The following is a 140,574-nucleotide window of genomic DNA, read 5'->3' as shown; positions in this document are numbered from 1 at the left end:
TAGAGGTGGTAGGACGGGCAAAAAACGATGTGTTTGAGGACGTGTGTCTGTGGAGGACTGCAGAGGGCTGTTGTGCTGCAGCAATATCTTAACATTAAATTCAGGTGGATTGCATCAACTTTAATTAAGAAAGTTTAATATTAGTAAATACAAACTCTTTTTATTCATCTCGATGGTTAGAAATTGGAAACTACACAAATCAAAAGTGAGAATGGTTTCATAAAATGTAACTTTTTTTTTCTGTCCACGAATGGCGGTTCTAGACCAAATTTACCAGGGGGGCCAAGGTGGGGCCAGTGTTTTTTCACAGGGGCACAGAACAAAAAAAAATTAAAAACATTAAAATGGTAATATTTAACTGTGTAATAATATTAAGTGAGCCACTTGTGGCTCTGGAACTGCAGGTTTCAGACCCCTGATCTAGCAGTTGAAAACTTTGCCCCCTGCTCAATACGGCTAAAGCTAAACGTGAAACATCTTAAGTTTTAAATTATTTTTAGAGTAAAGCTGTAAAGGTAAAAAATAATATTGGTCAAAGTGACCAATCAATTATGTTTTTTTTTTTGCCATTGCAAATAATTATGAGAAGTTTATTTAACATGATGCTTTTAGCACAGGGGCCAGAACAGAGGCCAGGGCCATTTCTACAGGGGCTTGGGCCCCTGTTGGCCCCTGTCTAGAACCGCCCCTGCTGTCCACCTTTGCCGGGTCAGGCTGAAACATGACAATGAACCAAATTGCCCGTAGCTGGTTTAGGATAAGCACTGGGGGTGCATCAGGTCAAAAAAGAGAAACTGACTGTTCAATGACTTTGGTTTTTACGGCAGAATATTAAAATAGAGTTGAATAAATGCAGACGTGGCATGTTTAGATGTTTGAACTAAAGTTAATTTCATTTTGATTCAACTTGTGTGTCATAAAAAGCCAAGCTGCCATGATTTAGGCTTTTTGTTTGTTTGTTTTGAACTTTTCTGGACTTGAGGTTTCAGCTCTGTCACCTCTCAGCCACAGAAAACCCTCCAATTAGCTCGGTCCACTTCTCAGTCACCAGTTATCGGCCCAGTCCAGTTCCAGCTGCCGTCACTAATCGGTTCCAACTCTGCCACACACTCACTGCCAGATCGTCGCATCACCTCGCTTTTGCTCTGCCGCCGTGGGGTTTTCAGTTCTTGTATGCTTCACCTGCATCTGGTTAAGTCTGGTTCTGTCAGCAACTCCGGGTCTGTTTCTGCATTCAGCATTTACCCCTTTTTAATGCAACCCTGTGTGAATTTCGGGTTCACACCTACGATCGTTACACAAGCAAGGATGTTTGGGGATTTTCCACCTTATAATAAAATTATTTAAATGTATACAATTAGTAAGGGCTTTTTTCTTTATAAAACTGTCTAAAGTTTGGATTCTATACCTCTTAATCGTAATTACTGTTGCGATTTGTGTTACATTTTAGTATTAAGACAACGTTCAACTGATTTAATGTACAGATGTCATATTTAATTAGTTACCGCAAAACAGCCTATGGAAAACATGTTATTTATAGACTGTTATCCTTTAATAGTGTATTTATAAACTACCGAAGCTCCAGTGAGAATCCAACTTAGTCCAGATTCACTTCATATCATCTTAATCCAATCTAATCCTTTTTATATAGTCAGATGCAGATCTGATAACGTTCAGTCCAGATAAATCCAAATCACTGTACAACAATACCACATTGAGTTGTCGTAAAATCCCAACTGGTGAGAAGCTATCTGTCATGAGCATTGTTTGCAATCACAATCTAAAATGCATTTAAGAACTTTTTGACAACTTTGTAGGCATTTCATTAGCCAATTTCACAACGGGCTTCAACATCTAGAAAAAAATAAACATGTGATGCATACAAAAAGTGGAGAAAATACCTATCATTTGTCACTGTTTTACAGGGATTCTATGAAATACTGTATTAAGTTGTGGAAGTAGCCTCACCTCAGAATGCTCATTCTGTTTCCATATTCCATATTTTATTTTGCAGCCTTTCCACCCGGAAGCTGTTTAAAGAGGGACGATTGAACTAGCTGCTGTTGAAAAACCCAGCGAGCTTCTCACACTGTCACCTATGTGTGCAACAAATTGCTCCACTTCGGCTTCAGATTGTTTTACAGGCGCCTCAAAGGCTTCACATTAGCACCAGCCACCTGACAAATGCTCCACACACCGGCCAGGAATGGTGTTTAGGTAGGGAATGGCTGCGATCGGGTAAAGTGTTTGTTCTTCGCCCCCATACAGTCACGAGTGGGGCCAACGGGGGCTCACATTAGCGGAGCACTAAAAGACACGTCAGTCTTTCTTTCTTTCTTTCTCTTTGTTTCTTCCTTCCTTTCCTACTGTATCACTCTAAGGCGAACTGCTTTATGAACCTAGGAAATCATGCACGGCGAGACGTGGACACGTTCCAAAAATGCTGCACGGAGGTATGGCTGTGACGGTGAACCAGGCAGCACCAAGGTGTTGACAACAAGGATGTGTAGGTGGAAAAATCCCCCCAGCACACCCCCGATGTCTCCCCTTTGCTTTTGTATTTTTACAAGACTGAAGGGGTTATGTTTTTCCTGGGTGCTGGAGCCCACATTTAGAAGATTTTGACCTCAAGAAGTGAAGTTAATACGATAATCCTAAACAAACTATAGTGCAAGCAATTACCTTTGGGAGTAACCTAATGGAAAATCAGATTCGGCCTGTGTGAGGTAATCTCGGTGGAAATGCAGCAGTTCTGTGAAGGTTTCGGGGGTTTGTTAGGGAACATTGGTGAAAAACCAGCACCATGAAGACCAGGGAACAGCACAGACAGGTCAGGGAGGAAGTTGAGAAGTTTAATGCTGGGTTCAGCTATTAAAAAAAAAAAAAAAACAATCCCCAAAGTTTTAAACATCTCACTGAGCACTGTTCAATCCATCATCTGAAAATGGGACAGAGTAGGCAACAACTACAAACATACCGACATGAGCATTCAGTAATAAGCCAGGCAAGGAGATCAGTAATCAGAGAAACAACCAAGAGACATTCTGGAGGAGCTGCAAAGACCCACAGTTCAGGTAGGAGAATCTATTGTCTGGACAACTATTAACTGTGCAGCTCCCAGATCTGTTCTTATGGAGAAATGGCAAGAAAAAAAAATCCATTATCACAAAAAAACAAAAACGAAAATACATAGGAACTCTGTTCAGGTGAGATCAATATTCCACTGTGGCAGAAAAGCAATGCTGGATAACACCCTGAACGCAACACTTCCATGGTAACACATAGAGGTGGCAGCATCATGCTATGGGGATGCCTTTCTTTTAAAATACGTGGGAACTAGCCAGAGTTGATGTGGAAATGGATAGAGCTAAATACAGGAATTAAACCTGTTAGAGGGTTAAAAAATCTGAGCCTAAAATGGAAGTTTGCCTTCCAGTGTGACAGCCAGCCAAACATAAAGAGCTACAATGTAATATAATGGCCTAGTCAAAGTCCAGTCCTTAATCTAGCTTGGAATTTGTGGCAAGATTTGATATCTGATGTTTACAGATGCTCCTCATCCACGAGATTGAGCTGTTTCGTAAAGAGGGATGGGCAAACATGTGTTCATGTAGATGAGTGTTGATTTTTTATTATTTTTTTTGGAACTGTATGAAAACTGTATGATTTTCTTTCCATTTCACAATCAAACACTGTTTGGGCTAATTTGTTACATTAAATGCAAATCGTTTGAATCAAGACGTTGGAAAACTCCAGGGGTATGAGCAAGGCGCTGTAAGAGCATTAAACACAGCTGCCCGTCACAAAAGACCAAAGACTCAGATCTGGCTAAAAACCTCATGCTTTGGAGATTCTGTCACAAATGAGAGGCTCCCGAGCCTTTTCAAACTTGAGATGGGCTACAGTGATATGAAGCGTGTTAAAAGATCTGCAATTCCCACACACACACACACACACAAAACGCTGTAAAAAAAAAAAAAAAAAAAAAAAAAAGAAAAAGAAGAAAAAAAATCGGAATCACATGTTTACATTCCAGTCTGAAAAGCTGAATTAACTTTTCTTCTCTCGCTGATTGGCCTGCGCTGATGAAACAGCAGGGCCGAGAGCAGCTTGCGTGCATGCCCGGCGCTGCTGCATCAATTGACGGCATGTGCAAACTGGAAGGCCACTGGGAAACGGACAGACGAGCTGGAGAGCGGGGTGTGTGCACGGGGATCGAGCGCGTGAGTGCTCCCCCCTCCTCCTCTCTCTACCCCGCTCGCTCGCGCGCGCGCGCCTGCGTGCGTGCGTGCGTGCAGAGTTTATTGAAAGAGTTCCTCTCTCCGTCCCTCCCTCCCCCCTTTCCTCCCTCCCTCCTCCCTGCAGCCCAGGCAGCGGCAGCCTGGGTGGTCCCCCTCTCTCTCCACTTTGGTGAGCTGTTGCTTAGCAGCTAATAATAGGCGATGTTTGCAAAGTAATTTGCCTCTTCCTTGGCCAATGGGAGCCGGAGCACTTTTCCATCAAACCTCCCTTTTCAGGATTTGCCGAGAGGCGAACTTCTCCAAATGTTAGCGCTACGGGATCGGAGTTAGACTTGACACGGGCGGACTCAGACTGCGAGGCTTTCCTCCTACTACTACTACTATTACTACTACGGCTCCTCTCTGAGACGCAGTTTTTTCTCCAACTCTCGGGACGAATGAAGACTGAAGGATCTATACGGATTTCGGCGCATAATGTCGGGATGGAGTTTCGCGACTTGTTTGGCTCCGCGGAAGAGTAGAAAAGCGAGTTTGTCGCCGGCGGCGCTGGATGCGCTCCGCGTCTATGTTGGATTACCGTCGCCTTTTCTGAACTCCCAGCATCGATTTCCCTTCACGCCGCTCCGCGCCCCGATCACCCTCTTTGGACTATGGCCTCGGATCGCGGGGTCCCAGGGTCCGGCGTCTTTAGAGATTTACCCCCGAGTTATACGCGCTCCCAGCCGCCTGCGCACCCGGACCTGCAGCGGAGACCCAGCTACTGCCACGCCGCTTTTGCACTTAAACAGATCTCAAAGGTGATGCATTTTGACCGCAATTCTAGATCGGATTTGCTTTCATTCAAAGTTGGTAAATGTGAATGAAAAAAAGGCTCTTGTTTTCATGTAACGCGATTTGAGGGCGCATGTGTGGACCACGGTTTGGTGGTGGGTCCCACCAGAGCCCCTGGTAGAATCAGGAACGGGGAGGATGGTTTAAAAACAATAATGCTTTAATGCTGGGGGTAAAAAAAAAAAATAGTCAGTCTGATGTGATAACAGCTGTTGGTTTGAATGGACCTGCGGCGTCTCATTCATGCTCGTCCCTGAGACAAATCAGCGGAGCAGCTTGTTTTGCAGCCGTGCAGTGCGTGCTTTCTCCCCCTCCTCCTCCTCCTCCTCTTCCTCCTCCCGGCTCTGTGCGAGCCAGCGGAGAGCAGCGCAACTGGCCCCCGGTCTGTTTGCAAATGTGGTGGGTCCTGCAGAGGAATTCACTGATTGAGTTTGATCTGACAAAGCATCTTTGGACCGCCCGGTTGCTTGGACGTGTTTCAGCACCGCTGAGAGAAACCACAACACCAGAGAGCTATGTCCTCTGCAGCAGCAGCAGCAGCAGCAGCGGCAGTGACATTTTTAACCAGTGGCTCCCACACTGAGGCGGATTGGACCAGATTTTAAGTGAAACTGTTGAGGAGAAAGCGATGATGAAAGGCATAACACAGAATGGTTTCTAGAAGCCGGAAGGCTGTTTGTAAGCCGTTGTGTCTTAGACATGTATCGCCAATCAGCTTCAGGTGGTTTCTATTTACCATCTTCCTATATAACTTATAGTACACTGTAATAGTTTCAGCTAAATGAGCCATTTTCACCCCGAATGTCTCTGAATGCACCCTGAGGACCAGCCTGTGCATTGAATTCCTTGTTATATGCATAAAAAAGAAATCTAAATTCCACTGCTCTGTTGTCCTTGGCTATAGGACTAAAGGAAACCTTTTTAAATGCTGCATTGTTTTCCCCCTGCACGTTGTAACTTTGCAATAATGTCCTCTCTCTCTCTTTTTCTTATTTTTTTTTCTAACCCCTTGTCTGAAATCCAGGGAAAGGCGGTAGGTCAGAAAGCTCCTCTGTGGATCCGGGCGAGGTTCCAGGCCCTCCTGTTCTCTCTGGGCTGCCACATCCAGAGGCACTGCGGGAAGGTCCTCTTCATCGGACTCTTGGTGTTCGGGGCTCTGTCTGTGGGACTGCGGGTGGCAGCCATCGAGACCAACATCGAGCAGCTGTGGGTGGAAGGTGAGTTTTCGACAGATCTCCCGGGCCACCGGTCTGTGTTGCGGATGTGCTTTGCGGATTGGACGGATGCGGACGGATGTGCTTTGCGTGATGGACGTAGTCTTTACCCGTGCTGCTGTTCGTTGGGTTTGGCTCGCACGGCTGCTGACGTGAGGCTTCGTAGGTTGACAGATCCAGTTCTTTTCCATCAGCAGGAGTTTGAATGACAATAATAGCTGGCGGAGAGACGCGGGGGGGGCGGCCATATCAGTGTCACCTTGGTGCCATGGGAGGGTGTACGTTTGGTGACAGAGCTTCTGGTTTGTCTGGCTGGAGTTCTGATAAGTGCGTCAGCAAAGTCGCAGTCTTTCCCCCCCCCCCAACTACCATTTCTACCTGTCTACATGGTGAATCTGTATATAGTTGCCTTGCAGATGGCAACGTGCGACAAGGTCAGCCTTTTTCTCCGACCCCCTGCGTGGCAATTTGCTACCGCTGCTTTTCCTGACGACAGAACGCTGACACCTCGCCTTTAAAAAAAGCTTTTTCCGCCTCTTCTGTCACGGAGGAACGCACTACTGCTTATACACCGTGAAAGCTTCCTTCAGAAAAACCTCCCATTCTGATCCGTCTTTAGCATTTTCATTTTTGCATTTCTTATTTATTTATTTTTTTTAGATTTAAGTTCGTTTTCAGAGGCAAAGGCAGCCCTCATTTAGTTTTTTCACACTGGCCAAATTCCTTTTAAACCCTCAGGCTTTCTATGCCGGGGCCTGATCCCCGCAGCAGATGGGACTGTGTGAATGGTTAGCCATCTTTGAGGGCTCTGACCCCCCCCCCCCCCCCCCCCCCCCTCCTTCCAGCTCCCTGTGTGGTCCCTAACTATTCTTGGATTCCATTCAACAAGAGGCAAGCAGGCACCACCTCCCTGAAACCCCCCCCCCCACCCCACCCTCCTCCCTCTCTCCCTCCCTCCTCTTTCTCTCCTCCCCTCCTCTTTCTCTCCTCCTAGTAAGAAGAAAAAATATAAGTGAATGCAGCTGAAGTTTACCCACCTGTTTTGAACGCTCTAAAAGCGCCACAGCAGTTGGTGAATATAAACAGACTCTATAGGGTTTTTTAAGCCCACCATGTCACTGGAGGACAGGAACAGGCGGCTCCCACAGGGCCTGGCGCGGAGGTGTCGGAGGAGTTCCCCCCCCCCCCTCCTCACCTCCTCCTCATGCACACCGCTTGGTGTCGGCAGAAGAAGTGTTGGGCGGCCCGTACGCTTGACTTGCACAGGAATTTGAATAAGCTCCTCCGAGGGCACGCTTTAAAAAACACGCCGTTTGTTAATATCTGGGGGGGTGAAAATATTCGACGAAAGAGAAAACAAAAACAAAAAAAGAGAGAGAGAAACGGCAACAACAGAAAGATGTGCCACTGTTTCCAACCCCCCCCCCCCCCTTTTTGGTTGGCGTAGACCTTCGGGATTACCTCTGGGGCTAATTGGCCGAGCTGCCCCCTTAAAGGAGATGTTTAGATGTTTGTGTGCCAGTTGTTGTGCTGCGGGATTGTCCGGAGAGCCGAACCCGGGAGGGGAGTAAATGGTGGGGGGGTTGCTGCCGCTGAATGGGAGCGCTGTGCCTTTAAGAGGCTGTGGCCATGTTTCTAAAGTTTCTGCCTGCCTTGTTTCCACCAATAGCCCATTGACAAAGCTGCTAGGGCCTCAATAGAGAGTAAAGTGGTTCGGTAACAAGGAGAGGTTAGTTCTCTCTGTTTCTCTTTCACACACACAAACATGGCACAACACACACTCATGCACTATTGTATGAGAGCCAGAAAACATGAAGGGTTTTCTTTTTTTCTTCTTTTTTTTATGTTGGGAGGGGGGACGACATGCTCACAAATAAAACAGCAGAATTGAAACGGAATAGGCTCAAAATATTGTTCCGTCCCTCTGAGTGGATTTTAATGACGCTCGTTGTGTCGCAGCTGAAAGGAAAATGCCTTGTTTTCTCCCTAATTTGTCCGGAGCAAACTAGCTGGGATTTAACGCCGCCCCTGGATGCGCTGGATGCACTTTGCTTCCCATCGTAGATTCAAACTTTAATCCACACGCAAGCCTCTCACCTTTCTCACCTTTTGACGCGTTCAGCTCGAGGTTCCTGTCTTTTCTGCCTGCCTGCCTGCGTCTGTTTGTATTTCTACCTGCTCTGTGAAGTCAGGCCACCGGGGCTCTTTTAATTGCTTCCTCCCTTCTCCAGGACCAAAACACCGTGAAGCACAGCAGCCCTACGTCTAAGGATGGCAAGACATAAGGAGAAGTGACAGAAACGTTGAAAAGTTTTGCCCTTCTTTCTTTCTTTCTTTCTTTCTTTCTTGCATTCGGGCACCAAAGTCTTTATTTTGGTTCAACTCAAGTGTCGGCGTGCGTCTGCGACGTGGTGGACATGCAGCTCACGAGATGAAGGATCAATTTTCAGCCTCACACCTGGGGAGGTGAAACGTACAAGCCGCAGCATCGGGGTGTTTAGTCTGAAAGAGGGATTAAGAGCCGTTCCTGGCAAGGTCTCACAGAGAATGACTGAGGTGGCTTTAAAAAGTGCCACGACGAAGAGAGTCCTTCGACCTTAATGTAAAAATCTTAAATTAGGGATGCACCACCTGGTCCGTACAGTGTGCATCAAAGCATACATCCTCATTCATTTGATCGCTTTTATTTTTGTCACTCTGAAAACAATTCGAACACAAGTTTTCAAGATAAAAATTGGCCGATTTCGATCCCCGGCCCTAAGATCGCTGCGTCTCCCAGGTCTAAACTTTGAACTCTGCTACCACTTTATTCTATTCTGCTCGAGCCGATGCTGTGACCTGGTCAGCGGTCTTTATTGTTCACGACCAGAAAGGAAAGATCATAAAAAGAGGTGCAGGAAGAAGACAGAGATGCTGTAGAAACAATAGGGGGGTTGGGGCAGGAACAGGGTGGAAGGTTTATGGCTTGCTCACGCTTTTTTTTTTCCCCCCCCCTCTTTTTTTTTGCTGCCATTTTCTCTTCACCCACTTAAACAAACATCAACTGCTAGCTAGACTGTCTCCCGCATCTCTTTATTTCCCAACAAAGTCCGGCTACACCGTTTGCTTTCTTTAGCCTAAAAGGTTTACCAGCATACACGGCTTTCTTTTCTTACTTTGTTTAGATACTAGCTTCTTTTCTGCTTGTTATTCTCCATTTTGAAAGGCTTGTTTGGAAAAGAGAGAGTGGGGGACCAAAAAAAAATAAAAAAATAAAAAATAGGCTGCACGTAAAAAAAGAGGCGGTGTTTACCCTGACATCAACTAAACTCATCTTTCTTGGCGGGGTTGGAGCGAGGCATGACAGACGTATACACAGACTCAAGCTGTCCAAATATGAATGCAGCGAGACAGGGCCCTGCAGCCGCACCACATGTCCCATAAAAAAAAAAAAAGCTAGCGTGGAAAGAGGGGGGAGGTAAAGACCATACGCGGTCCAAATGGGTGTGAATGCGCAGGCACCGAAAGCGCCGGTTTCAGCTCGCATGTGAAAATTAGAGGGGGGGGGGGGGCTATGGAGGAGATCAAGAACTAGATTGATTAGAATCAAAACAGAGCGGGGCCGCTTTAGAGAGAAACTTCTGAGCTTACGCAAATCGAGCGAGCGCACACGCCGGCGTTTCGGGGAGTTTGGAGCTGTTTCTCTAAACAAACCTCGGAGCGGCTCGGCAGGTAAATGCTATAATTCATGGGAGTGCACACAGCGGCCCAGTTCAGACAGAGAAAGGGAGCTCTATGAGGCATTATTGGAGGTGAATAGTGCGCGGTGGTGCCCCAGCTAGATAAATAAACTCCCAGCGTTCAGGGCCCGGGACCTCACTGGTAGAGAGAACAAACAAGACCAGAGTCAACCTGGGTCACTTCTACATGTTTACTTCACCCCCTTCCTTCCATCCTTCAATTCAACACTACCTCATTCCACCCTTTTTCTCAGTTATACCCCCCCCCCACCCACCCCCGTCCATCCATCCACTACCACCAACACACATGTGCGCACGTTTACCAGGACCACCCTCTAACAAATAAACACTCTCCAAACAGAAATATGTACAAATGCAGATGACAGACAGAATATCACCTTCGTTTATTTGTCTACAGCCCTTTTCTCAAGCTCAAAAATGACATTAATTTAGTAGTGAAATCTGGGATTTGTCTACATGCTCTTCACTCTTCTCTTTCATTTCAATCCTCACCGCTGTCCAAAAGCGTCAGTGTCCCTGTCTCCAAAATCTGGATCGGAATCTCAAAGCCAATGAACGATCCAATGTTACTTGCGTCGTCGAGTGTGAATGCGTGGCTCTGGAAATGTAGTTGCCTATCAAATTTTGCATGCTGTCAGTCGTAGGTGATGACATTTTTTTGCACATTTGGATGTTGCGATATTTGCTATATCGTGCAGCTTAAAAGGTTTGGTCATTTGTGACGTTTTGGATCCGAAGCTTAGAAATGACAACTTGACGTTGGACGGTCAAGTATTCGCAACATTGGATGCAATCTTCATTAAGAGCAACATAATAAAACCTCAGTATACTGCGGCGCCCCTTCTCCTTTTGCTGAAGAGAAAGCTTTGTCTCTGGTCTGCACAGGATAAAGCAACACCAGTCACCTTAGAGTTTGCACCAATTGCGTCTGTCTCTACACCACTAAAGTATAAAAAGTAAAGAGAGAAGGCGACGGAGAGACACAGACTGGACATTTTCTTTGGACTTGGGAAGGGGAGGAAAAAAAAAAAAAGAAATCCTCCTCGGGCTCAATAAATTCATTTCTCATCTGAATGAGACCAGCAACGTGGAAAAATTTTGCTTTTCAGGCTGGGATGAATGTATGTTTCAACCACACATTAAGCAGTATTAGCGGTCAGTGGAGTGTCTAATGTGACTATTTTTCGCAGTGGCCAACACTGCCCATGATTAGCATAATTAGCAGAGGCAAGCCTATACATATGGAAATGGAAAGTGCCTAAATGCCAGCCGTGGTGGAAATTTATGTGTGGCGGCTAACGCCGCTGGCACATCTGAATGGAATGTAAGTGAAACTGATTTTCCTGTTGTCTTGGCCGTTGATACAGTTTCTGCAGGACAGGTGTGAAAAAGTGGAGCAGCGAAATGACACCAAGGAGAAATTATGGCTGTTGTTTTTTTCAGTTTTATCCGCCATATAGGCTTCTCCTCCAAAGTAACCGTATCCTTGATGACTCGTGAACAGATACACTGTATTTCTATAGGTGAGACAGCAAAACACCAGCTTCTCTTTCTCGCCCCCACCGAGCCTCACCCTCCCACGGCCGGTTCCGGCATTGTTTTACGGGGCTGGGAAAGTTTTGGTCCATTTGGGGGGGAAAAGGAAAAAAAAAAGAAAAAAAGAGACCTTTTTACGTCTGCTGTTTGTTGGGAAACATTTGAAAGAAATTGAAGGGTTGAATGACAAAGGGTCTGCATTCAGTGCGGAGCCGTACTGAAGGATTGTATGGAGGAACGGCCCATCTGCTGGGAGGCACCCTGGCTGGGGGAATGCCATGGTACATGGGTGTTCCCAGGTCCACAGTCTGGATTCTGATGGGTCTGGATATATATATAAAAAAAGGTTGTTGCATTCAGGGCCATCTGTATCCAATATTTTTCTTTAGATAGAGTTTTATGTTGGTTTAAATGAACTTTTCTTGAATTTCTTTATTTCAAATCTAACAAAGATTCCATGTCTTGTTGACACGTGTTATAAATGAGGCAAAAAACAACAACAACAACAACTATGTAGCAAGTGAAAGCATACATGTCACTTTAAGCCTTCTTCGTTTTGGGTCTTCCTCCGTAGCAGCGTGGGGCCTTTCAGGGGCCCCCTAATCCAGCTAATCTACCACACTGAAGTTTGAAGGTGGCCCGGTCTGACCTGGCAAGGTCTGGAACTGGCACCAGGCCTATAAGACGCCAACGAAGGCAAGAACAGGATCGGCAGTGTAGAAATGTGGGCCTGGCATCAGCTCAGGTGTGATAAGCCCCTCTGAATTAAGGATGTTCAGATTTTTTTGGGATGTAGGGTCAGGTAGGGAGGAAATGACTGAGGTACGAAAACGCAGCAATTCGTCAACAAAAGGCTGTGAAAACTTGTCGGGGCTTGTTGTGACGTTTTATTCTATTCTTTAGTTTCCGAGTACCAGAACTACGCTGAAAGCGTCTTGGCTTGGGGAAAAAATGGTAAACAAGTTCACGTTGCGCCCAACATGGTCGCCTCAGATTTCTATGGCTCTTAAAAAATGCCAAAGATTTTTATTTGTTTATTTTTTATCTATGTACTTAGAATTTGCTTCTGCTTTTCATCACAAAAAAAACCCCAAAAAGTCATGTTTCTGTGTTGTGAGCACGAGAAAATAGGCAACTTCTCACGTGTTTCCACAGTCAAAGGATCTTTCTTCCCAGGGTGGGAACATTTCTGGGGAGCTGTCTCTTTAAGGTTGTTGGAAACAGAGGCTGAGTGGAGAGGGAAAGTAGGGGGTAGAGTGAAAAAGGGTAGACAGAAAACTTCAGATAGAGAGAAAGAGGAGGGCAAAGGATGAGGAAAAAGGAGAAAAGGTTAAAAAAAAAAGAGAAGAAGAAGAAGAAGAAGAGCTGAGCTGATTCGAGCAGTAGCGAGAAGGTTCCCTGTGACGGCTCTGCAGAGTTGGGTGTTTTGGGGCCGGACCTGGAACTGAGGAGCGAAGGCGAGAAGGGGAGCAGGGGAGAGGACCGGCCGCCTGGGTGGTCCAGATGGGAGGAACGAGACACAAATAGCTATAATTTACTTCAGGAGGCCTGTAATTACAGAGCCAGAGTCTCTCCAAGCCACCCAGTTCCTGTTGGGATCAAAACCCCGTGTTGCAGAGGTTAACATACAAAACGTCAAAAAAGGTTTTAACAGATGTCAGAGAGAGGTCTGCAAACGGAAAAGCTTCCATTTTGTAGTAGCCATTTTTGATTGGGAAGCTGCGTGGGGATGGAAACCGAGCGAAGTCGAATCCCAGATTTGCACTCAGCGGGATATCTGTTTTTAGTGCAGGTACACGACAGTGTGAAAAGGATTCTTGGAAAGTCAGATGTCAATCTCTAAAAACACACACGAGTCTCCAAAAAACTCAGACACTGTAACTCATTTCTAATGTATGAATGCCTCAGAATAAAACTTTTTAAAAGTCGGATTTGTCCAATTTTTGAGAAGCTCTGGCCTAATCCAAGCAAGAAATAAGTTCATTGGGTGTTTTTGAATATAATTAAAGCCCTGAACGGGAAGCCTGGAAATATTGGACTTCTGTCTCCAAGGCCCCAAAAATCCTAACCTGATCTCACACTTTAGCGCCGTAGGCTGCGTAGTTTGTTTTTTCTTTTCTCCCAATCAATTATAGCAGCCCGCTCTGGTGCTGGGGGGGGGAGGTGCAGGGAGCGTAAGGGGGGGAAAAAAGACACAAAAAAAACTAGACAGATGGAAAGATATAGCAAAGCAGTTTGGGTTAAAAAGGGGAAGGAATATAGGCTATCAAAAAAAAAAAAAGGATAAAGCCATAACTGAGCGCGGCACAGTGGAAGTGAGTAAAAGAGTAAAAAAAAAGTTGGAATTAAGACGGTGATAGCCCTTCGCCTCCTCGTCCCCTTTTTTTTTTCTCTCTTACCCACCTCCCCTCCTTGTCTTTCTCTCTCCGGGGTTGTCATGTAGCGGGACAGCAAGAGGGGCAGACAGGCTCTCTGTGATCCAGCTCGGCATGTTTCATGTCCACTTGGCACAGGCGCAGATCCCCCCGGCTGGCAAACTCTTTTCAGGGCAACCTCCTGTAATTAGGGGGCTGGGGTCTACCACACAGCACAGCATAGCTCTACTTTTCTTCTCTCCGGCTCCCCCCCCCCCTCCTACCCGCTCCTTCTGACTGCTTTTTGCTCATCACAGCCTCTTTTTCCTTAAATATGTCATTTTCCTTTATCTTCTGGTGCACCTCTGTAGTCTTTCTTTTTTTTTTTGTCTTTAGGTCTTTTCTCTGCGTGAGAGAAATGTGTTTTCATGCAAGCTTCTGCTCACACAGAATGTTTGAGTCCCTATCTGCTGCTACGAGAGCTACAGTAGAAGTTTTTCTTTTTTTTTTTTTTTTTGAGGGGGGGCGGGGGGGGCATCAGAAGCATGGTTTTACTAACTAACAGGGCACATCTGTTTCACAGAAGGAACCAATGAGAAGCCGTATTAGTCATTTCTCTTGGCCAGACGCTGCCTCGTGTGAAGTGCCTTCAAAACCAACACTGGTGAAGGCCAAGGGCGTTGGTCAATACATATATATGCATGAGCGTGCGTGCGCCGTTCTTGTATAAGTGTATGTAGCGTGAAGAAACTGCAACATGCCTCGGATGTGTGCTGCTTTAATCTATGTGAAGAATATCTACAGACTGTTTTTCCTTTTTGTGCTTTCTAGCTGGCAGCCGGGTGAGCACGGAGCTTCGCTACACCAGGGAGAAGCAGGGAGAGGAGTCGGTGTTTACCTCGCAGATGCTCATCCAGACCCCGAAGGAAGAGGGCACTAGTATCTTAACGCCGGAGGCTTTGCTGGTTCACATGGAGGCGGCGCTGTCCGCCAGCAAGGTGCAGGTGTCGCTGTTCGGAAAGTGAGTGGAGGGTTTTGTCTCCCCCGTCTTTTTACCTGCGTCCGGTGATTCTCGGCAAAAAAAAAAAAACGGTAGCGTAAACTAATCCTTTTCTGGTCTCTCGTAGATCGTGGGATCTCAATAAAATATGCTACAAATCAGGAGTTCCTATTATAGAAAATGTCATGATTGAAAGGGTAAGTTGACAACGAGTCTAATGCTTTATTTCCCTGAGGCGCACGTTTCTCACTGATACACGGGGTTTTAAACTGTTTTGTCCTTCTCACCTCCTGATCCCAGATGATTGACAAGCTGTTCCCGTGTATGATAATCACCCCGTTGGACTGTTTCTGGGAAGGGGCCAAGCTGCAAGGAGGCTCTGCCTATTTGCCGTAAGTCCCGGGATACCTGACCCGACACAAACCTTCCCCCCGTGACACACGATAGAAGCCCCCTTGGTTGTCTTTGAGCACCGTCTGATCCAACAGGAGGTCCACGACTCGCGGGATGGAGACGTACAGTTGAGCTCTGAGGAGTCTGTCAGTGGGCAGCAATGAAGTTCTTCTTTTTTTTTAAGGTCCAGAGAGGGAATGTAGAAGGACGGGAGGGAGATGGGGGTCTCCCGACAGAGAAAGGGTTAGGCAGGGATGCAGCGAAACGAGGGAGAGGAGATGGCCGGTGCGGCAACCCGGGTTGTTGGTTGGTAGTGCGGAGGGCGGAGAGGCAGTGGCGGTGGCAGGGGAGCCCTTTGGGTCAGACAATGGTAAGCATTCTTTCAGTTTACGAGTGAGTGTCCATCAGTGCAGGGGCCCCAGAGGAGGAGGGAGGTGGAGGGGGGGGGTGGCGGCGGCGGTGGTGGAGGGGTGGCTTTGTCAGCTCACGGCTAACACTCGGCATTCTCATGGTAATGCCCTGGGCTCCCGGCTCCCAAGTTGTCCAACAAATAAAATGGGCAGTATTCAAACCTCAAGTCCCCCGAGAAGGACGGAGAGAGGCTACAAGACGGTTAACAGTGGAGTCTGGGCGTATTCGCAGATTCAAGTTTTTTTTTTTTTTTTTTTTCAGGCCCTTTTTCTTTTTTGGTGGAACAAAGTTCTCTTGAGAAATAGAGTCGCTGAAAGAGATCTCTCTCTCTTTCTCTTTTTTTTCTCCTCCTTTTGTCCGTCAGGAGTGATATTTCAATTCAGCGCGCACTTGAGAAGAAGAATGTTTAGATCGCAGCAGATGTTTCTACGCAAAGAAATATTTTGTTTATGCATCCATCTGAGCCGACAGTGCCGTGTTGCACGACAAGCCAGCGCACACAGAAACAAACACAAAGTTTCCCATCCTTAGCATCTCCCAGTTGGCTGGGGCGATCACACAAGAACGGGAGAAGTGGGGTCTTTGATGATTCAAACATCATCCGAGCATTCCTGTAATCCGCACAATGTTTTCGCGACATCTGTTGTTGTTTATTAAGTGATTATCGCTTGTGTTTCGCGAAAAGAGCTGGGGAAAATTAGGAAGGGTCGTGGACGGCGATGCTTTTGTTGACTTCTCATTCAGACGTGTTTGAAAAAACAAAAAACAAGGAAAACAGAGTACTAGAGAGGAGAAAGGCCATAATCGGAGGGAGACAGATTGGGAAAGAGGGCGAGGAAGAGTGCGTGAAGAAAAGAGAGTGGGGCAGAAAAACTTTTGGTGAACAAAAAAAAGCAGAAATCTACGAAAAAAACAAAAGGGCCCAGGCCTGGTTCAGTCAAGCAAAAACTAGCTGATAAAGGAGTGTCTTTGCAACTAGCAGCAAAATGGGAGGCCAGTATGCGGGGATAGGAGAGGACCCCCTCTTCAGGAGCCTTTGGATGGAGATTAACTCTTAAACCAAAGTATGTTTGAATTATTTCATTTCCTGGTGATTCTTTTTGATTATCCCAAATGACAGAAACAAAAGGTACATAATGAGCCAACAATAAAATATCATTTCTGAAGATCTAAATGGTTCGAAATACTTAACCAACGATGTTATCTTTGGTTAAGTATTAAAATTGTCGGAATAGAATAGAATAGAATGCAAAGATCCATTATTGTCTCACTTTAATGACATTAATTTATACTTTCAAAAAAAAGTTTGCAAACAAGATAACAGAATGTTATATATATATTGTATTGTGGAAATGGCGCGACTCCTCCTGACCCTTTGCTCATCCCTGAATCTACTTTTCCCTCTCCCTTCCTGTGCTCTCCTTATCAAGATGTTTGAGAGGCAGAGGTAATTGTTATGACTCGGTGCAGGGCACTGAGGAATGGAAGTGAGCAGGCAGCCACCGTGCCTTCTTCTTTTTTTTTTTTTCTTTTTTTTTTCCCCGGGTATTGTGGCGGCGTGAAACAGGATAATAAACGCTATTTTATCCTGTATCTGCAGCTTGCCTCCTGCGTGGCCCCCGTGCAGCAGAGGAGCAAAAGCAGAGAATAGATTAGGCGTTTTGCTGCTCGCAATAAAGATTAGCGAGTCAAGCAGCGGCGATGGGATCGGATAGTTTCCAGTTTCTTCGGCAAGTTAGGATTTTTATATTTCAACTGGTTTGAATTCTTGACCATTAAGAGTATGTTGTTTTTTTTGTTTGTTTTTTTGCAGGGGCATGCCAGATATCCAGTGGATGAATTTAGATCCTGTCAAGCTGATGGAAGAACTGGGCCAGTACACTTCCCTGGAAGGTTTTAAAGAGATGCTGGACAAAGCTCAAGTAAGACACTGAAACCTACACCAACTTACTAAAAGGAAGAATCGCTTGTTTACCTATAAACCGTTGCGGTTTTGGACATTGGCAGTGCGGCTCACTGCTCAGGGTAAAATGTCTCAGGGGCCGTCAAAAGGAGTACGAAATTATAGGTTTTTTTATGCAATAACACCAAAAAAATCTGAAAGAGTAGCTCACGCTGGGCACAATTAATGGAATAAAAACATCACTACTTATCGAAATAGATGCTCTTTGAAAAACCGAGGCCTTTATAACGTTGTTGTTGTTGTTTTTTTCTTCAGGTGGGACACGCCTACATGGACAGGCCGTGCCTCGACCCGTCAGACCCCGACTGCCCTCTCAGTGCTCCCAATAAGGAACAGGAAGAGGTGGGTTCATGCTTGAAAAGCTTAACTGTAGGCGTTATATAAGGCTGTAGTGGAAGAGCATCACTTTTATAAAAACCTATAATTTTCCGCCTCTTCAGAGTCCGGACATTGCCGGGCGCCTCCAGGGTGGATGCCATGGCTTCAGCCAGAAGTTCATGCATTGGCAGGAGGAGCTCATCCTGGGAGGACGGGTCAAAAGCAGCCAGGATACCCTACTAAGGTGTGTACATGTGAGAGGAAAAAGAAAAGCACAGCAGATTGGAGTCTAACCCATGTGAACTTTGCAGACAAATGCCAGAAGGCCACAGAGCCAAGACAAATCTGGTTCTCGATTCAACCCAGTATTTGATTGGCTACTTAAAGAGGATTGGCAACCAAATAAAGCCTTATGGCTTACTACACTTTTCTTTTTTGCAGTGGAACAAAATTATTATTTCCAAACTTGGGCCCACTAGAGGTCATTAAACAACACAACACTGGAGGGTCTTTACATAACTTTGAGATATTAAATTCATTTTAACATTGTTCTTAAAGCAACATTTTTGCCATTATTGTAAAAAAACATTTCTAGTAGTCATAGTTAGATAAAAAATAAATAAATAAATAATAAAATGGTTGTTTGGGCTGTTTTGGATGGCCAGTATGTCCCTGCTTACCTGGGTTGTGACTTTGTTGTATACTGTAGTCTATATCAGTGAAAGTGATCAGAGACTCACAGGAGCTCATATTGGGCTTGAATGAAAGAGGATTTTAGCTCTATCTGTATGCGAGTGGGTTACTATCTGATGTGACTGGTCTCTATTTTTTTTTTTTGTATATTTTGTGTGCTTGCTGTGCTGATGGATCCATCTAGCATTGGAGCCTCTACACAATCAAATATACTAGATACCACCTATGTAGAGTTGTGGAGCTATATAGAAGAACATCGAGAAACAACCTTTATCCGTTTTGCCAGAAAACGAGCATGGGACGCTTCAGTGTTCTGCTTGGAGGGTACGTCAGTGAACAGAATGCAACAACCAGCCGCCGCTACTGGAGCAATACCGTAAAGTTGTTGCTATAATGCAAAAATATTGTTTCTGAGCTATTGTAAACTGTTGAAATCAAAGACAGAGAGATGTGATGAAACATCATTTCGTTTGACGTAACAATTACAAATCCGGATGCGTAAATAGGAATTTTCAAGGCGATACATAAAATGGTTGCATAAAATAGTATAGAGGGATTTCCATGATTCTACTCACTGGTAATAACAGCCCTGTGTTATTTTGGATAGGTCAACGAAAGATATTAACAGAAACATGCTACGTGCTTCACTAAAACAACACCAAGTAGCTCGTTATATCAACGTATAAAATGTTCGGTAGTCTAGCCAAACATTATTCAGAATATATTTGCTGTTTGGTATGGGTTTAGTCCATTGATTATCTTTCACATCTCCCCTGTTTTCCCTTAATACAGTAAGTACCATTAATGCTATATTTCACCGATATTCCTGCTTTTGTGGCTGTGCGTAGTGTCGCTGTTTTGTCCTTCCAAAGTGGCCTGTTGGCACTTTAGGCAACGCCGTTCCAAAGCACCCGACAAGGAGACGGATGATGCTAAACACCCCCAGCTAACGCATTGTTTGTGTGCTTTGCAGTGCGGAGGCTCTCCAAACCATGTTCCTGTTGATGAGTCCCAAGCAGCTCTACGAACACTTCAAAGACGACTACGAGATCCACGACATCAACTGGAACGAGGAAAAGGCCACCGCCATCCTCGAGTCCTGGCAGAGGAAGTTTGTGGAGGTGTGAACACTCGACTATCGCGTGGCCACACATTTCTTACAAAGTTTATTTGGAAACTTAAGATGTTTTTCAGGCATGTCCCTCTTCCTGTGTACCTTTGTTCTCCTTACGCGCGCATGCCCGCGCACTCTGACTGCAGGATTCAAATCCCATCAGTCTTCAGCTCCCCTTAGAGTGAATCGCAGGGCAGAACAAGGGCACGGGGGTTTCTGTGCGTATGTGTGTGTGTGGGGTAGGGCAATCATCTCTCTCTGTCAGAGCACTAGTTATAGGAACAAGCTGTTGCTATGATAGCCGACACCCAACGCTGAGAGAGGGTGGGGGGGGTGGGGAGGGGTAACAAACGTCCCAATGTAAACTGACCGGGACACAAGACCCCCTCCTAGACGCATTAAATAACAGGAGCAGATCTGCTTGAGATAGCCGGCGATGACTTCATGTCGCGCAGGTAGATTTTCAGAAAGCGTCGGTGCGCGCGCGTGGCCGTCGAGACTGCAGAGAGTGGCCGCCCGAACCGCGCGATCCCATCCTTTTCACCTTTGACCCCATAACCTCTGGCATCTGCGCTCATTACTCCTCGGTTGTCATACTTTCTGCGGGGACACACACACACACACACGCACGCACGCACGCTGCCACATGTAAAAACACATTCATGCTCCCTTTCAGACACTTGGGGAAGACGGATAGGGTTCGTCGCCTCTCGGGGTTTTCTCTGCGTCTATTCTGCAAAGCATGTTTTGACGGCCAGTTGTTTTTTTTTTTTTACAGGTCGTCCACCAGAGTATTCCTGGTAACTCCAGTCAGTCCATCCACGCCTTCTCTACTACCACCCTCAACGACATCATGAAGTCCTTCTCTGACGTCAGCGTCATCAGGGTGGCTGGAGGATATTTGCTCATGGTGATTACCTAATGAAGTCATTATGCGTAAAGAAGTGTAAGCAAGGAGCTGTTGTGTTTACCGAGCGTCTCTTCTCCCTAGCTGGCCTACGCCTGTGTGACGATGCTCAGGTGGGACTGTGCCAAGTCACAGGGGGCTGTTGGACTTGCAGGGGTGCTGCTGGTAGCCCTGTCGGTGGCAGCCGGACTGGGTCTCTGCTCTCTGCTTGGTCTCTCCTTCAACGCTGCAACCACACAGGTACACCACAGAGGAAGGTTCCCCCAACGCTGCGCGGTTTAGAGCTGTGATTCCCGGCCTGGGGAATACATGTATGATTAAAAGGGCATTTACGCTAAGAGAATGTGCAGAAATTGGAGGACAAACATCGTATTGGTTGCAACAACGTGGGGTCCGGGGTGGTTGGATGGGGGTTCCTTTGTAAATCTTTTCTCGGGGGTTTAAAACGTCTTTCCAATGCAGTCAGATGAGGTAGAGGCATGAGGTAGCTTTTGCAGGCGACCAGTAAGATTTGCAACATGCTTTGGGAAACTAATGCATCCATTAGTTGAATAAGTCCCTAGTACTGATGTTTACAAAAAATGCTTCTCTGAGAAATAGTGTGAAATGTCCCTCTCAGAGAATACAAACATAGAATTAGTGATTAACTGTTTTCAGTCTAGATCAGAGTGAGGTAAAAAAAAAAAAAAATTCCAGGAGGATTAATAGAAAACATTTTTAGATTGTAAAAGCGATGTCTACATGCATGTAGACTGAGAAGGTGGCTGTTAATGTCCCAGAAAAGCTAACTGTTGGACTGTTTTACCACAAATGAAACGATAAACAAATCAGGGTTTTTTTTTTGCCATCCGCAAATTAATCCCCGGCTTTTTCATTGGTGGCACAAGGGTGGCTCACAGGGAGAAAAAAAAAAGTTTGGGAACCACTGGTTTTGAGGACAATTTGATCTTAAAAGTATGTGTGGGGGGATACTCCTTTGATTTAATGCCCAGAATTTGATGTTAACTTACTTCAAATGTTCATTCTGACCCTTTGCCCTCCACTGATGTGTTTCCCATCCCAGGTGCTTCCCTTCCTGGCACTGGGGATCGGTGTGGATGACATGTTTCTGTTGGCTCACTCATTCACAGAGACAGGAAGTAATATCCCCTTTAAGGTAATTTGTTTATAGCTCTTCCACACCGTTCTCCCCTCTTTTGGTGTGTTCTCTATTTATTCTCTGAATCATCGTTTTTTTTGTTTTTGTTTTGTTTTTCTGTTGCATAAAGGAGCGGACAGGAGACTGCTTGCGTCGCACCGGCACCAGCGTGGCTCTGACTTCGTTAAACAACATGATCGCGTTCTTCATGGCCGCCCTGGTGCCCATCCCGGCCCTGCGAGCGTTCTCTCTGCAGGTATGTTGTTTTGTTTGTACACCACCCTCACGCGGACGCCCTAGAACGCAGAAAGCGCACATGTTAAAGCCCAGAGCTCCTTTGCAAATGAAAGGGGAAAACTTAAAAGAGGTGACACCTATTCATGGCTAGGAAAGCTTTTGCTCCTGGTTTTATTGCCCCCTGCACCTCGAGGGCCGGGACTTTTCAAAAAAAAAAAAAAAAAAAAAACTTTTTTTTTTCTGCAGACGCATGTCTTTGCATGTGTGTATAACGTGAAATATTCAGAGCGCGGAGAGCTGTGAACAGCCTTAAAGAAGCAGACAGAGAGAGGAGGGAGCCATGGATCAGTATATCACTGGCCCGTCAAAGCGGTTTTCTCTGATCTGTGACTAACCGTGGGTGGTCTGAGACACACAAGCGCACAGATAAACAGACGCGCATAGATGTGCTCACACTCGAAACCACATAATAGAATGTGAGCTCCAGGGTCTGAGCTGAGTGTGGGGGGGGGGGGAGCACTGGTGACGGCTGATGGTTTTGCTCAGACTCGCAACATATATGTGCTCTCTTCTTCTGTCTTGTTTTCTTTCAGACGGCTCTTTCTCTTGGTGCGCCGTCTGTTTAACCTCCTCCTGGCTTGTTGATTTAGAGCAGGGATTTTCTCTGCTGTGCTGTGCTCTCAGACCCTGAAAAAAAAGAAGAAGAAAGTTTTGACTTTCCCCAGCTGGGCTTATACATCTTTAATTTGCACCCTTCTCACTTTGTTTTTTTTTTTCTTCTTTTCCTCCCCCCTGCATCGTTCTCCCTCCCCAGGCGGCCGTTGTGGTGGTGTTCAACTTCGCCATGGTGCTGCTCATCTTCCCCGCCATCCTCAGCTTGGACCTTCACCGGCGCGAGGACAAGCGCCTGGACATCCTCTGCTGCCTGTACAGCCCCTGCGCCGACCGCGTCATTCACCTCTCGCCCGGTGAGCTGTCGGAAGCCGGCGAGCAGTCTCACGCACCCGGGGCGGGGGCCGCGCACGCCCAGCAGTACGCCGCCGGGCCGACGATCACCACCAGCACCCAGATCACGACCACGGTGCAGGCGTTCACGCAGTGCGACGCGGCGGGCCAGCACATCGTCACGATCCTGCCGCCGACTTCGCAGATCTCCACGAGCTCTCCCTCCATCATCGTCTGCCCCACCGCGCCGACTCAAGGTGCATGGAGCCTCTGGAAGCACAATACAGCAAAGGATCTGTTGTATTCAGCACAACCCCTAACGCTTGTTTTCTGTATGCCGCTCTTCCTCCCAGCCGCCTCGCCTTCTCCGAGCACCACCTCTGTGCCGGACCCCTACGGCTCCCAGCTCTTCACCCCGACCTCCAGCTCCACACGGGACCTCCTGGCCCAAGTGGAGGACTCCAAATCGGGGAAGAAGTGCGTCCCGCTTCCCTTCCTTCACTGGAACCTGTCCATCTTCGCTCGTGAGAAGTACGCCCCCCTCCTCCTGAAGCCCAAGAGCAAAGTGGCGGTGGTGGTCCTCTTCCTGGGGCTCCTGAGCCTCAGCCTGTACGGAACCACCATGGTTCACGACGGCCTCTATCTGACCGACATCGTGCCCCGCGACACCAAGGAGTACGACTTCATCGACGCGCAGTTCAAGTACTTCTCCTTCTACAACATGTACCTGGTGACCATGGACGGGTTCGACTACGCCCGATCCCAGAGGCTGCTGGTTCAGCTCCACAACGCCTTCAACTCTGTCAGATACGTGGTCCGAGATGGCGACAACAAGCTGCCCCGGATGTGGCTGCACTACTTCCAGGACTGGCTGAAAGGTAAGAACTTCGGAGGAACATTAGTATCTGAAAAAAACTTTCTTCAACCTTCGACCTCCTGAGGATTACTTTAAGCAAAACAGGTTCAGTTTCTTAGAAATCACGTTTTTTATAGTCGACCCGTTTTTGAGAAGCTTTGACCTGCTGTTACCAATTCTTGCTGATTTAGATTTCTCTTAAAAAACTATAATGTGGGGCGCGCTTGTGGCGCAGCAGGTAGCGCAACCCATATACAGAGGCCTTAGTCCTCGACGCGGTGGACCCGGGTTCGAATCCGACCCGCGATCCTTTGCCGCATGTCTCTCACCCTCTTCTACCCCCCTTCCTGTCAGCCTACTTTCAGAAAAAGCGAGCCACTAGAGCCGCAAAAAATCCCCAAAAAACAAACAAACAAACAAACAAACAAAAAACTATAATGTAAGATTTTATAACCGCATTCAAATGTATGTTATTTTTCTTTCTGCTGTGAGGGGGGTCTTTATTTTTTATGTAAGGAGCAACCCCCGACAGGTCTCCACGTGGCATAAAAAATTTATTTTAAATTACATTGGTCTAAAAGCGCTCGCTTTTTTATACATTTCACTGCCACTGGAAATATATAACTGCGATTCGTCTTTGCTCAGCAGCCGCATCCACACTGAAGTGTGTTGCCAGCGCAACGTGTTAGCGCTCAGATGTTGTGCGTTCACTGATCGGAAAAATATAGGATATTTCAACCTCAAAAGTGACCAATCGTGTGCAGCGACACTTTCCTTTTTTTTTTTTTTACTAAACCAGCATGCGGTGAGCAGTGGGTGTTGGGTTGAGAATGTGCAAAGGGTGAGTGAAAGTTCAGTCATGCTAACCCCCCTCCCCCCCGCCCCCTCTCCCCTCCACCTGGGCTCAGGGGTGGCGTGTTCGATAGGTTGAGGTCATAGGTTATCTTTTCATGCGTGTGTACATATGTGTGTGTGGGGGGTGTCCTTAGGTTATAATGTGTCAAAGGCCCAGTCAAAAGGAAGTAATAGTTAACAGGTCAATCAGGGCCAACTGTGAGGTGGGGGGAAAAAAAAGAGGAAACATGATATTTCACGTTTTGCACGTCAGCTCGTAGGGAGACAGACATCTGGAAAAGCTTTCTATTTACATGGTTTTAGGAATCAAGGCATTTCCAGGTAATACCCCCAATAATTCTTCCACTTTGTGTGCTTCTGCCTCACGCGTAGGTCTGCAGGAGGCTTTTGATTCTGACTGGCAGGCGGGCCGGATTACAGCCGACAGCTACAGGAACGGCACAGAGGACGGAGCTCTGGCGTACAAGCTGCTCATCCAGACGGGCTCCAAGAAAGAGCCTTTCAACCACAGCCAGGTAACAGATAGCCAGATGTCACTGTCGTGGCTTGAGCCGCTGTCTCGGGGAAAACTAAATGTACTGATCGCCCTTCTCCGTTAGCTGACGACTCGCAAGCTGGTGGATGCCGAGGGTTTGATCCCCCCGGAGGTGTTTTACATTTACCTGACCGTGTGGGTCAGTAACGACCCTCTGGGCTACGCCGCGTCCCAGGCCAACTTCTACCCTCACCCCAGGGAGTGGATTCACGACAAGTATGACACCACAGGAGAAAATCTGCGCAGTAAGTGTTTGATCTCAAAAGCATCCGTTTTTACACTCTAAATGCTTCTCAGTACGGACCGAAAATAAAATCTGATAAAATGTTTTCCCTCTGATCGCTCAGTCCCGTCAGCGGAGCCGCTGGAGTTTGCTCAGTTCCCCTTCTACCTGAACGGCCTTCGGCAGGCGAGCGACTTCGTGGAGGCCATCGAGAGCGTGCGCGCCATCTGCGATGAGTTCAGCCGCAAGGGCGTCCTCAACTACCCTAACGGATACCCCTTCCTGTTCTGGGAGCAGTACATCGGCCTCCGTCACTGGTTCCTGCTGTCCATCAGCGTCGTGCTGGCCTGTACCTTCCTGGTCTGCGCCATTCTCCTCCTCAACCCCTGGACAGCTGGCATCATTGTAAGTCAGCCCTCCTGCTACACCCCTACCCGCCCCCCCTAATCGCCTCATATTTCCATCCCTCATCCATTCTCTCATTTCCCATTTCTGTCCTAAAGATGATTAGTGTCTTCCTTCGTGCAATCTTCATTCGTCTTTCCTTTCACTCCTCTCAGCATCGCTCCTCAACACTGTGTGGGGGCCCTTGTTTTTCTCTGCATGGGCCACACTCTCTCTCTCTCTCTCTCTCTCTCTCTCTCTCTCACACACACACACACACACACAGATACGTTGTCACACTAGCATAGGTTTGCCCAGCTTTAGAAGAAAGGAAATGCAAAACTGTCAAACCAGCCTTTACCCTCCTGAACCCTGTACCTCCAGCTCCCTTGCTGCTTTTGTCAAAGGGAGAAGGAGAGAAACAGGAAGAGAACAGTTTGGCCCAGTTGTGACGCCGGCCTGTTCAAGTCATCCATCAGAATATGTGTATAGTACATATACTATATAGTATATAGTGTAAGTGTTCATGTGAGTCAGAGAGAAAGAAACCACCTGACCGTGTATACGGGCGACACTAGTGCTTCTGAAATACCCCCCAACACACACACACACGCATAAAACATAAAACAGAACACACATGTGTTGATGTCATGTGTAAGAGAACAATTGAGCTAGTGTCAGCGGCTAGAGTTTACTTGTACGGCACTCCCTCAGCAGCATTGATTGAGACAGCAAACAAGAGCTGCATGCAAGTATGGTCCCAGCGGGCGACGATTCCCCTCCGCCCCGTATGTGGTCGGCCCATAAAACTGCTTTTGTCATTTCCAGTGTAACCGTGGCCCAGCTCAAGAACCACGCTGGGATCAAACGCTTTCCACATTGACATGCACAAATCAGATTGTTGTGTCCAATGTCGTGTTTCACCTGCTTTTCTAAAGCTTTGACCTTTTGGGAGTTTTTTTTTTTGTCTGGTCTTCCTGATGTGAAAAGCTGATGTCACACTGAGCGTGTGACAGAGGTTTAATACAGGGTTTTGCAATTATTTTCAAACAAAGTCATAAGACTTTTTGCGCCTTGTGTTAAGCATCGGCGCGGCCAGCATTGCTGCGTGAATGTCTCAAAAAATGATCCTTGTCTGAACTCTGAGACGCTGCTACCCTGAGGATGTGGAATTTGACTCCATGCGATTAAGATCTTGATCACATGGTCACAGCGTTCTAGCATCAATTTGCAAAATAAAATACCTTCTGAGCCACTCTTAAATGTCAAAATCCCTCTCTGATAACGACCTCTATGAGATCTATTTACTTTTTTTATTTATTTTTTTAAATGCTATTTGCCCGTTTTGTTTATTTCACCCACGTCTTAACTTTTCTTTGTGTGTGTTTGTTTCAGGTTTTCATCCTGGCCATGATGACCGTGGAGCTGTTTGGCATCATGGGCCTGATTGGCATCAAGCTCAGCGCCATTCCTGTGGTCATCCTGATCGCGTCGGTGGGCATCGGCGTGGAGTTCACGGTTCACATTGCCCTGGTGAGTCTTCGGCCTGCGACAGCAACACGCGTGGATTAACAGTTTGGCTCGAAACCCGCATGAACGATAGAAGAAACACTCAAAGCCGAGACTGTGTTTTGTTCTCCGCGATGCCCAGATCGGTTCAAAGCGGAGACTCCCGTAGTTTTATTTGAGAAATAGAAAGTAATGAAGGTGAAAAGTCTGCGATTAGCCATTTTATTTTGGCTCCCCCCCCTTCACCATGGCAGACTTGCATTCTAGCGCTGTGTGCTGCCTCGTAGTCAAGCACAGTAATCCAGCAGCTCTGTGCCCCCGCCAAGCTCCGCCACAAACACGTTTTTTTTTTTTTTTTCTGATCGGAAAGATTTCTAATTTATTCCTTTTCCCCACCTTTCCCGTTTTCTTTTTCTTTTTTTTTTCCTTTTTCTTCTTTTTTTTTTTTTTTTTGCCACAGGGCTTCCTGACAGCGATTGGCAACAGGAACAAGCGCTCAGCGGTGGCCCTGGAACACATGTTCGCCCCAGTGGTTGATGGGGCGATCTCCACGTTGCTGGGTGTTCTCATGCTGGCGGGATCGGAGTTCGACTTCATCATGAGGTGAGATATTTCTTGGTGTTTTTGTTCCCCCCCCCCCCCAGATTTGGATGCAAAGGGAAAGCGTCTTGGGGGGGCTTGATGCAGGTGGAAGTGTGATTCTTCTATTTCTGCACACACACACACACACACACATCCAGACAGCTGGTTCTGTCAATCTAGTAACACACACACACCTCCATCTTCAGAATGCAACCAGTGGGGGAAACATCAGTGGTGTGTAGCAGCTGCTTGTAAACATTGAAGCTTTCTGCTGCCCACTGGGTGGTGTCTCTCTCTCTCTCTCTCTCGGGGAATCTGTAAAAATTCCTATCACCCATTTGGCATTCTTTCCCCACCATGTCGGATGCTATAATAAAAAAAAGTGGAGCTAAATTTGAACTGGTCAGCCAGTCTGATGGGTGGCGTGCGGCGCACCGACAGAGGGGGCTCCCTCCGCTCTTTTCCTTCCTGAGTGCATGTGCGTGTCCGCCGTGTGAAGTGTAAATCCTGTGCGCGCGCTCGTCGTAATGCAGTCATTCTTTTCTAGCACTTCATGGGCTAAGTAGGGGGGTTGGGGGGTGGAGAGGCGAATAGCTCCATGTTTTTCAGCAGAACGTGGTCTCGGCCCAAACCCGAAACCACAACCTTTTAGCTCGCAGGCTGCAACAGGCCTCCGTGAAATAAAAAAAAAAAAAGCCCAGTTTTACCGAACTAACTCGCAGAGAAGCAAAATAGAGAGGGAGACGTCTTGGGAGGGTGGCTGGCTCGCACGGATACGTGGTTCTAATGGGTGGGTCAAAGATAGCAAAGGGAACCTCCACAAAGGTGGAGAACTGAACTAGAGTCAATTCAAAGGAACTAAAAAAGAATAGAGGGGGAGGAAAGAAAACAAAAAAAAAACCTCTAGAAATTTGGTCGCCGTGCAACATGTGGCCAGAGGATGGAAAGGGGCGAGGCGGAGGGGCAGAGTCTCTGTTGGAGGTCTTGTTTAGCTGCAGTTCTTTTAGGGCGAATGGGGTGAGCCAAAGCAGGCGAGCTGGGGAGCAGCATAAACACGCTGCTGTAAACATCTTCTGGCCTCGCAATGCCCTGAATAAACAAACAAGCACCATTCCGCTCTTCTCCCAACTCTCTCTCTTTTCTTACCAAGGGAGACGCGTATACCTTCATATATGTACATGCATGGCTCTCCAGCCCTGACCGCAACTGGAAAAGATTAGAGTTTGTGTAAACCACAGAATTCTTGACTGTGAGAAACTGATGGGGGTTCCACAGTTGTCTCTTTTAATCTGCAAATAAAGCAGAACATGAAGGAGACCCATGTGAATTTTCTTTTTTTTCTTTTTTTTCCTTTGATTTGAGGTGTATATTACTTCCAGCTTTTTAATCTTTCCTGAATTAATGACCTTTAGCAGCTGGATGGTAGTAATAATCATTTCGAGCAAACGGGAAGAAGCCTCTTTCCGTAACAACTTTTCTTCTCGTTTTTTTTTTTCTTTCTTTCTTCGCCTCATGCCAACTTCATCACTTTTTCCCCCCCTTTATTTCTTTCATCTCTTAAAGTCTGGCCCAGCAGACTTAAAGCATCTTACCGTCTCGCTCCTCCTGCGTTTTCTGTTAAGTGTTGAATCGGAGTTCTCTCTAATTTGCTCGGGGGAGCTCTTTCTTGTGGCGTGCCTCCACCCCTTGCCTCCCCGGAGCTCCGCTGAGATGCACGCACACATGCGCAAAACAAGCACGCATACGGTGGGAGCTGCAAAAAAAAAAAAAAAAACAAGCCAGAGAATGTTGTGCAGCAGCAGCAGCAGCACAAGAGGCATCAAAACATGTTTAAACTGAGTGGGGAGTCAGATCAGCCTGTACCTCTTTGATACACAAGGTTCTTCCAGCCTTCTTTCCTCCAGCTACTTTTCTTCCTCATGCGTGTGTGTGTGTGTGTGTGTGTGTGTGTGTGTGTGTGCGTGAGTGTCTATTTCAATCATGCAGACACCCGTGTTTGGGCCTTTTAAGCTGTGTGGTCTTGTGTCACGGAAGATAAAAAGAAAAACCGAGCAGCTTAGGTTAATAAAGTCATTTATTTCAAGTTCTGAACTTCCCTTGAATTATGTAGCGGTATTAAAAGTTTGGCAAACGTTGATATTACAGGAGGTACATCGGTCAGAAGGTTTAATGTGCAAAGAAAACTGGTTTTTAGTTCTGGGAATAAAGGATTTGAGAATCTAGAGGGGGATCTGGCTGGAGGAGGGACGGGCGACACATCTGTTCAGCCCAGGGATAGGTGCGCATCGTCTACGTGACGTGAGTCGCTCTTAATGAGAGCTGCGCCAATCGACGTTTCGTGGCCAGTTACCCGCGTCCGATCTTTGGTGCCGACTTTTGGCAGCTTTAGATAACCGGCATCTCGTGAGGAGTGCACACGATAGTTTTTTCCTACCGCGATTTTTTTATTGGGAGCAGATGCGACACCACGCAGCATTCGTGAAAGACTAGCCGGCGTGAAATAATGTTTTACTATTCTTTTGAAACAAAGACGGAGCAATCTGAGAGCTAGCGCTATGAACTGCGTTCAGGATCTCGTATTATATATTTGCGTACGCAGACTAGTGGTTGTGAGTCCTGACCTTTACTCTGAGTTTCCCAAAAGGCTGCCAACGTTTCCAAAATCAGCAGTCATACACATTCAGCCTTCCTGTTATCCGAGCAGAGTCTCGTTCTTTCTGTCTCGCTCTCTCCCAGCGGAGTTTCTTAACACGTAGAAAATAGGTTTGCGTTAAAATACCCTCCTAGATCTCCGTGTTTAATCTGATTTTACTATTTAAACACTTTACTTGGGATTCTTGAGAACGTTATCATGCAAACACACCCCGGTGGTTCTTATCTATGTTGTGCTCATTTCTTGCTCCTCGGAGGCTGATTAATTAAGGTCAGCTGTTTTTCCTCATCTTCACTCAATAATGCGCTGCATATGTCCACTTTGCAGGTATTTCTTCGCCGTGCTCGCCATCCTGACTGTTTTGGGGATGCTGAACGGCTTGGTTCTCCTCCCGGTCCTCCTCTCCATGATGGGCCCTCCAGCTGAAGTCACCCCGGTCGACAACTCCAGCTGCCTGCCGACGCCTTCCCCCGAGCCCCCGCTGCCTCCTCCGATGGCCCACCACGGCTACTTCACGGCCCACAACCACCCGCGCTCGTCCCGGCAGCAGGCGTTTTCCGAGTCGTCCGACTCGGAATATTACTCGGAGTTGACGACGACGTCTGGGATCGGGGAGGAGGATTATAAGTACTGTGACAGGAGCGCGTACCAAGCGCCGCACACGGCAGCCCCGTCTACAACGTCTCATATTCTGGTGGAAGCCAGCAAGAACCCGAGCTTCCCCAAGCTAACGGTAAGCGTCAGGAGCTCAAAAAGCTCAAAAAGTACATGCCGTCGTGTATGTTCACCCATGTGTGACATAAATTCTGTGTTCGTTACAGGTGCTGAAGCCATTCAGAGAAAACGTAGCAGGTGGGAGGGTCGAACCGTTTTGTGAACCCACGCTTGGCTCCCAGGTGATGTGCTGGGATGGTAACCGACGGGAGCAGCAGAGCGACCCCCAGAGACTGCAGGCTCAGTCGGCTCAACGCCTACCCAGCGACAGAGCTCATTTTCCCGGGAGGACTTGTCAAAGCGGGCCCCGGCCGCAGAACAGCAGGGGGCCTCAGCCGAACAGGACTAAAGGGCCGAGCTACGGTCACAGCAACTCTTCCCTGCCGACGCAACAGGTCCCCGCCGGGGGCCCCGTCACCATGGTGACGGCCACGGCCTCTGTCACGGTGGCCGTGCACCCGACCCTGCCGGGGGCGGCCTATCAGGGCTACATGCATGAAGGTTTTGACATGGACAGCGAGTCGGACTGTTTCGAAGCTGCTAAAAGGACTTGTGGTGACAAAGCGAAACATTCGTCGTGTAACAGAGACTCTCTAGAGCTCCAGGACTTGGAGGCGACACAGGTCCAGACGGAATATCAGCTAGGCAAGTCACAAGGTGAGCTGAGCTGCGCTGACTTTTCGCCCAGCCTGCAGGAAGATGGGACGGAGAGCTTTATTTCCTAACCCTCTGCCGTTTCGTTGTGCGTGTTGCAGGTGGGCTGAGGATCCAGGTGTCCAAAGACTGCTAGAGAACCCGCTCACCGTGGCCCTCTCACTCCGAGTCTCTGGATCCCAGAGCACCTTGACCTCCTCACTGTGTCTCGAACTCTCAAGTGTACATAGACTTCGAATAAAAAACAAAAAAGAAGAAGAGAGGATTCACATCAAGGACGTGAAAAAAATAAAATAAATTACTTGTTTTAAGAGTTATATAAATCAATGAGTATATATATTTTAATACTAAAAAAAAAAAAAGAAGAGGGAAGCTATTTAAAAGAGTACTGTATAACTTGGGTATACTCTTATTGTAAGATGTAAAAGATTATTTTCACGTGGGGTTGTGGATTTGTTTTCCGTCCCGCTGTGTATAGAATAAGAAATGTTCTATATGTTTCCACGAAAAAGTGAGATTTTATTAAGGTATTAGAGTATTGAACATACATGGTCAGTGTTTTATTTCTAATTGTACTGTTTCGTTGTCGTTGTTGTTTAAATTTTTTTTTTTTTTTTTTTTTTGCTGCTACACTTCAGAATTTTTTTTTCAGGCGATTTGCCTTAAAAAAAAAAAGTTGCAGTCCCACCCCACCTGCCCCTTGCCCTCCTCCTGTTTTTTACAGTATTATACGATCACGATCTGTCGGGTCCGAGTTCTTTGCTGAAGGTTGCAGAGAATTACAAAGCAGATACTCTTTTCCTAACAGCAGTAACCGTTGTGCCTTCAGTGTGTTTTCCCCCTCCCCCCCCTCTTCTCATTATGCCAGCAATTAGAGGTCAGTATTGTGTTCTCCTTTTGGGCTCCAAACTTTCTTTTGAATTATTCGGCCATCGCGCTGGAAAGCAACACTCTGACCTTGTCTCAGCATCCTCTGCAGTTTTATTCTACTTGAAGGAGCTCCGATAACTTATGTTTATTTCTTCAGCAGTTTTGTAAGCTCATATATGGGGTCTGGAGGGGAGGGGGGGGGGGGTTGTTCTAGTCACTTTGTCGAAAAAGTGTTGTTCACCTTGTTTTATGTCAAAAAGGGAATTTTAAAATGCAAAAGGGAGTTATTTTATTTGATTATTTCCCCTTTTTGGGTGGTAACAGTGTCATGTTGCCGTCACTTTCAACCGGTTCGGTCAATCTTGGTGCCTCAACTCGCTTTGACTCACTTTCTGATAGTTTTCTTTACATAAAACAGAGAGCCAAACTTGAGTCGTCCAGTATTGGTCTCGCCACTGCCAGGATAAACTGCAGGGATAAACATACGGATCTGGTGTTATTAATATTATTATTATTATTATTATTATTATTATTTGTGTGTGCGTCATGTTTCAAGTGGCAGCTTCTTGCATTTTCTTGCCTTCTGTACATATGAAAGATGAGTCATTTAGCTACTGCAGTTGGGAATCATGAAGCAAAATCCAGCAAAGCACCGTTTTTCCAGTTTGAGACCACGTCAGAAACTGGTGGGGGAGGGGGGTGGGGGAGAGGGGTACGGGGTGGGCTGGGGTGGGGGCTCCTGCATTGGTTTGTAGTTTATTTTGAGAAAGATGTTAATGTCATGCCATATAAATTATTTATATTAAAATTTTTATTTTTGTAGTTTGTACAGATGCTAGTATCTAGATTGAAGTTCTATTTTTAAAGAGTAAATATATATTATATATAAATATATCTATTTGTTCTTGAGGTTTTGTTTTATTGTTTCGTTTGTCTTTTGGGGATGGGGGGGTGACAACACATTGGTGCGTTTGTGTGTATGTGCAAATGTGTGTGTGCGCGCGTGTGGGTGTGTGTGTGTGTGTGTGTGTGTGTGTGGAGCAAAGGGGGCAATTGGAGGACCATGAAGGAGAAGGTGTGTAGGAAAAAGTGACAAAATGTTTTTTTTTAGGTTTCCTCTTGGCCCTTTCTTCTTTATTGTCATTTCATTTAAGATGTTCTTGTCCACGTCTGAAACACTGTGATTTCTGAAAACTATGCTCAAGAGAACCCATATGTGACCGTTATGTTCCCTCACCTGCTATAGAAAATAAACTAACAAAATAAATTCAATGAAAAAGTGCTTCCTTGCCCCTCTTTCTTTTTCTTATCTCCTCTCCTTTGTGCCTCTGCAAAGACACCTTGGGTCGGTGCTGTTATCACAAGCTGTTCAAACTCCCAATATCTGCAGGTTAAATGCACTCATTCAGGTGATCCAGCCTTTTATCCAGGTTCATTGTTTAAAGACTTTAACAAAAGGTCTGCTGGTGGAGTGTTGATATTTATGTCTTAAAACCTAAAATCTTCTTGGCTTTTGGTTATTTTAAACTTAAAAACAACATGCACTACTATTTTTTATTCTGCAGAAAATGCTTTCATCTGCAAGCATTAACATTCTACAGTGCATCGCAAAAGTATTTGAAATCCACTGAGCCATTACACATTTTGTCGCTTTGCAAATACGAGCGTCCAGCTTTCGCTGGGATTTTATGCCAGAGAGCAACACAACATAATTGTGAACTGGATGAAAAATGAAATAGGCTATGCAGAACTTTTTATACCCATTATCAATCTAAAACGTGTGCTGTGCATTTTTCTTCAGCCCCCTTTAGTCTGATTTACCCAAATAAAATCCAGCGCAACCAACTGCCTTCAGAAGCTGCCTGTGAGTAATTTAATGTAACTTTAAATGTGCATTATGAAATACAGCCACATGCTACTTTTTTTAAAAAAATAATTTTTTTTAGATGGCTTAAATTAATTTATTAGCAAGGTACATTTATTTGTATAACACATTTCAGTACAAGGATAATGTGAAGTGTTTTACATAATTAAAACATTGGAAAATAAAGACAGAATAAAAGCAAGTAATGGTATAAAAATGATTTGCAGTATTCGTAATTATTATTGAGCTTACTGTCTTCAGGATGAAGGGAACTTTTCAAATGATGACGTTCAAGTCACAGGCAGCATCCGTCACACTCAGAGTGGATCCTGAGAGGAAGCTTCAAATTGAATATTCACCCATGTTCCTGCAGTTAGGCCCCAAATTATTCATACCCCTGGCAGATTTAGGTTTAACATAATTTTTCATTCAATGGGCACCTTTAAAAAGAAATAACAATTTCATTCTGTTTTTTTTTAAATTATTTTTAAAAATTGTATGTTAGAAAATATTTGTTCACTTCTCCACGATAAAAAAGAAACTTTTATTTTGGGCTTTACAGCAAACACTCTTTTTATCATAACTCTGTTTGGTAGAAATTATTCTTCATGGAAAGTGATAAACTTTTAGAGGAAGAAAAATGATAAAAAAAAAAACATTGACTGAAGAGTAATGTTGATGATTCAGTTTCACTAAATCATTTAATGGTACGGGGGGAGTTCAGTCAGTGAGGTGAAAAGCTGACCCCTATTTAAGGACAAAGGCAGGAAATTGTGTACATACCGGTTGTAGTTCATTCATCAACAAAAACCTGAGTCAAATTGGAAATATATAAAGAAATGGTGCAACATTTAATGAAAGTATACAGGATTGTTCTTTCTGGGTTGGGGGTATTTTGACTCCAGACAATCGGCAAGAACGCTGAGTTTCAACCGTACACTGAAACAGGGTGGCAGAGGCATCATGCTGTGGGGATGTTGGACCTATTATTCACATACCAGGGGATCAAGAATAAGTTTACACACCAAAACACTTCAAGAGATCATGTTGCCTTATACCAAAGAGGAAATGCCCTTTAAATGGACATTTGAATGACGCTATGTCCCCAAACACACCAGTGAGTGATCTTGGTTCCAGTTCAACAAGATGAATGTTATGGAGTGGTCGGAGCCATTCCAGGACCTCGACCCACTAAAGAACTTAAGGCGCAGCATCGATCACCATGTTTCTGAGGCCAAACCATCTTGGAATAGAATACCTGTCCACAGGTGCCAGAAACCGGTTGACTCCACAAAACACATGAAGCACTTTCAGAAAACAGTGGTTTTACAACAAAATTAATATTAGTTCAGTGATTCACAGGAAACCTAAGCATTTAATGCACAACATTCCATTATCTTCACTTTCTGTCGATTGATCAAAAGTAAAACTAATTCTAAAAGGAATTATCAATTAACAGTTAATTCAAGATACGAAGATTTATACGTTTTTCTTCATGGCTTGCTTTGGACCGAAATAGCCTCCCAGGTCTGGGGTTCTGGACACCCCTCTGGGGTATTGGTACCTGGGCCTGGGTGTATAGGACATGTGTGGTGAGTACAAGTGTGTGTGCCGGGTCTATTCTCGTGTATTATTAGATCGATTGTGTGGTTAGAAGGGTTTGCATGTGTGGACATTAGGGTGGGTGAATGTGACTGTGTGCCGATGATTATGCGCTTGTCTCTTGTGGCTGCGGCTACTGGGGGGTTTCCTGGGGCTCTCCTGTGGGATGGGGGCTGCAGCGATCCCTGTGTTGGTCCTCCTTGGGCCCCCGCACTCTGGGGATCATTACGGACATCTGGGGCTCTGGTCTCCCTGGGGTCTGCCTCGGCGCCCTGGGGGGTGGGTCTTTGTTCTCCTCACAACAACTATTGAGCATTTTCCTTATGGACAAACCTTACACATAGAAGCACACTGTCACAAACACCTGCAGGTGCATGGATTCAGGTGCTTACAGATAGCTGCCACAGACTACATCTTTTATTGAATAATACTATATATTTTTCTTTGATATCATCAAAAGTGTTGGTTGTTTATCTCTTTGATACGTTTTCTGTTCATTCTGTTGTTCTTTCTAACTCTCTTTCTGCATGCAGGTGTAGAAGCAGACTCTGAGGATGTTTTTTGGTTCTCTCTTCTTCTTCTGTTCTATTTCTGTCACCTTTTCTCCCCTTTAATGTTTTGCCTCATCTTTCTCTCTATCTTTCTTTCTCTTTTACCTTTCCGTTTCAGTGTTCACTGGATTTGAAATAATCCCAAAATAATATCTAATAAAGTTTTTTTTTTTTTTTTTGCATATATATCAAGTGGAGCACTATAGCAAAAGCGGTATTGCTCCACTTGTGAAAGTAAAACTGGCCGTGTAGCACTAACAATGGCTTTCTTGGTGCTACACTGCCAGACAGAACACGTAAAAAAAAAAAAAAAACATTAATAGAATGTGCAGTGTACCATGGTAATATCCATGTGTTGAAATTGTGTATTTTGTATGGAAATAAACAGCTATTGGCCCTTGTTAACTGTTTTAAATGCACCAATATGTATGTATTAGTTTTTTTTATATATATATTCAACTTACCTTGTGTGTGTGTGTGGTTTTTTTTCAGTGCACAGTAGTGTGAAACATCTCCACTTCTTTACCAATGAACCAGCATTAAACAGCTCTGAACTACCCGCAGACTGGCTGGGATCACTTGTTGTGACTCTCCTGTCTAAGATCTCTGTCACTGTCTATGCACACACAGATACAGAGAAACATGCACATTCTTCATCTTCCTCTTTTAAAAAACATGTATTGCAATTGTTAAAACTGTGAAACATAACAACCCGCCATCTAATCTGTTGAAACTCGTCACTAAGACTCCTTCATTTGTCTCCCATCTTTGGCTATAAAATGAAGTCTGAACTCTTGAGCCACCAACTAGATTTATATTTTATGCCCAAAGGTTATGTCACCTTTTCCATTTTGGGATCTCATGGATATAGCTAAATATTTCCTCCCCTTCTACGTCTTCTAATACGCAGATACACTCGCTTATACACGCAGGCCCACCTGTGTAGATGAAAGGTAGACCCTGTAAATTCCTGCGCTTTCCACATAACAGCTCCTCGTTTGTCGGCTCAGGCGAAGCAGCCCACGTCTGAATCTGATACCTCAGTCGTTTGAAGTTGCTTTCATGTCCATTTACAACTAAACCAAAACAGTATAAACACACTATCGCGAATTAAGCTAACAACACAGCACAGTGCAAGTGAAAGGTTGAGTTTCACATACTTCCTCTGGAGTTTTTTTTTTTTTTTAAAAAGCAACGGACTATTATATGAATGGAAAGGATTTTGGTAGGTAAAGTCAAGGTGAATGCACAGGTTGCATTAATGTCACGACTCTGTAAGAGAAGAATTGCTCATGAGTGAGCTGGAGCAGAAATAAGGTTTATTGTTGGTGATACAAATGTAAAGTAGCTCATATTCATACTAAAGCATAATCGACTGTTCACGTCTTATTTATGATATTGACTTTAAACGTTCATGATTTTTTTTAGGTGATGGCCCAACACTGTGTAGCACATAATTAGGAAATTAAAACATACATGGTTTTTAAAATGTCAAAGTTTAACCAATTGGCTTTCCTAGTCATGTAATTAACAGACTTCATGTGTGTGCATTTCTTTTCTCGGCACAAACGCGGCTCTTCTCTGATGGCCTGCTAGAGAAGATTCTTGAACAAATGGCATCGTGGAGACCAATGAACACAGCAGACAGGTCAGGGAGCTGCGCACAAGTTTGAAGCAGTGTTAGGTTCGAAAACCATATCCCAAGATTTTAACGAGGAACATTAGATTTTATTTTATTCATCCGAAAATGGAAATGGAGTGGCACACCTACTAACCTACCAAGGCACGGTTGTCCTAAACTGACAGACCTGACAAGGACAGCAGTAATTATGAAACAAGTAACCAAGAGGTTCATGATAACTCTGGAGGAGCAGCAGAGATCCACAGCTCAGGTGGGACAACCTGTTTATGTGACAGCTGTAGCTCCTGGACTACAATTTGTTTAATGCTACAAAAAACAAAAATAAATTCAAAAAAAATGGAGTCTGGCAGGGGTTCACCTTATAGTAAGACAATAACACCAAAGCTACAACCTGAGTATCAATGGAGACATTTAGATCAAAGGTTGTTAATGTATTAGGATTAGAACTTCAAATCAGCTCTATGACCAATTTTTCACCTGACTAAAAAAAAGAAAGAAGAAAAAAAATCACTCTTAAAATGTGCAAAGCTGATGTAAGCATACTCCACAACACTCGCAGCTCTAATTGCAGTAAATCTTGGTTCCATAAATTAATGACTGAAGGGTGCTGAAAATAGCACACAAAATTACACTTTTCAGATTTTCATTTTTAAATGAATATTTAAAACCATCTACAATGTTCTCCTCACCTCAGACTCATAAAATACCAATAAAATAGGCTGAATTTTGGGATCGTAAACTAACGAAAAGTGAAAGCAAATTTACAATACGATCCTCTCTGACATTTGATATTATCAAGAATGTGTTTATTCTGTCATGTAGCAACCTGCACGTTTTCAGTCAGATGCTTTACACTTATTCTCACCCCAAGTTAAACACTTGACCAAATCATGAAGCAAAGACAAAGACCACACAGGACTTAAACTAACAAGTGGGAGCAGCTGTAATCCAAAGTCGGGCAAAAATGGAAAAACATTTTCCTTCCAAATGTCCACTGTTGGCTTTTGTTATTATTTTCAACAAACAGCTGATACATCTCAATACTGAACACGCATCTCCCGATAGTCATGACATTTCTTCTTCTTGTATTGGAAAAAAAAAAAAAACTTGCTCAAAGAAACATGGACGCATTCAGACAGAGCGGTGTAAAACTAGGACAGAAGTGAGCAAATTTTTATAAGGCACCTTTCATTTATAATACTGACAAAATAATTCACCTTGAAATATGAAGAACATAGAATACAAAGAATAAAAGATAAAGATAACATAAAAAGATAGTTAAAAGCATTTTTTTTAATTAAAGAGTCAACATTGGCAATACAGGGTAACGGAAAGGGAAGAGTATTTCACAGTCAAGATGCTGGTGCTTGAAAGAAGCAATCTCCACAGGTTTTAAAATGGCTCAGAGGATCAGACAGTAGTTTCTGGTTTGCAACACGAGAAGATCTGTAAGGCTTTAACAGGTCAAAGGTGTAATTTGTTGCTTGCAAGTGCCTAAATGTTAACACCAAGTTTTCTATAAGGAACTGTGAAACGAACCCGTAACCAGTGAAGAGGAGGGCAACAGTCGAGTGTTGAGTCCTTAGATTACTTCCAGTCAGGAGCCTCGCCTAAGAGCAGTTTGTACAATCTGGAGATGATGGAGCGCGTTTCTATTACAGTAAGACGGGTAAATGTCTATTTTAGCAATCTATATGAGAACAAAGTCTGGAGGAAAATTACTTATTCAAGATTTTTACAGTACTATGGAAAAACTGTTAAGTTGAAGAAACCACATGGGTTGATCAAATGAAACCCCTCTGGACTGATTTTTGATGCCGTGCTGTCAGAAGCAACGATCAAACATTATACCTTTATAAGTTGTTTTACTCTCATTTACGTAATTTAGTCCTCAAAAGAAGAGTACAACTGGATGTCACCTGTGTAATTGCGGTAAGATGTGTTTCATTTGTTTATTGTTTCTACAAAAGGAAGCATGCAGAGAAGGAACAGGAATGGTCCCAAAATCGAACTCTCCACATCGAATCTGACATTAATCTGGTTGACGCGAACGCTGAAGGCTCACAAAGAGTTAGGGACGTTGACGTTTGTTTCGCATCGCACTGTATACCAGCAACGGAGCTGTTTTACTGCAACAAAATTACTTCAGATGAGAAGATAAGCAGTCTGACTTCCTCCAAACTGTGTGGTATGAATGTCTCCCCGAAGTCTGCTCTCTCCTTCGCTGCACAGCTAATTCCTCCATTCTTCTGTGCTGCACCCAGTGCGAAGGTAGAAACACATACACCACCCCCCGCCTCACAAACACACATGCCAGTGCATGTTTTAGGCACACACAAACACTTTTCTTTGCTAATCAGCTCCATTGAATTCCAGCAACAATGGGCGCTCATCCTCCGGCCACCCAGGCTGTGCACATATACGCACGCACGCACACACGCGCTCACACACCAAACCAGCATGACCAGATCATGAGATCAGACTTTTGTTTCGTCGTGGTGTTTTCTCTTCCTCCGGCGGTCTCACCTTCACACTCAGGTCAGGAGCTGGCACAGCGAGATCGTGTTATCTGGGCTGCATCAGCTCCTATCTGGGCCCACACACTGCTCTCACACCCACAGAGGAGGGGAAGGAGCCTGTTTAACCCCTCTCACATTCACTGCCTTTGTGTCACACAGAGAGGAAGGTTTCATGTTTGGGAGGGGGGGGGGGGGGGGGCAAAAAAAATCTGCAATGTTGTAAGAATAAATTTCCTTCTGATATCAATATTGCAGATTTTTTCAACAACCGTTCGATTGTTTCTATCAAGTGAAAAAAAAGATGCGCGAACATTTGTTACAGATATTTTCCATAACAAAAGTGTTGTAGCTGCAGTACAGCACTGCTAACGCTTCAATTTTCTACCTCAGGTGGTACAAAATTTAAAACCAGCAACAAAGAAAGGTTACCGGCGCTGTTATTTTTATGCCACTGTGCGAAAAGGCCTCCGTGGCATGTCTTGTTTACAGCTTGAGTGGTGAGATATGTATGTCTGCTCTCTCGAGCGCATTTAGAATGTCAGGATATGATCAAATACTTAAATATCACATCTAACAAATGTTAGATGTGATATCAAGTACAAAGAGCAGGCATTGGGAGAAATGCGTCAAAAAATGTTGGGAACAATCCTGATCTTATAAGCACATTGCAAATAGAGCTTTCATTTAATTAGAATATGTTATAGAATGCTTATAGAATTGAAGAAAAAAAAATAGAGTGAAAAGACTCATCATAATAAACATTAAGTCTGCACTCTCTTATAGAGTCTGTAGAATGTAGGTAAATTCAATGATGTATATATTTCTTTTCTTGGAATCTATGCAATGGCCCTTTGCTGCACAGTTGGTAGCACTGTTGCCTTGTAGCAAGAAGGTCCTGGGTTCAAATCCTGGCCTGGGCTCCTTCTGTGTGGAGTCTCTCTTTGCATGTGTGGGTTTTCTCCGGGTACTCCAGATGAGTTTGATCGCGGCAGATGACCATTCACACTGAGCCCGGTTCTGCTGGAGGTTTTTCCTTCCTGTTAAAGGGGAGTTTTCCTCTCCGCTGTCGCTTCATGCATGCTTAGTACGAGGGATTGCTGCAAAGCCAACAACAATGCAGACGACTGTCCGCTGTGGCTCTTTGCTCTTTCAGGAGGAGTGAATGCCGCTTGTCAAGACTTGATGCAATCTGCTGGGTTTCCTTAGATAGGAAGCGTATTGACCAATCTGTATTATTAGATTGAATTTTACTTTGTAAAGTGCTTTGAGATGACATGTGTTGTGAATTGGCGCTATATAAATACAATTGAATTGAATTGAAAACCTTGTTATGTCATTGCATAGGTCCTTAAACTATTTCTTTACTAAAGCACCTTTTGATTCACTTTCAGCATTCAGATCACAGCTGCCATTACGTATGGAGAATATGCTTACCGATAAAGCCCTCCTATAGTAGCTCTCCTATCCTGATTGTTACTTATTCTATCATTTACCTAAAGCAATAGTTTGCAGAAAAGGTACAAAGGATCAAAAATATCTATAGAACAAAGGCCTCAGTCAAGAAAATAGATACCTACTACCAGAATTCAGGCCTGGCAGAAATCTACCCATGTAGGTTTGGCCCAGACACAACACTATATTACAAAAAAACAAACATTATAGCCAAGTTAATATGGTAGTGGCAGCATTTTGCTCTGGGGTGACTGTTCTTGATTTTTGTCAAGGATGTACTGTTATTATTGAATGGTTAAAAGTAAAGAAAGAAAAGAGTATTTACCTAACTATACAGCCCCCTCCATATGTAGCCACACAACTCTTGAAGATATGGAAAAATCTTAAATTAAAATCACACTAAAATAAATTTCTCTATATATTATTCCAAGTACATTTTCCAACCTCTGATTTTAGTACATGTGTGAAAAGCATTAAAGCATATATAAAAAAAGGCTCGTCGGATCCTCCTCTATTGCAATTAGCACAGCTAATGAGGTTTCAATCTCTGCAGACCATGCCTGAAAGAGTTTCCGGATACGGCAAACGCTTCCCCCAACATTTTCCCCTCAGAGACGTCAGATCTTTCTTAACGGTCCGCTGTCATGTTCACTTACTTACATAAGCACTTTCCGTTCTGAGCCTGTTCTCAAACACTGCGTGCTCTGTGAAGCCTTGAGTTCTTTGCTGCTCCGTGTATTTATACGTGCTCCATGTGATGTGATTGCACGCTGCGCCGGATTTGTTGCTCCAGCTCGCCCCTTCTAATCATCTCTCACCGAAACAGAGGAAGGACGAGATCAATATTTACCCCGAGCTCTCTTCGACATAACAAATGTGTTTGTAATCTCTGCCCCGTATGTGTGTGTTTGATATACCTTGGCCGTGACCAGATCTGTTGAGGGGTGGCAGGAGGAGCAGGAGGAGGAGGCGGGGGGGGGATCCGAAGTTCCAGGCAATCATGCAGACAGGCGGTAGGGCCCGTATAGTGTAAACATGTTTTAAATAAACAGGAACAGCGTAATGCCCTTTTAATTGATTCATTCTGTGCTTCGCTGTTTACAGAAGGGCCTAAATATGAGCCTCACAAGGCAGAGGCCTTGTGTTTATAAGTGGTTTGTTTGGTTCAAACAATAACACTTCCAACACCAGATGTAGCCGTGGATCAGTTGTGATGTGTTGCGCTGTAGTACTCCACGGTTTGAAATTCCTGGTTCTTCTTTCCCCGCGTCTCCCTGTCTTTTGCCCGCGTGACGGTTCATAGGTGAGCTGGAACACAGAGGCACCCAGTGCACGCATCCTTTAAATACTCACTGAGGACCTTCCATTGACTTCCAGTCATTTTCAACCCTTTCTTTGGCTTTACTTTGACCCTAACCATCTCCAGTGTACACCTAACCCTAACCTAAACCTAAGGGACACCTTAGTCCTAAAGCTAACGGCTAGCCCAACAAAAAAGGGTAAACCAAAAAAGGTCTTCACTTTACATCAAAGTCCTTACTTTGGTGGTATAATACCAAAAATATGTTTTCACTCAGCTGCCAATACGAGTATACACACACACACACACACACACACACACACACACACACACACACACACACACACAAATGTTTTATATTTTAGCTCGAAAGAGAAGACATTTTCCTATTCCTAACTTTTTGGGGGGGGGCTAGGGGTTTAGGACTAATGCTGCGTTCAGACTGAACCCAGTTTGAGCATCAAAAAGGCGTCCAATGCCTCATCTTGGACGCTTGTGCACTTTGAAGTCAAGCACGCGCCTAGGATAAATTTGACGCTCTAGACGCCGTGTAGACAGACGCGCGTTGGGAGGAGATGCCCAGTTCTTTTCCTCAAATGCAGAGAAATATTTAACATGGTAGAAGTTTTGATAACTTACCCGAGATACCAACTTCCTCGCCAATCTTCCTCCAGGCTAGGCCCTTTCTGCTACTGCGTCGGTAGTGATAGCTCGACTGGTCAATAGACAACAGGAAGAGCAAAAACAGCGACGATCAGTTTCACATCCATTGTGGACTTCCTGGCTCTTCCTGCTCCTTCCAATCCGTCAGAAAATGTACCACTACGTCGCAAAGTGGAGTCTCTCTGATTTGCTGCTCTCTCTGCCACCTCGGACGCTCAATATCTCAAAACACGCAGTGCCAGGAGAGCAAAAATGCTTCAGACTTGTGTCCTTTGCATATAAACGCTCCAACTGACTTCAGTCTGGATGTGGTGTGAATTAGGTTTAGCTTGGGTTAGAGCTAGGAATGTACTGATAATGGTTAAGTTCAGGTATAGGCCATAGAAAGGGCTGAATATGAATGGAAGTCAAAGCAAGGTCCCCAGTAAGTATGTAAAACAATACTTACTGTGTGTGTGTGGTCCTCCATAAGTATTAAAACAAGGATGGATGTGTGCGTGTGTGTGTGTATGTGTGTGAGTGGATGAGTGAAGTTTAAATTGCAGCCACAGTGTAATGATATGGTGGCATGGCATTGAGGGGTGCTCCAGAGGGAGGGTGGGGGTCGGTAATTAAACATATGCAGACACAGACACTTACAGAGGGCAGGAGACACACACAGAGGGGGAGAAAGAAAGCAAAACTAAACACATCCAAGTGGGGTAGTAAAAGCTAATGAAAGCTCAGTGCTAGGTTGGCACAGACGGCCATTTCATGTGGTGAAGAGGAGGAGAGGAGGAGGAGGAGGAAGAGGAGAAGGCGGACTGGCACAGGCTGGGGGAGCAATAAGGCAAAGTCTTCTAGAGAAAGTTAGGCAAACTAGAGGATAAACTTTAATTGACACCATGCGTGAGCATGGCTTTTCAATATTGTTTCTCTCAGCGGCTGCCAAATCATTGCTTGGGCAATGGACAAGGCAAACAGACGTTAACACACATTTTGACGCAATAACAGTAAAAACTAATAGTACAGTGTGATGATCTAATATTTTCTGAAGGAAATTGTTTAGTTTAACCAACCAGACCAGCCTCCCTGCCCATACAGAGGAAAGGCATCCCCACAATGTCACACTGCCATCGCCATGTTTCATCATGAGGATGGTCTGTGCTTCCGCTTGCTTCTCAGTTTAAATCACTGTCTTGTTATCATGCTCTTTCTGGTTTTGGATGATTCATTGTTCATAGCTTGGCATGCTTTATCCCTGAGCTGTCTGCTCGTTCTGTTTCCTGGTCTTTGTGATGCTGTTTGTTCTTTAATGTAAATAGTTTATACGTGTATAGCACTTTAACTAGTCCGACGATCCTAAAGCGCTTTACACTACAGTCAGTCATTCACCCATACACTGCCCGGGCCCCGGGCAATTCAGGTTAAGTGTTTTGACTGAGACGGTCGGAGCGGGGGATCGAACCGGCAACCCACCAATTGCAGGATGAACTCCTGTGCTACTGTCGCCCAGTAATGCTCTCCAGCAAAACTCTGAGGCCACCTCAGAACAGCTGCATTTATTCCACGTGTGGATAGCACACATGTGGACCCTGTGTACTAATTTGTTGATTTCCAAAGCCCATCAGTTACGTTGATTTTTAATTAGGGGTAACCAATTAAATAAGGCAAAATATAAAACATATGCTACACTTTTCAGATTTTTTTTTTTATCATTAAAAGATAAATAAAAATAGAAGCCATGATTCATTTTCCTTTCACCTGGCAATTATGAATGACATTGTGAAAACCAAATGAAAATGAAAACACATTGAGGTTTGTGGATGTGGTATGACGACATGTGTGGAAGGGCTCCAATGTTTTCGCGAGGGACTGTAACTCTACCCATTATTTCCTTGGCATTAAAAATATTTTCGCCATATGTTTATTTTATTAATGCACCGATACTAGGATGGACTAATTTAAGTAATCACGCAGATTTAAACATCTCTGTGTCTAAAAACAGTTACACTTTCCTATAAACATTGACTTGCTATTGCACTTTAGTTGTTACTTGTGTTTAAAAAAAAATGCCTTTTACTATTTTGACATTTAACATTTTCTGTAAGTCTTTTCAGATACGCTTTGCGCTTCGGTGAAACACACAAAAATGATCGGTTAGGCAGGCCTTTCTGCAGCGTGCCCTAATGCTGTGGTTTTGGGAGAGGCTTATAAAACTCTGAAATGTCGGTGTAAGTTTTTCTTTGAAAACTCTGGGCTCCACATGTTGAGGATCTCGCTACTCTGCAAGTAAACATCTAATTTCTCTGTTGAGTTGCTGTAAAAAAAAAAAAAAAAAAAAAAAAGACGAAGTAAAAAACACGGGGAGAAGAAACACTGGTGGGTTTTTTGGGATTAATTTCAAAAGCACACTGACACATTAGTGTTTCTATTCAGAGTTTGTGGTTTCGATGGTGTTCCCCTTTAAGAGGCCGTGCCCGGGCCTGCTGGGTTTCTATCTTTATGGTTCACATAAAGGAACTGATTGAATTCAAGAATAGAGTTTATGGGCTAATTTCACAGTCATGGCTCGGGCCTTGTTTCTAATGCATTTAATTTTGTCACAGGACAGGTTCACATTATGTTAAGGCTGAAACCGTGCTTACTTGGTGTTTTCTGTGGCGTGACCCACTCTGCTCCCTTCGCTTGAAGTGAAAACTGACGAAGACGAAGCGGGAAATTGTGACTGACAGAGTGGCCCTGAGGACTAGTTACCGACCAAATGGAGAAACAGTGGAACCACCATGAGCTGCACAGGAGACCTGCATTTGTACTTCATTACTGCATCTCACAAAACCCCTAATCCCCCCCCACCCACCCACCCACCCACTACTATAACTTAAAGGTCAATCCCTCCAACTCTCTGCCTTCTCAATATTTAAAAAGGATTTGACTCTCTCTCATGTGGTTACTGAAATAACCTCTTTCGAGAAGCTTTTATGTAGCACCCTATTCATACAGTGCGGCGAAACGCCTCAGGGTAAAGAAAAATATTCATATAAGTTTCAGAAATCTCACACCTCGTCTTGTTTAACAGTTGTTTTCATTTCCAGAAAGTCAGATAGATATAAATGTTGAAGGTATAATTTTATTTCTGAAGCTTTTTAGTCGCTCTGTGTATGTAATATGCCTTTCCCCCGTTGCTGCATGAGGGCATAGATAAAGCCATGTCAGGGCAGGATTTGACTGACCTTATTTTGTCAAACTACACTCACTGGTATCAAATAGTCGTCAGATCCGAAGCCATCTGTGTCGCAGTCACAGTCGGGCAGTTCTTTATAAGCAACATGGCTCATCGCCCCCGCCATTAGTCTTGGGGCTGGCAGAAGTCGGGTTTTGTCGCCTGACAAAAATGCGCTTGGCTGGTTGTGTTTGATGGATGGAAAGCTGGGGATGGTGGTGGAGAAGGAAGGAGTTGTCTAGGGCACCATCCGTGGCCTACTACTACTACTGTGACTGACGTAGTCACATCAGTCAATGCGGTCAAATTGTATTGATATTTTTGCGTCAACCCTGGACATGCTTACAAGCTCCATATATTTGATTTAGATTTACAGATGTGTTGTAGACGTGAATAAAGGTAGTATTCTGGTATGAGAAGGTACAACCAGCATTACAGCAGATGGATGTCTTTACATTCAAAAAAATATCCGGTTTACTGGTGAAAACCAGGATCCCCCCCCCCCTTTTCGTACCTTTGAATTTCATTCTGTTGTTTCTATGATCATTTACTTTATGTGAAAATTGTATCTCTTTTTCCATTCAAAATTCAAAGACCTCGCTGTCTTGTCAAAGAGGTTCAAACAGCCCGGAAAAGCCAGGAACCAAACATTTACATTTCCTAAACTCACTGTGTAATGTTTACTATTAATATTTCTTTATGCATTAAATAAACATTTTAAACTAAACATGCCATCGTTAAAGTATATGTCTACAAATCTTGTGGAAAGCACAATACTGTAGCCACTATAAGCATGTACAAAATATTTATTATATTACTTATATTCCAACAATGGGGTCAATCTGCAATGTTTTTATTTGACAGAAAAACTAAACTAATGCACGTTCAAACTTTCTACACAATTTGGTTAATAACTTTAACATTTTGATTAAACTTGCTTGGTTTTAAACTGCTGTATATAAAAGACCTTTGGGGGCTTGATGGAGCACACCCATGACTTCAGGCTATAGAAGTATAACAGAATTGAAATAAAGAATAAATACTAAAATAGTTCTTTAAATGCTTTTGAACGAGTTAATAAAATCCAAGCTTGTAAATATCCAGTTAGCCCCTGGCTAGTAAGCAAATCGGATACCCAAAATGTTTTCATAGCTCTTAGTCAATATGAAAGAGATGTCCTAAGGAATAATTGTTTTTCCATCTTGTTAGTTTCACTACTTGAATGGAGAAACTTTTAACAACCGCTGATGCTGGATGTGCACATCGTTCAGTTGCAGAGCAATGAGTCAACCCGAGCTTGCTTTGATTTCATTAGGCTTATTTGATTGGGACAGATGCCCTATAACATAGACAAACTAAGTGAAACAGTGCATATAAGCTACTATGCTGCCCCTTTTAAAAACAGTTTATCTAAAATCGTACAGAAAAGAAAGTAATTGTAAAAGAGTTGACAGTGTTATTACGTAACAACACATGCTGTTACAATCAAATACAGCAAAGTCATGAAATCATAGCAATAAAACATATTAAACATAATTGCAATGCTGTTTTTGACTAGCCATGGTTTGGTTTGTTTTTCTTCAAAATGTTATCCTGCAAGTTGCTTGTTGGGTTTAAAGGTGACTTAAATTGCCCTTAGCTGTCTGTGTGCATGTTTATCCCTGCGTGTTGCCCTGTGATGACCTGTCGCTGCACCTCTCCAGGATGCACGCCAATCCTTCTTATGATGGTGAACTGCATGAGGAGGGCACAGAACTAGGATGAAACTGCTTCCTCCTCCCTTAGAAGTAAGCCACTACATGCTGCCTGCCATTTCACTTTGCTACTATAGTGCCATCTGCTGGCCACCTTATATATTGCACGACAAACTCCATGTTTTGGTAAACCTGGAATGTCTTAAAATCAAACAAATTAGAAAAAAAAAAAGTCTTTTAACTAGGATTTGATGAATGACAACCTTTTATGCTTTCAAAATACAACATAATATATATATATATATATATATATATATATATATATATATATATATATATATATATATATATTTTTTTTTTTTTTTTTTAGGTCCTTAAGTTCTTCAGACAGACAGACAGAGATAGATAGATAGATAGATAGATAGATAGATAGATAGATAGATAGATAGATAGATAGATAGATAGATAGATAGATAGATAGATAGATAGATAGATAGATAGATAGATAGATAGATAGATAGATAGATAGATAGATAGATAGATAGATAGATAGATAGATAGAACTTTTCTTTCCTTTTTTATATGGTTATACTTAAAATGTTTTAATTGAGAGCAAAGTGGAACCTAAGTTAAATTCTTGTTTGTGTCACAAACTTGGCAATTAAAGCTGATTCTGATTCTTTATTAAAAAAAATAATCGGACTCTCGCAGTTATTTTTAACAACCAACACATGTAGCTGTCACATTTCCTGTTTCATAATTGATACCACTGCTAAAACAATCTCAGAAAAGGTCAGATAAGTTCTCTTTGAATACGTTTCTTCCCCCCCCCTCCCCCGTTTCTTTTCTCAGTGCTCATCTTCTTGTCTGTCAACCTTACTGGGTGGTTTTTAAGTTCTCTCGACTCACGCTCAGTCTACGCATGTGTGTTTATTTGATTGGTGCAGGGGGAACAGAGCCTTGGCCTCTGTCGATTTTCTTTACACTGAGAAAATATGCTTTTGGACAGATGGGAAAATGGGAACAGTTAAACAGACTCGGAGCCAACAGATACACCCCCCATCCACACCCCTTTTCATCAGTTCAACTACCTGAGGAACTGACATCTACCAATACCGCTGCTCTCCTCTAGTAACTGCAGTCTTCTCCCAGCAAGACTCATGTAGTGGCCATACAGAGACTTGGCCCGCTGTCAGAACGCCTGCTGATCTCTCTTTTTTTAAGTTAAACATTAAACTCTTTCAAATTTGAACAAACAAATGCCAAACAGAGTTAACTGTGGACAAACATGCACTGGGTTCATGAAGGACAAGGCCCACCCTGAAGGCTGTGTGTGACAATACTGATAGCAAATATTCAGAAAATAAATTACGTGAATAATAAAAAAAATGTTTTTTATTAAAGAAGCATTCACAAGCATTTAGCAGGAATGACTGCAGTTTTAAGTTGGTCCTTAATGCATCACAAAACAAAAAATAAAAGCTGAAGATTCACTTTTCTATTTAATTCCCATGAGCAGAAGGAAAGTGATATCCAGACAACAGCTCTCCAGCAAAAATAATTAAAATGGAAAACTGCATTGAGCGAAACATTGTGCTGTCACTGCATTGCATCAACACTATTTCTTCAGAACCAACCAGCTCCCCTGGCTGGTTTGGTCTTGCATGATCTCGCCGCTTGCTTTAATGCCATGTGTATCTGTTGGATCTAAATCAATGTTCTCTCTAAGGTAGTTTTACAAACACAACAAAGGTTTCGTAAACTCAAATAGCCTTTTTTTGTTCTGTGTAGTAGTTTAACTTTGACCTAGAGATGATCAAACAGAGTCCCAACTTCTTAAAAAGTACAAAAACAGCCTTTTAATTACAACTTTGGTACCACCGGCTGAGATACGTTTCTTATGATGTGCACACCTCAGGGTGAGGGCTGACTGGAGCCGGGTGCCGCGGGCGTGTTTCGGGTTGTTTTGCCTCATGGTGCCACTCTCTGACATCGCTCTCCTGGGCATAAAGCCATGTCGTCCCCAAAAAAGACCAGCGCAGAATACGAGGCTTGTAAATTGCCTCAAAACACAAAATACAGTTAAGTAAACAAAAGATCAACAGCCGGGGCGGCTGGTTATTGCAAACGTGCTCTGTGGCAACCAACTTAAAGGTAGAATGCTGATCAGTTTGTGTGCAGGATGCGTGCAATTATAATCAATTAATTACACAAAATTATTACTGTTGGGTCTCTATGAATCTATCTAAACCGAGATGCTCTCATTTGCACGCCCAGTCAGATTTCATGTACCACCGTGGAGGCGCCTGAACTCAGGCTGTGAAAATGATGGACCAGCTCACCGAAGGGGAACAGGGGGAGGTGCCTGGAGGAAAGAGCTATGAGGGGAGGGGGGTGTAGGAGTTTGGGGTGGGGTGGGGGGGGGGGGGGTGACAGGAACAGGAGGAGGGGAATGCCACCCACTAAGCCAGTTGTGGAGAAGTTCTGGGGGTTGGGCTGCCCACAGGAAACAGTTGTGGCTCCGTCCCAGGCCTCACACCAAGCAGCCCTGGGCCACCCAGTCGCCGGCAGACAGACCCACCAAATGGCCCGGACAGTCCACCGACAGGGATTTATTTATTTTTCATCCCTTGGTGGCAGTGGGAAAATTGCTTATAGCACAAGCTGTTTATTAGAACTTTGATTTGTCATGTGTCAGCGTTCGCTTGAGGGGGAATGTGTATACACAGGTCAGGGTTGTGTATAGTAGAGTTAGGACGCTTGGAGGCTGAGAGGGTGTGGAGCGAAGAGGCTTTTTTTTTTTTGGTGGGGGGTGCTCCCACCCTGAAGGCAATGCAAAGGCTGAACTGCAGTTTGGGTCATTCTCCAGCTGTCCGTGCTTGTTGATGTCACAAGGGACCGGTTTTGCAGAAGGTGTGGGAAGAGAGAGGCAGCATGTGGACAAACACAGGATTCCTGTTTTCACATGGATGAAATGCAGCATGGGCCAAATGGATGAGCATGTCAGGATTTGGCCACAACTATTGGGTGTCACAGGGAAAAAAAAAAAAAAAACAGCCCTTAAAGCTGAGATATTTGTGAGATATCTGAGACAGTCGTTTATATCTTTTAAAGACTTAATAGCTTTCTAAACAGGCAGCTGCAATATTTTAAACCAGGTCCTTTTTTATATAGTCCGGGAAACCTGGACCTCTTTGGACGGGGAATATACAGTATCTGCTTGATTTCTTTATGAAAGTATCAACAGCAAAACACTTTGAAAGTGCAACTTGCTCGCTGCCAATACAGCCATGAATCAAGCGCAACCAATATCAAACTACTGTCTGAGCGATTATGCAACCAACAGGAGGCGAAATATGGTCCAAAACACAGACAGACACACTTAACGCTGTAAAGACCTGCTCTTCAGCTGGGGAAATTACTGCAGCTGTTTTGATCAAACAACAATAGTCTTGAAAAATAGTAAAGCTTATTCCAGTTGTCCTCCTTGTCCCTCATTCGTAGCAGTGAAAGCTATTACTTAATAAGAGGTGTTTCTGTTCAGTAGGGGATAGGCAAAGGGACTCTAGGGGCTGAAAACTTAGAATTTGCATGGGTACAACATTATTCCTACCATCAGTGCTCCCTCTACCCTCTTTCTCCTGGCGCTCGAATCAGATCAAAATGTTCTGCTAGAGGATAATCCCTCGATGATACCTCTCTATTTCTCAATGATGGCAGGTATTTAAACACATATAATTAAACATTTCCATATGTGTCCGGTAACCAGTCTTGGCGCAGATATTGCTGGAAATTCTTTTTTTTAATGCTTTCTGGTAAAGGGCAAAAATATAAAACCAAATTATGTGAAATCTAAATCGAGTTGAGTGTATACTAGTGTAATTTGATTTTGAATAATGTATGGCCATGCAAACATATGAAAATATACTGTATACGATGTACTTAGTAATTGATGCATCGACCAGCATTCCCAGACAATTGCACTCAGACTCTGGAATGCAGTGTCTTATCTTTAAAGTGTCTTGACTTTGTAGGCATTTTTTCTAAGCATGACACTCTTTATGTTTTTTAGGACCATGTTGTGTGTTTTGTTTTTATTGTGCCATGTGATATATTGTTGGATGTGTTATTAGTTTACTTGCCTCTAAAGCACTTTGTTACTGATGAGAGGTACAACATCAATCCATTTTCCTTACTTTACTTACCAACTTTCTTACTTACTTACCTACTTTATGTAGCAGTTCTTATTGCAATATACTACACATTCTTAAATATATGTCAAGGTTGTTATATTATGGGTCCGTCTGTTTTTCAAATGGGCAATAGACCAGAGAAACATCAAACTAGACATTTTAGGGGTTTATTTTGTTTATAATAATCATTTTCTTTGTATGTCAAAGCTACCGTGTGCATTCCAGTAAAATTTGTCCTTTGAATTTAACCCATCCTTAATTAAAGGAGCAGTGGGCGGCAACTGTGTGGCGCCTGGGGAGCATTATGGGGGTAAGGGTGTTGTTCAGGGACCCAGAGCGGCAGTATGTCTGGGTTTCAAACTGGGAAATTTGCAGCCTTTCCAAGACCCAAGCACCCAGCTCTAACCACAAGGCTACCACTTCCCCTTTCTTTGTTTGCTGAGAAAATTTGACATAATTAAAATATATAAATAATAAACCTTGCATTTCCACTGGTTGTAGTTGGGGTAGAATGTGTATAATATCCATCCATCCATTTTCTGACCTCCAGCATTCACTGGGCGAGAGGCGGGTTACACCCTGGACAGGTCGCCAGTCTGTCACAGTGTGTATAATATAAGAAACTAAATGTTTTATTTATTAGTTTTTGATTTAAAAAACTGTTAAAGAAGCACTTCAGCCCAATCAATATAGTTGTTGTGATGCCATTAAAAATATGTTAATGGAAGGTGTTTTCATGTATATGTGTATAGGAGCACAGCTCCTACCTTTGTTTCCAGTGGTGCCCCACAATCAAATCTCTGGTTTAATGGGTTGTAAATAAATTTCCATTACCTCTTTCGGGTTAAGATTTAAGAATGGGAGTTAAAAGTGAAATAGAATTAAGCCTGGGAAATGGTTGCAAATATGCACCCAGATTATCTTATTTTTTCAACCTTGTTATGAAAATTGGCTGTCTGAAAGTTTAGAACATCAAACTTTAGTAATAAAACATCTAAACCTGATGAGGTTTGCATGACAGGGGGAAAAAAAAAGAAAATACAATTTTAATTAAATTCTATAAAACTTTATTTGATTCCAAGGGCGATTCCAAGGAGTAGAGAAGCAGCAAAGACAAAAACAATCCCTAAAAACACAGAAATCAACATGCATAAAAAACAATAAAAGCAAAGAATAGACAAAAGACAAGGATCGCCCTGTAATCAGCCTATTATTAAGTCTTTAAAAAGCTGCATCAAGAATAGCACATTTATACACATTGTGTGAACATACACACACCACCACCATACAGTAAAAAAAAATTATAATTTTATACATATATATATATATATATATATATATATATATATATATATATATATATATATATATATATATACACATATATAGTGTGTGTGTGTGTTATTTTGTTATGTAATGAAAAAGATTGATGGGAATAAATAAACGAATAAAATACAGTATTTATCTGAAAACATTTGTTAATGAGAGCTCCCAAAGAGTCTGAATGCATTAACTGTTACTTGTGCTTTCTAATTTTTAATTTAGATGTTTAAAATCACTGAAGATTGATTTCATTTTCATCTGAGTAGTTCCCCGAGAATCTGGCAGGTGGCGCTACATACGCATTCATGACCTTTTCAAAACTGCAGTAGAAGAAGAATGCCACGCACTACGTATTGACGTGAGCCAATCAGACGCTTGGACGTAGGAAACGATTCTAGTTTGAATCTTAGGCGGTGTTTATAGCTTTGTCGCAGGTGAGTGAGATTTCCCCGTTTTAGTCAGAGGACGAAAATACTGCTCGATAATAATAATAAAAAAAATGTCTGTTTAATCCCGAAGTAGTTATACGTTTAAAGACGGAATCCGGTGGTTTCTGTTCGTTTAACAGCGACCGTTCTATCGTATCGGGAGAAAGCTTGTTAGCCCAAACGCAGGTACGCCTGTACACTTTTGTCCTCCCTTACTACAAGAAGAAGAAGAAGCAGAAATGGACACGAATCTGTCCAGACTTTTAGTTGGGCTCTCCGTTCAGATCAGTCGCAGTGATGGTGAGTTCGTCTACTTGTTCCCTTCTTCTGTCATCTCGGATGTGTCAAATGCTAACCGGGAGCCTGCCTCCCAACTTTCTGCTCTGTCTCTCAGGTCGAATCCACTCGGCCATCGTTAAATCCGTTGATAGCTCCAAGTCTACGGTTATGGTGGAGTGGCAGGAGAGGAAAATGTGCCGTGGGAAGGGGGTTGGTGGCTTCCTTTTTAAACAAAAATAAATAAAAACTGGACAAAAAAAAAACGTTTTTAAGTTGTCCTTTTTGTTTCGTAGATAATTAAATATTGATGCAGGCTAGAGTGAATCCTAAGTCCAGAAACAGCAAATCAGAAATCAACATTGTTCTCCCAATTTCAAACTGCTCATGCTTCAGTGCAAATGAACTCATGGGACGATCTTGGTGCCAAGCAGTAAATGGTCAACATTTTTTTTTTTTTTGCATTTCAGGTTGACATCGAGGAGCTGTGTCATCTAAATCCAGAACTTTTGGACCATGTGAACGCTGCCACCAAATCTGATGAGACGCCCACTCCTGCTCCTGACAAGGCAAGTAATGTTTATTTATAGATCTAAGACACAAACTGCGCTTATATGGTTTTAAAGATGTTATTCGACAAGTTGTGTTAATGCCAGCCTTTCTATTTTTCAAACTGGGCAAGAAAGTAAATGTATAACAAACATAATGGCAACTTTTAGATAAACCCTCTTCACGCAAGTAACTATCAACTATTACATTAATCTTCATGAAGGCTCAATCTAATGTTTTAGCAAAAAGATTTATGAGATGAATAAAACAATCTCATCCTCTGCTGTCTTCATTTGTTTCACAGAAGTATGCTACTCGCCTGCGCTCCTCCCGGATCCCGGCTCCTTCCTCCTGTACGTAACCAGAGGCACAGTTTATCTCTTAGTTTGTCGCTTTTTTTTTTTTTTTACCATTTCTCGCCTAACTGCTTGTTCTATTCCAAAGCCTCTGTTCCAGCGGAGCAAAATGACAAGGTTCCAGGTTGGCAAGCATTGCATGCGCCTTTCTTTGAAAGACAGCAATAACAATCGCAGCAACAATCACGCGAGGGCTCTCCTCTGTTCTGTTTAGGACAAATTTCTCTGCCTTTTACATTTTCTCTAAAAGACACGGGTGACGCTGGGCTTGCAGCACGACTTAACGCTCATTCTCACTTTGTGACTGGGGAGGAAATTATGTGGTATAGGCTTGGAGACACGGACGAATCAATTGTGCTGATGCTAAACACATCTTTGTTTGCATCTGAGCTTTTTTTCTTTGCTTTTATATTTGTTTGCTCACTCAGAGATTTTACAGTCCTCTTAAAATGTAATCAATGTTTGTAATCACTTGTTTGGACAATAACAGTCTTGATCATCTGTTTATGCGCAATAAACAGCCCTACCACCTTAGGTGGTCATGCTTTTATTTATTTAGTTATTTATTTGCATGGATTTGTGTCTCCCTCAGTTGCCTTTCGGTCTCGGCAGACGACCTTGTTCCAGCCTCCAGCTCCCGTGTTGCCATCCGTTTCAACCGTGGAGTCTTCTCCGGAAAACCCAGAGACGATCTGTCCTGAAACAAACCTGTCAGCAAGCTCTGGTTGGTAGTGATGCGCTAAAGTAGCTACTTGTTGGAAAGTCCCAAATCTCGTGAAATGCTTTATTGAACATGCAGCTATTGTGTCTACTGATGTGTAATGGCTGTATTGTGTATTTGATACGGTCTATGTATTTCAGCTGCTAAATTTATAACTCAATCTTTCAGTGGTTGCTTATATCAGCAAGAAAAATGAAGGGCATCTTTATAGATTCCATTCTTGTTTTTGTAGCGGCTCCATTTCAGGTGCAGAGGGGAATTGAAAGCAAGCCGCCACAGCCGCTGCCTTCCCTCCGCGAGTCGGTCAAAGAGAATGAACCTGAGAGAATGCCTTCAGCCAAAGGTCGGCAATTCTTCCTGAGATCTGATCGCACTTAAGCAAATCCAATAAAACTATTGGACGGTACGGCAAAAGAACATAATAAAAAAGTGATTCCTACACCTCTGCACTGCAGGCAGAAGAAAATCGGTGGCTCAGGAAGCAAGCAAAGGCAACAAGAGGGTTTCTAGTGTCAGGCCCTTTGACTTGCAGCCCAAGAAGGGGAAGGTTAAGATATATATGACATATTTTAAATCATTCTGTAAATCTTGAAGAAATCTGCAAATTTAACTCCTTGATTTCCCTCTGGTTTTAGTTTGGAGAGTCGTCTCGACCAAATCAGAAGTTCTATGAGATGATCCAGGACTTTCGAGAAACCTTGGAAATAACGCCGTTAGAAGCCACTGGCCTGGTGAGTTTAGACACAGAAACCGTGTCCCGTGTGTATGAGACTCTTTTCTACGTAAGCAGTTTTTACTCCACTCCCTTAATTGCTGATTTACTTTCACAGATCGAGTCTCAAAGGATATGCGTCTGTGTTCGCAAACGGCCTCTAAACAAGCAAGGTGGGCTGAAAATGTCTTATACAGCGATATTAACTTAATATGTTGCATTACATAACAAGCTGATGTCTCTTTTGAATTGGTGTTTTTTCAGAGATGAGCAAGAAGGAGATTGATGTGGTGTCTGTACCTGGCAGAGGAACCGTACTGGTCCATGAACCAAAGCTTAAAGTGGACCTAACCAAGTACTTGGAAAACCAGGTCTTCCACTTTGACTACTCCTTTGATGAAAATGCCACCAACGAGCTGGTCTACAAGTAAGAATTCTCTAATCTTATCAATTTCTATGAATATTTTATTTTATTTAAAAAAAAAAAAAAAAATCCCCCTTTCAGGCTGATGTCATGTTCACTCAGTAACACCTGAGTTTTTTTTCCTTTCAGGTTCACAGCCAAACCTTTGGTGCAGTCCATCTTTCAGGGTTGTATGGCAACTTGTTTTGCTTACGGCCAGACGGGAAGCGGGAAGACCCACGTAAGCCTCCGCCTTACCATACTGGTTTTAAAGATTATGCCAAAATCAGTGTTCCTAATTCAGAAGTACTTCCTCCTTTCCTGAATCTTTGCAGACAATGGGAGGCGATTTCACCGGGAAGCAACAGAACAGCGCTAAAGGAATCTACGCTTTGGCAGGTGAAACCATAATCTGATGCTTTCTCCATCCACGGTTAAAAGTGGTTGTTTTATAGGGGTGGTATTTTTAAAATGTGGATCAATTTGAAGCAACTAACTTTATACATTAGTCAATGGTGTTTAGGGTTTATTACTGCTTGAAATGTTGGCTGGCACGATTTTTTTAATTTTATTTAAAGCCTACATGTATCACTCCCGGTGGAACAGGTGCCTGGCAGAAAGCGCAGGGCTTCCGCATTCAGTGGAACCCCGGGCAAGATCCTGAATTCAAAGAAAACATGAACTCTACCAGTAAAATAAAAATGGGTCACCATTGGGGCAATGATACAGTACATATGGCCAAACCAGTCCAGACATTGTTCACTTCTTCCATGGTCACTGGAGTCGCTGACCTAAAGCCTATAGAAAGTCTGGGAGGTGGAACTGAGCAGAGCACGAGGGATTGTCAAAGATCCTTCTGCATTATCCTCATTTTATATCAGAGGACTAAATGTCCTCGCAGAAGGAGCAGGCATGCCACTAAAATAACTGGACATGGGATTTTTTATTTTTTTTTTCTCCCTCGCTGAATGATTAGGTTCACAGATTAGTCATTATCCTTCTGTGACTAAACTGGAAATTGTTAGTGTGCACCCTCCAATAAACGCGATGGTTTGTTTATCGTAAACTACATTTTTACTAACGATTGTGTTTAATCTTTCAGCCCAAGATGTTTTCACCTATCTCAACCACAGGAGGTATGCCAATCTGGATCTGTGCGTCTACGTCAGCTTCTTTGAGATCTATAACGGCAAAGTAAGAAAAGGAAAAATCAAGCCTCCCAAAGCGCGAGTCACGTCCAAATCAGCCTGTTCAGGTTCTCCCTCTAGAAACCTTTATCCCGTCTTTGCTTCAGGTGTATGACCTGCTGAACAAGAAGGGCAAGCTGCGTGTCTTGGAGGACGACCGGCAGCAGGTTCAGGTGGTGGGGCTGGAGGAGGTCAGTGTGTCCTCCGCAGAGGACGTCATCAAGCTCATACGGATGGGGAGTGCGTGCAGGTACTACAAATTAGTGAGATGGCCGACTTCAGCGATTTTCATTTTTCCTCTCATGTTCAAGATCATCATCTCTCAGCCTGACCTGCAAATGAGACTAAACCTTTACTAATGTAGCCTTTAAATAATGGAGATTGGGTCGAGGTGTGATCCTAGCTTTTTTTGTATGGATGTTAATAAATGAAGCTGTTCTTTCTTCTTCACACTCTGTCCAGGACATCAGGGCAGACCTCAGCCAACGCCAACTCCTCTCGCTCCCACGCCATCCTCCAGATTGTGCTGCGGCGCAGTGACCGCGCGTCCACGCTGCACGGCAAATTCTCATTGGTGGATCTGGCAGGCAACGAGCGCGGCACGGACGTCAGCAGCAACGACCGCAGCACGTTGGTGGAGACGGCGGAGATCAACCAGAGCCTGTTGGCTCTTAAGGTAACGCTTGGAAGGCACTCAGGGTGCAGAAAGAACTTGACTCTAAAACCAAGGACCAGATAAAGTTTGAAAAAAAATTTTTATTTGCATATAAGAAGGTGAAAAATAACCAACACGCATGTCCACTCCTGTGTGTCTGGTAGGAGTGTATTCGTTCTCTGGGCAGGAACAGTGATCACATTCCTTTTCGGATGAGTACTCTGACCAAAGTGCTCCGGGATTCCTTCATTGGAGAAAAGTCCAAAACCTGCATGGTAGGGAAACTCTCCTAAACTCCACCAGTTATCTCAACATTATGTTTGGTCTGTCTGCACTACCAGTCAAAGGTTTGATCTAGGGGTGCAACTAACTATTATTTTAGTAGTCAACTAATCTATGGATAATTTTTTTCGATTGGTTGACTAATCTTTTTTATTTTTTGCTTTTAAAAATATTTTGACCTTTGAACGCCTCTTTATTGCCTCTTGTTGTCACTATCCTTTATTTATTAGCTTTATAAAATGACCATAAAATATTAATTTGAATTTTAACTGACTTATATTTCCATCAGTTTTTTTTTTTCTCCTAAAAATGTTTTTAAAACAATCTTTCAACCTTTTAAAGGTGCACAGCCACATTAATTGATTTTTTTTTTTTTTTTTTTTTTTTTTTCTACATAAGTAACTCACTCTGGTTGCATACAAAGTTTTTCTGAAAGATTATCACATCCTGCTGGTGTAGTAGTTGTTGTTGTTTTGGTGATTTATGCTTTGTTTTTAACTGTTTGGTAGTAAATAAAGCCTTTATTAACGGAAGTGCGTATTGTGCACTGGCCAATTCAGTTTTTATTTTTTTTCTTCCTCCCCCCCCATTTCACTTAACCAACTTAGACCATTTTGTGCAGATCCATCAATAAGATAAAAAACAACAAAACAAAACTGTTTTAAAAATATGGGGGTAAATACTTTTGCATAATTTTGTGGTAATTTTCTAAAAAATGATTGTGTTCATATTTTACCCTCTTATTCAGATTGCCATGGTGTCTCCAAGCATGACCTCTTGTGAATATACAATGAATACCCTTCGTTACGCAGACAGGTACAGTGCGAAGTCAAACCTCTGGGGAAAGAATATGAGTCACTGCTCCTGAACGCCCACAACAACAGTTTTATGTTTTGCCAAAAATAAACTAGATTCACAGTTGCTGCGTAGTCCAGGAAATATTGAACTTGATTAGTGTGTTTTTTTAAGTCTAGACAAGCATGGGAGAAAATATTTGTATTTACAGACTGTATTCCCTACTCCATTGTTGAAGTAGTCTGTATTTGTCTTTCCTTTACATCCTTTCTTTTCTTAGTGCTTCCTTACCTTCTGCACATCCTAACTTGATTCTATCCCACTTTCTCTCTTTCTGTCCTGTTTTCCCTTCACCTAGTCTTCCGCCTCCACTCCTTTCTTGTCTTTGTCACACCACAGGCACTGTCTCCTTCCTTCCTTTTGTCACACCTCCCTTCTGTCGTTCTTTCTTGTCCTATCTCCATTCCTTCCTTGTATCTTTTCTTTAATTTTGTCCTTGTTTCCTTCATTTTTCCATTCCTTCTGTCCTTGTCTCCTTTGTTTTCTTTCTTATCTGTCCTTCCTTCCCACCTTCCCTCCCTCTAGGATCCTATTTTTTGCTGGTACCATGTGCCAGCCTTGCCTGCAGCACACATGGATTCCTTAAGCAGATAGTGAATGTTAGCCTTTTAGTCATTTTAGCATTTGTAATGAAGAGAAATTTCACTCTCTTTAAAATTGTCCTTTAATTTGCATAATTAAGCCAGCATAGTGGTTTGGTTTTAGAAAGTCAAAGTATTGGCATGATCTTCTTTTCTAACTTCATTGGAGAAAAAGATGAGCCATTTATGATTTCATTTATTTTGAGGCGAGGTTTTCAAAAAGCTAAAATGTTAAGCTGAGGAATAACATTTTTGAGATAAACAGCAAATTCTGATTTTTGCTTTGAGTAATGACTAGATTCTTGTAATGGGAGTTTTGGTTTTAATTTTGTTTTTATTCTTTGGCAGAGTGAAGGAGCTGAATGCCAGTTCCAAAGCCGCTGAAGCGCAGAAGAAAAATGAGCCAATAAATAGTTCCTCAGAAGAGGTGGATCGCATCACAACAATCAGATCTTCCTGATCTTGATGACGTGTTTTTATGTTTTATTTATTTTTTTCAAATGTGCTTAAAATCTGTTGTGCTTCTTTTCTTTTTGAACAGGATAGTACTGTGGATACCAGCGTGATTGATGTTATATCTCAGGTGGCAGAGTTGGAAGAAAAAGTCTATGGAGAGCTAAAGGTATTTTTTTAATTTTTTTTTTGCTGTTATTTTACTTGCTTTTAAATTTTTTTTAATTCAGTTTTCTAAACATTAAAAAAAAACCTTTTATTCTCCAGAGGGCAAATGAACTTGTTGTTGAAATGGACAAAATCTCGTACAATATTGAGGACGGGCTTCCAGATCTGGTGGATTTTTCCAGGAAGTTACTGGGTTTGTACAAAATTTTACATTGTTTTCTTTATGTAATTGAGTCTTATTATTATTATTATTATTATTTTTTTGACCTTTTTGTCAAAAATCAATGTAAATCTTAAACTGGTAGCAATAACAAATGTGTTGAAGTGTTTTACATTTATATTTATTTGCAGACTCAGTTCTGGCTCTGCAGTCTTCTGTGGAAACGGAGCGCAAGATGAGGCTAAACCACTAAAACTTCCAAAAGCTCCCTAGAGGGACAAACTGTGTTTTTAGGTGTTGTTTGTTTTATTGTATCGTAATACATTCTTTGTTAAATAAAATGTAACACTATTTTTTTTTTTTTAAAGAATTTAATGGAATGGTGTTAGAAAATGCAACATTGACACTTTTTTTCTGATCTATGGCATGGTTCATTACTGTTATTAAAGTTACTAAATTTATCATCCATTATTTACAAAGATCTTGGAGTGCAGCTCTTACATAATGTTGTCCAGACTGAAGCAAATATGACAGACAAGACATTTTGAAATTTCTCACATTAAAATTGGGACTACAGCTCTTAAAAGTGTTTGCCTGCAAAGGTAAATGTGGGATAACTGACCAGGAAAATGTTTGAATTGATGTAAGATAAATAGCCTTTTCACTTACCTTCTACTTAACTTTTAACAAGGTTTAGTGGGAGATATTTAAGATAGTCATTTATGTCTATAATTTCATTATGACAACAATTCCTCCGTGAAACAACCCTGCTACCGAGCAGAGTTGTTTGGGCTAACCCTGAGTTTTTCCTACTTTTTAGCTGAGATCTGCACAAGGAAGTGTCAGAAAAGGTGTGTCCTTTCTGGAGCGCCATACTGCAGAAATCTGGCAAGAGGCTAATCAGACCATAATTAAATGTCTTATTTCTGGATAAATATATTTTTTTTTTATCTCAATATTCTCAGCCTGCACATCTCTCTTCTAACATAAGATAACGCTCAGTTCTGAACAATTTATTTGTGCTGCTCTTCTTATGCCAATAGCAGCTTTTTAATAATGTAGGTGAGGTAGAAAATCTTTTAGAGGCAGCTGTATGTCACGCTGTCATTAATGTTACTGTTGCACTCTATGATAGACTAGTTTAATGATGTTCCATAGTCAGAACCACAAGATTAATAAAAACTACACAGAATGAAAGCAATCATTTCTGTAATTTTGAGCCTTCAGGTTCTAAATTTCTATTCATAATATTTTAGTTTCCATTTGAGTTATCCCCCACACCGTTGGGACTACTGCACATTTCTTCACTTCAACTTTAAATATAGCCTATATTATTATTATTATAAAGTGAAGTTGGCACAAATTGTACACTTATAAGAAAATCCATGTCAAATCATTTTTTAGCAGGATGGGGGAAGCCTAATGTTGCCAAAAAAAAAAAAGATGAAGAAACGTTGGTTATATTTCAGATGCGCACTTCCAGGCTTATTTTCGGCTGTTGCTATGGTGAATCGCGTTATCTGCGTTCGATTGATGAGGGCTTCTTTCAGGCTTGTGCTCCACTCAGGGTTGATTGGACGCTGAGTTTAGTTACCTGATTAATATCACCTGTTGTAAACGCAGCGTGAGGTACTCAGAGAAGTTTTTACTCGGTAGATTTTTTCTGAAACGGGGCCCAGGTATATAACTACAACTGACCGATAGTCAGTGATGAACACACCGAAGTGTTCGAATATCTGAAACAGCCCAACATGTTCTGTTTCGCTCACTCAAACAATAGTTCCACGGGCTTTTCATTGCTCTTCAAATTTGTAACACTTTTTTTTTTTTTACACACTCACTGTCTTTAAATTAAATTAAGCAACTTTAAAGCATAGTCCATAACCCGAGCCTGCTTTGGAGACTGAAGCAATGGCGGGTCTACAAAAATATCTTTACTACTGAACCAGTTTGTAATTGGATGGCTTACTACTTTGTAGCTGAGAACACAATTTATTACCTATAGTGGAATCTCACTTAAAAATACATTAAAATTATTTGTTTTAAATAGACTTAAAATACTTTTATTTGTATAGTACTTTTCATAGTCAATTGGAAGTGTTTTAACCATATGACGAAGATGAGACATGACAATCTAAAATGGCAAACATTTAAGGTGTAAAGCTCAAATTAAGATGGAACAAAATCGCAGAAATTAGCTTTGATAAGAATTGGTGTAAATAAGCACAAGTCACACTGAAGCACCTTTTAAGAACAATATTCTCAGCTGCCCCCTGATCACTAGGAGGCATCCAAAGTTGAAGATAAGGAAGGATTATGAATTAAAATGTTTTATTTCAATTCTGAAGTGTCTCTAGTAATAGTAATCTAGATTAAAAACATCTTGAACAAAAACTTTGAAATATAGTAAATTAGAAAAGAATCCCTGGCTTCTGCTGTGTGCCAGCTTCCCAACCTACCCTTCTCGTATCATTACAGACATTATCCTTTAAAATCCAAATCAGTTTGCTTTACAAAAATGTATGTAACATGCTAGAACCATTTTTATCGGTAGATCGTCCTTTCCTTGCAGTTTGAGAATTAGACTGTCGTATAACCTCTAGTTTTTACAGCTTTTTATTAAATAGCTGTTTGTATTTGCCCCTGAGTGTGCCTGAGAAGCAGTTCCTCAAAGACACAGCAGCATCTCAGACTGACGGATACAAAGCAGAACCACAACAATGAAAAAATGTTATCACAGGTTTTATATGAGGTTTACTGTTTATTTCCTGGGTTGCCTTGGCCATTTTGTTTTGGTCATCATAAACTAGGAAGCATTCTGTTAAAGAGACAGATTTGTAGAGTGGTAATTGGTAACCTTTGCTGGTCCGGATAAATTAATTATTTCAAGCTTTGAACAGAATGAGGCTCGCAGTGTAATCCAGCTGCTAAAGTAAACTAATGACTCGGACTCCATGACTTCAGCATGACAGATTAAGGAGAGTGATTTCAATTTCCTCAGCTACCCTCTGGCGAAAAGTGTTAATAAGCTGCGCGTTGTGTTTTAAAATAATGATTATAACACAGCAATTAAAATATGTACCTTTTTTTAATTCACATGAAATGATAGCAAACTTTAATTGTCACGTATTGGTGAAAAGCTAAATGCTGCAAACGAGAATAATGCAGGAAATGTCACATTTCAAGATAAATCGACGTCTAGCAGTAAAATGATGCTGGAATGGGACTTCATTGATTCTTAAAGTTTTTTTTCTTCTTTTTTCTTTTTTTAACAATGAACATTTCTTAAATTATTTCAAAAACGTCTAAGTAATCAACGCAGAGGAGTGAGAGCAGGCTGTGTCTGACATCCAGAACAGTAGGGGGCGCTATGCGACTTTGGCATTTCAAGGCAAATTGCGAATAAGAAACAAAGGCGGGGCTAACCAGAGAGAAAAAAAAGCAGATTACAGATTAACCCAGAGGCAAGCGACCGCCGACCGGATAGAGATGAAGGGGCTTCGCTTTTCGCTCCTCGTTTTGGGGCTTTTCTCGCTGTGCTGCGCCGCGGCCGGAGACAGCAGCGGCGTGAAGAAGATGAAGATGCAGTTTGCTACGGGACCTCTGCTTAAATTTCAGATCTGGTAAGACGACGAGCGGAAAAGAAATCTGGCGAGTCATCGCAAGCTAGCTCGAAGAAAGCAGCTAACACCACATTACGGACTAAAGTAGCTAGGCTATGCCGGGTTTTAGTCTCTGTGCAGAAACAGCAGCGACCGAGGAGAACGTTTGCTGTTCTTAGAGAATCCGGAACAAGATGTGAGAAAGTGGCTTTTTTCTCTTCTGACAGCTCCCGCACACATCGGTAACATGGCTCCACTTCCGCAGTGAAACATTGTAAATCCCCGCAAGAACCGCCCAGTTTCTGTGGCTTTAGGTAAACCTGCTTTTTATGTCAGGTGCAGGCGACGTTCACAGAGGGCAGGATTAAACTCGTACAGTTAAAACTTTTGTGTTTTTACAGTTCCTCTCTGAGCACGAAGCTAAAGCTGTAGAAGCAGGTCTGAAAGGTTGAAAGTCAAATTACTAGATTAATATTTGGCCCGAGTAAAAATGTCCCCGGTAAACTTTAAAAGCCGGTTTAGGCAGATTGCACCACTGCGTTTAATTCAGTTTTTTCCCCCACCTTGACCATTTTAACATTTAATCTTTTAACACTCACCTTTCTGACACAAACCCTGATTTGGATAAGGCCTCACGAATATTGTGCTCAGATTCATCATGGTTGTCAATACGATTCTGCTTTCTTTTTGACGTATTATTGCTTGCTCTTAATGAGCAACAAGTGGATATTATTATTATTCATGGTGAGTTTTCCACATTATTTTTATTCCGCTGAGTTGACTGTCGCACATGATTTCTGGCACCAACACGGTGATCAATGCAATAAGAAAAAAAAAAACAGGAAGCTGGAAAAAATATTAGTCCTCATTTACAAAATCTGCCATTATTGATAAAACCATCCAAATTATTATTTTCTTTTTACTGTTAAGACAGAACAAAGCGTCTAACAAACAGCTGCTGGATGTAAAATGAACAAACATAATCTGATTTCTGCAGTTGCTCCTGATTCCCCCAGCAAGCCGTTTCCAGTGTTGTCACGTCCGACGATGAGCCGAGTTCCCTTGATCTGTTCCGTAAACGCGCAGCAGACGGATGCCTGGAGTAGATGCCACTAGTTCATCCAGCGGAGAAAATCTATCTTGATTGACGTTAAAAAATAGGATTTTTGTCAGTTTTGACGAGGACAAGCAGACCATCGACTGCAGTGCAGCTAGTCCCAGTAAATCTGAGCAGTTGCAACAACAAACATAACCGTATCACCCATCTGTAGACTGCATCCATCAGGCTGATGGTTACCATATTTTTTGGACTATAAGGCGCACTAAAAAAAATCCTTAAATAGTCTCAAATTGATGGTGCTCCTTATATATGATTACTGTTGTGCTTACTGACCAATTTTCTGTGGTACAATGCGCTCAGAAATCTGTTAAAATACGTAAGTACGACTTTGGTTAGCAACGAAGTCGCTCTGATCAGTGGATATTCGGAGCATTACGGTACACTTTGTCACTACCTGATCAGACCCCTGAGCTGTCTACAAGACTGCCTGACTGTAATGTCGAAACTAGAAGTGCATTCATGTAAAGGCCCCCCACATACTCGGATGTAGTTCTATTCGTGGAGGTCCGGGCGGACTCTGCGCGTACTGCTACGTGCTGAGCTCAATTTTTATGACTGTAAGCGTCATAAAAAACTTCTCAGAGGCAAGAAGTCTTTAGATCGAACTGTTTTTATATGTAACACCGAGCTTGATACACTGAGCCGCTCCAAGCAGGCGGTCAAAACGACGCGCTGCATCACAGTCCCTCTCTGGCTCTAGATGCTCAGCTAGCTAATCACACATTTTACCATCCATTCTGCCAATATATATTAAGTTGATAGGCATTTAATACAAGTTAAGTTTATTTTGGCCTTATGCTATAAGCAGGGCAGTGTAGTCCAACTACTCTGTCCTCCCGACAGAGACAGATAGAGAGCTGTGTACGTGAAGGGGCGGAGTGATATGGGAAGAATATTTAGTGCGCCTTATAATCCTGTGCGTCTTATGGTCCAAAAAATACGGTAACTTGCTTCGCATGACATGGAGATGGAGCAAGCGGAGGAGTAATCCTTCTTTCGGCGTGTTTTTAGTGGGGAAACACCCAATGTCTTTGCATGGGGAAAAGATGTGAAAGGTTAGACTAGGGCTGGGCAATAAATCGATTTAATCGATTAATTCGAATTTACAATTCTTTAAGATTTCATTTTTGGAAAATCTGGATTTTATTTAGCCAATACACTCATTGGGTTTCCATGAAGAGAACAGCATGTGATGCTGAATATATGTTTAGGCAAATATATTGTCAAAATATTGTTAAGTGGAAACTTTTTTTTACCATAATACGAGGTACTTAATTTACTTATTTACTTTTTTTTTTTAACTTAGTTTGAAGTTCACAAGTGCAGTGAAGCCTGTTCTTAGCTCAATGTGTAATACCACTAGCAGCAAATGTTTTGTTATATTTTCATTGTTTATAATGGCACGGCTGCCATCTTGTTTTACAAGCATGTTTCACAGCTTGTTTTTAGTTGCACTTTGAATTCAGGTCAACTCCCTGACGAAATGCTTGACATAAAAGCAAGGTTTTAAAATAATTTCTTTAATTTCTTTTTATGAAACAAAAAGGAGGAAAAAATCGATTAATCGGATTTGGTATGATAAAATCTGAGATTTATTTTTTAATCCATATCGCCCAGCCCTAGGTCAGACTCACAGGTGCAACTTGGGAGAAAAATGAAAGGTTTGGACTCTAGTTAAATCGTTAAAAAGCAAACAATTGACTGCAGATAATTAGACAACACACATCTGACTGCAGGGGGAAAAGACGAGGAAAGTTCCGGACGTTTTCATTTTCCCGACTTGTTCTCAGCCTCTGTAGATGGAGAGGAAACCAGCTATAGCGGAGCTGGTAGCTGTGAGAGATGTGCTTCAGGTTACGCGATGCTTCTGGAAGAAAACGTAAATCATTTTCCGACATTCGACTGCTGCTACGGGTTAAAATCACCTTTTTTGTAAAATTCGGACCAAATGGCGTTTTTGTCGTCCCTGTAATGCAGTGGAGGAACTGTCCTTCACCGACTGCAGATAAATCTCAGCAGATGCTGATAATTCTGTTGCTTTGCCTCTTGACGTGCTGCCGTTAAAGCTGTACAACCTGTTTTCTTCTCGTCCCGCAGCATTTCCTGAGGGTACAAGCGGGTGTTTGAGGAGTACACGCAGGCCCTGTACCAGCGGTACCCAGACATCCGCATCGAAGGGGAGAATTATCTCCCTATACCCGTCTATCGGTAAGAGACAACCGCCTCTGTCCGCCTTGTTACGAGTGGATTAAGTCCAGCCCAGGATTAGCCGTAATTTGTTTAACAAACGGAGGTTCTGTTGGATCACATCGTTCCCATTCAGGATGCGTCGGCTGGTGCTGAGATGCAGCCGTTAGAGCCCCGCCTCTTCTGGTTTCAGGGGGCTGCTGCGCCTCCAGTAAATGAGAACTTCAAAGGGAATTTAATTTCTTTTGAATGATTATGGCTCACAGCTCACGGAAACCTCAAGAATATTACAGAAAGCCAGTCAAGGGTTTTTAATGCAGAAATATCTGCCCACTGAGAAGTCTTTCTCCTCTCACTCAGGTTTAATATTTTGTTAGTCTTTTTGTAGTTTTTGGATTACATTAACTGTAAACCCTACTAATCTCAACGAACAGAAAAAAAATGCTTGAAGTGTGTGTGTGTGTGTGTATGAGATCTGTCACTTCCACCTTCTGAATTGAATTGCTGAAATTAATTAACTTCTGAATGTCTCTAAGTTATTTCGACCCCTAAAACTAATCAACTTATTTTTTTATTTTCTCATTGGAAAGTTAGATTTTGTATGTTTCTCGTGTTTCTATTTTTCTCCAGGAACCATTTCTCTCATATCTCCTCATTTGGAGTCTTATTACATGATACAATTCTCACATGTGTGAATCAAACGAATCCTGCTCCATTTAAAGAGCATTTTTATAGAAAAGGAGAGCAACAGGTGCTCTTTACATTAGATATGAACTGGAGGATGTAAATAAATAAAGGCAGACATAGTGGAACCTTAGTCCCATTAGGTTTGGCCACAGTTAAACATGGGAGGGGGGGGGGGGGGGGTTGCTGGGACTCCTGGGGCTTCATCTCAGCGACTTAATGAGCACACAAGAGATCGGCTGCATTGAGGAGAGGAGACTGTATCTCATCACATGCTTCAAATTCTCCGCGCATCATTTCTTTGAGTTCTTGTAAAGTTGGTGTTGCGTCACGGTGAGAATAAGATTCTCCTACCGATAAACGTCGTTTTACCAGTTCTGCTTTAAAATGTTTGAGATCTTTGCAGCTGTCGTCATCGATTTCAGGGTCCATCTTCTGGTTAAGTTCAGATCATAAGCTTAGCGCTGTGTTTTACCCCTTTAAGTATAGACGTGCACAGAGTCCTGGATCAGGGTAGAGATGGTGGCTGTGCAGACCAGCAAATAATGACAGGATGCAACGATCCACACAGGCTCCACATGAAACGGAACCGCCTGCAGGAATATCTGTGTGGAGCTCAGGGCTGGCCGTCGCTGAGTCACTGAGATACGGCTCTGATAATCTCATAGCTGTGGTCTAACCAGGACTTCCAGATTTCATTTCACAGCCGGATGATGACGATGATGATTTACTATCTGCACATTGTGTTGGCTACATGTTTCAGACAAAGGAGGAACTGCTAAATGCAGCATGATGCTACGTCTGATGATGCACCCGATTTAAAGTACCCAGCATCAGCAGCATTAAGAAAAAAAATTAGAGTTTAAAGAGAAAATGGGAAAGTTGGAGGAAGGACGCGTCCGTTATGTAAATAAATTAGCGGCAGAGAGACTGCCCACATGTAGAGCAGACAGCTTTATATTTCCTGAGCTGCGGTTCTGGATCCAGGAGGTCCGTTTCTGACGGGTTTGTGTTTTTATTTCCTCAGACACATTGCTTCCTTCCTGTCCATATTCAAACTACTGGTGATCGGGCTGATTATAGTCGGCAGGGATCCATTTGCTCTCCTCGGTGTTCAAGCGCCGGGGATCTGGGAGTGGGGCCAGCAAAATAAGGTGAGGATTCCTGCATTTCATTTTTTTTTAAGTCATACACTAGAATTGGAGGGAAATCGGTATTAGGGCGTGCGTCTACGCTTCAAAGAAAACAAAACGTCATCATTAGCTCTCTGACAGAGCTCTGCTCGGCTATATGATGTTCACTTTTGCTTAGATCACCACGGGGGAGTATGGCATCACAATACACACTAGTTACCCTTTGAAACAGAAATCTGAGATCAGTGTTTGGTAAGTGGAACCATTAGACTTTGCGTTGGACACTAGTTTTAACGACCGTTAAAAAATGTGAGGTCAGAGAAAGCAAAGTGGTTTCACTCATGGCAGCAGAGCACATGGTCTAATCCCATCAACCAATCAGGAGAGCTCTCATGCAGTCTAGAACATGGCAGTCTAGAACATGGCAGAGCTACATCAGGATTTTCTGTCAGGCTAAAAAAGGAAAGGAAAGTTGCCTATTAAAATAATTTATTCCTCAGCTTTATTCTGCCAGCATCTTTCCTTCTACCCATCGCTTTATGGGTCTGTTCTACCCTCCAATTTATTTATTCATCCATCAATCCTCACAACAGTCCATCTGTTTATATACTGTCCATCCAGCTATTTATTCATCCGTCTATCCATCTATTAGCCTTTCTGTCGTTCCTCCACCCACCATTAGCCTTTCCATCTTCCATCCATCAGCCTCTCTTCCTCCTCCTCCTCTGTTTTGAAGGCTGCACATTTAAAGCCCTGTAGATTTGTTTGCATTTATTCTTTTAAAATCTGCTAAAAATGAATAAGAGGTCTGGAAACCGAAAATGTGCATCACACGGCTTCAGGAATTTTTAGATCTGAATGCGTGAGTTTGAATTTATGATGGCTTTTCTCTTTTCCTCAGCTTTTAACCTAGTGTTGGCTCTTTTTGTCAGATATACGCCTGCATGATGGTGTTCTTCTTCAGCAACATGATTGAAAACCAGATGATGTCAACCGGAGCGTTTGAGATCACGTTAAACGGTGAGCTTTTCGTTTAACAGCTTTTCTTCAGGGAATACCTCTTAACCTCATCTTTTCCGGTTTGGGATATTAAGATCATTCCGTTATTAAATTGGATTTGTGGACTCCTGTAAAATAAAGCTACACGTCAGCAACCTTTACTGTCTGACGCTGTGATACTGCTCTGTATAATGGAAAGGTTTTTTTGTTGTTGTTGTTTTAGACGTACCAGTGTGGTCCAAGCTGGAGTCGGGTCACCTGCCCTCCATGCAGCAGCTCGTTCAGATCCTGGACAACGAGATGAAGATGAACGTTCACATGAACACAAAAACGCACCACCACTCCTAACCCTACCGTTCAAATCCTGGCTGGAGCTGAAAGCCCCTCCATGTACGTTTTGCTCTAAAGCCCCGTTAACCTCAGCTGCCTTTTTTTTTTTTTTTTTTTATTTGCCGAGCTCGTTTCCTTTAACCCGCACCGGCTCCTCCTTCTCTCCAGGTCGGCGGTGGGTTCTCTCTGTGGGCCGTGAAGTGATGCTTATGAACGTCTGCGCTGAAGGCAGGAGGACTGCTGGCACAGACTGGATGCTCCCATCACTCTTCACCTCGCTCCGTAGAGATGTCCTGCCCCTGACGCCAGAGCGGGATCCACGGCAACAGTTTAGGCCGTTCTCTTGCGTTCTCCAACTATCCGTGCTACTGCAGAGTTCATCCAGGCGATTAGTGGTCCACCGAGGAGAGATTTAACATTGATTATCGTAGTCTTTAACTTGTTGCATATAATTGATATGTGAATTAAAAAAAAACGACTAAAGTTATTTGTACCAATGAGCCATATGTAGTGTTTCATTCAGAGTAGATGATAGTATAGCAAACGCACCAATTAGGATCTGTAATTATTGTCGTGAAAATGCCATTCTCACCATGTCTGGGAAAGATTTCTGAATAATTTTTATATTTACATACGTCGGAGGAAGCTGAGAAGATTAATAAAACATTGTAACGATTTCTGTGTGACGCTGAGTATTTGTGGATTTAAGTCTTTTGTTTTTATCTTTTTTTTTTTTAAGTTAATTTCTCATCTCGATTGTATAAAGTTGATAAAGAGAACAAAAATGTTCTTTACTGTATGTCTGAGAAAAGGAAAGGCATGAAATGTTACTGGAGAGAAAAAGGCTGGGAGGTAAAAAGATAAAAATCCAGTTGGTCTACTGCCCTAAAGCTGAATATTGTCAGGCCTTGTTGGCATCAAGTTCACCGGTGGTCCGTTTCTGCACATCAGAATATTTGCTGACCTCGGCTTTTATATGCAGGCGTTGGTCAATAGTGTAAATCTGATGAGAGCGAAACTTCATGATGCAGTAGTCTGGGGGTAAAACATCTGGGTGGGTCACAGAAAGCAGTCCGGCCGCTCATGTTTATGCAATCAGGAAGACTTCAGGCTCTTATTTCATTAGATGAAGCAAATTAGATATCAAGACTTATAAGGTACAGAGAGAGGTTATGTATTGTGAAATATATATATATATATATATATATATATATATATATATATATATATATATATATATATATATATATATATATATATATATATATATATATATATATAAAAAAAAAAAAGCTTGAGGAATTGAAAGTGTTATTGTTCCTTTAAATACTCACAAAAAGCTCAGGAATGACAATAATGGACCAGAATCGCTTTATTTTATTTTGAATTGTGTAAGGGTGTTGGTCTATTAATGCTACGAAAGCACACAGATGCATCTCAGATTAGAATGTTATAAAGTACACTTTATTGTTTAATCGTTACATGGTGACAGTTTACCGTTTGGCACCTAATTCTGCTCAATTGCTGGAAACCAGAAAAAAATAAATAAAAATTCAATACTGTTATGACCCACACATCACTGGGATGGCTGCTGACTTGAAATTTCTCTCCTCGACACCCTCCAAATGAAGGGTATGCGTCAAAAGTGCTGGATCTGCATAATTTCATGGATTGTTTAAAGGGTGCAACCATAGACATAATATAAGAGTAGACGCGTCATTGGGCGGGTTCTGCCTATGCTGCGATGCGTCAGAGCGTCCGCTATCCTTAATGTGGCAAATATGCAGTTACTCAATCACTTAAACAGTATCAGAGGGACTTTAATCTCTGAATATACTTTGTATTCGTAGTATTTTTGTTTTTGTAATATTACAAGTTTATTTTCGTATCCCTTTAGCTTCATTCTCCTGAATTTATTCTCCTAAAGAATAAAAATATTTAACATAATCTAACCTGGCCCTGTTACTCCAGGAGTGAAATAATTCTGCAAACTGTGACTATTCTGGAAATGTTCATTCTTAATTCTCACAATATGACGTTTTTCTCATAACATTATCACTTTTGTGGTTTTTTTTTTTTTTTTTTACTTTATTGACCTAGGACTTTTTTTCTCTTATTAATTTTACCTCTTTAATACTCCCCCAAAAAGTCTGTTCCTAAAGGTTTACATGTGACACGGTTTTATGAAATAATGAAGACCACAATGTTTAGATTTAACAAATTGATCATTATATTCACAACACATACACATGTGTGTATATATATATATATATATATATATATATATATATATATATATATATATATATAGAAGACAGATACAAATAGTGAAATCAGCCAGAATACATTTCCATGCAGCACAGGAATGAGGCATCATTTCTGATTCACGTTCACAATAACAGAACTCAACTTTTTTCTGCCACATACAATATGGCGGTGACGTTGACGTGCGAACCTGCGGCCTATGACGCGTCTACGTATATGAATCTACGTCTACGTATATGATGTCTGTGGGTGCAACCTGGGCTTCATTTACACCTGAGCAGAGCCACAGGCTGATGCAGTCAACTGTAGTAAAATAATGCTGCACAGGACATGGATATTCTTTTCAGTAGATTTCAATTTCCCTATCAAAATTACTTATTTTTATAGTACTCTGATATAATAATCTAATGTCGGGGCTTAATTTGAGGTTTTCGTTAGCTATAAGCCACAATGATATCTCTGGGTGTAATTGATCCAACAGTTTCAGTTGATGTTTAAATTTATGGAGATGTAGCTGTGTACCAGAATCTATTGTAAACTCAACCATCGTACATCAGCAGTCCTTCAGGCACCCACGGATGAAGGCTTTGTCCCCATCAGTCAACCCTTCGTCTCCACCAACTCCCAGAAGTCTTCGAGCAGCAACATGGAGGCGCGGAGTGAGCTTGATCTCGGGAGACCGACGATTGGATGGCGCTCCCAGGCATCGGTGAAGATGCTGGATCGCCAGGTGGATCTTCATCTGGGTTACCAACACCAACATCTCCTCCTTCACACCCGCTGACCTGGAACCAGCCGCTCTATGTTCTCCCTGAATTCAATCAGAAAGCATCAGAATTGCCTTTTTTTCCTTGTTTTTAGTTTGTGATGCAGTGTATTTAAGAAGTGAAGACTCCAGTTTGCAATCGTATCAGTTATTTTGTAAAACATTCATACTATCAAGTATCTTACTTTTTTTCATAAATTTGGAAGGAACATAGTTAAAATGAGGAAACGATGCATTGGTTTTACCTGGGTACAGCAGGGACCCACACTGAACTTTGCCTGCTGCCCTCTGGACAAGAAGGACACAAACACCTTTCGGTCCACAGAGACTCGTACTCCGATGCTTTGGTTGAGCATCAGGGCGATGGGCTGAATGGAGGCTTTACCCCCGCTCCATCTCCACCGGCGTGTTTTGGCCCCAGCATCATTCAAGCACTGACCACCGGATGCGTTCAGGGCCAGCCTGCAGCACAGACACAAACACATTCACATGGATGTCCACAGTCAAGCACCTGACTGTGAAAAGAAAAATATAGCTTTATCGGAAGCATGCACGAAGCGACATCTTCCCTGTTTTAATATCAGCTGAAAATGAAAGGAGCAGTAAGTGAACATTTACCATATGGTGCCATTGCTGTGGTAACATGCTGCCCTGCCATCACACTGGAAGACGGCTCTAAGAGGCTGACGGGGAGCGCTGATGTCGTCATAAACAAGGCAGACTCTGCCTTTGTGTCTGGAGACCACAACGATGACGGCCAACAGGCCTGAAGGATAGCTGTGAGTGACCCTTCTGATAAGGACAGGGGCGCGCACTGCAGTGTGTCATGTACTGAACACAATCGGACCTTTAACGTCTAAAGGCATCCTTTATTTTTGAAAAGTCAACTCAATGATTACATTGTTTTCATACATGATCACAATTCTTTCTAAAGTACTTTCCATGTGTCTGGATACAAGACCTGAGCAGAGCCATCTGGGAAAGCGTCCAGGAACTTTTTGCCACTGGAATAAAACTTCTGCAGAAATCCTCTCCCCTGATTCAGAAGAAAATGTTATTAAATCCTTATGTATGCATCTGCTATGATTAATAGTACAATAAATACATAACTGAGTCGGTTTATTCAAAATCAGAGGACTTGCTTGTGAGGATAAGTAGATAAACACACTTTTATGCAGTTATACGCCTATGAACCAAGTGAAGATTAGACATTAGACAAACTTTATTGTCATTTTGTAGGCACAGAGTGTACAAAACAAAATTTCGTTGCATACAGCTTACGACACTGTAATGGGATTGCAAATTAGTCTAAGAAACAGCATTTTGGTTGTTTCTTCAGCTTTTGGCTCAAATATTTTTACAACCTGACCTAAAAAGCTACAAACTCCACTTTCTACCAAAAAAACTTTTTTGAACCCTGATTGACCACGAGGGGGCGATATTTACAGTCAATACAATCAGGTAATGTCCAATGGAGTGAGCGAATGCCTTCAAAACTTCAGGCTGTGCTGTTTACAGGAGTGAACTCAGTAATTTATGGTCACCTGGTAGTGGCCTAAACCAAAGTGAGCTGGACTGTGATCACATTGAGGTTGGGACGCTTGTTCGTCTTGTTTCACTGTCAAAGCCTCTTCAGTGTCCTCTCCCAGGTGCACCTTCCAGCAGTCCTTCCAAGGAGGGCAGGAGAGTCTGAAGTGAAGGGCGTTTGCTGCAGAGGAAGCTAAACGTGGAAGTGTAACACTGTCAGCATGTTGGATTTTCTACCCACGGGCCAAATGAAAGAAGCAAAACTGTGCAAGCGTGTCACACACCTAAAGTGCCAGAGTGCATTTAGCCGACTGGGTACTTACTGGTCTCTGCTGCATGTCGATTGGTGTGATTGGTGGCGGTTCTCAGACGTGATTGTGTTCTGTAAAAGTGTGCTTTTTGCATAACTCTTGGCATTACACTACATTGATCATTAGTGTCCTTAGGAATGCAATCATTTCATTTCAGTGATTTACCCCAGTCCACTTTTAAAGCCGACGGTGAACCGATTGCGATCTTCCATCTCCTTGCTCGGACAGAAGCTCTCTCTGCTTTCCGTTGCTGGCTGGTCATTCTCCGACATCAGATTACAAATCCTCCCCTCACATCCAGCCTCAAACAGGAATCTCTTTATCTTCAGCTTCTGGCACAGATGCTGGCGCTGGGCACAGCAGAACCGTGGCGCTATCTAGGATGTGCATCAATTCATATCTAAGATTATTTCTAGTATCCAGATGTGGATTTAAGGGAACGTGATTTACTGCCTCACACACCTCTGGATCCTGTATCCCTGGTGAATCCAGTGAGGGGTAGGGATTTTCCCCACAATAGGCACACTTTATTGGGGAGTTTCTTTGCTGCTGGACCTGGATAACAGGATTATGGTGGGACAATCTGTAAAATTGTGCAGCTATGGATAAAAATGTACAACAAGAGATGAATAGTGACCCTCACCTCTGGGAGGGATGCCAGTATGTCCATGCTTTCAGGCTCCCGACTGTACTTCAGAACTCCTGCCCCTCTGGTGAAATGGGTTGGCGGGTCACTAACAAACCGTGAGCTTGCTTTTTGTGTCCTCTAGCCAAACACAAGTAAAAACAGGGGAAACAAATAAATAAAAGAAACCAGTCATATATCATAAATAGATTGATTTATTCTCTAGAGCTTAAATGGTCTTACTTGCTCATCTGACACAGACATTGGACTGTATTCCAGTGATGCAAAGGAGTCTGCTGTAAAACAGTTATATCACACTCTTAACAAAAAATGTGCTTAAAAATGGCCCTTCTGCATAACTTTGTGCAATTTCCAGAGAGATTCCGGTGAACGCACGTCGAGCCGACTCTCGGGACAAACCGGGCTTCCTCATTTCCCTCTCGGTTGAAAGGAACAAGCATAGTAAAAGTAAACAAATTAAATGAAATAGACAAGTGGAATGTAATGTCATATATGTGTAGAAGAGGAGTGTATATATTTAAGGAAACCCACTTTTTACATCCCTCCTGAGTACTGGATGCTGTGAAAAACTGAAATCAAATTTTAGCTCTTTAATATGTTTTTTTTTTTTCAAAATGTAAGATATAAAGATGAATCATGATAGGTTTAAGTAATCTTTTAAATGTACCTACAGACTTCTTGAGACCATAACAGGCTTTAATATCAAGGTTTTTCCCAACCTGACGTGAATCTGTGGAAGGTTAAGGTGATGGCAAGGAGCTCTTCCAGCCTTAAAGATTTGGAGCTCATGCATCATCAGAGAAAAATCATCAAAATGCCACTGGAAACCCACCAACATCTGGACAGCATTTATCAGAAGGGCTTCATAGTCTAATGTCAATAAACGTTCTATTAATTTTTGAGAATGGTATAAAAAATACGAGCACAAACTGCACATTAAAACCCAACAGTCTATATGTTTTTTGATACAAATATCAAAAAGAGAAACAAGGTCGACTCACCAGAGCGTTGGTTGGATGTGTCGCAAGCTTCACTCTGCCTAGTGTTGTTAGTAACCTTGGAGAAATGGCTGCCAGGTGTAACAATACCTCTCTTATTGGCTCCTGGCTGACTGCTTTGTGCACTAATTTACCCTTTTTTTTTGTTTAACTTTACGTCTGAGTAGACCTGTCCTGTTGGCCAGCGGTTCTCAACCCTGATCCTCATGTCGGCCTGTCCTGCATGTTTTAGGTTCCTCCTTGCTGCCACACACCTGACTTATATGCAGGGGTGGAACGTAACTAGTTACATTTACTCGTTTTACTGTAGTTAAGTACAATTTGTGTGTTATGTGTACTTTTTAGGTAGTTTACAAAAGCTAATCTTTTACTCGTATTATACCCAGTTACATTTGAAATCACATCAGCTACTGAGTAAAAAAAAAAAAAAAGAATCACCTGAAGCAACAGCAGTAATCCATTGGTTGGGTTTGAGGTCAGTTATCAGATCCCAACATGGAGGCACAGTGGATGCTAGTGGCCCTAACAAAAACACATCAACTACAGCTGAGGTTGACCACAGAGAAAATGAGGAAAACCCATGGCTATACTTAAGGGACCAGTTTAAGCATAAAAAATGCCACAGCTCTATAATGCAATGTAAACTCTTTGCCTAAAAACATTATTTATTTTTTTACTTTTTAACGTAGTCACCGGTGTCCTGATGGTTCACGATACCCATCAGTAATGCGCATACACTGCAATTGAACCTACATAATTGTGGATGTGTTAATTTCAGCGAACCTCCGACTATGAGGATATATGTGTATTAACTGCATCCCTTTCATGATTACAAGAAATGTACAATTATCTAATTATTTATTTTCAGCAAGTGGAGTCATAAATAATTTAATCTTATGATAATTTGTCCACTCTTGTGTAGGATCAAGTTATTAGCATTTAACGCTTTACCCCAAAGTGATCAACAATAAACATGTCAAATAAATCAAAATAGCATACCCCTTTGTAAGCTGTATCGTCCAAGGAACAAGCACCTATCAAATCATTGATACTCCTGCACAATAATTGGTATGCTGTTTCGATATAAACTGACTGACAGCTATAAATATCTGCTACCAGTATGCTATTCTGACAGGGTATGTATGCCACACTGACACAACACTGGACCTAATCTAAGGTTAAAATAACAACATAAGCGCTAACCAGGTGGCATCTTACTACTGCATGCAGGAGTCAATAATTAGACAGTATCTGGTTTATGTTCAAGACTATATACAACCATGTAAACTTGCTAAATAACATATTAAATAATGTAAATAATATCAGTGTTATGTAGTTCTTGTGATTATAATTCATACTGGCTAAAGCTGAAAATAGAGGATCAGACACTGAGGTCGGAGTCAGTTATTTAACACTATTCGATACGGGATTGTGGACAAAGGATGGGATGAAGATCAGTGGAACAAGGAGAAGAATGCTGAGACGGCTCCTTTGATTAAAAACAGTTTGACACCAATATCTGCTTTGTGAAATGCACGAGAACAACGTTCTTCCGCTCACAGAAAAGCAAACGAGTAATTTGTAATTAAAGTACACATTTTAATCAGGTACTTTTCACTTGTTCATAACATTTTACACTTGTGACTTCACATGTATCTAAGTGAAATGCTGTCAAAGCAACTGCACTTTTGCTTGAGTATATTATTTTGCCACTCTTTCCACCTCTGCTTGTGTGAATAAGCGATTAAGAGGCTTCTGCAGCCCCTGATGGACGTCCTTCAATCATTTGAATCAGGTTTGCTGCAACAGAGACAGGGTTGGGACCATTGCTCTGGGCAATAAGGTCCTTCTTGACCACACTCAGGTGTGACCTATCACGCTGATTGAAGCTGATTTGCGGCATCTGATTGGTCCCTGACGCACTGGCGACCAGGTTGAAATAGCAGGCGACACTGCACTTCTCCACAGTGGTTGTGCAGGCAGAGAACAATGGGTAGAGCAGGGAAGGAGCATCCAGCTGCCTGCTTGGCTGCAGCCGTTTTGCTGATGTGTTCTTTAGCGCCTCCTGCGGACTGCCTCGGCCTGAGGAAGTCGCTCAGACAAGTGGCGACGAGAGAAGCTGGGGTCCGAGAAGGAAAGATTGTGTTTGGGGACGTTTTTAAGGTCTTAGCTGGAACCAGAAAAACCTCTTCAAATGCTTCAGTGGACGACGAGGCCGATTATCAGGCGGACTTCGCAGGTATGTTCTCGGTGTCTACAGCAGAAGTTCCACTAATGTGACAGGTTCATTTTGAGGCTTGAATGAGTATGTGCTAGTGGGACACCTAGTGGCCAGCAACATGAAGTGCATCTGCCAATTTTTATCCTTTAGTTGGGGTTAGTAACATTATAGGTGTTGAATATATCCTTCCTCAAATGGCTACACTTTTTAATGAAATTCTGAGACTAGCTGTATCTTAAGTCTAGCAAGGTAAGGAATGCATGGCTGCATAATTCACATGGCAAAACAAGTGAGTGGTCACGGAGGGCAAAGTAGCTGGAAGTGCTTGTCAAGGCCTCAGGTGTCAATCAACTGTCACGATCTGTAGCCTCTGTGGTAAAGCTGCTCAAGTGAAATGAGGATTTCTGCCTTCCCTTTGCAGGCTGGTCCAAGCACACGGACATGGATGAACCTTCCCAGGAGAAATGGAACAGCTTGGCTACCTCTCTCCATTGTTTTGGCGACCACATGAAGTTCAGATCGCTTGGCCCAGAGGCTTCACACCTTTCAGTGATGCAAGGTAAAATGCTAACATCACTAAGTAAATTTTTAACCAAGGAATGTGTACTGATTCTGTAATCCCCCCACAGCAAAAGAGCACCCGGTGCCTCTGTCCATGCTCCCTCCAAGATGTGGCTACAGAATTCATGTGAACACCATGCTGTTGATCATGATTGTCCCATACCATGGCTGCCACATGCTTCAGCAGGTATCTGAAGTTTATTAGCTGTCACAATGAGTTGAATTTTTCCTCTGACTTTGTTTCTTTACAAGGCAATGTTATGAATGTAGTTTTGTGAAATGCAAATAAGAATAAGTTGCTCTGACTCAAATGTAACATTCTGTTTTCATCCCAAGGGTGGAAACTACGTGCTGCCTCTACTCTGGCAAGACCATCCACTGTCCCTGACATGTCCTAAATGGCCCCAGGTTCCGCAGGCGCCCCAGGTTCCGCAGGCGCCCCAGGTTCCGCAGGCGCCCCAGGTTCCGCAGGCGCCCCAGGTTCCGCAGGCGCCCCAGGTTCCGCAGGCGCCCCAGGTTCCGCAGGCGCCCCAGGTTCCGCAGGCGCCCCAGGTTCCGCAGGTTCCGCAGGCGCCCTACTTTGACTTTTATTCTCATCTTTTCCCTTCCTTGGCTGAACCTGCACCACAATATAAATTCCCCTTATACCCATACCCACCTCAATCAACTGCCCCACCTCCAACTAAAGTACCAATTCCCCTTCCTCCATATTTGCCCTCGCAAAACTGGCATCAGTTTCCAGAACTCCCACCCTTCTTGCCTTACCCAACTGAAAAATATCCAGTGGCTCCAACTTCAAGACCAAAGATGACCACTAGTCCCTACACCCCCACAGCATCTCCTGCTACACAGGAAAGCCAAGACTTTTTTAACTACGAACTTTCTTATGAATCTCCAGCAGCGTCTCCTACTGCAGAGCCAAAAGTCCCTTATCCCCAGATTCCTTTTGACCCATATTTCCCTTGGCAACAGTGGCCTCAATTTCCAGTATTTCCTCCCACCTGTCACTACCCTCCTGAAAAATGTCCCAAGGTAGCCATGACTCCTCGGTCTCCTGCACAGTGGTACCCTATGGACTACCCACCACTAATTCCAAATCAGGAAAGCTTTGAACAAATGTTTTATCCTCAACATGGCTAAAATAAACATTAAAACTGCAAACTAATGTGTTCTGTCTTGTTGACGTGTATTCTGAGTGCTCTTCAATGACGTCAATCATGGGTGTGACTATAAATTGTGGACCATGCGCAGTGTTGTGTGAAGCAAAAATAAAGGGGTGATGTGTCGCTTGTAGAAACTTGACGTAGTAGTGTGCGGTTATTCTTCTCTCTATGGCAAAAAAATTAGTTTTAAAGCTGACTATTGTCAGGCCTTGTTGGCATCAAGTTCACCGGTGGTCCGTTTCTGCACATCAAAATATCTGCTGGCCTCGGCTTTTATATGCAGGCGTTGGTCAATAGTGTAAATCTGAGAGCGAAACTTCATGATGCAGTAGTCTGTAGGTCACAGAAAGCAGTCCAGCCACTCATGTTTATGCAATCAGGAAGACTTCATGCTCTTATTTCATTAGATGAAGCAAATTAGATATCAAGACCTAAAAGGTACAGTGAGGTTATGTATTGTCAAATATATATTTTTAAAAAAAGCTTCAGGAATTGGAAGTGTTTAAAATACCCACAAAAAGCTCAGGAATGACAATGTTAGTTTTATTTTGAATTGTGCTAGGGTGTTGGTCTATTCATGCTACGAAAGCACACAGATGCATCTCAGATTAGAATGTTATAAAGTACACTTTGTTTAATCGTTACATGGTGACAGTTTATCGTTTGGCACCTAATTCTGCTCAATTGCTGGAAACCAGGAAAATATATAATCCAACACTTTAATGACCCACACATCACTGGGATGGCTGACTTGACATTTCTCTCCTCGACACCCTCCAAACGAAGGGTATGCGTCAAAAATGCTGGATCCACATAAATTAATGGATTGTTTGAGGGTGAAAGACTATTCAGACAAGCTAAAGGGTGCAACCCGGGCTTCATTTACACCTGAGCAGAGCCACAGGCTGTAGTAAAATAATGCTGCACAGGACATGGATATTCTTTTCAGTAGATTTCAATTTCTCTATCAAAATTACTTATTTTTAATAATATCCTGATATAATAATCTAATGTCGGGGCCTAATTTGAGGTTTTTGTTAGCTATAAGCCACAATGATTTATATCTCTGGGTGTAATTGATCCAACAGTTTCAGTTGATGTTTAAATTTATGGAGATGCAGCTGTGTACCAGAATCTACTGTAAACTCAACCGTCGTACATCAGCAGTCCTTCAGGCACCCACGGATGAAGGCTTTGTCCCCATCGGTCAACCCTTCGTCTCCACCAACTCCCAGAAGTCTTCGCGCAGCAACATGGAGGCGCGGAGTGAGCTTGATCTCTGGAGACCGACGATTGGATGGCGCTCCCAGGCATCGGTGAAGATGCTGGGTCGCCAGGTGGATCTTCATCTGGGTTACCAACACCAACATCTCCTCCTTCACACCCGCTGATCTGGAACCAGCCGCTCTATGTTCTCCCTGAATTCAATCAGAAAGCATCAGAATTGCCTTTTTTTCTTGTTGTTTTTAGTTTGTGATGCAGTGTATTTAAGAAGTCAAGACTCCAGTTTGCAATCTTATAAGTTACTCATTTTGTAAAACATTCATACTATCATGTATCTTACTTTTTTTTTCATAAATCTGGAAGGAAATGATGCATCGTTTTTACCTGAGCACAGCAGGGACCCATGCTGAACTTTGCCTGCTGCCCTCTGGACAAGAAGGACACAAACACCTTTCGGTCCACAGAGACTCGTACTCCGATGCTTTGGTTGAGCATCAGGGCGATGGGCTGAATGGAGGCTTTACCCCCGCTCCTCCAACTCCACCGGCGTGTTTTGGCCCCAGCATCGTTCAAGCACTGACCACCGGATGCGTTCAGGGCCAGCCTGCAGCACGGACACAAACACATTCACATGGATGTCCACAGTCAAGCACCTGACTGTGAAAAGAAAAATATAGCTTTATCGGAAGCATGCACGAAGCGACATCTTCCCTGTTTTAATATCAGCTGAAAATGAAAGGAGCAGTAAGTGAACATTTACCATATGCTGCCATTGCTGTGGTAACATGCTGCCCTGCCATCACACTGGAAGACGGCTCTAAGAGGCTGACGGGGAGCGCTGATGTCGTCATAAACAAGGCAGACTCTGCCTTTGTGTCTGGAGACCACAACGATGACGGCCAACAGGCCTGAAGGATAGCTGCAACCCTTCTGATAAGGACAGGGGCGCGCACTGCAGTGTGTCATGTACTGAACACAATCGGACCTTTAACGTCTAAAGGCATCCTTTATTTTTGAAAAGTCAACTTATCAGTGATTACATTGTTTTCATACATGATCACAATTCTTTCTAAAGTACTTTCCATGTGTCTGGATACAAGACCTGAGCAGAGCCATCCGGGAAAGCGTCCAGGAACTTTTTGCCACTGGAATAAAACTTCTGCAGAAGTCCTCTCCCCTGATTCAGAAGAAAATGTTATTAAATCCTTATGTATGCATCTGCTATGATTAATAGTACACTAAATACATAACTGAGTCGGTTTATTCAAAATCAAAGGACTTGCTTGTGAGGATAGGTAAATAACACACTTTTATGCAGTTATACGCCTATGAACCAAGTGAAGATTAGACATTAGACAAACTTTATTGTCATTTTGTATGCACAGAGTGTACAAAACAAAATTTCGTTGCATACAGCTTACGACACTGTAATGAGATTGCAAGATAGTCTAAGAAACTGCATTTTGGTTGTTTCTTCAGCTTTTGGCTCAAATATTTTTACAACCTGACCTAAAAAGCTACAAACTCCACTTTCTACCAAAAAAACTTTTTTGAATCCTGAATGACCACGAGGGGGCGATATTTACAGTCAATACCATCAGGTAATGTCCAATGGAGTGAGCGAATGCCTTCAAAACTTTAGGCTGTGCTGTTTACAGGAGTGAACTCAGTAATTTCTGGTCACCTGGTAGTGGCCCAAACCAAAGTGAGCTGGACTGTGATCACATTGAGGATGGGACGCTTGTTCGTCTTGTTTCACTGTCAAAGCCTCTTCAGTGTCCTCTCCCAGGTGCACCTTCCAGCAGTCCTTCCAAGGAGGGCAGGAGAGTCTGAAGTGAAGGGCGTTTGCTGCAGGGGAAGCTAAACGTGGAAGTGTAACACTGTCAGCATGTGGGATTTTCTACCCACGGGCCAAATGAAAGAAGCAAAACTGTGCAAGCGTGTCACAAACCTAAAGTGCCAGAGTGCATTTAGCCGACTGGGTACTTACTGGTCTCTGCTGCATGTCGATTGGTGTGATTGGTGGCGGTTCTCAGACCTGATTGTGTTCTGTAAAAGTGTGCTTTTTGCATAACTCTTGGCATTACACTACATTGATCATTAGTGTCCTTAGGAATGCAATCATTTCAGAATGCAGTGATTTACCCCAGTCCGCTTTTAAAGCCGACGGTGAACCGATTGCGATCTTCCATCTCCTTGCTCGGACAGAACCTCTCTCTGCTTTCCGTTGCTGGCTGGTCATTCTCCGACATCAGATTACAAATCCTCCCCTCACATCCAGCCTCAAACAGGAATCTCTTTTTCTCCAGCTTCCGGCACAGATGCTGGCGCTGGGCACAGCAGAACCGTGGCGCTATCTAGGATGTGCATCAATTCATATCTAAGATTATTTCTAGTATCCAGATGTGGATTTAGGGGAACTGCCTCACACACCTCTGGATCCTGCATCTCTGGTGAATCCAGTGAGGGGTAGGGATTTTCCCCACAATAGGCACACTTTATTGGGAAGTTTCTTTGCTGCTGGACCTGGATAACAGGATTATGATGGGACAATCTGTAAAATTGTGCAGCTATGGATAAAAATGTACAACAACAGATAAATAGTGACCTTCACATCTGGGAGGGATGCCAGTATGTCCATGCTTTCAGGCTCCCGACTGTACTTCAGAACTCCTGCCCCTCTGGTGAAATGGGTTGGCGGGTCACTAACAAACCGTGAGCTTGCTTTTTGTGTCCTCTAGCCAAACACAAGTAAAAACAGGGGAAACAAATAAATAAAAGAAACCAGTCATATATCATAAATAGATTGATTTATTCTCTAGAGCGTAAATGGTCTTACTTGCTCATCTGACACAGGCATTGGACTGTATTCCAGTGATGCAAAGGAGTCTGCTGTAAAACAGTTATGTCACACTCTTAACAAAATGTGCTTAAAAATGGCCTTTCTGCATAACTTTGTGCAATTTCCAGAGATGTTCCGGTGAACGCACGTCGAGCCGACTCTCGGGACAAACAGGGCTTCCTCATTTCCCTCTCGGTCAATGCATCAGTGCAGGGTTCCTGATCTCAGAGTGCTGCACTGATCCTTAATGGATCAATCAGATTTTTATTTAAATTGTTAAAAATAAAACAACATGCTTCTGCAAAGGTTAAAAGGAACAAGCATGGGATCAAATGCCACACCATAAAATGGTAAAACTAAGCAAATTCAATGAAATAGACAAGTGGAATGTAATGTCATATATGTATAGCTGAGGAGTGTATATATTTAAGGAAAACCACTTCGTACATCCCTCCTAAGATGTACGAAGTGGCCGTGAAAAACTGAAATCAAATTTTAGCTTTTTAATATGTTTTTTCTTCAAAATGTAAGATATAAAGATGAATCATGATAGGTTTAAGTAATCTTTTAAATGTACCTACAGACTTCTTGAGACCATAACAGGCTTTAATATCAAGGTTTTTCCCAACCTGACGTGAATCTGTGGAAGGTTAAGGCGATGGCAAGGAGCTCTTCCAGCCTTAAAGATTTGGAGCTCATGCATCATCAGAGAAAAATCAGCAAAATACCAGTGGAAACCCACCAAAAGCTGGACAGCATTTATCAGAAGGGCTTCATAGTCTAATGCCAATAAACGTTCTTTTATTGATTTTTGAGAATGGTATAAAAATACAAGCCCAAACTGCGGATAAAACTCAACAGTCTATATGGTTTTAGATACAAATATCAAAAAGAGAAACAAGGTCGACTCACCAGAGCGTTGGTTGGATGTGTCGCAAGCTTCACTCTGCCTGGTGTTGTTAGTAACCTTGGAGAAATGGCTGCTAGGTATAATGGCTCCTGGCTGACTGCTTTGTGCACTAATTCACCCTTTTTTTGTTTAACTTTACATCTGAGTAGACCTGTCCTGTTGGCCAGCAGTTCTCAACCCTGGTCCTCATGTCGGCCTGTCCTGCATGTTTTAGGTTCCTCCTTGCTGCCACACACCTGACTTATATGCAGGGGTGGAACGTAACTAGTTACATTTACTCGCGTCACTGTAATTAAGTACAATTTGTGTGTTATGTGTACTTTTTAGGTAGTTTACAAAAGCTGATCTTTTCTTGTAGTATGATGTCATTTACAGTATGTATTATACTCAGTTACATTTGAAATCACATCACCTACTGAATAAAAAAAAAAAAAATCACCGGAAGCAACAGCAGTAATCCATTGGTTGGGTTTGAGGTCAGTTATCAGATCCCAACATGGAGGCACAGTGGATGCTAGTGGCCCTAACAAAAACACATCAACTGTAGCTGAGGTTGACCACAGAGAAAATGAGGAAAACCCATGGCTATACTTAATGGACCGGTTTAAGCATAAAAGATTCCACAGCTTTATAATGCAACGTAACTTCTTTGCCTGAAAAGATCAAGTTATCTGTACTTAAAATCTCAACATCTAACCTGCGCAATCAAGTGGAGGTAAGTAAGAAATGTTTTAGAGTTTATTGAGAAACTATGCTCGTTGTTCCTGGACAGTGGTGCATGACATGCTAATGTTTTTATTTTATTTATATATTTTTTTACTTTTTAACATAGTCACCGGTGTCTTGATGGTTCACGATACCCATCAGTAATGTGCATACGTTGCAATTAAACCTACATAATTGTAGATGTGTTAATTTCAGCGTACCTCCGACTATGAGGATATATGTGTATTAACTGCATCCCTTTCATGATTACTAGAAATGTACAATTATCTATTTATTTATTTTCAGCAAGTGGAGTCATAAGATAAGTTAATCTTATGGTAATTCGTCCACTCTTGTGTTGGATCAAGTTATTAGCATTTAACGCTTTCCCCCAGAGTGATCAACAATAAACATGTAAAAAAAAAAAATCAAAATAGCATACCCCTTTGTAAGCTGTATCGTCCAAGGAACAAGCACCTATCAAATCATCGATACTCCTGCACAATAATTGATATGTTGTTTCGATAAAGTACCTTAAACTGACTGACAGCTATAGAAATCTGCTACCGGTATGCTATTCTGACACGGTATGTATGCCACACTGACACAACACCGGACCTAATCTAAGGCTAAAATAACAACATAAGCGCTAACCAGGTGGCATCTTACTACTGCATGCAGGAGTCAATAATTAGACAGTATCTGGTTTATGTTCAAGACTATATACGACCATGTAAACTTGTTAGATAGCATATTAAATAATGTAAATAATATCAGTGTTATGTGGTTCTTGTGATTATAATTCATACTGGCTAAAGCTGAAAATAGAGGATCAGACACTGAGTTCGGAGTCAGTTATTTAACACTATTCGATACGGGATGGTGGACAAAGGATGGAATGAAGATCAGAGGAACAAGGAGAAGAATGCTGAGACGGCTCCTTTGATTAAAAACAGTTTGACACCAATATCTGCTTCGTGAAATGCACAAGAACGACGTTCTTCAGCTCACAGAAAAGCAAATATGTAATTTGTAATTAAAGTACACATTTTAATGAGGTACTTTTCACTTGTTCGTAACATTTTACACTTGTAACTTCACGTGTATCTAAGTGAAATGTTGTCAAAGTAACTGCACTTTTGCTTGAGTATATTATTTTGCCACTCTTTCCACCTCTGCTTGTGTGAATGAGCGATTAAGAGGCTTCTGCAGCCCCTGATGGACGTCCTTCAATCATTTGAATCAGGTTTGCTGCAACAGAGACAGGGTTGGGACCATTGCTCTGGGCAATAAGGTCCTTCTTGACCACACTCAGGTGTGACCTATCAGGCTGATTGAAGCTGATTCGCGGCATCTGATTGGTCCCTGACGCCCTGGCGACCAAGTTGAAATAGCAGGCAACACTGTGCTTCTCCACAGTGGATGTGCAGGCAGAGAACAATGGGTAGAGCAGGGAAGGAGCATCCAGCTGCCTGCTTGGCTGCAGCCGTTTTGCTGATGTGTTCTTTAGCGCCGCCTGCGGACTGCCTCGGCCTGAGGAAGTCGCTCAGACGAGTGGCGACGAGCGAAGCTGGGGTCCGAGAAGGAAAGATTGTGTTTGGGGATGTTTTTAAGGTCTTAGCTGGAACCGGAAAAACCTCTTCAAATGCTTCAGTGGATGACGAGGCCGATTATCAGGCGGACTTCGCAGGTATGTTCTCGGTGTCTACAGCATAAGTTCCACTAATGTGACAGGTTCATTGTAGGAGGCTTGAATGAGTATGTGCTAGTGGGACACCTAGTGGCCAACAACATGAAGTGCATCTGCCAATTTTTATCATTTAGTTGGGGTTAGTAACATTGTAGGTGTTGAATATCGTACCTCAAATGGCTACATTTTTTAATGAAATGCTGAGACTAGCTGTATCTTAAGTCTAGCAAGGTAAGGAATGCATGGCTGCATAATTCACATGGCAAAACAAGTGAGTGGTCACGGAGGGCAAAGTAGCTGGAAGTGCTTGTCAAGGCCTCAGGTTTCAATCAACTGTCACGATCTGTAGCCTCTGTGGTAAAGCTGCTCAAGTGAAATGAGGATTTCTGCCTTCCCTTTGCAGGCTGGTCCAAGCACACGGACATGGATGAACCTTCCCAGGAGAAATGGAACAGCTTGGCTACCTCTCTCCATTGTTTTGGCGACCACATGAAGTTCAGATCGCTTGGCCCAGAGGCTTCACACCTTTCAGTGATGCAAGGTAAAATGCTAACATCACTAAGTAAATTTTTAACCAAGGAATGTGTACTGATTCTGTAATCCCCCCACAGCAAAAGAGCACCCGGTGCCTCTGTCCATGCTCCCTCCAAGATGTGGCTACAGAATTCATGTGAACACCATGCTGTTGATCATGATTGTCCCATACCATGGCTGCCACATGCTTCAGCAGGTATCTGAAGTTTATTAGCTGTCACAATGAGTTGAATTTTTCCTCTGACTTTGTTTCTTACCAGAGCTATAAGGCAATGCTATGAATGTAGTTTTGCGAAATGCAAATAAGAATAAGTCGCCCTGACTCAAATGTAACATTCTGTTTTCATCCCAAGGGTGGAAACTACGTGCTGCCTCTACTCTGGCAAGACCATCCACTGTCCCTGACATGTCCTAAATGGCCCCAGGTTCCGCAGGCGCCCCAGGTTCCGCAGGCGCCCCAGGTTCCGCAGGCGCCCTACTTTGACTTTTATTCTCATCATTTCCCTTCCCTGGCTGAACCTGCACCACAATCTAGATTCCCCTTATACCCATACCCACCTCAATCAACTGCCCCGCCTCCATATTTGCCCTTGCAGAACTGGCATCAGTTTCCAGAACTCCCACCCTTCTTGCCTTACCCAACTGAAAAATATCCAGTGGCTCCAACTTCAAGACCAAAGATGACCACTAGTCCCTACACCCCCACAGCATCTCCTGATGCACAGGAAAGCCAGGACTTTTTTAACTATGAACTTCCTTATCAATCTCCAGCAGTGCCTCCTACTGCAGAGCCAAAAGTCTCTTATCCCCAGATTCCTTTTGACCCATATTTCCCTTGGCAACACTGGCCTCAATTTCCAGTATTGCCTCCCATCTGTCATTACCCTCCTGGAAAATGTCCCAAGGTAGCCATGACTCCTCGGTCTCCTGCACAGTGGTACCCTATGGACTACCCGCCACTAATTCCAAATCAGGAAAGCTTTGAACAAATGTTTTATCCTCGACATGGCTAAAATAAACATTAAAACTGCAAACTAACGTGTTATGTCATGTGTATTGAGTGCTCTTCAATGACATAATTCATAAATTGGGGACCATGCGCATTGTTGTGTGAAGCATAAATTAAAGGGGTGACGTGTCGCTTTTAGAAACTTGACTAGTAGTGTGCGGTTATTTTTCTCTCTATGGCAAGCTGTTTTAACATGACTTCGGTTTCATCTGACTATCCGTAATTACACTCCAGATATCTTAAAAATGCATTTTGAGTAGACAAAACTACATTTTGACTATCCGAAATGGTAATTTAGATATCTTTATTTACATTCTGACTATGAAGAATAATTCAAGATATCTCAAATTGCGTCATTGAAAGCGTCACACATCCGTAATTGGAATTCAAGATATCTTGACCGTAATTACGACTGGTCCGAATTACAATTTAAGATATCTGAAATGAGACATTGCATGTAAGCTGTCCAAATAATTGCCTGGACATTCAATAGCTCTGGAGTAATGTGCAGTACCAAGCTTGGTACTGAACATTAATCCAGACTTTGTGAATTGAGGAAGCGAAATGTCTTCAACTGCGGAAAACAAGTCCAGTTGCTTCATTTATTTTTTTGGAATGGCCATGGATGACTGAGAATCTTCAACAGCAATTTCGGATTTACTTTCTGCCAACACAATGCAATGAAAAACGGGAAGCTGAAATATCTGTCAACTCATGTCCAAGCTGGAAATAAGGAATATTCCGCAGTTCAGTTAATAACCAGATGCAGTTTTTATACTGTGATAAAGCTATCTGCCTCTTTGGAATTATGGTAAAGCCAGCTAGCTCTTGATTTAGAAATGCTAGACGGCACAAGGCATTACAGCACCCTCCTTTAGTTCCTCTGAAAACAAAAGCGCACCCCCGGTTCATGTGTGATGACCTATGGCAAGCCATTTCGTACTTAAAGATATCGGTAACGTCATTTTGACTAGTCAGAATGTCAATTTAAGAAATCTTAAACAGAAAAGCTGAATAATGCAAGTTATCTCTAATTCATTTAGAGATATCTTAAAAGGAATTTTGACTAGTCAAAATTGCAATTCAGGATATCTTAAATTTTGTTTTTATTCAAAACTGCATTTCGCCAATCCAAAAATTAGTGATGGCGAGATGAAGCCTCATGAGGCATTGAACCACTCAGCCAACTGGTTCGAGAAAAGGTTCATTACTTGACGGTTCATGTGCACACAGCACCACCTACTGGCAAGTTGTATAATCACAGCCAGCTGTATCTTAACACGTGTGATGCATATCATTTTTGTCTATTATGGCTCTTGGGAATGACTTCACAGAAGGTGTAGGACGAAATCATTTGTCTACATAAATTTTGTAAACACATGTGTACAATAAAATATTGTTTGAATGTATTGTCTGTGTGTAATTATTCCCAAAATAGTAGTGACATGATATGGCATGTTGTGTAATAATGTTTTTCTGTGACTCTAGAAAAATGGCATGGGCTTAATCAGGCAGAGGACAGTGAAAGTGCTTATGGAACTAGGGAGGGGGGGTAGTGAATAGGCTAATGCTTGTGTAACTTGGATGATTTCATGCATTTTTATTAAGAAACAACAATTTCTCCACAGTTTTTGGTTTCAAATTATTTATCTTTTTTGATACTACTTCTCCAACCTTTGAAAAGACACGCTCACATGGCACAGATGATGCCGGGGTGCATAAATAAATAAGTGCAAGTATGTACAGATTGGGGTACTGTGACCAATGATTAGCCCAGTACTATACGGTCCCACAGTTTCCCCTCAGCAGCAACACTGAAGCACACAGAGGTTCCCGCTGCGTCTTTACGCACGATCCAGCTGCTGATGTCTCCTCTCTTTTCAGCTCAATGCAATTCTAGACAGTAACAGTTTATAACCTATATCACCTTTCACAGCAACAGGTTTCTCATCTCAGTCGACCAGACAAATCTCTATTGCTCTCCTCAGTGCGCTCTGGGCGGTGAGGTGGGAGGATTTTACCCGATGGTGCGCTGCGTGCGAGGGATAAACAGGGTGGAAATGCATAAATAAAAACTGTAAAGGGCTCCTATACAGTGATCATAGGAGCTGACCGGTCTGAGATCAGCCTCCTGATGTTACAAGTTCTTTAAAATGAAAGCGCGCACCCAAATTACAAGTAACGTAATTTTGCGCACCTGAAAAAAGCGCACGGCAGAAGCGCATCGAAGCGCTGAGGCACAGAAATACGGTGCATGTAGTTAAAAAATGCAGAATTAATAAAAACAACTTATAACCAGACGTAGCGTTTTAAACTGCATCTGGTGAGCAGAACTGTTTTATGATCCAGAGTGCAGCCATCACTGGTTCTGAATGAAGGCAATATCTGGCAGCAGCTCTCTTCCCCCGCCCCCTCCCCTCCTGTGTACGCGGTACAGGACCTTACCGGCACACTTTCAACCGCTGGTTAAGACTAAAATTATTCATAACTCTGATCGCTCTTCCTGCTGCTCTGTTAACATGAACTGCAGCAGGAATTACTGATGGCCACAAGCTGTGAAAGAAGCCGAAACATCTCAGCAGAAGGCGGAGTTTTGTCGTCCGCAGCCCAGAGGGGCTTTGTGATTTTTATGCGTGAAAAATGCCATGTTTGCGTGTGACCGTGTGAAGTCAGTGACGGTCAATGCGTGATAGTTGAGAGCACTGATCTCCTATCTATCTCTCTCCTAAACTCTCCAAACACCAAACTAACTGTCTCAAACTAAATAACCACTATCCAAACTCTGCTATCCAAACTATCAAAACTCTATCCACTCTCTCAACTGACCGCAACTCGCCTACAACAACCCACATTTTGAATGGAGCCTGTGGGGTTTCTAAAAGCTGTCGAAGCCGCGCCAACACATAGACATAATATAAGAGTAGACGCGTCATTGGGCGGGTTCTGCCTATGCTGCGATGCGTCAGAGCGTCCGCCATCTTAAATGTGGCAAATCTGCAGTTACTCAGTCACTTAAACAGTATCAGAGGGACTTTAATCTCTGAATATACTTTGTATTCGTAGTATTTCTTTTTTGTAATATTACAAGTTTATTTTCGTATCCCTTTAGCTACATTCTCCTGAATTTATTCTCCTAAAGAATAAAAATAATTAAAATAATCTAACCTGGCCCTATTACTCCAGGAGTGAAATAATTCTGCAAACTGTGATTATTCTGGAAATGTTCCCCCTTAATTCTAATAATATGATGTTTTTATCATAACATTATCACTTCTGTGTTTGTTAGTTTATTTTTACTTTAGGACTTTTTTTTCTCATATTATTAATTTTACCTCTTTAAAGGGGAAGTCCGGTCAACAAGGAAAAATCAGGGTATCATTAGCTATAACTAAAACTAATACGTTTGTGGTTATTTAATGAACTTATCTTTAATCAATAAGAAAATAAAAACATAAATTGTCGTCTGAATCACTGTGTATGGGGGCTGACATTACTGCCCATATTTGGGCAGTAAGGGGCGTTTGACATCACATCCTGGGGCGTGGAAAAGCGGAGGCGGCGACAGCATTTCTCTCCGCTTTTCATGCAAAGTCAATAGGAGCCGTTCTACATAGCTGCGATCATCAATAATTTTTTCGGATTTCCAGAGGACTTCACCGCTGACATTCCGAGCTATTGCTAAAGGAACAATGCCCACGTACATGGCCATCGGATGTTCCAACACAACTGGTAAAAGTGGAAAAAAACATTGCTTATTTCAACACAGTCACTTCAGCGATCTCTCCTCCGCTGTGTGTGTGTGTGTGTGTGTTTGTGTCTGTGTGTGCGCGCGCTCAGCTGCAGCGCCGTGCAAAGCTGTGCTCCGCCCAGCATGTGCTGGAATGCTTTTATATTTTAATACTTATACTATAATAATCAGCTAACTTAAGTCACTTCAGCGATCTCTCCTCCGCTGTGTGTGTGTGTGTGTGTGTGTGTGTGTGTGTGTGTGTGTTTGTGTGCGCGCTCCACGGCTCAAAGCCGTGCTGCGCGGAGCGCGCACATACACACACACACACACACACACACACACACACACACACACAGGCGTGTATAGATATATTCTGTAGGACCCGACTGAGTTTGCAATGGAAAAAGGTGCGCTGGATTCCGTCAAAAGTCCGGTTTCTGTCAAGAAACTCTTCTAAAAAAATCCATATCACTATCAGATGATGATAGCTCCACAGAACTCTCATCACTGTCACTAAGTACTTCATCACTCTCTGCTTCGTACAGAGCACCAGCCGTCGCCATCTTGGAAAATAGTGCGCGTGACAAACAGAGCGTTGAAACTTGCTCAACAGCGGGTCCGCCGAGTGACGTCAAAAAATGGGAGGTGACAGTACTATTCTTGACCAAGATGGATTCCTCCAAATAAACATGATTAAATGAGAATTATTATTAATTAAAAAAACTTATAATTTTTTGCACAGTATGTAGTAGTTTTATATTTAAAGTACTTTCAGCAGTTTGAATTCTGATTTTGACCGGACTTCTCCTTTAATACTCACCCAAAAAGTCAGTTCCTAAAGGTTCACATGTGACACGGTTTTATGAAAAAATGAAGACCACAATGTTTAGATTTAACAAATTGATCCTTATATTCATAACACACACACACACACACACACACACACACACACACACACTCACATATATATATATATATATATATATATATATATATATATATATATATATATATATATATATATATATATATATATATATGCGTGTGTGTGTGTATTTATTGCAGCTCAGGAATGAGGCATCTTCTCTGATCCACGTTCACAATAACAGAACTCAACTTTTTTCTGCCACATACAATATGGCGGTGACGTTGACGTGCGAACCTGCGCCCTATGACGCGTCTACTCTTATATTATGTCTATGCGCCAACATCTGAACCACTTCCCGAAGCAGTCACGTGGTACAGCCGGCCAGCGAGGCTTCGGACGTCATCGTTTTCGGCTCCTCCCCTAAATGAAGCAAGCCTCGATACACGCTTCACGGAAACGCCCCCTCCATTACTCGACACACGCCTCGAAGCCTCGGCACATAACGTAACATCACTACCAAAAATACATTTAAGATATCTTGAATTATGGTGGCATTTGAGATATATTTAATTAGAATTATGACTAGTCAACACTAAATTTAAGATATTGTGAATTGAACAGGCTTTAATATCAAGGTTTTGCCCAACCTGACGTGAATCTGTGGAAGGTTAAGGTGATGGCAAGGAGATCTTCCAGCCTTAAAGATTTGGAGCTAATGCATCATCAGAGAAAAATCATCAAAATGCCAGTGGAAACCCACCAAAAGCTGGACAGCATTTATCAGAAGGGCTTCATAGTCTAGTGTCAATAAATGTTCTATTGATTTTTGAGAATGGTATAAAAATGCAAGTCCAAACTGTGCATAAAACCCAACAGTCTATATGGTTTTAGATAGTACAAATATCAAAAAGAGAAATCAGAAATCACATCAGCTATTGGGTAAAAAAATTAAAAAATAAATCACCGGAAGCAACAGCAGTAATCCATTGGTTGGGTTTGAGGTCAGTTATCAGATCCCAACATGGAGGCACAGTGGATGCTAGTGGCCCTAACAAAAACACATCAACTACAGCTGAAGTTGACCACAGAGAAAATGAGGAAAACCCATGGGTATACTTAAGGGACCGCTTTAAGCATAAAAGATGCCACAGCTTTATAATGCAATGTAAACTCTTTGCCTGAAGAGATCGAGTTATCTCCACTTAAAATCTCAACATCTAACCTGCGCAAGCAAGTGGAGGTAAGTAAGAAATGTTTTAGAGTTTATTGAGAAACTATGCTCGTTGTTCCTGGACAGTGGTGCATGACATGCTAATGTTTTATTTTATTTATTTATTTATTTATTACTTTTTAACGTAGTCACCGGTGTCCTGATGGTTCACGATACCCACCAGTAATGTGCATACACTGCAATTAAACCTACACAAATGGAGCTTAAAGTCTAACACTTGGACTGAAAACAAATCCTGAAACAAGGTAAACTTTGAATATTCATGTATCAAAAGTGTTCAAATTAAGTTTAAATATGAAATATTGCGCATTTTTTACACCGATTATGGTATTCCGCGTTTGAGTACTGCCTCTGTTTACGATCGTCCATTTCCGACGTGTGACGTCAGTTCAAGAACACGGAGAATGCGGGCAGCAAACTTGCATAGAAACACACATTGTTTACATTGTACAACCGGTACGGCGAACAAGGATATATGGATGTTTTCCGGGATCTTCTTTCACACACCAAATCTGCTGATCCACGTCTACTTTGAGCAAGCACTTTAAAAAAAAATCGCCGAACTAAGTCCACAATAAAATGCCTTCTAGGTGCGTAGTTGGTGGCTGTAGTGCAGACCGCAGTGAAGTTGGTTTGACATTGGACATTCAAGCTCCGCGGAGTCAGCGGGATCTAGCTCACGGTTGATCCGGTTGAAGGACTCCGATTTCGGCCAGCGTCTCTCAGCTGCTCCCTTCTCCCATACGCGGTGGGACCGTCAACAAATCTGATTTGATTTTTGTTTGTCAAGAGTGCTGCGCTGACTCCGCGGAGCTTGAATGTCCAATGTCAAACCAACTTCACCGCGTTCTAGTGCAGGCCAGAAAGTAGCGCTACATACTTGGCCGAAGGATCAAAAGGTCCGAAAGAAATGGGATAAATTCGTAAAAGAAACGCGAAAGGACTGGATTGCCGGCAGTGACAAAAGTGTTTTATGCAATTCACACTTCACGAGTGAGGATTGTGAGGGGTACTTACAATGGAGCATGGGCTCTATGTCTTGGGCAGCGTTAGATATAGTGTCCTCAGGTTCACCTTGTTTCTAAGTATATTTATTCGGTATCGGAGTCGCCGATGCTTGAGGTGGAGTTTGTAGATGTATCAGACATTTTTTTTATGAATTTTTTGTATGTAGAGTAAGAGTTATTATTTAAATTTATTAAATCGGGAGCGAAAGTCGTAGTGTTAGCAGCCGGATGCACGGTACTAGTTCTGTTTGTGACGTCACATTCCGGAGCAGCCCAATTGAAGAATGTTCGGGCTCTTTCGCTTATACAGCAAGTTTTATCAGAATTACTTCCAAACGGCGCACATAATTCACATATAATATACATTTCTTTACTCTGGTGACTATTTGAATGCATCTGCGTTAAAATATATTCAGTCCAAGAGTTAGACTTTAAGCGAAAATTTAAACTGAAGAAACTCTATTCCCTACCTCCATCAATCAGAGACTCATCCGCCTCCGACGCAAGCCAATCAGCTTTGAACTGCTCCTCCTAGAAGCCAATCAGCATCCTGGGTTCATCTTAATCCTTGTCTCGGCCTTCTGCTCAGCGAGCAAGCGGTGGCTGCGCGTGTCTGGTTTGGACTCTGATGAGCGGATTCAATCTCGTCCCTACCAGAGTGTAATTCCTCCTGGACTCTTATGGAATTCCCAGTCACTCCTTAAAACGGTCCGGCAGAAGACCGCCATGTTGAGCCTGGTTCTGCCAGAGGTTTCTTCCCAAAGGGGAGTTTTTCCTCTCCACAGTCGCTTCATGCTTGCTCATCATGGACAGTTCAGGCAACCTGTGTTTATCAAGTTGGACATCTATCTCAAACAGATCATCATAAGGACTGAACAAACTTTATTTATCTCCACTCGACCACCAGTTTTAGGCTTGGGGGGAAACATCCCTATTCTCATACGCATATTGAAGTATAATTCAGTGTGAATTTTTCCTGCCGAGGTCTGAGCGACAAACTCTTAAAATATTGTATCAATAAAATTCTTCTAATTGCCTTTTCTTGCTGTGTGAGTTTTTCAGATTGAATTGTAGATGTGTTAATTTCAGCGTACCTCCGACTATGAGGATATATGTGTATTAACTGCATCCCTTGTATGATTACAAGAAATGTACAATTATCTATTTATTTATTTTCAGCAAGTGGAGTCATAAGATAATTTAAGCTTATGGTAATTCGTCCACTCTTGTATTGGATCAACTTATTAGCATTTAGCGCTCTCCCCCAAAGTGATCAACAATAAACCTGTTAAAAAAATCTAAATAGCATACCCCTTTGTAAGCTGTATAGTCCAAGGAACAAGCACCTATCAAATCATTGATACTCCTGCACAATAATTGGTATGCTGTTTCGATAAAGTACCCTAAACTGACTGACAGCTATAAATATCTGCTACCGGTATGCTATTCTGACAGGGTATGTATGCCACACTGACACAACACTGGACCTAATCTAAGGCTAAAATAACAACATAAGCGCTAACCAGGTGGCATCTTACTACTGCATGCAGGAGTCAATAATTAGACAGTATCTGGTTTATGTTCAAGACTATATACGACCGTGTAAACTTGCTAAATAACATATTAAATAATGTAAATAATATCAGTTTTATGTGGTTCTTGTGATCTTAATTCATACTGGCTAAAGCTGAAAACAAAGGATCAGACACTGAGTTCGGAGTCAGTTATTTAACACTATTCGATACGGGATGATGGACAAAGGATGAGATGAAGATAAGAACTGCCTGTTTGTGAAGATGAGGAAAACCACAGAGAAGCGTCACGGATGTGGTGAAGAATGCGGAACGGGTTGGTTTGACAGAGAAAGATGCTGAGACGGCTCCTTTGATTAAAAACAGTTTGAGACCAATATCTGCTTTGTGAAATGCACAAAACGACGTTCTTCTGCTCACAGAAAAACAAACAAGTAATTTGTAATTAAAGTACACATTTTAATCAGGTACTTTTCACTTGTTCGTAACATTTTACACTTGTGACTTCACATGTATCTAAGTGAAATGCTGTCAAACCAACAGCATTTTTGCTTGAGTATATTATTTTGCCACTCTTTCCACCTCTGCTTGTGTGAATAAGCAATTAAGAGGCTTCTGCAGCCCCTGATGGACGTCCTTCAATCATTTGAATCAGGTTTGCTGCAACAGAGACAGGGTTGGGACCATTGCTCTGGGCAATAAGGTCCTTCTTGACCACACTCAGGTGTGACCTATCAAGCTGATTAAAGCTGATTCGTGGCATCTGATTGGTCCCTGACGCCCTGGCGACCAAGTTGAAATAGCAGGCAACACTGTGCTTCTCCACAGTGGATGTGCAGGCAGAGAACAATGGGTAGAGCAGGGAAGGAGCATCCAGCTGCCTGCTTGGCTGCAGCCGTTTTGCTGATGTGTTCTTTAGCGCCTCCTGCGGACTGCCTCGGCCTGAGGAAGTCGCTCAGACAAGTGGCGACGAGAGAAGCTGGGGTCCGAGAAGGAAAGATTGTGTTTGGGGATGTTTTTAAGGTCTTAGCTGGAACCAGAAAACCCTCTTCAAATGCTTCAGTGGACGACGAGGCCGATTATCAGGCGGACTTCGCAGGTATGTTCTCGGTGTCTACAGCAGAAGTTCCAGTCTAACGTGACAGGTTCATTGTAGGAGGCTTGAATGAGTATGTGCTAGTGGGACACCTAGTGGCCAACAACATGAAGTGCATCTGCCATTTTTTATTCTTTAGTTGGTGTTAGTAACATTCTAGGTGAGTATATCCTACCTCAAATGGCTACACTTTTTTTAATGAAATTCTGAGACTAGCTATATCTTAAAATTTTATTAAGTCTAGCAAGGTAAGGAATGCATGGCTGCATAATTCACACGGCAAAACAAGTGAGTGGTCATGGAGGACAAACAAAGCCTCTGCACAGTAGCTGAAAGTGCTTGTCAAGGCCTCAGGTTTCAATCAACTGTAGCTTCTGTGGTAAAGCTGCTCAAGTGAAATGAGGATTTCTGCCTTCCCTTTGCAGGCTGGTCCAAGCACACGGACATGGATGAACCTTCCCAGGAGAAATGGAACAGCTTGGCTACCTCTCTGCATTGTTTTGGCGACCACATGAAGTTCAGATCGCTTGGCCCAGAGGCTTCACACCTTTCAGTGATGCAAGGTAAAATGCTAACATCACTAAGTAAATTTTTAACCAAGGAATGTGTACTGATTCTGTAATCCCCCCACAGCAAAAGAGCACCCGGTGCCTCTGTCCATGCTCCCTCCAAGATGTGGCTACAGAATTCATGTGAACACCATGCTGTTGATCATGATTGTCCCATACCATGGCTGCCACATGCTTCAGCAGGTATCTGAAGTTTATTAGCTGTCACAATGAGTTGAATTTTTCCTCTGACTTAGTTTCTTACCAGAGCTATAAGGCAATGCTATGAATGTAGTTTTGCGAAATGCAAATAAGAATAAGTCGCCCTGACTCAAATGTAACATTCTGTTTTCATCCCAAGGGTGGAAACTACGTGCTGCCTCTACTGTGGCAAGACCATCCACTGTCCCTGACATGTCCTAAATGGCCCCAGGTTCCGCAGGCGCCCCAGGTTCCGCAGGCGCCCCAGGTTCCGCAGGCGCCCCAGGTTCCGCAGGCGCCCCAGGTTCCGCAGGCGCCCCAGGTTCCGCAGGCGCCCCAGGTTCCGCAGGCGCCCCAGGTTCCGCAGGCGCCCCAGGTTCCGCAGGCGCCCTACTTTGACTTTTATTCTCATCTTTTCCCTTCCCTGGCTGAACCTGCACCACAATCTAGATTCCCCTTATACCCATACCCACCTCAATCAACTGCCCCGCCTCCATATTTGCCCTTGCAGAACTGGCATCAGTTTCCAGAACTCCCACCCTTCTTGCCTTACCCAACTGAAAAATATCCAGTGGCTCCAACTTCAGGACCAAAGACAACCACTAGTCCCTACACCACTACAGCATCTCCTGATACACAGGAAAGCCAAGACTTTTTTAACTACTATTCTTACGAACTTCCTTATCAATCTCCAGCAGCGTCTCCTACTGCGGAGCCAAAAGTCCCTTATCCCCAGATTCCTTTTGACCCATATTTCCCTTGGCAACAGTGGCCTCAATTTCCAGTATTTCCTCCCACCTGTCATTACCCTCCTGGAAAATGTCCCAAGGTAGCCATGACTCCTCGGTCTCCTGCACAGTGGCACCCTATGGACTACCCGCCACTAATTCCAAATCAGGAAAGCTTTGAACAAATGTTTTATCCTCGACATGGCTAAAATAAACATTTAAACTGCAAACTAATTTGTTCTGCTTTGTTGACGTGCTCTTCAATGACATCATTCATGGGTGTGACTATAATTTGTGGACCATGCGCAATGTTGTGTGACGCAAAAATAGAGAGGTGACATGTCACTCGTGGAAACTCAACTTGACGTAGTAGAGAACAACTCTCTGACTGTTCCCTGCCCATATGACATCGCCATCACGGTTTGTAGCACTTATGAATTTTCATATTGCTTGAAATCGCTGCAGACCCATGCATGGGCTTAAGCAGGTTTCAAGAAACCAGAAAACTAACAAACTGCTGGTACCGGAATGTTTGAGATCTTTGAAGCTCTCGTCATTGATTTCAGGGTCCATCTTTAGCTTAAGTAAAGATCATAAGCTTGGCACTCTTTTACTCTTTATATTTGATTTTACTAAACTGCTAGTATTTCTCTCTGGGTTGCCCCAGATTCGTGTTTTATCTGACTTAAATCATTTAGGTTACTTGACATCGCCATTTATAGAAAATAAATCCTGTTTTCAATATGGACCAGGTGCTAGATGGCACTTAGACTTTTGGTCTCCCCACAAAAAGTGTAGCAATGCAGTCCTTGATCAGGGTAGAGATGGTGGCTGTGTTAAAATGAAGTCATGCATTGGTTTTACCTGGGTACAGCAGGAACCCACACTGAACTTTGCCTGCTGCCCTCTGGACAAGGACTCAAACACCTTTCGGTCCAGAGACTCGTACTCCTATGCTTTGAGCATCAGGGCGATGGGCTGAATGGAGGCTTTACCCCCGCTCCTCCAACTCCACCAGCGTGTTTTGACCCCAGCATCGTTTAGGGCCAGCCTGCAGCATGGACACAAACACATTCACATGGATGACCAGTCAAGCACCTGACTGTGAAAAGAAAAATATAGCTTTATGGGAACCATGCACGAAGCAACATCTTCCCTGTTTTAATATCAGCTGAAAACAAAAGGAGCAGTAAGTGAATATTTACCATATGCTGCCCTGCCATCACACTGGAAGATGGCTCTAAGAGGCCGACGGGGAGCGCTGATGTAGTCATAAACAAGGCAGACTCTGCCTTTGTCTAGAGAACACAACGATGACGGCCAACAGGCCTGAAGGATAGCTGTAACCCTTCTGATAAGGACAGTGTGTCATGTACTGAACACAGTCGGACCTTTAACGTCTAACGGCTTCGTTTATTTTTGAAAAGTCAACTCATCAATGATTACATTGTTTTCATACATGATCACAATTCTTTCAAAAGTACTTTCCATGTGTCTGGATACAAGACCTGAGCAGAGCCATCTGGGAAAGTGTCCAGGAACTTTTTGCCACCGGAACAAAACTTCTGCAGAAGTCCTTTCCCCTGATTGAGAAGAAAATGTTATTAAATCCACATGTATTCGTCTGTTATGATTATTAGTAACCCAAATACATAACTGAGTCGGTTTATTCAAAATCAAAGGACTTGCTTGTGAGGATAAGTAGATAAACACACTTTTATGCAGTTATACGCCTATGAACCAAGTGAAGATTAGACATTAGACAAACTTAATTCTCATTTTGTATGCGCAGAGTGTATACAAAACGAAATTTCGTTGCAAACAGCTTACAACACTGTAATGAGATTGCAAGATAGTCTAAGAAACTGCGTTTTGGTTGTTTCTTCAGCTTTTGGCTCAAATATTTTACAACCTGACCTAAAAAGCTAAAAACTCCACTTTCTACCAAATTGTTTTGGGTCCTACACTTTGTTTAGATGACAAACGGCTCTAAACAGGTCAGTGTATTTCACAGTATATCATACAGTATTTTGTTTCGGCGGGGCTTTTTTAAACCCTGAATGACCACGAGGGGGCGATATTTACAGTCAATACCATCAGGTAATGTCCAATGGAGTGAGCGAATGCTTTCAAAACTTTGGGCTGTGCTGTGTTTACAAAAGGAGTGAACTCAGTAATTTAAGGTCACCTGGTAGTGGCCCAAACCAAAGTGAGCTGGACTGTGATCACATTGAGGTTGGGACGCTTGGTCGTCTTGTTTCACTGTCAAAGCCTCTTTAGTGTCCTCTCCCAGGTGCACCTTCCAGCAGTCCTTCCAAGGAGGGCAGGAGAGTCTGAAGTGAAGGGCGTTTGCTGCAAGGGAAGCTAAACATGGAAGTGTAACACTGTCAGCATGTTAGATTTTCTACCCACGGGCCAAATGAAAGAAACAAAACTGTGCAAGCGTGTCACAAACCTAAAGTGCCAGAGTGCATTTAGCCGACTGGGTACTTACTGGTCTCTGCTGCATGTCGATTGGTGTGATTGGTGGCGGTTCTCAGACCTGATTGTGTTCTGTAAAAGTGTGCTTTTTGCATTACTCTTGGCATTACACTACATTGATCATTAGTGTCCTTAGGAATGCAATCATTTCAGAATGCAGTGTTTTACCCCAGTTCGCTTTTAAAGCCGACGGTGAACCGATTGCGATCTTCCATCTCCTTGCACGGACAGAACCTCTCTCTGCTTTCTGTTGCTGGCTAGTCATTCTCCGACATCAGATTACAAATCCTCCCCTCACATCCAGCCTCAAACAGGAATCTCTTTTTCTCCAGCTTCCGGCACAGATGCTGGTGCTGGGCACAGCAGAACCATGGCGCTATCTAGGATGTGCATCAATTCATATCTAAGATCATTTCTAGTATCCAGATGTGTATTTAGGGGAACGTGATTTACAAATAAGGCTATGAGCGTTCTCTACTGTATCATCTCAGAACTGCAGTCCATTGCAGGAGAGCAATGGATGGTCTCCAGGACTGTTTTGAGTGCTCTGACTGGGACGTTTAAAGATGCAGCAACCTATGACGACAAAATCAACGTTGACGAGTACGCCATGACTGTGTCAGCCTACATCAACAAATGCATTGAGGACGTCAGCACCACCAAGACCATCATCACCCGAGCGAACCAATGACCCTGGATTACTGTCGAGGTCCGTCAAGCGCTAAAAGCACGGAACTCAGCCTTCAAGTCTGGTGACAAGCAGGCTCTGAGGACAGCAAGAGCCAACATGAACCGTGCCATCAAGTTAGCAAAGCGGAACCACACTGAGAAAATACAGGAGCTTCTCCATGACGCCAGCGACACCAGGAGTATGTGGAAAGGCATACGGGCGATCACAGAATACAACACACCCTCCCCCCCGGTGGGTGAATTTGATGCTGACTTCCTCAATTGACTAAATAACTTCTTCAGAAGGTTTGAGGAACAAAACAGCACTCCAGCAGTGAAAGCTGTCCCCCATCAGGAAGAGGATGTCCTCCGGCTTGACACTGACGACGTGTGGAAGACTTTGAGAAGAGTCAACCCACGGAAGGCCCCAGGTCCCGACAACATACCTGGGCGGGTGCTCAAAGAGTGTGCAGGTCAGCTGGCTGGTGTCCTCACAGAAATTTTTAACACCTCGCTGGACCAAGCCACAGTGCCAGCATGCTTCAAGTTAGCCTCCATCATTCCGGTGCCGAAGAAACCTCAAGTCACCTGCTGCAACGACTACCGGCCTGTTGCACTGACTCCCATCATGATGAAGTGCTTTGAAAGGCTGGTGAAAGAACACATAATCTCTAGTCTCCCCCCGACACTCGACCCGTTCCAGTTTGCCTACTGAAATAACCGCTCCACTGAGGGCGCCATCTCCTCTGCTCTTTACCTGAGCCTGGAGGAGAAGAACAGGCACGTGCTGATGCTGTTCCTGGACTTCAGTTCAGCGTTTACCGCCATCAAACTAGAACATCTGGGCTTCAGCACACCCCTTCGCAACTGGCTGCTGGACTTCCTCACCAACAGACCTCAGTCAGTCCAGGTTGGTCAGAACACCTCTGATGTCATCACCCTCAGCACGGGCTCCCCTCAGGGCTGCGTCCTGAGCCCCCTGCTGTTCACCCTGATGACAGACAACTGCGTCCCCAGGTTCACCACCAATCACATCATTAAGTTTGCTGCAAACACAACCGTGGTGGGCCTGATCAGAGACGACAACGACCAAGACTACAGAGAGAAGGTGGAGCAGCTGGTGGGCTGGTGCAGAGACAACAGCCTGATCCTGAACGTAGAGAAGACGAAGGAGCTCATCGTCGACTTCAGGAAGAACCAGCCTCACCACGCTCCACTGCTCATCAACAGCTCAGCTGTGGAGGTGGTCAGCAGCACCAAGTTCCTGGGGGTGCACATCACGGACAACCTCACCTGGTCTGTGAACACCATGTCACTGGTGAAGAAGGCGCAGAAAAGACTGTACTTCCTACGGAGGATGAGGAGAGCCCGCCTGCCCCCGCCCATCCTCAAGACCTTCTACAGAAGCACAATAGAGAGCATTCTGACCAGCTGTCTCACTGTGTGGGGTGGAGGCTGCAGTGCCACCGACTGGAAGAACGTGAGGAAAGTGGTGAGGACAGCAGAAGGGATCATCCGGGCTCCTCTCCCCTCCAGTAAGGACATCTCATCACAGCGCTGTGTGTCCTGAGCCCGTAACATCATCAGTGACCCCTCACACCCCCACCATGGACTGTTCTCCCTGCTGCCTTCTGGGAAGAGGTTCCGCAGCATCCGCTGTAGTTCCTCCAGGTTCTGCAAAAGCTTTTTCCCTGTTGCCATCAGACTGTTGAACTGCTAGTGACTCTGGGCTGTTGAGGCTGAAAAACGGACTCTGTACCACATTCACATAACTGCACATCCACACATTTGCACATATGCTTCATGCTGCTGAACTGATGAAGCCACAAAATGGACTCTGAAATGCTGAAGCCACAAATAGACTATTGCTTACAGTGTTACATTGTTCTTCATCTCAATTGTTTACATAAATCGCTGCTGCATCTGGATACGTGAATAGCACACTGTCTATTTCCCATGCATTGTTTACATTGTTACATTGTTTTTCATCTCAATTGTTTACATAAATCGCTGCTGCATCTTTATCCTGAAAAATAGTGCAATCTACCGTGATTTTTAGAGTGATTTCTTGAGTGATTCTTTTCAAGCTATATGCAAACAAAATTTCATTCTGTACACAGTTTGTGCATAGTGGTGTCTGTCTCTCCCTGCTCCAGCGTAAGATAAACATGGCGTTTTATGACCCCCAGGAGGGGGAGTAGGCCAGAAGAGTTTCTTTGTTCGAATATATCACCCCTTTCTCCCTAACTTAGAAGTGGGCAGACACTGTAGCAAAAAGCGAATGTCTTGTTAAAACTTATTTCAGACAGACTTCGCGACCGCGCGGTGAAATCATCTTGATGGGTAATGTAAACTCTGTCTCCATATTTATTTTCTATGAATTAAATATGCATATTAAACTGTTCTACCTCTTGATTAATGTTTTCTCACTTGCGGCCAAATCTGCAACCGGGGTAAGATGGGTTTCAATAGACATGTAGCAGCAGGCCGGTAAACCCAATCTTTAACACTATCTATCTATCTATCTATCTATCTATCTATCTATCTATCTATCTATCTATCTATCTATCTATCTATCTATCTATCTATCTATCTATCTATCTATCTATCTATCTATCTATCTATCTATCTATCTATCTATCTATCTATCTATCTTGCTCATCTGACACAGGCATTGGACTGTATTCCAGTGATGCAAAGGAGTCTGCTGTAAAACATTCATTTTTTTTTTGTTAACAAAAAATGTGCTTAAAAATGGCCCTTCTGCATCACTTTGTTCAATTTCCAGAGATGTTCCGGTGAACGCACGTCAAGCCGACTCTCGGGACAAACCGGGCTTCCTCATTTTCTTTTCGGCCAACGCATCAGTGCAGGGTTCCTGATCTCAGAGCGCTGCACTGTTACTTGATGGATCAATCAGATTTTTATTTGAATTGTTAAAAATAACACAGAGTGCTTTTGCAGAGGTTGAAAGGAACAATCATGGGATCAAATGCCACACTATAAAATGGTAAAACTAAGCAAATTAAATGAAATAGACAAGTGGAATGTAAAGTCATATATGTGTAGCTGAGGAGTGTATATATTTAAGGAAAACCACTTCGTACATCCCTCCTAAGTACTGCATGCCATGAAAACTGAAATCAAATTTTAGCTCTTTAATATGTTTTTTCTTCAAAATGTAAGATATAAAGATGAATCATGATAGGTTTAAGTAATCTTTTAAATGTACCTACAGACTTCTTGAGACCATAACAGGCTTTAATATCAAGGTTTTTCCCAACCTGACGTGAATCTGTGGAAGGTTAAGGTGACGGCAAGGAGCTCTTCCAGCCTTAAAGATTTGGAGCTCATGCATCATCAGAGAAAAATCATCAAAATGCCACTGGAAACCCACCAAAAGCTGGACAGCAATTATCAGAAGGGCTTCATAGTCTAATGCCAATAAACGTTCTTTTATTGATTTTTGAGAATGGTATAAAAATACAAGCCCAAACTGCGGATAAAACTCAATACTCTATATGGTTTTAGATACAAATATCAAAAAGAGAAACAAGGTCGACTCACCAGAGCGTTGGTTGGATGTGTCGCAAGCTTCACTCTGCCTAGTGTTGTTAGAGAAATGGCTGCCAGGTGTAACAATACCTCTCTTATTGGCTCCTGGCTGACTGCTTTGTGCACTAATTTACACTTTTTTTTGGTTTAACTTTACGTCTGAGTAGACCTGTCCTGTTGGCCAGCGGTTCTCAACCCTGGTCCTCATGTCGGCCTGTCCTGCATGTTTTAGGTTCCTCCTTGCTGCCACACACCTGACTTATACGCAGGGGTGGAACGTAACTAGTTACATTTACTCGCGTCACTGTAATTAAGTACAATTTGTGTGTTATGTGTACTTTTTAGGTAGTTTACAAAAGCTGGTCCTATCTTGTACTTGTAGTATGATGTCATTTACAGTATGTATTATACTCAGTTACATTTGAAATCACATCACCTACTGAGTAAAAAAAAAATCACCAGAAGCAACAGCAGTAATCCATTGGTTGGGCTTGAGGTCAGTTATCAGATCCCAACATGGAGGCACAGTGGATGCTAGTGGCCCTAACAAAAACACATCAACTACAGCTGAGGTTGACCACAGAGAAAATGAGGAAAACCCATGACTATACTTAAGGGACCGGTTTAAGCATACAAGATGCCACAGCTTTATAATGCAACGTAACTTCTTTGCCTGAAAAGATCAAGTTATCTGGATTCAAAATCTCAACATCTAACCTACGCAATCAAGTGGAGGTAAGTAAGAAATGTTTTAGCGTTTATTGAGAAACTATGCTTGTTGTTCCTGGACAGTGGTGCATGGCATGCTAATGTTTTTATTTTATTTTATTTTATTTTATTTACGTTTTAACGTAGTCACCGGTGTCCTGATGGTTCACGATATCCATCAGTAATGCGCATATGCTGCAATTAAACCTACATAATTGTAGATGTGTTAATTTCAGCGTACCTCCGACTATGAGGATATATATATGTTTATTAACTGCATCCCTTCTATGAATGCAAGAAATGTACAATTATCTATTTATTTATTTTCAGCAAGTGGAGTCATAAAATAATTTAATCTTATGGTAATTCGTCCACTCTTGTGGTGGATCAAGTTATTAGCATTTAGCACTTTCTCCCAAAGTGATCAACAATAAACCTGTTAAAAAAATCTAAATAGCATACCCCTTTGTAAGCTGTATAGTCCAAGGAACAAGCACCTATCAAATCATTGATACTCCTGCACAATAATTGATATGCTGTTTCGATAAAGTACCATAAACTGACTGACAGCTATAAAAATCTGCTACCGGTATGCTATTCTGACAGGGTATGTATGCCACACTGACACAACACCGGACCTAATCTAAGGCTAAAATAACAACATAAGCGCTAATCAGGTGGCATCTTACTACAGCATGCAGGAGTCAATAATTAGACAGTATCTGGTTTATGTTCAAGACTATATACAAGCACGTAAACTTGCTAAATAACATTAAATAATGTAAATAATATCAGTTTTATGTGGTTCTTGTGATTATAATTCATATTGGCTAAAGCTGAAAATAGAGGATCAGACACTGAGGTCGGAGTCAGTTATTTAACACAATTCGATACGGGATGGTGGACAAAGGATGGAATGAAGATCAGAGGAACAAGAAGGATGCGGAACGGTTTGGTGTGACAGAAAAGGATGCTGGTTTGCTCCTTTGATTAAAAACAGTTTGAGACAAATATCTGCTTTGTGAAATGCACGAGAACAATGTTCTTCTGCTCACAGAAATGCAAACGAGTAATTTGTAATTAAAGTACACATTTTAATGAGGTACTTTTCACTTGTTCGTAACATTTTACACTTGTAACTTCACGTGTATCTAAGTGAAATGCTGTCAAAGTAACTGCATTTTTGCTTAAGTATATTATTTTGCCACTCTTTCCACCTCTGCTTGTGTGAATGAGCGATTAAGAGGCTTCTGCAGACCCTGATGGACGTCCTTCAATCATTTGAATCAGGTTTGCTGCAACAGAGACAGGGTTGGGACCATTGCTCTGGGCAATAAGGTCCTTCTTGACCACACTCAGGTGTGAGCTATCACGCTGATTGAAGCTGATTCGCGGCATCTGATTGGTCCCTGACGCACTGGCAACCAGGTTGAAATAGCAGGCGACACAGTGCTGCTCTACAGTGGTTGTGCAGGCAGAGAACAATGGGTAGAGCAGGGAAGGAGCATCCAGCTGCCTGCTTGGCTGCAGCCGTTTTGCTGATGTGTTCTTTAGCGCCTCCTGCGGACTGCCTCGGCCTGAGGAAGTCGCTCAGACAAGTGGCGACGAGCGAAGCTGGGGTCCGAGAAGGAAAGATTGTGTTTGGGGATGTTTTTAAGGTCTTAGCTGGAACCAGAAAAACCTCTTCAAATGCTTCAGTGGACGACGAGGCCGATTATCAGGCGGACTTCGCAGGTATGTTCTCGGTGTCTACAGCAGAAGTTCCACTAATGTGACAGGTTCATTGTAGGAGGCTTGAATGAGTATGTGCTAGTGGGACATCTAGTGGCAAACACCATGAAGTGCATCTGCCAATGTTTATCCTTTAGTTGGGGTTAGTAACATTGTAGGTGAGTATCGTACCTCAAATGGCTACACTTTTTTTTTTTTTTTTTTTTTTTTTTTTTTTTTTTTTTTTTTAAATGAAATGCTGAGACTAGCTGTATCTTACAATTTTAAGTCTAGCAAGGTAAGGCATGCATGGCTGCATAATTCACACGGCAAAACAAGTGAATGGTCATGGAGGGCAAAGTAGCTGGAAGTGCTTGTCAAGGCCTCAGGTTTAAATCAACTGTCACCATCTGTGGTAAAGCTGCTCAAGTGAAATGAGGATTTCTGTTTTCTCTTTGCAGGCTGGTCCAAGCACACGGACATGGATGAAGCCTCCAAGGAGAAGTGGAACAGCTTGGCTACCTCTCTGCATTGTTTTGGCGACCACATGAAGTTCAGATCGCTTGGCCCAGAGGCTTCACACCTTTCAGTGATGCAAGGTAAAATGCTAACATCACTAAGTAATTTTTTTTAACCAAGGAATGTGTACTGATTCTGTAATCACCCCACAGCAAAAGAGCACCCGGTGCCTCTGTCCATGCTTCCTCCAAGATGTGGCTACAGAATTCATGTGAACACCATGCTGTTGATCATGATTGTCCCATACCATGGCTGCCACATGCTTCAGCAGGTATCAAAAATGTATTAGCTGTCACAATGAGTTAAATTTTTCCTCTGACTTTGTTTCTTACCAGAGCTATAAGGCAATGCTATAAATTTAGTTTTGCTAAATGCAAATAAGTTGCTCTGACTCAAATGTAACATTCTTTTTTTCATCCCAAGGGTGGAAACTATATGCTGCCTCTACTGTGGCAAGACCATCCACTGTCCCTGACATGTCCTAAATGGCCCCAGGTTCCGCAGGCGCCCCAGGTTCCGCAGGCGCCCCAGGTTCCGCAGGCGCCCCAGGTTCCGCAGGCGCCCCAGGTTCCGCAGGCGCCCCAGGTTCCGCAGGCGCCCCAGGTTCCGCAGGCGCCCCAGGTTCCGCAGGCGCCCCAGGTTCCGCAGGCGCCCCAGGTTCCGCAGGCGCCCTACTTTGACTTTTATTCTCATCTTTTCCCTTCCCTGACTGAAGCTGCACCACAATATAAACTCCCCTTATACCCATACCCACCTCAAACAACTGCCCCACCTCCAACTAAAGCACCAATTCCCCTTCCTCCGTATTTTCCCTTGCAGAACTGGCAGCAGTTTCCAGAACTCCCACCCTTCTTGCCTTACCCAACTGAAAAATATCCAGTGGCTCCAACTTCAAGACCAAAGATGACCCCTATTCCCTACACCACTACAGCTTCTCCTGCTACACAGGAAAGCCAAGACTTTTTTAACTACTATTCTTACGAACTTCCTTATCAATCTCCAGCAGCGTCTCCTACTTCAGAGCCTAAAGTCCCTTATCCCCAGATTCCTTTTGACCCATATTTCCCTTGGCAACAGTGGCCTCAATTTCCAGTATTTCCTCCCACCTGTCACTACCCTCCTGGAAAATGTCCCAAGGTAGCCATGACTCCTCGGTCTCCTGCACAGTGGTACCCTATGGACTACCCGCCACTAATTCCAAATCAGGAAAGCTTTGAACAAATGTTTTATCCTCGACATGGCTAAAATAAACATTTGAACTGCAAACGTGTTCTGTTTCCATGATGTGTAGCATTTATGACATTTCATATAGCTTGAAATTGATGCAGACCATGCACAGGCTTAAGCAGGTTTCAAGCAACCAGACAACAAATTGCTTGTACCTGAGGTATGATGTTTAAAGAATGTTGATAATTTCTCTAGGTGTTTAAGTGCCTTTGTAAGCATCAAATACTGACTTATTTACCAGAAATGTCTTAGGACTTGCCGTTTCTTGAAATCCACTCTAATTTTTATGGATGTGGTGGCAATGGAGTTGTCTTGCATGGTTCAAAATCTTGCTCATGTTTAATTATTTGACTAACATATCTGCAAGTAAACTGCATGTGACATCAATAAAGCCCCCAAAGGGCTGATTCTCACCAGTTAATTAAATTGTAAAAGGATCAACCCAGATTGTCACATTAGGAGTGAAATGGAAATGACTAGCAAGAGGAAAGACTTCATGAATGAGATTAAACAAATGCAAAATTTGCATAAACTAAAGTTGAATCCCTTTCAGACAACAATCCAACACTGAACAGAAAACCAATGAGCTATTAAAAATTAAGCACTGCAAAAATAAACATTCTGCATAAGCCTGTTTACACAAGCACACTTGTAACTGCATTTTGAGGTTTGAGTATCAAAAGTTTTAAGGGCAATGGACAGAACTATAGTTTGGATGTCATGTATTTCCACCTAATACCACTTAAACATCTTAAGTGTATTGCAATGTGGAAGGTTGAGTTTCAGTGTGCCCTTTGTGTACTTTCCATATCTGAAGATACAATCAGCTAGTAATGTTTTTGTCAATTGTAAAGATATGAAGCTTTTTAAATACAGGTGTTAAATGTCAATTTCACAAATAAGATGGAGCGGTAGCTTCCCATAAAATACAATATTGTATAACATACTCCTGTGCAGACATTTACACTAATGCTTGGTTAAATAACATTTTAGACACATGCCTATTGGTGTACCATATGACTTGGAAATATTTCCCCCTCTACTTTGCAAAAATTCACCAAATCTGTCATTGTGGGGTCTTCTGTTGTCCGCAGGCCTCTTTTAGCTAACCATGCAGATGTTCTAACATTTAGCTCTCAAGTATAGTTCCCTGCAAAACTTTAATTTTCTTCTCTTGAAGCCATTCTTTTGTTGATTTGGATGTATGTCTGGACTCACTGTAATGGAGAAAACACAGAGCTGAGTGAAACTGACTAGTATTTGCAGTTGACCCTGATTTCATTTACACTGACCGGAAACACGCCCTGTGATGGTGTGGCGACACGTTCAGGGTGTTCCCTCCCTCTCGCCCAAATGACCGCTGGAGATATTTGTCCTTGTCTAAGGAGGTGTAAACACAAGACTATTGCAATTTTATAGTAGACTGCTGGTGGTGTGATACAATTGATTAAAAAAGCCGTACATTTAGAAAAAAAAAAAAAACAAAGCTAAAAGTAAAACTTATTTCTAAAATGTTTAGTGCTAATTCTAGTTCAGCTTTGGACAGATAACTCTACTTGAAATGAATGTTCTTAAATTTATTTGCCCTGCAAGGCTAACCAACCAGAAGTGTGTTGGTAAGTTTAATAATTTAATAGATTAATAAAACAACATATTTATATAATCATGGATCTATGTCTTTAGGCATGTAATCTGCTTATTTACCATTTTTATTTAGAGTACAACTAATGGCCTACACATATTTGTCGTGGCAGTTCAGTCACTCTACAGGCTCATTCATAGCTTGAAATATTAGGCAGACACCGCCTGACCACCACAATGAAGTCAGTTTTAGGTTTAGGATATTTTCGCTTCACTTCGTACACTGCGATCCGAGCAAGCCGCTCCAACATTTCAAGTGCACCCGTATTATAGACTATACAATAAACACACGGCGATAGAAAACGGCTTCAGCGTGCACCAACTTCCTGTTTTCAAAAATAACAATGTGGACTATTTGAACCAAAGATGTTTAAAAGGCATTGAGACGCTATTGAGCGAAAATGTTAATATTTGTATATAAATAATCCTACAAATTAATAAAAACTTTAAAACGCAACAACAAAAGGTTTACAAAGCCAATTGACCACTATGAGCCCACACTGATCTTGAGTCAATTGATCACATGACCTGGAAGCTATTGCGCTAAAATGCTAATATTTACATATAAAAATATTACAAATATGAGCAGATTTAAAATGCAAAAATAAGAGGTGTATTTCATGAAGCCAGTGATCAGTGTGGCTATGACCACACTGATTTTTTCATCAGAATCAGAAATACTTTAATAATCCCAGAGGTAAATTACTGTTTCAGTGGAAGCCATTGAAACTATTTACATAAATTTTCGCTCTGGGTACACTGCCCAGAGCGAAAATTTATGTAAATAGTTTGAATATCTGTCGAACATCCAACCTAAAACTAACTTCACTGCGGTCGCCTGTCTAGTTGGTGCGCCGGCCGGCGTTAACTGAAGCGGACCCAGTTATGAGTCGATTCGGCTCAGACCAAGGAAAGGACGCGCAGGTGTAGCCAATCCCAGCTGATCTCCACGCCGCCGCCTCTCGCAACATTTGATTGGCTGCCGCGCAGCCCCGGCTCTACGCGCGTCCAGAACAAAAGTGGGTTAAAACTAAAAGCTAAAACCGCTGTTTGCGTCGCAGTGGTTACGCAGAGAGCTGTGAAGGATGGGTACAGAACGAGCGAAAAATCCAGCTGTCTGCTTGGCTGCAGCTGTTATTCTGACTGTTTCCCTGGTGCAAACGACGGACTGCCTCCGACTGAGGAAAACTCTCAGAGGAGTCACACCCAGAGAACCTGATCCCGCTTTCCCAGCTGGCATCCGAGAAGGACATATCGTGTTTGGGAAAGTTCTTGAGCTCTCAGATGAAAACAGAAAAAAGCCTAGGAATGTTTCAGCAGATGATGAAACGGATTATCAGTCAGACTTTCCAGGTATGCGTTTTATATATGCTGAATATAAGGGAGATGTCTCCAGTTTGAATAGTCATGTCTGATAGGAAACTTGAGTGGTAGAGGACCCTAACCATCCATAGCCTCTGTGGTAAAGCTGCTCATGTGAGATGAGGATTTCTGCCTTCCCTTCATAGGCTGGTCCCATCACACAGACATGGATGAGGCCTCCAAGGAGAAATGGAACCGCTTTGGAACCTCTCTGCAGTGTTTTGATGACCACATGAGGTTCCGATTTCTTGGACCGGGGGCTTCACAACTTTCAGTGGAGCAAGGTAAGACTAAGGTCTTTTAAAGTGCATTTGTACCTGGTATTGGACATTGATGTCGTTCTCTCTCCTCCCACAGCCAATGAGCCCCCAATGCCTCTGTCCATGGTCCCTCCAAGATGTGGCTACAGAATGCACGGAAACCCAATGGCATTTGTTATGATGGCTCCATACGATGGCTGCAACGTGATTCAGCAGGTATCTTAGATTTTTACAAACTGTTTAAGCTTCAAAGTATGTGTGGACAACTTTGAGCAATACCCATTAGGGATACAATTCTGAACCTTTGACAAATCTCATGCAGTTACCGGTTTGCTTAACACTGACAGGAATAAGCTGCTCTGATTCAAATGTCATTCGTTTTCATCCCAAGGGTGGAAATTACGTGCTACCACTACTCTGGCAAGGTCATCCACTCTCCCTGCTGTGTCCCAAACGTGGAAGAACTACTGTGCCGCAGAGGCCCCAAATTCCACAGGGGCCCCAGGTTCTGCACGGGCTCAGCCATCCTTACTTTAACTTCTATTCTCGTCTATCCCATGCACCAGCTGAGCCTGCAAAATCTGTGCCACAGTTTCCAAAATTCCCCTTGTACCCATACCTTTATCCACCTGAAACGACATCCGCACCAGCTGCCACTGTTGTGCCAAAAGTCTCATATCCCCAGATTCCTGTTGCCCCATATTTCCCCTTCCCATACTGGCCTCAGTTTCCAGACGTCCCACCCTTCCATTACCCTAATGACAAATATCCAATGTATCCAACTTCAGGACCAAAGACGACGACAACGACAACTACTAGGACAACAGCAACAACAATGGAGATCCCCTATACAACTACGGCGTCTCCTGCTACTACCCAGGGTCCTTCTAATACACCTGCACAGGTGTATCCTATGGACTACCTGCCATTTGTTCCAAATGAACATTTTCCACATTTGTTTTACTCTCAAGGCTAATCTGAAACTGTTGAATTAAACACTTGAAACAATATTTGTGGTGTGTTTTATAAAAAAAAAAAATTGATCCAAAACAAGTTTCTTGCAGGATTTTTTTTTCTCCCCCCTCCCCCTCTTCTTAAATCTTACCTATTCGGATGTTCTTCTGGAAACTGTTTAGTGTGTAAAATAAAGTGGTGTGTATGTTTTTAAACTGTAGTGTGTGTGTGTGTGTGTGTGGTTAGGATTTTTTTTTTTTTAAAAACTATGGTACAATAGACATATCCTTACTTCACAGTTGGAGCAATAGGGAGGAATCCCATGCTTGGCTCTCCAGTGGATGAGCCTCTGATTTATTTACATCCATCTGGACTGACCTCATGGGGGTGCCACAAGGCTGTATACTTGGGCCATTTCTGCCCCTCCCCCTCTTCTACCTTTTAGCCACTAGGAACTATTCTGTAGAAAAATTAGGTTTTCTCCTTTGTCAGTCACGATTGAACTAACTCATGAATTTTTTTTTTAAGTGATGTCAACATGAGAATCACATGGAATTTTTAAAGCACATAAACCAAAACTATTGGTGAAAATTTGTGATAATTAGTGATGGCGAGGTTAAAACACTAGACCCTTCAATCGATTTGAATGCAGAGGCATCATGTGACACCATTTCCTCTATTGTGCCATCAAGTGGACGATAAGTGTGAAACCGGCAGTAATATGAATTTGTGTGAAGATCCAACCTGGATAAATGAAGTGTGATGCTGATACATTCTGAAAATCAGTTTGATCTTCAGCTGTCTATATGATACAATGGCTGAACCAAAAGGGAAAGTGAGGGTTTTTATTTGAATCTGCCTGTTACTTTGTAATCATGCCACTAGTTATTTGAAACCGCACCAAAGCTTAAACCATTAGACCACTGGAAATTGATAATTTGTACTGACTTTGACTTGTTCAAAAATATCTTTTAACCTGGTACAGACAAGTGAGCCAGCAGAGCTAGATCAGATAAGTTGGGATAAACCTGTTTCTGTCTGTTCACTTCAAATATATTGCAAATGATCTCAAGACAAGATTTGATTTGGGTTGAGCAGCATTTAGCTGCCCCTTATACTTTGGATCATGTGTGGCATCTCAGCTGTTGAATCATTCATGTGAATCAGTATTTTGAAACTGATGTACAAAATTCTTACCTTCCCCCCCCCCCAAGTAATATCCAAAAGAGAATTGAAAAAGGCAAAGTAAATATAATTCGAAAGGATGTAAGATATTTGTAAAACCAAGGTTCAGAACTGAAGCACAGGAGAGAAGTGTTTCTGTGTTAACCCAGAGTGAGATTGATACTGCAGTTTATAGTTTAGTGTATTTTTCTTTTTTTCTAGAGTTGTAATTCTTTTGTTTTTGACAGGGTAGTTGTGGAGTTGTACCCATTTGTATTTCCATCTGGCTTTGGTCAACCATGTGTGCGTATTTTTCTTTTTTTTTTTCTACAGTACCATTTATAAATATACCTGGTTTGGAGTCTTTGGATTGTAGAAGGAATGGAATACTAAACTTGCGAGTGGAAACTTTTTCAACAATGTAGAAATTGTGCCATCCTTTTGACACAAACATATTGGAACATGTATTTGGATAACTTAAGGTTTTTAGGTTGCTTAAATGGCTCCGGTCAATGCCTGCAGAGAAAGTGGCCCCGTATTTTTGCTGATGCAGATTAAATAGTCAGACACAATCTTTGTTCGGACAGATTGCTTTAGCTGGGCCTTAATATGAAGCCTGGAAGAGTTTGCATGAAAGAATCAGTATTTTGATTTTGATTTTTTTTTTTTTAGGTTTTTACAGCACTAGTGTAAAAACCTAGTGCTTGTTTTTCATACAGTGGGCTGACAGGAAAAAAGGATACAAGAGAGGGGGAGAGACATGAGGCAAAGGACCACAGGTCAGAGTTGAACTTGGGTCAGCCACACTAAGGACTAAGGCCTCCTCCGTACATGAGTTGTGCACACTACCCACTGCACCACGAGAGCGCGCCTGAAAGAAGATCTTTTTTGACAAGAAATCAACCAATACACATTCTATTCAAAGTCCTTGAAACAATTTTCATCTCGTACTAAAAATAAACTGGGTTTAAAAAAAAGGCCCAACAATTAGTAGGACATTTTTTTGATTACTTGATTACAAAATAAACAAAAAGTCTCAGTTGATTTAAATAGCATTGAAAAGCTCCACCTGCAACATGCTCACCATTACTCTACCATCATATTCCTGATTGAAACATATTTAATATATTAGAACTTTGATTCTACAATTACCTTTCTCCATATTTCCAAACTTGTCAATATGAACATTCTCAGCTGAACAAAATCATTTCACTATTTTCTGTTTATTGAAAGTAAAAATCATGCTACATTATCAGAGGTGAGGTGTTGTGAGTGACTTTTATTTGTAATGTTACTGTGCAATACTTTTTCCTTCGAAGAAAAACAATTTGAGTAAGTTTTACTTACAGCGGTCACATTACTCAGTGAAGAACTGCACAGACCGATAATCAGTTTATTCTTTCACAAAAGCTTCCTTGTTTCTATTTTAATCCCTATCTGCTGAGCATATGCTGTGCTGTTTGGAGAGTGGAAATCTATAGTTATTTTTCTCCGCTAGAGATGCAGTTTACATTGTTCAAAACATTATTTAAGGTCTGTATTGAGAACAAGTGAGATTTAGATGTTTGTTTCTCGTGCCTTAGTTGGTTAGTTTATAAAGATGTTTAAATGTACATGTTTTCTTTTTTGCATTATTTGAAAATAAGCCAATTTGCACAATTTTTTATATTTTTTGAGAGATTGCATAATTTGTAAAAAAAAAAAAAAAAAAAATAATAATAATAATAATAATAAAAGAAAAGAAAAAAAATAACTTGAATCAGATCTTATGATAAAACTGTTCAGTCAGAACTTAAACAGTCTTGTCACTAAGTACTTATTTAACTCTTGAGTAATGTTTTGGATGATCTACAATGATTTATATTTTTACTGCTAAAGTTTTATTTGAGCTGCGTACTGACTTGTGCAAGGACGGAACCTGAAACAGACACAGGACAATCACCAGCTGTAACCTAATTGGCAACAGGGGGCTGAGCTTTGGCTGCTCTTCCATTTGATTGGTTCATTCCTTTTCAAAATCACCAGGAACTAAGATTGTGTGGCATATTTAAAGGCATTACTGAGAAGTCATGCAGCACGCTGAGCTCTGGTTTGCTTCATGATGGAAGGTGGCGAGCGGCACAGAAGATGGAAAACAATAGTGGCCGTATTGCTCTCGTGTTCATTAGCGCTTGGTTTAACTTACTTTAGCTGGCGAGGGCTAACCAATGCAGTCAAAGTAATTAAGAGTTCTGAAGTGAAAGAGCATGATGTGTTTAATGGGAAGGAACTTGAGTTTGAGTCGGGTTCTTCCGCAGCTGTGACCACAGAAATGGGAATAAATGATGCTTCAGTCCAAGCTGACAGCAAAGGTAAGTTACTTTCAAATTTCTTCCTTTAACTTGTACCAACAGGCCATGGCTTTATTATTCTTGTTTTCCCTCTTTGAGTTACTGGGGACAATATGGTAAAGGGAGCTGCATGGAGCGCCTCAAATTCTTCACTTCACTGCGGCCGTAACAAAATGAAATTCCAAGTGATGGGACCTGGTGCTGCTGAGCTCCAATTGGACATGGGTAAAAGCTCTTAGCCATGATTTTTAAATGATCTCAAAGTACCTGACCACAAACTTATTGGGTGTCCCCACTTGTCTTTAATTTTAATTTTTTTTAATACAGGTAATGATGACCCTGTACCTCTGAGCCAGGCTCCTGGATCTTGTGGCATCTTGGTGAAGCAGACCTTGCTTGGACTTCTTCTACTTGTTCCTTATGACTGTGCTGTTAAACAAGGGGTATGTCTTTATCATATAGCCTTACAGCTATGACTCGCTGCAGTTAAATGTACACCTGCAAGGCATTGCATAATTTGTCCTGTCTACTTGTTTCAGAATGGGACGTACGTCTTGATGATGCGATGGAGGGAAAGTGCCGTTAACATTACCTGCACCACATTGCCAAACGCTGATGCCGACACAACTGCCGAGCCTACTGACGTTCCAATTGCTGTTTTGCCTCACTATCCTTTAAACCTTTATCGTATGAAACGGCATCTAAGATGGCATCCCATGTACGTTCCCTGTAGTCCACACCGCCGATTTCCACTCTGCCGGTATACCACACCTCCACCAACGACTACAACCACTGCTTCCACTACTACTGCTAATCCACACCCACCTACAATAAATCCCCTACTCTGGAAAAAGCTACATGACCTCTACCCGTTGTATAAACACTACATTTATGGCAACCACCATCCCCTGCACCGCTACTACAATGTCTTTAAGTATCCAAGATGGCAAGGAGCACCTCAAGCCTATAAGAACCCTCACATACTCAACTATCCAATCCAACTCTTGGAGGGGTATCTTGCACAAACGCCACCTCCGCAGACCGCTATGCCCACGATGACAAGTGCCTACTGCCCACACTCCAGGAGGGTTGGTCATTTCCACAAGTTCCCTTTTGTTCCAAGAATGTCATTTGAAATCCCAGCGGAGCAGCAAAATGTGCCTGATCGAAGCTATACATCTGGGTACCAAGGTCCAGAAAATCCTGACTCCTTCTGGGAGTCGTTTCCTTTACTTTATCACTCAGAAAGCAAAGATGACCCACGCTTTGACTGGGAGCACCAGACTCCTAACTGAGTGGCCAGAATGTCTGACTGTCTGTCCTCACCTTCTCGGTGCTAGTCTTATGACAATTGAATAAACGTGTTTAACTTGGAGCAATGTCTTGTTGTCTATTGAGTTTAACTGTCTTGTAAAAACTGAACCAATTTTGTCCTAGGTGCCTGAGTTCAACATTTGGCAGAATATGTGCACACACGGAATACAACTTCAACCGTGCAAATTGGCTTGTCCACACAACTCTTCAGGGAAAATTCCCTGAACTAAATTTGCCTTAGCATTTGCAGACCTTGACCATGTAAATCTAACACTGGGCTATAACGTTTAATTGGGAGAAAAGTGGTGCTGCTTACAGGTGAAAACCAGAAATGTTTCCTGGAATAGTCAAGCCTGAATGACTCATTGAAAGCAGTCATGTCTGCCTACTCAAGTATATGTACTTGCAGTAAACTAGGGTCTCGTTAACAATCAGATGTCGAGGTTTTCCAGCATCCTAATAAAATCCCTAGCCTACACATGGTTAAGGTTTTGTTTTTAACTCTGTAAAGCACTGGGGGCATTGAACCTGTCAATGGTACCAATTTTCAGGTGCATTCATAGTTTACCAACTCCAGCTGACAACTGTAAACTTTTCATTTGATCTCAAATTTTGTTTCTGTGCCATTCTACATCTCTGGGGGAATATTTCCTTGACCTTCAAGGAAAATGCAAACCTTTTTTCCTAAAATAGGCTTTTTAACCATTGGGCCATATTTTAGTTTGGGTCTAAACCAAGGTCTGACACTGACTTCTTGGTAGTGATGGCGAGATGAAGCCTCATGAGGCATTGAACCACTCGGCCAACTGGTTCGAGAAAAGGTTCATTTCTTGACGGTTCATGTGCACACAGCACCACCTACTGGCAAGTTGTATAATCACAGCCAGCTGTATCTTAACACATGTGATATCATTTTTGTCTATTATGGCTCTTGGAAATGACTTCACAGAAGGTCTAGGACAAAATCATTTGTCTACATAAATTTTGTAAACACATGTGTACAATAAAATATTGTTTGAATGTATTCTGTGTGTAATTATTCCCAAAATAGTAGTGACATGATATGGCATGTTGTGTAATGTTTTTCTGTGACTCTAGAAAAATGGCATGGGCTTAATCAGGCAGAGGACAATGAAAGTGCTTGTGGAACTAGGCAGGGGGTAGTGAATAGGCTAATGCTTGTGTAACTTGGATGATTTCATGCATTTTTATTAAGAAACAATTTCTCCACAGTTTTTGGTTTCAAATGATTTCTCTTTTTTGATACTACTTCTCCAACCTTTGAAAAGACACGCTCACATGGCACAGATGATGCCGGGGTGCATAAATAAATAAGTGCAAGTATGTACAGATTGGGGTACTGTGACCAATGAAAAATGGCATGGGCCCAGTACTATACGGTCCCACAGTTTCCCCTCAGCAGCAACACTGAAGCACACAGAGGTTCCCGCTGCGTCTTTATGCACGATCCAGCTGCTGATGTCTCCTCTCTTTTCAGCTCAATGCACTTCTAGACAGTAACAGTTTATAACCTATATCACCTTTCACAGCAACAGGTTTCTCATCTCAGTCGACCAGACAAATCTCTATTGCTCTCCTCAGTACGCTCTGGGCGGTGAGGTGGGAGGATTTTACCCGATGGTGCGCTGCGTGCGAGGGATAAACGGGGGAAATGCATAAATAAAAACTGTAAAGGGCTCCTATACAGTGATCATAGGAGCTGACCGGTCTGAGATCAGCCTCCTGATGTTACAAGTTCTTTAAAATGAAAGCGCGCACCCAAATTACAAGTAACGTAATTTTGCGCACCTGAAAAAAGCGCACGGCAGAAGCGCATCGAAGCGCTGAGGCACAGAAATACGGTGCATGTAGTTAAAAAATGCAGAATTAATAAAAACAACTTTACTAACCAGACGTAGCGTTTTAAACTGCATCTGGTGAGCAGAACTGTTTTATGATCTAGAGTGCAGCCATCACTGGTTCTGAATGAAGGCAATATCTGGCAGCAGCTCTCTTCCCCCGCCCCCCTCCTCCTGCGTACGTAAAACAGGACCTTACCGGCACACTTTCAACCGCTGGTTAAGACTAAAATTATTCATAACTCTGATCACTCTTCCTGCTGCTCTGTTAACATGAACTGCAGCAGGAATTACTGATGGCCACAAGCTGTGAAAGAAGCTGAAACATCTCAGCAGAAGGCGGAGTTTTTATCGTCCGCTGCCCAGATGGGCGTTGGGATTTTTATGCGTGAAAAATGCCATGTTTGCGTGTGACCGTGTGAAGTCAGTGACGGTCAATGCGTGATAGTTGAGAGCACTGATCTCCTATCTATCTATCTCTCTCCTAAACTCTCCAAACACCAAACTAACTGTCTCAAACTAAATAACCACTATCCAAACTCTGCTATCCAAACTATCAAAACTCTATCCACTCTCTCAACTGACCGCAACTCGCCTACAACAACCCACATTTTGAATGGAGCCTGTGGGGTTTCTAAAAGCTGTCGAAGCCGCGCCAACATCTGAACCACTTCCCGAAGCAGTCACGTGGTACAGCCGGGCAGCGAGGCTTCGGACGTCATCGTTTTCGGCTCCTCCCCTAAATGAAGCAAGCCTCGATACGCGCTTCACGGAAACGCCCCCTCCATTACTCGACACACGCCTCGAAGCCTCGGCACATAACGTAACATCACTACTTCTTGGTTAAATGGTAAATTTGAGTAGTTGAATAGCGCTTTTAGTCCAGAGGACTCCAAAGCGTTTCACACTGTGGTGGTGAGCTACATTTGTAACTACAGCTGCCCTGGGGCAGACAGAAGTGAGGCTGCCATACATTGGCACCACAACCAACGGGGGAAGTGTCTTGCCCAGGGACACAACTGAGACGGAGAACAAAGGGTCAAACCGGCAACCTGCTAGTTGCAGGACTACTTCCTGTGCCACTGTCACCTCAAGAGTGTCCTTTGACAATGGTAAAAGTGGTTGCCCATGTCCCGAGTACGTTTTTACATGGTGGCTCTTGAAGTATGAATTCCATACCCAGTTGGTACCTTATTAATCTCCCTCAAACTCTTTGCTTCATGTTACTTTTATAGCATTTCTTCCTGGTGTGATTTTTTTTTTTAAGGTGAATGGAAGGGCAAAGTTTGTCTTTCCACTCCTATCTTAGCATAAAAATTCCTGCCGATGAGTTTTGGCTTAGGATTTTTCAGATTGTTGCCGAGGCTGACCGAGTGAGAAGACTGAAATTTTAATCTTTGCGAGGTGTGGTGGACCCTGTTGCTAGGTGTGAAGCTGCCTGCTAAGAGCTGTGATTGGTTGATACAAAAGAACACAAATGTAATTCTAAATGAACCCATTTGACTGGAAAAGTGTCATGATTAAATTTAGCTAAATTAAATAACTGTCACAAAGCATCAAAATGTTTGAACATACCTTAACATCCTCATTATTTTGATTGGCTTGTTATGTTTACTCACCATACTGGTCATTTTACTACATCTATTTGATATTAGTGGTCAATCACCAGTCATTTTACTGGGATTGCTTGCTTAGATAAAGCGGTTGCTTTTGGGGAGAAAAGGATGTAAAACGAAGAGAAGAAAACTGAGGTGGACAGAGGAGCTTTGCCTCTGTCCGCACAGCTCTGGGAGAAGAATAGAGTGTTGCAAGGTAAATTGGTCCTGGGATCACGGTGAAAAGAGACAGACTTTGTATCACATTGTTGCAGAGCAATGCATGTTTTTTTCTGCCTGTCTAGGTGCTTTTACGTGTTAGCCTGGAAATGGAGAACCAACCAAAAGCCAGAGATGAGAAGGCCTCACGCAGCAGATTTCTAGATGACCACGTAGGTTATGGATACTGACATGATGTACAAAGCAGCAAATACTTTATCATATCTTTCACATATTCCCTCTATGTATGTTGAGTGTATATTATTGTATTTTATTAGTGTGTATTTATGTATGTGTATATATATATATATATATATATATATATATATATATATATTAGGGCCGGGCAAGTTAACGCGTTAATTCCGCGTTAATTCATTAGACTATTAACAGCGATATTTATTTTATCGCGCATTAACGCATGTTGCTCACATGCTTTCAGTCAGTGTCAGTCAGCTGTCACGGCAGCACTCTCCCGCTCCCCCTCCCCTCTCGTACATGGCTCAGCGGTGCCAGCCAATCAGCACGCAGGCTCAGCCTGGCCCGCCCACTCAGCTCTCACACAAACTTGACAAACAAACAGCTGAGAGAGACCGCAGCAGCGAAAAAACATGAACAGAGGAAGTAGCACCGTTTGGCTTTATTTTAATACCGTAAATGAAATCAAGCTGTATGTTTTGTAAAAAGCCGGTTCATTTCAGTGGAAACACAGCAAATTTATCTAAGCACGTGAAAAAACATGAAAACGTCGAGCACCAGAAACGGAGAGAGGAGACGAAACTTCTCTCATTGCCCGACAGACCCACAGACGTCTCTGACTGAGGCGTTTCAGTTCTCCAGGGAACATCCAGGTAGGTCAGTGGATGGATGGATGGATGGATGGATGTTACTGGAGCCCACACATAACATGTAATTAAGACCTTGAAAGAACCCAGTACATATATTAAAAAGTGTTATTTAAGATAAGATAACATTAGCTAATCCTTTTTTTATCCCACGACGGGGAAATTTATAGGATTAAAGCAACAGGCAGGTGCACACAACACAGACAAAATTACATAAGGATTGAAATATATAAGAGGTGGATTAGCGAAAAAACACTGAACATAACATTATTATTATTATTATTATTATTTAATTGTAATAATAAAATAAAAACCACAAAACCCAAAAGGTCAACAGTTTCATGATACATCAAGCTTAGGGACTGGCTAATATACAGCAGGTTGGGGTTGGTGGGTTGAAAATATCCAGTATAAAATAAGTGCTACAAATGTTACAACACTTTTGTTCATATGGCAGCAGAACATTAAAATAAAAGTGCTCTTTACACTACTTTTGAATTCATTCTTGGAGTTTGTAAATACAATGCGATTAATCGCGATTAATCGCGATTAATCAGGGCGATTAATCGCGATTAAATATTTTAATCGTTGCCCAGCCCTAATATATATATATATATATATATATATATATATATATATATATATATAGCTGCAACTTTTTCCAATTCTTTTAAAATGTTTATTGAGGGCATTTCTTTAAATAATATATAAAGTCCTCTGTATTATGATGTTTGTACCTTTTTCCAGTTTTCACTCATTATTTAATGATTTAATATTTTATATATTTATCCTCAATAAAATAACATTACTACAGAGCCGCACCTTTAACCCGTTAGGCCCACTAAAACTAATGAATTTAGAACCGCAGGGACGATAACGTTTATCTTATCTGTATATTAATAATTGCTTAATTGTCAAATAAGTTTTGTGCTCATTTCCTCCACTGGTTAGGTGGCAGATTAGCCAAACAGCGCTGTCTGTTTCCACCATCTTCTCTGCTTAAGACACTCTTAGGCTCACTACAAGTCCTCCTCACTACTTCTAACATTTTTTCACTTTAGGAGCTCTCAGCCGAGGGCACTTCTAATAACTGTTATCTTACTCCGGTAAAATTCAAAGAAAAAGTTTTAAATTCAGGCAAATTCTAATAATCTTTTTTTTTAAATTGATGTCACTAAGAGCTGATTCTTTAATCAATCATCTGCTGTACAGCTGTCAATTAGCAATCTCTTCCATGTTTGGCTTGGCCATAACATTTCTGTCTTAAAACACCTATTTCACTAGTCCTATGCAGTGTTCATATTTTACTAACTGCACTTTGGTTTTTAGTTAGCCCTAAGCCGTAATATCACAATTAACATTAATGCAACTGTACAACCAAGTTTAGAAGTCCCATTTTTTTTATTTAATTACTGCTGAAATAATAATTATGTACCAATGTATTGAAAAGCAGCTGTTTTATAATATTTGGGCCTTTTTTGCACAGCAGTATGGGTATCTTTGTTCCATCACAAACGTGTGCTGCATGCACCCCATTCTGTCTCTTTTTATAAATTTCTGCATGGTGCTCTCTCCCTTGGGCACCCTCTGATGCTGCATGTGAACGAGGAATGTTTACACATCACTGAAACTGTGTTCCATGTGACTGCGAAGAATGTGTAGCACTGCACACTCTGGAAACGGTACTTATTTTCGCCGATTCTCCGTAGTCACTTGGGATGGCTGTGTTTTAAGAGGCACCGAGCTCCAGAAAAACAGCCAAAGAGCAATAAATCCTAAATGCACCCATTTTTTATGCAAGACTGCTTTAGGTTGGTATGCATAATTCAGCTTTCTGAAGGATATTTGGAATGCATAGGTATGTATGGCTGTATAGAATTGCACATGTTTTAAACTATATTTTGAATTAACCTACAACCCTGAATTTCTTTGACAGTCTGCCTTTATGGAAGAATATGATTTGGATTTGGATGAGGCAGAAATGTTCAGAGGGGCCACGTTAGGCCATTGGTGGAAGGACGGGGACGGCAGCAGGAGTACACAAAGCCACGAAGGAGGCTGCAAGGTTGAGAGCTGCAGCTGGGCCAAGGAAGTCCAGGACATCTTTGGACCACAAGCTGAAGACGCCTACAGTGGGGGGCGAACCAGGCTGTCCAGCATCTCTGTGAGTGGCCGTCTACATTGCTTGAGCTACTGCTTCTCAAAAAAAAAAAAAAAGTGTAAAAATATAAGTGTTAAAGTTTGGAGAGAAATCCCTGCTGTAGTCTGGGTATTTTTAGTTGTGCGCAGATGACGGATGAATGACGATTCAAGATGTTTTGATCGGCCCACTGCTTCCCTCTGACGCAGCACTCTGAGATATGAGTGTTTTAGTATTTTGGGGCAGATGCATCATGCACTTCCTTCTCTCTCTTTTATGGCAGTGTGTGCTTGAATCTGTGCATCTAGAATAAAATATAGAAAACAAAGGGAGACATAGGTTGGACAGGATAAGAGGCCGTACAATATCAGTGTTGCCATCTTAAAAATAACCTTTATGAAATGAATCAGGGCCTCTTTAAATGTTTTGCCTTCCAATAATGCAACCTCATCCAGACCAACATATCTGGTATCGCTCACCTGGAGCACATCTCACGTCCTTCAACAAATCTACCTATTTTATTTCTCCTCCCGGCTTTATCAGTATTATTTGCTTCTTTATTTCCAGTGAAAGAAAAATGGGGGGGGGGGGGACTAAGAGCAAGGGAGGAAGATGGAGGCACAGATAACAGATCAGGGAAGCTGTGGCAGCTCTAACTCTCCCCTCCCTCTCCCACTCTCTTCCATTTCTGTCTCCTCTTCTGCTTCCGTCTCTTCCCACACTTTCATCCCCCTCCTCCTCCTCCTCCTCCTCCTTTCGCTCTCCGCTGCCTCTCCCCTCCCTGTGCTCTCCTCCCTCACTCCTCTCCTGCATGGACCTGCAGTCTATGAGAGCTCCACTGCAGTGTAGAAAAGGGCAGGACGGCTGTGTGAGTACGATGCGTTAGAAGGATGGTGCACCAGGAGAAACGCGTTTACCAGGTGTGTGGAAATGGCTTTTGCGTTGACGTGAGATTCTGAGAGTGAAGTGTTCATGCCATGGTTTTCTACAGGTATGCTCGATAGGTATCTGCGTAACGGGTGTGCAGCTCAAGATGTCAGCCATAATGGATGAGTGGATGTCGGAAAAGGGAGAGCACGCGCTTATGTGGTTCCGATTTGAGTGTCTCTCAATAATCTCTCGCTTACATCTAAATCGATTTAGTCCTTATCTGGATTAAGATGATCATTTTGAGTCATTGGAGTAACACTTCTATGTTTTTTGGTTTTTTTTAAACCACGTTGTTGATGGCTAAAAACAGGTTGAGGTGGTCATTCTGTCTGTGTTTTCCCTTTCATTCATCAATACCTGCAACAAATGTCAGTGCGTATGAAAGGGGGTTATCAGGCCATCTGTTATGGGGGAGCGAGAGTAAAGATTCTCACCTGATTCATTCTCTGACGTCACATCCTCGTCTGAATGTGCGTCACAAAAAAAAGGGGTGCAGGTCTACGTACGTGTGTGGATGACTGGGCTGGATTCAATTTAAAAATTATTATTTTTTTTGTTAAATGTTAACAGTCACTGGAGACGGTTGTTTTGGTGTTAAAAGCATGCTTCCACGGATGATAAATAGACATTCTCCACGATGCAAAGGATCCTTGTGCTTCATACCTTCCAGAATCAAGACAGAACAAAAATGTAGAAAGGCAAGAACCAATACCTAATTGTTGGAATGGAGCTAAAGAGTGGAAGCTGAGAACAGGGGCAAACGCCTCGAATAGCAATGTTAGACATACAGGAGGGCTGGCCTGATGTATAGCAAAATATTGAAACCCCTCATGGACCCCTGCTTGCCTCAGGGTCCCTTGAAATGAAATTCATGCAAGATTTGCTGACAAATGCATCGGCTGGTATTGTCTGAGCTGAGAAAACATTTTCCGCCCTTGTTTGTGGTATGTAAAGTGATCCCATTTTTATCTTCTTCCTTTTTTTGGTAGCAAACAAATACAACAAGAAGGTAATGCAGATTGTTGGAAATAAATAGAGCAAAAAAAGAGAAAAAGAGCCACCTATGGATAGTTTGCATCACCAACAAGGACAAGGACATGTATGGTTATGATTTTTAACCATTTGGCTTTAATTTAGAAACATAAACCTGCATTTTTTCACATTTTAGTTTTCTAATTACATATCTGTTAAAAAAGAAAAAGTGAACGATCAGGGCAAAGTAAAACATTAAACTGCACTAAGCATGAATTAATGACCAAATTTAAATAACCATCCATAGAAATTATGGAAAATAATTAAAACAAAACAATTTTTACAATTGATAAAAACATTGTTAAAAAAAAACTAAACATGGATGTGTAAAGAAAAAAATGCTCTCGTTTTAATTTTTTGCATTAATTTCTTTAAAGGTGCATAGTGCAGGTTTTGAAGTTAAATATTTTTTATTTTCTTGCCCTTGCAGTTGCCCAATATGTAAAATGAGTTATCCTCTATTTACTGCAGTTGCCTCTAGGCTTGATATTCAGTTCATGAGAGAGTGATACGGGCCAAATCCTCTGTGCGTGCGTGTGAGCGCTCTTGTTCACCAGGCTACTATGTTAAGCCTGCGCAATAATCATTACATTTGTGAGAGAACAGGCTAACTTCAATATTTATAGCTTTCCTACCTCAGAAGATATTTTGTCTCTAAACAAAAAAACCTGTGCAGTCGCACCGGCAGATGCTTTTCCTCTTCTCCTATGCATATGCACAACACTGGTGTCATTTCAAATTGTTGCCAGAGGGGGCAAACATTTGCAAAAATCCTGGAACTTACGCTGTGCTCCTTTAATACTTTTTTTTTTTCAGATGCTTTTTCACGTTGTCTTTTTTTTCTAAAATCATGAAGCGCCACAAGCTAGATAATGAAATATGACAGGATCTGGGTTGTGACTTATTGGGATCTATTTTATGTTGTAGGGTGAAATCTGAGAGCCTGAATCTACCAGATGTTTACTATTTAGATCACTGGATAAATGCCTTTCAGACATAGTCTATTGAAAGGGTAAAAGGTTTATTTTGATACCTTTTAATTGTCTTTAACATTATTGTTCGTAAAGAATTTGTTGCTGTAACCAATCAGCTCAATCCTGCCTGTTTAGGCCACACGAGTGGATGTGTCAGCATTGGAGCGGCACTTTTATTAATATCCTTTATAATTCATGTGTGTTTTTTTTTCCCCGACAGGCTCAGAGGAATGAGAGAGAGTCAATCAGGCAGAAACTTGCCCTTGGCAGTTTCTATGACGACGAGCCTGTCATCTATACCAGCTGCAGCAAGAGCACCCCATCCTTCCGGTAGGTTTCAATCAGTTATGTGTGGTTAGAGTTTGATCCATAGATATAGCATTTTTTTGTGTTTTTTTTTTCTGAATCCAGCAAAAGTACTGTCCTTGATCTGTTGTTAGCTAACACTGTGTCTTTAAATCTATTTTTAGATATATTGTTGGGTGGATGAAATAAAAACTTGCCTTTGTTTACATGAAAAATGGTGCCGTCATAAGGAATGGGTGGGGGCCACACCTAAAATATTTCTACATATCAGTTTAAGAAAGGACAGGGCAGCTATAGCATTTTGTGAAATTGTAGTCATTAACCTATATTTACATGGTGCACCACTTTTAAATGTATATAACTTACTCCTGGTCCTGATTTGCCCATTCAGTATATAGGAAGACAGCCGAGTATAATTCTGGTTGTGTTTGGGTGACGCCCTTACATCATCAGTAAGCCCTAATCTGGCCCCAATAACGCATAATTATGGATTTTAAAATGTGCAATCATTAAACATTTTAGTCTATGTCAGTGAATTTGAATATTATCAAAACATTTTTCAGTAATTCAGTTCAAAAGGGGAAAATTCGATACTATAGAAGTAATTACGAACGGATTATTTACATATTTCAAACATATGTCCAATAATTTTAATAATTACGGGTTACAGCGATGAAGAGAAAAAGTGAAGTTTATTTGTGTAGCACTACTCTTGCAAAGGATAGTTGTGGCAGAAAAATCAAAAATACGTATTCAAAACAAATACAAAGCTAAGACACGATAGCTGCAGCAAACGGTAATTGTTCTCACTTCTGGTTTAGATGCCAACAGTTGCAGCACTTTCAGGTTTTCATGGAGTTTGCTCTGGAGCTGAGGAGCATAGAAACCAAATGTTGCCTCTACTTTTTTTTTAGTTCTGATCCTCAATATATTGACTACAAAGGCTTGATGACCTGAGGGGGTCTATACCTGAACAGTAAATCTGAAATTTATTTAGGTAATGTTCTGACATCATCAAGGGTTTAAATAATATCCCTTAACAAAAAGGGAATCAGTGCAGCTAAATAATGTGATATGGTCCATATTTGCTCTTTTAATAAAAAAAATGATAATTGCGGAAGGGATAGCCATCTAGAAACTTTCTGTTTGCACCCAGTACCAGGTTGGTGTTCATTTTACATTACTGTAGTTACTGCCAAAATTCGACATGGCTTGGAGGCCTATACCGCTACTGAGGGGTTAACGAAGTCCAGGTCTCTTTAATAGTAGCATTCAGCTCGTCTGCATTGTTGGTTCTGGTGTCTCATCTTTCCCTTGACAATACCCCATAGGTACTCAACAGGGTTTAGGTCAGACGAGCTTGCTGGGCAATCAAGATCGTACCATTGTCTTTAAACCAGAGATTGGTACTTTTAGCAGTGTGCACAGGTGCGAAGTCCTGCTGGAAAATGAAATCAGCATCCCCAACGATCTTGTAAGTAGAGAGAAATGTATAAAGTGTTAAAAAAAAAATACTGGCAGATGGGCCCCAAATCATTAGTGACTGTGGAAGCTTCACACTGGAGCTCAAGCAACTCGGATTCTATGCCTCGCACCTCTTCCTTTAGACTCTGGTGTCCAAGCTAAATGCAAAATTTACTTTCACCTGAAAACAGGACCACTGAACAACAGACCCGTCATTTCTCTACTTAGTTCAGATAAAGCGATTCTTACACAAGCTGTGTGGTGGCTTCTTGAAGTAGTGACTCCATGAGCCACTGTGAATCTGCCCTAAACAATTGCACAAACTCTTTCTCATAATCCTCCTGAGGATAGAGTTTACTGTGTTTCATGCACACCATTCTCTGCAAGACCTTTTCCTTCCACTTAACTTTACATTCATATGCATGGTTACAGCTAGTTTATCGTGTGAAGACTTTGTTTTTTAAATCCAATTTGATGATGTGTAACAGACAATGTTTCCGCCATTCAGGGAAATGAATGTGTCAATCTCACCATGGGCCTTATCTTTTTTGAGTTAATATTTCAAAAACAGGCAAAAATGAATACTACGAGAAACCCCAAATCCTCTGCAGCAATGATTTATTTTCCTAATTTAATTGACGTGTTCTGCTGCTTCTTGACAAACTGGATTGAGCTTAAAGTGCTCAGTTCCTCCTCCACAGATAGGACAGAAATAGCTAATGACGTTATAGGTCCATATCCCTATAAACAGCAACATATGTCCTGCGGAAGTGTACTTGAAAATAGAGAGAGTTAAATCTTTTAGAAATAAAGGTTTAAATAAAACTGCTGTATTCTGCATGTTCTAAGAGGAGGAAGCCTAAGACAGAAAGTAAAAGGGCTTCCTGTAAGATCAGGTTCATTCCAAGAAGACAGGAATTGGATCGAATAACCCCTCCCTCCCCTCCCCTCCCCTGAAAAAATGCAGAACAAAGAGGTTAAAGTTCGGTAAAAGTTGGCATAAGCCACCGGGTGTAGTGGTTAACCCGCGACATTTTCGTGAGAGGAAGGCATGCTAATTATGGGATTCAGTTTAGTCGACATTTCCCGCACCCCTGCAGTATACTAACTAAAAAGAGAATAAGTGACATTTTTATCACCTTTTTAAATCACATTTACAGCTGATTTAATGTCTTCACACGTACATGTTTTTAAACCTTCATTTAACCAGATAAAAGACCCATTGAGATCAAGACCTCTGTCACAAGGGTGACCTGGCCAAGAAAGGCAGCAGCACATGTCATAGTGGACAAGACAGACAACAACAAAACAATCAGAATATATAAAGTGCAAGCCGTTTGACAAACAAAATGCAATAGTTATTGCTACAGTTGCAATATGAAAATTTAAACAGTAACAATTTAAGATTTAAAACACAGGTACTGTTTGAAGGATTTCCGCTTTGGTTTCTTAAGGTAGAATGGAATTAAACCCACATTATAACAAATAACTCAATCTTACAGCCTCGTTTGGTTTAGTTAGACATAAACATGATGATAATTTCTCTCACCTAAAATAGACATTTCACATTTGTAATTGAGGATTTGGATAATAACAATGACGTGTAGTGGAAGGAGTTGCTATACATCACGGTTAAGAGCAAAAAAAAAAAACTCATAACACCTGTGACAGGACTGTTTTGTCATTTCCTCGCACTGCAACTTTGACCTCTTGTAACTTTAAAAGATTTTTTTTTTCCATACACCCAGATTACCTAACTTCAAACCATGGACGGCCCCTGCATGCTTTGTTCCTTTGATGAAGTGAAACTCTGTCTGTAAAAAAAAAAAAAAAAAAAAGAAGTGATGCAATCCATTATACTGGGATTGTGGTATTAGAGTCATGTGACCCCCTTATAGGTGCATTACCGTGGGGTTTAGCTCTAAATGGAAATTCCAGTTCCACCCCATGGCGTTTGTGGAATGTATAAAAAATTGTTCTCATCCTGGTTGATGAGTGATTTCTTTTCAGTAAAGGGGTATTGGGGTGTGAAATTGGATGAATAGCGTATTTGATGTTTGGGAAACCAGTGGTTAAGGACATTGTGAAGGGAGTAGCTTATCATTTTTTGTTAGATTTAATTATCACTTTCAATTTCCATTCCTTGTTCCTTTCTGTTATACTTGTTTAAGTGACGTTGTATTAGACCCTATGCAGAATTGAATTATATATAGGGCCTAATACACACTCTTAAATTCACCTATATTATTATTATTATTATTATTATTTATTATTATAGACTGATATTGCTATAATTGCTATTACTATTATTACTATTAATATTTCAGTGCATAGCAAAGTATATAAATACGTCATGGCAACAACATTATGTAAAGACTTATTTTCCAATGTAGACAGAGTTGATGTTAGCTAGCAGGCTTGCATCGGCCAACATGTTGATGTTAAATTCCTATATTAGGGTAGCATTTTAAACTACCAATAGCACAAACTTTTTCTTTTTCCATAGCAGTCAGTTACTTAATTTCAGCTGAAATGTTATCATAAACCAACAAGCTAGACCTAGCAAAATTAGCATGCTGAACACATTTTGTGTAAGATAACTGGCTAGTATTAGCAAGCATGCAAATGTTGGCATTTTAACAAACCATTACATTTTGAACTAACAATACTACAAGTATATACTCTACTACAACATTAGTTAGACAAACTTAGCTTACATGCTAGGATTTATCAGCATGCTAATGTTAGCTTTTCCACTAAACTGTTCTGGCAGGCACCAATTAGCAAACTTTAGCATTTCACTCCAGTTATTTAATCTGGTGGATGGTTGATGTGCGCTACATGATACTGTTCAGTAGCATGCCATTACTATCACTTGAGGTTATGTTAGAGTGATAATATCAGATAAAGGCTAACCATTTTAATGAAAATGCATTTTTGTTTTGCTTTTTAGTTATTATAATTCTCAGTTTATTTATAGTTACATTAATTAACAAATATTTGTATTTATTGAAATTAATGTTTTTGCAATCTACATTCGACGGCTAGGTAGATGTTTAAAAGCTATCACTTGCTGATCCATTCAGGAGCAGTACACAGGGAAACTATGCTTTATTTGGCTTAACTTGTTTTAACGAAATCCTTTATCTAAACATTTCAATCTAAATTCCATGTCTTTTATTTAAATCACTGGATATGCAGAATTGGCTTAGATGTTTTGGATCATTATAAAGACCATGATCCCACAAAAGGAGAAGTTCCATTGGCATTCTGTTCGTGTCGAAACAAAAAGAAGGTGCCCACATTAAGGGTTTCCCCTTTTAACTTTTTCAAGTTGACTTATTTTACCTCTCAGGCTGCAGAGCGGGGTGAACCTGCAGGTTTGTTTCGTTAACGACAGCAGCAGTGACAAAGACAGCGATGCCGAGGACAGTAGGACAGAGACCAGCCTGGACACACCTCTGTCACCGATGGTATGCACCTGCACATACACTCACTGTGTCTGTTTCTCATGACCAGCTCCTCTCGTGCCTCATAACCACATAAAACAAGTCCCGCTGTTGCAGCTCTACACTAATTCCCTCACTTCCCACACAGAGCAAGCAGAGTTCCTCGTTGTCAGACCGTGACACTGCGGAGGAAGACTCGGATCCGTTGGATGACTGCAGCGGGTTCTGGCGGGTGCAGCGAAGGCTGCAGGAGGAGGCCCGGGTGGCGTTGGCGCTGGCTCGACCCATGGCTCGCATGCAGGTGGAGGTGGAGAGACAAATCCAGCTGCATAAACGTTCGCCTGTGGCCGACCTGGTTAGTCAGAGAAAATGAGATAAGATTTATTGTTGTAAACCTTTCAAGACAATAAAAGTTCCAGAGTAAATGAAAAGGGGGAAATTAAGTGAAGATGGATTGGCTGCTTTTACAGTAAACACAATAAAGATGACACAAGGGACTTACAGGGCTGCAGTAAAATGTCAGTTGTCTGGTTTGTGTGTGTGTGTGTGGGAACAGAGAAAGCCCCTGAAACTGGTAAATAAAGACCAGCAAGTTTGTCCCACTCTTGATGGATGGGGAGTGTTGGCAGGGCCCGTTCTGAAGTCGATTCGAGTTCTCACAAGCAACATATTTTTTCACTTCTTCAATGTGCAACAGTTCCTGTATGTGTGTGTGTGTGTGTTTGTCTTTTAGCTCCCTCATCTGCCCCACATCAGTGAGGGGTTGGTGAAGTGGAACCTGAGGCGTGGGGACATGAGAGACATGAGTCTGGGGCAGCTGCAAGTCATAACAAATGACTTACACTCACAGATTCAGAGTGAGTTGGTCACACAACACAAGATGTATGCAAGATGTAAGAAAGGAAACTAAATCACACAAATGGGAGTTCCGTGACCTTCCAAATTATTGGCTATCTATTGAGAGTTCATGTTATGAATTGCGCTTGTACTTTAGTGGGCAACAGATTATTACAGAGAATTATATTCAACTAGCGTCTGAAATTCTTATTTGTTGATAATCTCCCACAGATCTAAATGAGGAGCTGGTGCAGTTGTTACTAATGAGGGACGAGTTGCACGTGGAGCAAGACGCCATGCTGGTGGACATAGAAGACCTCACCAGGTATCATCCCACTTGTAGCTGAGGTTTAATGTTTGAGGCCGCTGCGTTTATTTGTCATTAACGTCTGTTCTTTTCTGCTGCAGGCATGCACACAGCCATCAGCGGCACCAAACAGAGAAAGCAGTCTCTAAATAAACCTCCTAGTTCACGCTTGTCCATCTGCACGCCATCCAACCTCCAGTACCACAGACTGTTGCCAGTGTTTTGTATTTTTCAAATCAAGCCATGGTGATGAGTTTTGGAAAACCCGACTAAACAGCCTATAGAATAAACACACATGCAATTTTGTTGCATCGCATGACTCGGTCTGAAAACCCCCCCCAAACCAAAGTCAGAAAAGAATAAGTACACTAATTTCAATATGAACACAAATGAGCTGGTGAAGGCTTTTCACCTTAACCAAACATGTCATATGTTGTAGCTGTTAGGATGGGGGAATCCTTTTGACATCATTTGTGTTCATGTTTTTTTTTTTTTTTTTTTTTTTTTTTTTTTTAGCTTTTGGTGATTTTTGCACTATTCATTTTTGGGAATAGCTCTTGAGCCTTGTTTTGCCTCTTTTTTTTTTTAGAGCTCTTCAAATGTGCCACATAAAACACTAGATTTTATTGAAATGCTCTGCATATTTGTAAAGTGTATCATTTATTTCACTCTGAGCACTGTATCAAAGCTGGTTCATCACTGAAATTCCCTTTTAGCATCTGCTTGAAACTGAATTTTTACTTTGTTCCTATCGATAGAGTATTAACATCAAGATAGTCATTTAAAACCACAGAGTCATATTAAAGTAAGAACATTCTGATAGGAAATATGCAAAATCCTGCTTTATGTTTTATTTACTTATGCAGACCATACAACATGTTGGTTATATATTAACAAAAATTGTCAGAAGAATCTATTTTATCTGTGTAAATGTTAAGAGGCTTTATTTAAAGAATGAATAACTTGATTAGATGTATTTGGTGTTTTCACACTCAGCTTTCTAAGAATGTCAGTTCACACAAAGATCAACTTTATATCGTTTGCTTCATTAACAAATGTACTGTACAATGATTGTAATAACGAACCCAGTAATAATAAATGTTTAAACTGTGTGAACTGAAGTGGTCTGCATTCATTTGGATTTCCGTAGAACGTATTTCGATCAATGACGGAATCTTTCTCTTTCTATTGTGATCTACCAAAAATGTTGCGCTCTTTGTAAACGAATGGGTGGTGTGATTTCCTTGAAACCAAAAGGCCGAGGGACGATGCAAACTCTCATTGACACATTTATTGTGTAGTTTAACAACCAGCCGCTGCTGAGTTTCTCTCCTCGTTCACACATTCACGCTTCTAAATGTGTGACAGCTTTTGAAAAAGGGTTACAGAAAGCTAGTGGGAAACAACTCTTATGACTAAGATGAAAATAACTCTTAGCAGAACTACAAAAAAAAAAAGTATGTAAGAGGTTATTGATAAATTGCGGGTAAGTAAAATAGGTTTTAAATCAAGTAGGTTATGCAACTGGTAATATGTATAATAGTACACTATTGATTTTGTATTACATGTTTGTGGTAGAAACAAAATGCAATCAACCCTGACATGTCGAATGAGAAAAATACCACCGATGTAGAGCAGGCCCAAAATCAGGGGGAAACTAATCGTGGCTTCTATGGTTGATTTATAGCAAATTT

At 42.3% G+C, this 140,574-nt stretch overlaps 9 protein-coding genes and 2 long non-coding RNA genes across 26 annotated transcripts; 8 read left to right on the top strand and 3 right to left on the bottom strand.

Moving 5' to 3' along the window:
- Positions 1-4,420: 4,420 nt before the first annotated feature.
- Positions 4,421-32,535, top strand: ptch2 (patched 2). 2 transcript variants are annotated; one of them, XM_012878965.3, is made up of 23 exons: positions 4,424-5,038; positions 6,097-6,289; positions 14,748-14,937; positions 15,044-15,113; positions 15,217-15,308; positions 17,534-17,642; positions 17,939-18,025; positions 18,124-18,245; positions 19,668-19,815; positions 20,587-20,718; positions 20,800-20,955; positions 21,779-21,871; positions 21,984-22,109; positions 22,905-23,292; positions 23,389-23,913; positions 25,119-25,261; positions 25,346-25,526; positions 25,629-25,909; positions 27,284-27,421; positions 27,858-28,000; positions 30,960-31,365; positions 31,454-32,003; positions 32,102-32,535. In XM_012878965.3, the coding sequence occupies exons 1-23, from the start codon at positions 4,892-4,894 to the stop codon at positions 32,134-32,136; spliced, it is 4,455 nt and encodes a 1,484-aa protein (XP_012734419.3). In that variant the 5' UTR covers positions 4,424-4,891; the 3' UTR covers positions 32,137-32,535. The 2 variants fall into 2 exon arrangements, with proteins under 2 accessions (XP_035994052.1, XP_012734419.3); XM_036138159.1 differs by having other exon boundaries at positions 4,421-5,038; positions 22,905-23,913.
- Positions 32,536-55,173: 22,638 nt separating this feature from the next.
- Positions 55,174-63,127, top strand: kif2c (kinesin family member 2C). 3 transcript variants are annotated; one of them, XM_012878947.3, is made up of 23 exons: positions 55,174-55,309; positions 55,444-55,603; positions 55,698-55,792; positions 56,050-56,148; positions 56,433-56,481; positions 56,573-56,608; positions 57,077-57,208; positions 57,438-57,548; positions 57,661-57,752; positions 57,841-57,936; positions 58,036-58,090; positions 58,182-58,344; positions 58,471-58,561; positions 58,656-58,719; positions 59,423-59,514; positions 59,615-59,757; positions 59,970-60,183; positions 60,327-60,437; positions 61,193-61,260; positions 62,229-62,307; positions 62,422-62,502; positions 62,601-62,694; positions 62,853-63,127. In XM_012878947.3, the coding sequence occupies exons 2-23, from the start codon at positions 55,543-55,545 to the stop codon at positions 62,912-62,914; spliced, it is 2,088 nt and encodes a 695-aa protein (XP_012734401.2). In that variant the 5' UTR covers positions 55,174-55,309; positions 55,444-55,542; the 3' UTR covers positions 62,915-63,127. The 3 variants fall into 3 exon arrangements, with proteins under 3 accessions (XP_012734401.2, XP_035994051.1, XP_021180389.2); XM_036138158.1 differs by having other exon boundaries at positions 55,258-55,603; XM_021324714.2 differs by lacking the exon at positions 56,573-56,608 and having other exon boundaries at positions 55,258-55,603.
- Positions 63,128-66,150: 3,023 nt separating this feature from the next.
- selenot1a (selenoprotein T, 1a) lies at positions 66,151-73,392 on the top strand. The gene is made up of 6 exons (XM_012878951.3): positions 66,151-66,284; positions 69,481-69,591; positions 71,282-71,408; positions 72,320-72,407; positions 72,610-72,776; positions 72,885-73,392. The coding sequence occupies exons 1-5, from the start codon at positions 66,151-66,153 to the stop codon at positions 72,732-72,734; spliced, it is 585 nt and encodes a 194-aa protein (XP_012734405.1). The 3' UTR covers positions 72,735-72,776; positions 72,885-73,392.
- A 3,724-nt stretch (positions 73,393-77,116) lies between these two features.
- Positions 77,117-77,842, bottom strand: LOC118563440. The gene is made up of 3 exons (XR_004931220.1): positions 77,751-77,842; positions 77,598-77,656; positions 77,117-77,467 (listed from the first exon to the last, which is right to left on the bottom strand). It is a non-coding gene; the product is annotated as an uncharacterized LOC118563440 (long non-coding RNA).
- Positions 77,838-78,543, bottom strand: LOC118563439. The gene is made up of 4 exons (XR_004931219.1): positions 78,454-78,543; positions 78,229-78,351; positions 78,048-78,140; positions 77,838-77,962 (listed from the first exon to the last, which is right to left on the bottom strand). It is a non-coding gene; the product is annotated as an uncharacterized LOC118563439 (long non-coding RNA).
- A 2,643-nt stretch (positions 78,544-81,186) lies between these two features.
- Positions 81,187-83,255, top strand: LOC118563438 (leucine-rich repeat extensin-like protein 1). Of its 5 annotated transcripts, none has more exons than XM_036138157.1 (5): positions 81,187-81,468; positions 81,872-82,009; positions 82,080-82,198; positions 82,348-82,419; positions 82,573-83,255. In XM_036138157.1, exons 1-5 carry the CDS (start codon positions 81,219-81,221, stop codon positions 83,149-83,151), a joined length of 1,158 nt encoding a protein of 385 aa, XP_035994050.1. In that variant the 5' UTR covers positions 81,187-81,218; the 3' UTR covers positions 83,152-83,255. The 5 variants fall into 5 exon arrangements, with proteins under 5 accessions (XP_035994050.1, XP_035994049.1, XP_035994048.1 ...); XM_036138156.1 differs by having other exon boundaries at positions 82,348-82,437; XM_036138155.1 differs by having other exon boundaries at positions 82,348-82,455.
- A 1,079-nt stretch (positions 83,256-84,334) lies between these two features.
- Positions 84,335-103,916, bottom strand: LOC110369546 (glutamate-rich protein 6). The gene is made up of 11 exons (XM_036137775.1): positions 103,894-103,916; positions 87,238-87,290; positions 87,013-87,135; positions 86,832-86,924; positions 86,544-86,755; positions 86,389-86,447; positions 86,083-86,258; positions 85,496-85,575; positions 85,159-85,317; positions 84,783-85,002; positions 84,335-84,592 (listed from the first exon to the last, which is right to left on the bottom strand). The coding sequence occupies exons 2-11, from the start codon at positions 87,256-87,258 to the stop codon at positions 84,335-84,337; spliced, it is 1,401 nt and encodes a 466-aa protein (XP_035993668.1). The 5' UTR covers positions 87,259-87,290; positions 103,894-103,916.
- Positions 90,266-113,937, top strand: LOC105935902 (protein PELPK1). 8 transcript variants are annotated; one of them, XM_036138145.1, is made up of 6 exons: positions 90,266-90,545; positions 90,949-91,086; positions 91,157-91,275; positions 91,433-91,540; positions 102,534-102,677; positions 113,167-113,937. In XM_036138145.1, the coding sequence occupies exons 1-6, from the start codon at positions 90,278-90,280 to the stop codon at positions 113,914-113,916; spliced, it is 1,527 nt and encodes a 508-aa protein (XP_035994038.1). In that variant the 5' UTR covers positions 90,266-90,277; the 3' UTR covers positions 113,917-113,937. The 8 variants fall into 8 exon arrangements, with proteins under 8 accessions (XP_035994038.1, XP_035994041.1, XP_035994040.1 ...); XM_036138148.1 differs by lacking the exons at positions 90,266-90,545; positions 90,949-91,086; positions 91,157-91,275; positions 91,433-91,540 and adding exons at positions 101,275-101,555; positions 101,978-102,115; positions 102,186-102,304; positions 102,462-102,533 and having other exon boundaries at positions 102,642-102,677; XM_036138147.1 differs by lacking the exons at positions 90,266-90,545; positions 90,949-91,086; positions 91,157-91,275; positions 91,433-91,540 and adding exons at positions 101,275-101,555; positions 101,978-102,115; positions 102,186-102,304; positions 102,462-102,533 and having other exon boundaries at positions 102,606-102,677.
- Positions 113,938-116,542: 2,605 nt separating this feature from the next.
- LOC110369382 lies at positions 116,543-118,173 on the top strand. Its single transcript, XM_021323566.2, has 4 exons — positions 116,543-116,892; positions 117,048-117,185; positions 117,259-117,377; positions 117,553-118,173. Exons 1-4 carry the CDS (start codon positions 116,625-116,627, stop codon positions 118,135-118,137), a joined length of 1,110 nt encoding a protein of 369 aa, XP_021179241.2. The 5' UTR covers positions 116,543-116,624; the 3' UTR covers positions 118,138-118,173.
- Positions 118,174-121,337: 3,164 nt separating this feature from the next.
- On the top strand, positions 121,338-122,984 carry LOC105935903. Its single transcript, XM_021323565.2, has 4 exons — positions 121,338-121,630; positions 121,709-121,834; positions 121,937-122,052; positions 122,149-122,984. Exons 1-4 carry the CDS (start codon positions 121,378-121,380, stop codon positions 122,902-122,904), a joined length of 1,251 nt encoding a protein of 416 aa, XP_021179240.2. The 5' UTR covers positions 121,338-121,377; the 3' UTR covers positions 122,905-122,984.
- Positions 122,985-129,165: 6,181 nt separating this feature from the next.
- LOC105935899 (schwannomin-interacting protein 1) lies at positions 129,166-139,992 on the top strand. 2 transcript variants are annotated; one of them, XM_036138143.1, is made up of 8 exons: positions 129,166-129,299; positions 129,378-129,605; positions 132,738-132,847; positions 137,643-137,760; positions 137,885-138,091; positions 138,470-138,593; positions 138,805-138,898; positions 138,982-139,992. In XM_036138143.1, the coding sequence occupies exons 2-8, from the start codon at positions 129,387-129,389 to the stop codon at positions 139,031-139,033; spliced, it is 924 nt and encodes a 307-aa protein (XP_035994036.1). In that variant the 5' UTR covers positions 129,166-129,299; positions 129,378-129,386; the 3' UTR covers positions 139,034-139,992. The 2 variants fall into 2 exon arrangements, with proteins under 2 accessions (XP_035994036.1, XP_012731957.1); XM_012876503.3 differs by lacking the exons at positions 129,166-129,299; positions 129,378-129,605 and adding an exon at positions 130,346-130,501.
- Positions 139,993-140,574: the final 582 nt, after the last annotated feature.

The sequence above is a fragment of the Fundulus heteroclitus genome, chromosome 6, assembly GCF_011125445.2.
Source record: "Fundulus heteroclitus isolate FHET01 chromosome 6, MU-UCD_Fhet_4.1, whole genome shotgun sequence".
Lineage (NCBI taxonomy): Eukaryota > Metazoa > Chordata > Actinopteri > Cyprinodontiformes > Fundulidae > Fundulus > Fundulus heteroclitus.
The sequence above is the reverse complement of the archived record's forward strand: the minus strand, read 5'-3'. Positions and strand labels throughout refer to the sequence as shown.

Bases quoted from the DNA above. Each gene is read 5' to 3' on its own strand.
- LOC110369382 (XM_021323566.2), top strand. From the start codon at position 116,625: ATGGGTACAGAACGAGCGAAAAATCCAGCTGTCTGCTTGGCTGCAGCT. The intron at 117,186-117,258 runs GTAAGACTAAGG...CTCCTCCCACAG, and splicing joins ACAACTTTCAGTGGAGCAAG to CCAATGAGCCCCCAATGCCT. The intron at 117,378-117,552 runs GTATCTTAGATT...TTTCATCCCAAG, and splicing joins GCTGCAACGTGATTCAGCAG to GGTGGAAATTACGTGCTACC.
- LOC105935903 (XM_021323565.2), top strand. From the start codon at position 121,378: ATGATGGAAGGTGGCGAGCGGCACAGAAGATGGAAAACAATAGTGGCC. The intron at 121,835-121,936 runs GTAAAAGCTCTT...TTTTTAATACAG, and splicing joins TGAGCTCCAATTGGACATGG to GTAATGATGACCCTGTACCT. The intron at 122,053-122,148 runs GTATGTCTTTAT...TACTTGTTTCAG, and splicing joins ACTGTGCTGTTAAACAAGGG to AATGGGACGTACGTCTTGAT.
- LOC105935899 (XM_036138143.1), top strand. From the start codon at position 129,387: ATGGAAGAATATGATTTGGATTTGGATGAGGCAGAAATGTTCAGAGGG. The intron at 137,761-137,884 runs GTATGCACCTGC...CTTCCCACACAG, and splicing joins ACACACCTCTGTCACCGATG to AGCAAGCAGAGTTCCTCGTT. The intron at 138,594-138,804 runs GTGAGTTGGTCA...AATCTCCCACAG, and splicing joins CTTACACTCACAGATTCAGA to ATCTAAATGAGGAGCTGGTG.
- LOC105935902 (XM_036138145.1), top strand. From the start codon at position 90,278: ATGTGCAGGCAGAGAACAATGGGTAGAGCAGGGAAGGAGCATCCAGCT. The intron at 91,087-91,156 runs GTAAAATGCTAA...ATCCCCCCACAG, and splicing joins ACACCTTTCAGTGATGCAAG to CAAAAGAGCACCCGGTGCCT. The intron at 91,276-91,432 runs GTATCTGAAGTT...TTTCATCCCAAG, and splicing joins GCTGCCACATGCTTCAGCAG to GGTGGAAACTACGTGCTGCC.
- kif2c (XM_012878947.3), top strand. From the start codon at position 55,543: ATGGACACGAATCTGTCCAGACTTTTAGTTGGGCTCTCCGTTCAGATC. The intron at 55,793-56,049 runs GTTGGTGGCTTC...TTTGCATTTCAG, and splicing joins AAATGTGCCGTGGGAAGGGG to GTTGACATCGAGGAGCTGTG. The intron at 62,695-62,852 runs GTTTGTACAAAA...ATTTATTTGCAG, and splicing joins TTTTTCCAGGAAGTTACTGG to ACTCAGTTCTGGCTCTGCAG.
- ptch2 (XM_036138159.1), top strand. From the start codon at position 4,892: ATGGCCTCGGATCGCGGGGTCCCAGGGTCCGGCGTCTTTAGAGATTTA. The intron at 17,643-17,938 runs GTAAGACACTGA...TTTTTTCTTCAG, and splicing joins AGATGCTGGACAAAGCTCAA to GTGGGACACGCCTACATGGA. The intron at 25,910-27,283 runs GTAAGTCAGCCC...TGTTTGTTTCAG, and splicing joins CCTGGACAGCTGGCATCATT to GTTTTCATCCTGGCCATGAT.
- LOC110369546 (XM_036137775.1), bottom strand. From the start codon at position 87,258: ATGCCTGTGTCAGATGAGCAA. The intron at 85,576-86,082 runs GTGACCAGAAAT...CTTCTGAATCAG, and splicing joins TTGGTTTGGGCCACTACCAG to GGGAGAGGACTTCTGCAGAA. The intron at 85,318-85,495 runs GTATCCAGACAC...GAAGGGTTGCAG, and splicing joins GATGGCTCTGCTCAGGTCTT to CTATCCTTCAGGCCTGTTGG.
- LOC118563438 (XM_036138153.1), top strand. From the start codon at position 81,219: ATGGGTAGAGCAGGGAAGGAGCATCCAGCTGCCTGCTTGGCTGCAGCC. The intron at 82,199-82,347 runs GTATCTGAAGTT...TTTCATCCCAAG, and splicing joins GCTGCCACATGCTTCAGCAG to GGTGGAAACTACGTGCTGCC. The intron at 82,492-82,572 runs GTTCCGCAGGCG...CAGGTTCCGCAG, and splicing joins AGGTTCCGCAGGCGCCCCAG to GTTCCGCAGGCGCCCTACTT.